Raw genomic sequence first — 135,530 nt, 5'->3', positions numbered from 1 at the left:
TCATCCCAGGCGGAAAACAGGGTAGAAGGCGAGGCTGCTTGGGGGAGGGGAGGAGGTGGGACCTCCAGATTCAGACTGGGAGCCAGCTGTCTCCCCCTCCAAGCCCCCGTCGTCTGCCCGCTCCCCCTCTGCAGCTGGCTCCCAATCCTGGCTGTTAGGGGTCTCCCTGCAGTGCCCAGCGCGTGCCTGGCCTCTCAGCCACAGTGGGCGAGTTCTCGGAGATCTCATTGACGTGGGATTCCCAGGCACACGGAGAGTCTCCTCTTGTCCTGTGGGCTTGCAGCTCCGCAGCGCAGCTGGTCTCCGCCTGGCATGCCAGGAACCAGGGCACAGCCCCAGCCATGCCTAGAGAGGCCCCGTGGGACGGTCCCTGCCATGTACCTGTTCTCACTTCCCTTCCAGACTACCAGCTGGCCTGCAGTGGCGGTAACAGCTCAGTGTCCCTGTCCCGCTGCCTGCTCTTCTCCGACGGCTTCCCCTCGGAGGCCTTGCACCTGGCTGACCCCAGCTGCACCGGCACCCTCGTCAGGGAGAGACTTGTCTTCTACTTCGACAGCACACAACAGAGCTGCGGGACCACAGTGACGGTGAGGAGGAGGCTGGCGACTGGTCACAGCGCGCGGCCACGGGCACGGCCGCCCACTCCTACCAGCCTACCCGTGCGCGGCCACGGGCCCGCCCGCCCCGCCCGCGGCCACGGGCCCGCCCGCCCCACCCCGCCCCGCGCGCGGCCACGGGCCCGCCCCGCCCCGTCCGCGGCCACGGGCCCGCCCGCCCTGCCCCGCCCCGTCCGCGGCCACATGTACCAACACATGGCCATGTGCACACCTGTGCACCCCGACCAGCACACAGCCATGTGCACGTGCACCAACATATGACCACGTAACACACCCACATGCGCCTACCAAAACATGGCCACATGAATATGCAGCAGCACACAGCCATGTGCACAAACACGTGGCCACATGTACACCCCCACACGTACCAACCCATGGCGCTGTGCACATCCCCTGCCAACACACTGCCCCCGGCACACATGCACAGTGCCACCGGTGCATAGACACAAACCCGAACACGCTTCCACATATCCAGACCGCCCCCTGCCCCCACAGACTAGCTCTCACACGCACAAACCCACACCCACTGGAACGAGTCATCCCTACACACCGTCCCACACCTGCAGCAGGGCACGCCGACATGGTGTCACACGAGTGCCTGCATGAGGATGCTCACCTCCATAGGGTCACACAGCCAAGCACATCTTCAAACATGAGTCAACACGCTGGCCCCCCCGCTCTGGCATGCACCCCCCTCCCCCAGTCCAGTGGGCACTCACCAGGCGGGTAGGAGAGAGAAGGGCGGTGACAAGTGATGTGCGTTCTGTGCAAAAGAGGAGTGTGCCAGGGCCACGGGTGCCCTGTCGTGGCGGGAAGAGTGACGTGGATCCTGGGCATGGAGGGATTCGACTCTCACCACTGCTGCTGCTTCTGTGCCCCCACAGGTCAATGCCACCCATGCCACTTACTCCAACGAGGTGCAGGGCCGGGTGGGCAACGCCTATGGAGGGGTGATCAGCCGGGACAGGCTCCTCTTCTTGCACTTCTCCTGCGCCCAGCCACTGAGCTTCAACCTGTCCGTCCCAATGGCCATCCAGCCCATACAGGAGTGAGTAGGGCCGCAGGAGCCAGCAGGAGACTGGGCGCCCCTCCTCAGTGCCACCTGTTGCTGCTGATTTCGAGAGCCCCCAGCAGCCTTCTCCTTTGGCCCTCAGTGCCCCACCTCACACCCCACAGCACTGCTTCCACCCTGCGGCTTCGCAGGATTCCTTGCACAGCACCACTTCCCACCACCCCTGGGTCCCGCCCCGCTTTGGCTGCCCCGGTTCCCACGACCCCTGGGTCCTGCCCCCTTGTGCCAGTTCCTGCAACCCCCTGGGTCCCGCCCCTCTAGCGCTGTGCTGGTTCCCATGACCCCTGAATCCACCTATCTTGCACCGCACCATTCCTGTGACCCCTGGGTGCACCTGCCTTGCACTGTGCCATTCCTATGACTCTTGGTCCCACATCCCCTTGAACCACTCTGGTTCACATGCCCCTTTGTTCCCACATCCCCTTGCTCACACTGGTCCTGTGACCTCTGGTTCCCACTTCCCCTAGCACCCTGCTGATTCCCATGTACCCTTGAACCGTGCTGGTTCCTGTGACCCCTTATTCTCCTGCCCCTTTGCACCATGCTGGTTCCTGCCCCCCGTTCCTTGCAGCTCCTGGCACTTCATCAGTTCCCACAACCTCTTAAAGCTGCATTTGCCCACTGGTGCCACTAATGCCCCACCCTGCCGCAGACACGTTACTTTTCTTCTCTAGCCTCCATCGAGTGTTGTCTCTCTCTTCTGTTCTCACCTTCTTCCATAGTGTCGTTAACACAACCCTCCCCTCCGGCCAAGGGAGCTACCTGACTACCATGGTCCTGTACCAAGACCCTCGATACAGCAAACCCTTCACCCAGAGCCCCATCCCACTCACTGTCAACCACAGGGTCTACGTGGATATCAGGGTTTCGGGGTTGGACCCCAGCCACTTTGTGCTGACCTTGTCATCGTGCTGGGCCACTCCGGACCGAGACCCCTCCTCCAGCATCCGATGGGATCTCATCACCAACCAGTGAGCAGCTGGCCCTTCTGCTTCACATCACCTAGCAGAGAGGGGATGTGGGGTACAGAACAGGGGGTCTGGGCGACAGGACCCCTGGCTTCTATCCCTGGCTCTGGGAGGGGCGTGAGACCTAGTGGGTTAGAAGGGGGAGCTGGGAGTCCGGACTCCTGGGTTCTATGCCCAGCTCTGGGAGGGGAATGGGGCATGGTGGGTTGGGGTGAGGAGGCTGAAAGTCCCGACTTCTGGGTTCTAACACTACGCTGGGCAGGGAGGAACCTGCAGTAGCCAAGTAGAGCTGGCTAACAGTGTCCAACCTGCTGCTTGCTGTTTAGTGCCATGTCTGGTTGACCCCTGTGCCCTGTCCCTCACCCAGGTGCCCCAGCCTGCGAGATGGCACAGTGACAATCGAGGAGGACGGCGTCTCCACCATCAGCCGCTTCTCCTTCAATGTCTTCGAGTTCATCCCAGACTTAGAGCTGGTGTATCTGCACTGCCGGGTCCGGCTCTGCAGCCCCCAGGCGGCCACATGCACCATGGTGAGTGAGCACGTGGGCAGACGAGCCAGGGGTAATGGGACCCTCCCCCTCCACACTAGGGAGGGGATCTGCTCTGAGACTCCTTGGGAAACCTCCCCAGTGGTGCTAAGTGGCTTGGTGCAGCACAGGGCAGCCCTGGGTGGGCAAGAGACCGTGCTCTCAGCCTGGTCCACATGCAGCACCAAGGGACAAACCCAGACCAGGGCCCTGTCCAGATGTGGGGCTGAGTGTGACTGTGGAAACCCCCTTGGTGTAGAGGGGAGCAGCTCCTGCCACCCTTGTGTGGTAGGATGGGGCCTGCAGTGCATCCCTGTGCCTTGTGAGCCGTCCCGTGCAGCACTCTCATGCTGCTGTGCCCCAGCTGTCCCACCCCAGAGGTGGCTGCATCCCAGTGCCAGGCAAGCTGTCCCCAGCAGCGTTGCCATGTGGCTGGGACCCAGCTGCCCCTCCCCAGAGGTGGCTGCATTCCCACATAAACAGGCTGCAAGGTCCTTTGCAGTGCTGTCTGAGCCTCTGTGCCAAGGAGCCTCTTGCTACCCCCGTGCTGGGTGACTCCAGAGTGCCCCCTAGTGCTCAGTGCGGTGACAAGGCTCTGTTCTCCTCCTGCAGCACTGCGCCAGGCCGGGCTCTGCTGTGCAGGGCAGGAAGCCTCCATCGGGGGTTGTGTCCGCTGGTCCTTTCCTGAAGTACGACGAAGCTGCCGACCAAGGTGATTTGCAGCTGGCGCAGGCTCTGGTGCTGCCAGATGCCATCTGGGTTTGACGCTCAGGGTCTCCCTGGGGCTGGGAGCACCCAGCTGAGTGTGCAAGGGACAGCTGCTCAGTGAGTTTACCTGCAGTCCCAGGACACGGCAGTAGAGGGCAGGGGACACGCAGCTTTTCAGCCCCGAGATCAGAGCAGGAGTCTGGGGCGTCTGCCCTGGGGCCAGGAGCCCCCATTTGGCCATGTGTCGGACCAGCCAATTGGCTGGTCTCTGGTGCAGAGAGACCCACAGAGCCGTGCTGAATGGCACCGGCCGAGCTGGGGGGAGCCCAGGGCTGGGATAGCAGGGGCTGCGGGTCGGGAGTGAGGGGCACCAGCCGCGCTGTTGTGGGGAACCCAGGGCTGGGATAGCAGGGGCTGCGGGTCAGGAGTGAGGGGCACCAGCCGTGCTGGGGGGAGCCCAGGGCTGGGATAGCAGGGGCTGTGTGTCGGGAGTGAGGGGCACCAGCCGTGCTGGGGGGAGCCCAGGGCTGGGATAGCAGGGGCTGTGTGTCGGGAGTGAGGGGCACCAGCCGTGCTGGGGGGAGCCCAGGGCTGGGATAGCAGGGGCTGCGGGTCAGGAGTGAGGGGCACCGGCCGTGCTGTGGGGAACCCAGGGCTGGGATAGCAGGGGCTGCGGGTCAGGAGTGAGGGGCACCGGCCGAGCTGGGGGGAGCCCAGGGCTGGGATAGCAGGGGCTGCGGGTCAGGAGTGAGGGGCACCAGCCGAGCTGGGGGGAGCCCAGGGCTGGGATAGCAGGGGCTGCGGGTCAGGAGTGAGGGGCACCGGCCGAGCTGGGGGGAGCCCAGGGCTGGGATAGCAGGGGCTGCGGGTCAGGAGTGAGGGGCACCGGCCGAGCTGGGGGGAGCCCAGGGCTGGGATAGCAGGGGCTGCGGGTCAGGAGTGAGGGGCACCGGCCGAGCTGGGGGGAGCCCAGGGCTGGGATAGCAGGGGCTGCGGGTCAGGAGTGAGGGGCACCGGCCGAGCTGGGGGGAGCCCAGGGCTGGGATAGCAGGGGCTGCGGGTCAGGAGTGAGGGGCACCAGCCATGCAGGGTCTCGTTATCGTGCCACCCTCAGGCCAAGCGCCTTATGGGCCTGGCTTTTTCCCCCTCTCTCTGATCCACTCCCCCATCCCTGGTGGCTCAGGCCCTTGCTGGGACCCCAGCCCAGGGGGGAATCTGCCCCTCACAGCGCCCCTCCCCCCCGGTGATGTGAAATGACATCTCTGCCTCTCTCTTTGCAGGTCTGCAGCTGGCCAGCGGGAGCCCTGACTCACCCACCTGCTCCCCACTCCTGCAGCTGCTGCTCAGCTCCTCCTGCCTGCTCCTTGCTGGAGCCCCCTGAGCCGGGGCCCAGGGCCAGGCCTGGGCAGGGGGTTCGAGGTGCAAGGCCTCAGGGAGCCCTGGGAGGGCAGGCAGGGGGTGGCCAGGCAGGCAGGCGGCCAGTCAGTGCTCTGGGAAGAGGGGCTGAGCTGGTCCCCTGCCCCCCAGCACCCTCACGGGGACCCAGTGAGGCCACAGCCCTAGCAGGTGAAGGAGGAGCCTGGGAGAACCAAGGGAATCCCAGTGCCCCGAGCCTGCCTGCCCCCCCCCCCCCCGCTACGGTACGGGGTGAATAAAGTGAGTGCGAGACTCTCTGGGCTGTGACTAGTAGCCTGGCTTCGCCACAACAGGGGAGGGGGCTGGGAGCCAGGACTCCTGGGTTCGCTCTCCAGCTCTGGGAGGGGAGGGGGTCTGATGGTCAGAGTGGGGGGTGGGGCTAGGACCCAGGATTCCTGGGTTCTGATCCAGCTCTGGCTGTGACCTTGGTCAGGTCCTTTCCCCTGGGTGCCTCTCTGCTCCTCTGTGACATGAGGATGATGAACGGACCCGTCTTTGGTGGGGGGTGGGGGAGGCTCCGCGGCTGCCTGTGACTGGCCCTGGGCCCCTCGCCCGCCCTGGGAGCGGGGCTCGGGCTGCCAGTCCCCTTGCGGCAGGGGTGGCCGGGGGCTCCACGACTGGGCGTCCCTGCACTGGGTGCCCCCGCGCCCGTAATTAGCTGCCAGGCGCTCCCCAACAAACCACCTGCCAGCAGCCCCACACGAACCAACCCCTCCCCCAGCAACACAACCCCCCCACCCCCCGCCAGCAGCCCCACACGAACCAACCCCTCCCCCAGCAACACAACCCCCCCCCGCCAGCAGCCCCACACGAACCAACCCCTCCCCCAGCAACACAACCCCCCCCCGCCAGCAGCCCCACACGAACCAACCCCTCCCCCAGCAACACAACCCCCCCCGCCAGCAGCCCCACACGAACCAACCCCTCCCCCAGCAACACAACCCCCCCCCGCCAGCAGCCCCACACGAACCAACCCCTCCCCCAGCAACACAACCCCCCCCGCCAGCAGCCCCACACGAACCAACCCCTCCCCCAGCAACACAACCCCCCCCGCCAGCAGCCCCACACGAACCAACCCCTCCCCCAGCAACACAACCCCCCCCCCGCCAGCAGCCCCACACGAACCAACCCCTCCCCCAGCAACACAACCCCCCCCCGCCAGCAGCCCCACACGAACAAACCCCTCCCCCAGCAACACAACCCCCCCCGCCAGCAGCCCCATACGAACCAACCCCTCCCCCAGCAACACAACCCCCCCCGCCAGCAGCCCCACACGAACCAACCCCTCCCCCAGCAACACAACCCCCCCCGCCAGCAGCCCCACACGAACCAACCCCTCCCCCAGCAACACAACCCCCCCCGCCAGCAGCCCCACACGAACAAACCCCTCCCCCAGCTACACAGACCCGCCCCCCAGCAGCCCCACACGAACCAACCCCTCCCCCAGCAACACAACCCCCCCCGCCAGCAGCCCCACACGAACCAACCCCTCCCCCAGCAACACAACCCCCCCCCCCGCCAGCAGCCCCACACGAACCAACCCCTCCCCCAGCAACACAACCCCCCCCCCGCCAGCAGCCCCACACGAACCAACCCCTCCCCCAGCAACACAACCCCCCCCGCCAGCAGCCCCACACGAACAAACCCCTCCCCCAGCTACACAGACCCGCCCCCCAGCAGCCCCACACGAACCAACCCCTCCCCCAGCAACACAACCCCCCCCGCCAGCAGCCCCACACGAACCAACCCCTCCCCCAGCAACACAACCCCCCCCCCCGCCAGCAGCCCCACACGAACCAACCCCTCCCCCAGCAACACAACCCCCCCCCCGCCAGCAGCCCCACACGAACCAACCCCTCCCCCAGCAACACAACCCCCCCCGCCAGCAGCCCCACACGAACCAACCCCTCCCCCAGCAACACAACCCCCCCCGCCAGCAGCCCCACACGAACCAACCCCTCCCCCAGCAACACAACCCCCCCCGCCAGCAGCCCCACACGAACAAACCCCTCCCCCAGCTACACAGACCCGCCCCCCAGCAGCCCCACACGAACCAACCCCTCCCCCAGCTACACAGACCCGCCCCCCAGCAGCTCTGCAATGAGAAGCTCTCCGCCTCAGGAACCCCTCGCTAACAAATCCACGGGCCTGGGCAGCCCTGGCCTAGCTTAGCACCTGCCAGCAACGCTGCAATAACAAGCCCCGGTGCAGAGCCCTCCAGCGACCAAGCGGTGCAGCCTCGCCATGTATCGCAGGCCCTACAATGACAAACAGGGCCCGTGTCCCCAGGCTCCCAAATGACCCACCTGTGCTAAGCCGCCTGCCGAACAACCGGGGTGTCCGGGAGCCCCAGCCCCGGGGACACAGCGGCAGGCCTGGCCCTGCTCGAGCTCCCTGCGGCCAGGGAAGGGGAAATAGGCCGGGGCCGGCGAGTCGTTCCGCCCAAGGCCTGGGTGAAGGAGCCGGGCCCGGAGCCCAGCCCAGAGTTCAGGCCGGGGACAGGCAGGGAGGGACACAGCCTGTGCTGGGGCGTTGAGCATGAGCTGGGAGGGACGGGGGCTGTGTCAGGACCAGCGGCCGCGGGAGCCGAGCAGGGGTGGGGGGTGGCCACGTTGTTTGTTCCCCGGGGTGGGGGGGAGACTTTCTGGTGCAGCCCCCGGGTCCAGGCTCCGGTGGCAACTGGGGCCTCTGCTGTCCCAGTGCCCTCCGGGACGGGCTTGATGCCCAGACCCCAAGGCAGCCCGTGGGCCCCGCTCGCCAGGGGGTTGAGGCCTTGCCTGCCCCAGCCTGAGCGAGCCCTGGCCAGGATCCCAGCCCCTCCCCACAGCTCCAGCACCACCTGCCCCCCTGCCCCCCCAGCAACCAGGCCGGCTGGGAACTAGGGGACAGTGCTGGGAAAGAACAGCTGCACTGGTGCCCCTCACTCCCGACCCGCAGCCCCCCCCCCAACCCACAGAGCCGTGCTGGTGCCCCTCACTCCCGACCCGCAGCCCCCCCACCAACCCACAGAGCCGCGCTGCTGCCCCTCACTCCCGACCCGCGGCCCCCCCACCAACCCACAGAGCCGTGCTGGTGCCCCTCACTCCCGACCCGCAGCCCCCCCACCAACCCACAGAGCCGCGCTGCTGCCCCTCACTCCCGACCCGCGGCCCCCCCACCAACCCACAGAGCCGTGCTGGTGCCCCTCACTCCCGACCCGCAGCCCCCCCACCAACCCACAGAGCCGCGCTGCTGCCCCTCACTCCCGACCCGCGGCCCCCCCACCAACCCACAGAGCCGTGCTGGTGCCCCTCACTCCCGACCCGCAGCCCCCCCACCAACCCACAGAGCCGCGCTGCTGCCCCTCACTCCCGACCCGCGGCCCCCCCACCAACCCACAGAGCTGCGCTGCTGCCCCTCACTCCCGACCCGCAGCCCCCCCCACCAACCCACAGAGCTGCGCTGCTGCCCCTCACTCCCGACCCGCAGCCCCCCACCCACAGAGCCGTGCTGATGCCCCTCACTCCCGACCCGCAGCCCCCCATGCACAGAGCTGCGCTGGTGCCCCTCACTCCCGACCCGCAGCCCCCACCAACCCACAGAGCCGTGCTGGTGCCCCTCACTCCCGACCTGCAGCCCCCCACGCACAGAGCTGTGCTCCTGACCTGCAGCGCCTCCCCCCGCCCCCAGCTCTGTCAGTGTCCCACAAACCCTGCTATCCCAGCCTTGGGCTTCCCCCATGCCCAGACACAGTGCCCTGCCCTGCCCATGCCCCAGTTCTGACCCTACCCCTCTGCATGGTGGGAGCTGAACACATTTTATAGATGTTAATTCAGGTCAGCTAGGAGGGGAATCATCGGCCCATAGAACAGAAAGGGAAACTGAGGCATGAAGGGGCTAAGATTTGCCCAATATGACATTGAGTCCCTGTCTGTGGTGGGAAGAGAACTCACCCCCCACCCCCTCTCTAAGCCACTGGACCCCCACTCTCCTCTCTGAGCTGGGGATAGAACCCAGGAATCCTGGCTCTCAACCCCCCTGCTTTGGATACCACCAGCTCCCCCGTTCCTGTGCAATACCCACAGCCAGGAATGCCACGAGCTGCCCCCAGAGCGGTCACAGGGGGGTAAAGGGCAGGGGGCAGCGCACTGCCCGGCCATTGAACTCCGGGTGCCCTGGCCTCCCAGCTGGGCCCACGGGTGGGCACTGGGCTCTGAATGGCGGCACTCCAGGCTCAGGGCTGGGCTGGGCACCTCCCCTCTGCCACGTCCTGTGCTCAGAGCTGCCTGCACAGCGTCCCCCCAGCGTGACCCGGAGACAGCGGGAGTCACGGGACCCCAAAGTACTGGGGAACTGAGGCATGAGACGGGAGGGTCTCACAGGTCACACAGAACTGAAAGGACAGAACCCAGGAGTCCGGACTCCCAGCCCCCCCCCCACTCGAACCACTAGACCCCACTCCCCTCCATGTGTCCGCCACCCTCTCGAGACCTAACTGGCTGCCACATCCTGTTGCCAGGGGGTGGCTGGGGCTCAGAGAGCAGAGCCGAAGGAGTGGGTGAGTTGCTCCCACACGATCTGCCCCAGCTCTGCCCTGGAGGGTCCCCTCGAGGGGGGGTGGGGTGAGGGAAGGGAGAGCCGCTCCCCATGAACCAGCCCCGTCACTGTTAACAGGGGACCCACTCCGCAGAGCTGGGCAGAGACTCACTGAGCTCAGAGCAAAATCATGGGCCCTGTCCCTGAGCCAGCGCCCCCTAGAGGGGAAAGGCCCCATGCCCCATTTCCCCCTCCTCCACCCCGAGCCAGCCAGTCCCCGCCCTGGGACTGGATCGGAGCCGGCGCCCCCTAGAGGGGAAAGGCCCCGTGCCCCATTTCCCCCTCCTCCACCCCGAGCCAGCCAGTCCCCGCCCTGGGACTGGATCGGAGCCGGCGCCCCCGAGAGGGGAAAGGCCCCGTGCCCCATTTCCCCCTCCTCCACCCCGAGCCAGCCAGTCCCCGCCCTGGGACTGGATCGGAGCCGGCGCCCCCGAGAGGGGAAAGGCCCCGTGCCCCATTTCCCCCTCCTCCACCCCGAGCCAGCCAGTCCCCGCCCTGGGACTGGATCGGAGCCGGCGCCCCCCAGAGGGGAAAGGCCCCGTGCCCCATTTCCCCCTCCTCCACCCCGAGCCAGCCAGTCCCCGCCCTGGGACTGGATCGGAGCCGGCGCCCCCCAGAGGGGAAAGGCCCCGTGCCCCATTTCCCCCTCCTCCACCCCGAGCCAGCCAGTCCCCGCCCTGGCCTGTTCTCCTTGGGGCTGCTGGCTCTGTGTGGGGCAGGCGGGTCCCGGGGCAGGGAGGGGCCCCACATTGTTGCCAGGTTTTATCATCGGCTCCCAGAATTTCCTGTGGAGGCAGAACAAAGCCTGGGCCGGACCCCCCCCCACCCCCCAGGCCTGGCTTTCAATGGAGCCTTGTGTGGCCGCCAGCGCTGGACAATGGGCCTCTGTGCGCGGCTGGGCCGGGGGAGCCCCATGGGGCCGGGGTCAGCGGAAACCAGCGTGTGCCCGGGATGGGGACAGGGCAGCAGCCATGGGAGCCAGGATTCCCCACTGCCCCCCTTCCCCCACAGCCCAGCCCCCCGCAGGGCCCCTGCCCCCCTTCCCCCACAGCCCAGCCCCCCGCAGGGCCCCTGCCCCCCTTCCCCCACAGCCCAGGCCCCTGCTAACCCTGCCCCCCCCAGCTCCGCCTGGTGCCCCCACTGCTGACCCGCAGCCCCCTGCTAGCCCAGCCCTGCCCTGCCCCCGCCCAGCTCCGCTTGGTGCCCCCACTGCTGACCCGCAGCCCCCTGCTAGCCCAGCCCTGCCCCCCCAGCTCCGCCTGGTGCCCCCACTGCTGACCCACAGCCCCCTGCTAGCCCAGCCCTGCCCCCCCCCAGCTCCGCTTGGTGCCCCCAGTGCTGACCCACAGCCCCCTGCTAGCCCAGCCCTGCCCTGCCCCGCCCAGCTCCGCCTGGTGCCCCCACTGCTGACCCGCAGCCCCCTGCTAGCCCAGCCCTGCCCCCCCAGCTCCGCTTGGTGCCCCCAGTGCTGACCCACAGCCCCCTGCTAGCCCAGCCCTGCCCTGCCCCGCCCAGCTCCGCCTGGTGCCCCCACTGCTGACCCGCAGCCCCCTGCTAGCCCAGCCCTGCCCCCCCCAGCTCCGCTTGGTGCCCCCACTGCTGACCCACAGCCCCCTGCTAGCCCAGCCCTGCCCTGCCCCCCCCAGCTCCGCCTGGTGCCCCCACTGCTGACCCGCAGCCCCCTGCTAGCTCAGCCCTGCCCCCCCCCAGCTCCGCTTGGTGCCCCCACTGCTGACCCGCAGCCCCCTGCTAGCCCAGCCCTGCCCCCCCCAGCTCCGCTTGGTGCCCCCACTGCTGACCCGCAGCCCCCTGCTAGCCCAGCCCTGCCCCCCCCCAGCTCCGACTGGTGCCCCCAGTGCTGACCCACAGCCCCCTGCTCGCTCAGCCCTGCCCCCCCCAGCTCCGCTTGGTGCCCCCACTGCTGACCCGCAGCCCCCTGCTAGCCCAGCCCTGCCCCCCCCCAGCTCCGACTGGTGCCCCCACTGCTGACCCACAGCCCCCTGCTAGCCCAGCCCTGCCCCCGCCCAGCTCCGCCTGGTGCCCCCAGTGCTGACCCGCAGCCCCCTACTAGCCCAGCCCTGCCCCCCCCAGCTCCACCTGGTGCCCCCAGTGCTGACCCACAGCCCCCTGCTAGCCCAGCCCTGCCCCCGCCAGCTCCGCTTGGTGCCCCCACTGCTGACCCACAGCCCCCTGCTAGCCCAGCCCTGGGCTTCCCCCTCCCCCCAGCTCTGCCTGGCACCTCAAGGGAGTGCAGACAGCCAGGCAGATGGCCAGAAGCGGGTCTGAGGGTCCGTGCTGCTCCTGGTTTTACAGTAAGTTGGGGAAAGGAAGCAACTGAGAGGTGAAAGTCAATCCTGGGGTATCCAGGCCCCAAGTGTGTGTGGGGGGGGCGAAGGCCCAGCACAGCTGCTGCCCCCCGCAGCGGGGGTGGTGGCGCCTGGGGCGGGTCTCCTCTGATCTCCCTCCAGGGGGCTGTGGGGAGCTGTCAGGGCAGGACCACCCACCCCAGGCCTCTGCCTTTCACTGTTGAGCGGTTCCCACAGTGCAGAGCCAGGCAGGACAGCCAGGGCTGGCAGTGTGCCCCAAATTCCTGCCCGGGCACCACGCAAGCCCCATTGTGCTTCCCCAAGGGACTGGCACCAGCCCCACTCCCCCCGCAGCAAAGGCGCCTTGAACAGGCAGCCAAGAGCCAGTGAGGAGGGGCAGAGACTGGCCAGCAGCATCCACTGAATGGCTGCACGGGCAGGGATGGCATGCCCGGTGCTGACATGCAGCCACCTCTGCGTGGAGCAGCTGGGGAACAGCTGCAAATAATGCCGCAAAAGTTCAGGGCAGGAAGTGAGGAATCCAGCTGCAGCTGATGGGGATTTGCACAAGCTGCAGTTTAGACGTGACACAAATACACTGCCTGGGACAATCCATCTTCAGTGTCCCCATAGCACAGTGTCCCTTACTGAGCCCCCAAAGCACAGCGCTCATGGCTGAGCCCCCCACCCCGCTCCCTGCAGCACAGCGCCCCTGTCACGGACTCCCAGGTCGTGCCCACTTTTGGCCCGTGCAGTCCCTGGGAAGAACCCCCTTCAGTGCGACAGCCCTTCTCGGGGGTCCACTCTCTCTTGGGGGTTAAGCTCCTCCGGCCCCTGGGACTGCACCTCTCTGAGCCTTAGCACGCCTGTCTCTCGCCGTGGGCCCCTCAGGGAGTCCACTCGCTCTGGACCCCTGGGACCACCCACTCCCAGAGGGAATAATGCCACCTGTTCTCCAGACCGGAGCGACTCTCAGCCAGCGTAACACAGGAGGGTTTATTGAGCATCTGAACCCAGCAGAGGAAACTCTCAGGGCCTCAGGCCTGGCCTCCCCCAGCAAAGCACATCTAGGGGTCTCCCCTGCATCCAGGGGGGCTCTGCCTGCTCCCTCTCTCCAGTCCCGAGCCCCCCTGCTTCCCCACTGGGCATCTGATATCACCTGCCCCAAGCCCCACCTCTGTCCATTGTCTTTTCTCCAGGTAAACAGGGTCACCTGGGCCTCCTTTCCTCTCATCCGTCCTTTGTTCCCCTCTGGCTGGAACCGGCTGGTCAGGTCACCGGGGTCCTCTCTCCGCAGCCCATTGTCCTCCCACCGGCCAGAACCGGAACTGGTGACTCCCGAGCTGGGCCTCCCGGTCACCAGTCGCTGGGGTGTCCATTCTCCAGGCTGCTTGCTGGCCCTCTGTAACAACAACCCCGCTCCCCCACCACCTCGTTAAACCAGTAACACCCAGGGAAACTGAGTCCCATCCCCTCTGCATGCATACCATTGAAAACAACAAGAAAAGCCCCTGCTTCATCACAGCCCCCTGCTGAGCCCCCTGCAGCCCAGCGCCCCCTACTGACCCCCTGCCCCGCTCCCTGCAGCCCAGCGCCCCCTACTGAGCCCCTGCCCCGCTCCCTGCAGCCCAGCGCCCCCTGCTGAGCCCCTGCCCCGCTCCCTGCAGCCCAGCGCCCCCTGCTGAGCCCCTGCCCCGCTCCCTGCAGCCCAGCGCCCCCTGCTGAGCCCCTGCCCCGCTCCCTGCAGCCCAGCGCCCCCTGCTGAGCCCGGGTTCTCCTGCCTGCTGTGGAAGGGGAGTTGGGCTCTCGTGTTTAGAGCCAGGACCTATGAGATCTAACTATGAGGTTCAAGGGTGCTGGAACAATTTTTATCATGGGGGTGCTGAGAGCCATTGAACCAAACTGTAAACCTGTATAATACGGAAACCACTTCAAGACAGGGTGCTGCAGCATCCCCCGCATCCCTAGTTCCAGCACCTATGACGAGACCCCAGCTCCCCGCCCTGAACTGGGGAGAGAACCCGGGAGCCTTGGCTCCCAGCTGATGATCCATCCTGCCCACACCAGGTCTCGCTGTTAAAGTGAATGGAGGTCCCCAGTCCTGCTGCTGGCACCCCCATGGCAGGGCTGGAGGTGCCCATCACCGGTTCTTTAACCTTTCCCAGCATCAGCTGCAGCACCGGTGTCACGGAGTGTGGGGGAGTCCAGGCCCTGCACCCCTCTTCCTGGGATTCACTGAGACTCTCAGCCAGCCAGTAAAACGGAAGGTTTATTGGACCACAGGAAAACAGTCTCAAACAGAGCTTGTGGGTACAACCAGGACCCCTCAGTCAAGTTCTTCTGGGGGAGCAGGGAGCTTAGACCCCAGCCCTGGGGTTCCCTGCGTTCCTCCACCCAGCCCCAAACTGAAACTAAACCCCCCCAGCAGGTTCCCCTCTGCAGCCTCTGTACAGTTTCCTGGGCAGAGGTGTCACCTCCCCCTCCCGGCTCAGGTGACAGGCTCTCAGTTCTCCCATCCCTAGGGCACATTCCCAGGTCAACGCTCCCCCCTCCCTGCTGCCTCACATCGTCACAACCCGCCCTCCCGCTTTATCTCCAGGGGCCAGGCTGTGCCAGGGCTCTCGCTGCTGGGCAACGTCTGCATCTGGGAACGGCAAATACAGAGCTGGGAGGGAATGTCCTGAACACACAGACAACTAGGACCTGCTCCCGGCCCTGGGCTCCCTGCCGGTGCCCCTCACTCCCGACCTGCAGCCCCTACTGGCCCAGTCCTGCCAGCTCCCTCACTTCTGCCCCAGAGCCCTGACAGCCCCCCTCACTCCGGCCCCATAGCCCCACCGACCCAGTCCTGCCTGCCCCTCTTACTCCCACCCCACAGCCCCACCGGCCCAGCCCTGCTGGTGCCCCTCACTCCCGCCCCACAGCCCCTGCAGGCCCAGCCTGTCCTGCCTGCACTCCTCACTCTCAACCTGCAGCCATTGCTAGCCCAGGAATCCCTCATTGAATGTTGACTTCTAGCATGCTGCATAATCCTGCAATTCTGTTACCCACAACCACCCAGGAACTCAGGGCCCCCCAACCCCACTCCCTTCACAGAGGCAGGGCAAGAACCCAGGAGTCCTGACTCCCAGCCTGCCTGCTCTAACCCACCAGACCCCGCTCCCCTCACAGAGCTGGGGAGAGAACCCAAGAGTCCTGGCTCCCACTCTGACACTTTGCACACTGACACACAAGAGGGGACCACGCAGAGACCTCCAAACTCGTCTCCATGGTGCCCGGCCCCCGAGGGGCTGCCCGATCCCTGCTGCGCTGCCTGGATCAGCTCCTGACTGGCTGAGGTGGAGGATCTAGGCTCAACCCTCCCCCCCTTGGAGCCCAGGCAGCCAGACCTGTCTCCACCTGCCTGGGTGTGGTCTGGACCCTGCCCTACTTAACCAGCTGAGCCAGGAGAGGGCTGAGCTGTACTGTCTGTGCCTAGCTGCTGTTGCTGCTCTGCCCTGGGTAAGTCACCTGGTACTGCCCTTACTGGGCTGGGGGATCCTGGCCCCAGTGTGGAGCTGCTGCCTGTTGCTGGGCTGCCGGGGGCAGATTGTCTGGTTGCCCTGGGAGTGGGTATTGGGGTGAATGTGCTGAGCGCCTGGCTTCTATTCCTGGCTTGGCTGCTGGCATCCCAGGCTGGCCTTGCTCTGTGCCTCAGTTTCCCCATCTGTAAAGTGGGGAGGATGAGGCCAATGGCATTTTGGGATGTATAAGTAGGGGCATTGCCAGCAGATCGAGGGACGTGATCGTTCTCCTCTATTCGACACTGGTGAGGCCTCATCTGGAGTACTGTGTCCAGTTTTGGGCCCCACACTACAAGAAGGATGTGGAAAAATTAGAAAGAGTCCAGCGGAGGGCAACAAAAATGATTAGGGGACTGGAACACATGAGTTTTGAGGAGAGGCTGAGGGAACTGGGATTGTTTAGTCTGCGGAAGAGAAGAATGAGGTGGGATTTGATAGCTGCTTTCAGCTACCTGAAAGGGGGTTCCAAAGAGGATGGATCTAGACTGTTCTCAGTGGGAGGAGATGACAGAACAAGGAGTAATGGTCTCAAGTTGCAGTGGGGGAGATCTAGGTTGATATTAGGAAAAACTTTTTCACTAGGAGGGTGGTGAAACACTGGAATGGGTTACCTAGGGAGGTGGTGGAATCTCCTTCCTTAGAAGTTTTTAAGGTCAGGCTTGACAAAGCCCTGGCTGGGATGCTTTAGTTGGGGATCGGTCTTGCTTTGAGCAGGGGGTTGGACTAGATGACCTCCTGAGGTCCCTTCCAACTCTGAGATTCTATGATCTGCCCTCTACAAGTTAAAATGCTACAGGAGGGATGCTGGGTTGTGGGGGGTCTGTGCAGTGCTGGGAGGGGAGGGGGGGGCCCTGATCTGTGGGGAGGGGAAGGGGTCTGTGCGGGGCCTGGAGAGGGTGCAGTATTTCCCATTACGTCCTCAAAGATCCTGGGGGCCAGGGCTGCCCCTGCCCCGTGTCAATGGCTGTTCTGGGTGGCCAGCTCAGCACTGAGGTTCTAGAGCTCTGAGGTCCCGGTGGCAGGTGCCTGGCACTGGGGTAGCGATGCCTGGTGCCAGCTGAGGGGGTTGCACTGCAATGTGAAAATGACCCGAGGCAGGCCTGGTTCACTGGGATTGTTACTGGAATTATTAATCCTGCCCCACCTGGGGACTAAGGGGTTACTGCTCTAGGGGGTTGCCTAGAAACACGATTAGCCTGAGCCGTGCTGCACCCTCAGCCTACCAGCTCCTGCCAGCAATGGGGAGAGAACCCAGGCGTCCTGGCTCCAAGCTCCTCTGGTCTAACCCCTAGACCCCACTCTCCTCCCCAAGCCAGGGAAAGAACCCAGGCATCCTGGTCTAATCCCTAGACCCCACTCTCCTCCCCAGGCCAGGGAAAGAACCCAGGACTCCCGGCACCCAGCCAGCTCCCTCCCCTCCCCTCCCCAGGGCAGAGCTGTGGTGGGCTGGACCCTTTGCTGCCCCAGGCGCCTCTGGGGCAGGGCAGAAAGAGGGGACCCTGGGAGGTGGGTTTCTATGGGCCACACCCTGGCCTGGCTCCCTGTGCAGCGGGATCAGCCAGCTCTGAGGCCTCAGGCTTGGGAGACGCCCTAACCCTGGAATCCGCCCGCCCCCCGGGAATCCTGGCAGCTCCCTGCTGCTCCCACAGCCCCAGCTGGCTCTAGGAGCGGGAGGTAGCTGAGCGCAGCGGCCCCCCTGCCCAGCAGACACAGGCTGAGCGGGAGCGGACAGCTGGTTGACGAAACCAGACAAATCCAGACTAGCCAGGGGATCCCTTTGCTCCTGGGAGAGGAATTCACCTTTGGCACAACGGCCTCAGGGTTGGGGTGGGGCTGGGCTGGGCGGGTTCTCCCTCGCTTGGAGACAGGGCGGCCTACTGGGTAGCTTGGATTGAGTCCTGGTCCTTCTCTGTGCCTCAGTTTCCTCAGTTGTACTGGGAGGCCGTGATATCGGCGTGCTCAGAGCCCTACTGATGAGAAGTGCTAGGTGGGGGCTGGGGGCCATCCTGACACCCAGACTGGGCATCTGGGGCTTGAGTCCCTGGGATGTCCTACTGGGGTGACTTGACCGGGGCAGTTCAATGGCTCCAGGTGTCCCAGCCCTGCCTTCGGGAGGCACTCTCCATCTGGGGGCAGAGCTGAACCCTGGCCATGTGATGCTGGTGGGGCAGGGCTCAATCCCAGCCTGGTTCAGGGGTGTCGGACTGTCTCCTGTGTTGGAGTGACCCCCCCCCCCGGCCCTCCCCTCTGCGCCTTACCCCAATGGTACAGACCTGACCCTGGCTGCAGCTCTGCCAGCAGATATAGCACCCCTAGGAGAGGGGGCAAGGTTAAGGATGACGGGGAGGAGTTAAGGACATTCCAGCTCTGCCAGCTGCTATGACCTCCTTGGGAGAAGGGGGTGGGCTAAGGCTTGGCTGAGGGATGTCATCTCTCTTGTCCTGGAGGGGGCTGGGTGGGTGGCCTAGTCTCTGGGGCAGCAGGGCTAAGGGGCCCTGGGTGCCTGGCTTGGGGGGAGGAGCCTGTTGAGCTGGCTGAGGCCCTCCCACCTTTCCAGAGCTGGGGGAGGAGCTCCCTGTCCCATTGCCAGTCCTAGCCTATCTTCTACCATGTGCCACCCTTTGGACCCCTGGGGGACTCCTAGGAGTCCTAGGGGACTCACTGGGGGTAGGGTGGCGGGGGCACTTCAGCCTGGGCTGTCACTCCTCTGATGGGGTGGGAAGGGTAGAGGCCTAAGGAAAATGGAGCAGCTGGGGGAAGGATACCAGCCTGGATTGGTCCAAGGAACCCAGGAGTCCTGACTCCCAGCCCCCACGCCTGCTCTAACCCAGTGGAGACCCCACGCCCCTGCCAGAGCTGGGGGTAGAACCCAGGAGTCCTGGCCTCATGACCCTAACTCTTTCTTTTCTGCCCCATGCCAGATCCAGCAAGCCCTGCTGTGATGGGGGCATGTGTGCCCTGGTGCTGCTCGGGCTTGGCGTTGCCCCCACTCCCCCATCTGAGCACTGGGGAATCGGCCCAAGGGCCACTCAGAGCAGAAGGGGAGGATGCTGACCCAGAGAGGTGCAGCAAGCCAGTGGCACAGCCAGGATGGAACCCAGGTGTCCTGGCTCCCCTCCCACCCTCAGCTCTAACCACTGGACCCCACTCCCCTCCCAGAGCCAGGGATAGAACCCAGGAGTCCTGATCCAGCCCTGGCTATGCTCCCCACCACCCCACACGCTTTGTGGACCGTTTCTGGCCAGTTGCATTGGCCCCTCAGGGAGTCCACTGGCTCTGGGCTCCCGGGGCCTCCACGCCCAGAGGGAGCAAAGCAGCCCCGGTCTCTAGCCTGCAGGGACTCCCAGCCAGCGTAACACAGGAGGGTTTATTGAGCATCTGAACCCAGCAGAGGAAACTCTCAGGGCCTCAGGCCTGGCCTCCCCCAGCAAAGCACATCTAGGTCTCTCCTGCATCCAGGGGGGCTCTGCCTGCTCCCTCGCCAGTCCAGCAGCCCCCTCCTTCCCGCCGAGCATCCTATATCCCCTTCCCCAACAGCTCCTCCCCTGTCCTTTGTCCTCCGTCCCAGGTAAACGGGGCGCTGGGCCCCTCTCTCTTCCGTCCTTTGTTCCCCTCTGGCTGCAACCGGCTGGTCAGGTCACTGGGGTCCTCTCTCCGGACCCCGCAGCCCTTTGTCCTCCCACTGGCCAGAGCCAGCTGCCAAGCTGGGCTGGGCCTCCTGGTTGCTAGGATACCGCATCTCCAGGCCATTCTCTGGGGGTCCCGGCTGCGAGGTGGGGTCCCAGGCAGGGCTCTGCGTGCTCGGCTGACTGACCTTGCCGGTTACGAACCCACGGCCCAAGCTGGGGAGAGAGCGAGCGCCCTCAACTGACAGAAGAAGCCTTCATGTCTAGGGGGCACCGCTCTGATCCAGCCCCAGGGTGGGGGCTAGCTGGCGGGGGGCAGGAGGCAATGGGGCCTTTTACCGCTAGGGGGCACCACTCTGATCCGGCCCCAGGGGTGGGGGCTGGCTGGCTGGGGAGAGCTGCAGGGGTACGGGGAAATGGGGCCTTTAACTTCTAGGGGGCACCAGCTCTGATCTGGCCCCAGGGCGGGGCTGGCTGGTGGTTTGGGGAGGGGGCGGGAAATGTGACACGGGGGCCCAGGCAGATGTTGGTTTAACGTTGGGGAGTGAGGTCTGGGGGGGACCCAGGAGTCCTGGTGCTGGCCCCTTCTCAGCTTTAACTGCCCTGCCCCTTTGTGTAGGGACCTGCCCCCCAGACGTGGTTCCAGGATGCAGCCAGTGACCACCGGCCTCCTGCTGCTCTTGGCAGGTGAGAAGCTCCCCACAGTGCCCCCTGCTGGAAGAGGCTGGGGCTGGAGTAGCCAGGAGCTCCCCCTCTGCCAGCTCTCCTGCCCTGCTCCCCACAGCGCCCCCTGCTGGGAGTCCAATGCTATTTTCTCTTTCAGCAGCGTTTCCTGCCCTGAAGGCTGAACACCCTATGGGTGAGTTCACCCTCTGCTCTCCTGCTGCCAGCATGGTCCTGAGCTGCCCTGGGAGGCGGGAGGGAGCAGAGGGGACTCACTGGGGGTAGGGTGGCGGGGGCACTTCAGCCTGGGCTGTCACTCCTCTGATGGGGTGGGAAGGGTAGAGGCCTAAGGAAAATGGAGCAGCTGGGGGAAGGATACCAGCCTGGATTGGTCCAAGGAACCCAGGAGTCCTGACTCCCAGCCCCCACGCCTGCTCTAACCCAGTGGAGACCCCACGCCCCTGCCAGAGCTGGGGGTAGAACCCAGGAGTCCTGGCCTCATGACCCTAACTCTTTCTTTTCTGCCCCATGCCAGATCCAGCAAGCCCCTTCTTTTATGGTAAGTGCTGCTCCTGCCATCTCCCTCCGCTGGCATCTCCCGGGGCAGGACCCCGCCAGCTGAGCCTGGCACAGGGAGGGGCTGGACTAGCCAGGCCAGTCTCCTGCCCTCTCATGGGGAGCTGGGAAGTAGCCTGGGATGGGCTGTGGAGAGCCTGCACTGGACCAAGGGGTGGGGGAGGAAGGGAGGATGGATTGGATGGGGGGAAGAGGGTGGGGGAGTGGAGGGATTTGGGGATCTAGTTGGGGGTTCTGGGTGTGGGAGGATAGGGGAGTCAGGGATGGGAGGGATTCAGGGGATGTGGTGTTGGGCGGGGAGGAATTGGGGGGCAGGGGGATGGAGGGATTTGGGGGATGTGGTGTCAAGTGGAAGGATTTGGGGGGGATTTGGTGGGGATTCAGGGGACATGATTGGGTGGGGGGATTTCATGGGGGGGTTGGGGGACATGGGGGGATGTGGTGTTGGGCGGGGGGATGGGGGGTTCAGGGAATGTGGTGTTGGGTGAGGGGTTCTGGGGGTGGATCTGGGAGCATGGGGGTGGGGGTATAGCTGAGCTGCCCCTCTGCAGCAGAGGGAGATGATTTAGGGGTCCCCTTAGGCCAGGTTCTTACGGCTCCTCTTCCCCCAGACTGGCACCGCCTGCGGGTCGGGGGGCTGATCGCCGCTGCCGTTCTCTGCACCCTGGGGATTGTCGTGCTGCTCAGTGAGTGGGGTGGGGGCAGGGACTGGGGAGGGGGTCTCAGCACCCAGCAGGTGAGGGTTGGCTGGGGGTGTCCCAGGGCCCTAGGAAGGTAGGTGGGGGGGCCTCAGAACTGGGACGGTGTCCCAGTGTCCATGGGGTGATGGGGAGGGGGGTGTCCCTGTGCCCTAGGGGTGTCTCGGCAGCAGGAGGGTGGAGGTGGGGTGGGGATATTCTGGCACCTGAGGAAATTGGGGGTTGTCTGCACTGAGCATCTGTCACTAGCGGTGGGGGGGCAGTGATAGGGGGGCAGCTGTTCCTGGGTGGAGGGGATCACTGCTTCTCCCCCACCAGGTTTGTGTCTAACCCTCCCCCCCCCTTTTTTTTCCCTAGGTGGAAAATGCAAATGCAAATTTAACCGCAAAGCCAGGTAGGGGGTGGGGTCTGGGGGGTTCAAGGGGGGGGGTCATGCTACACTTTGGAAGAGGTGGGGTCATGCTGTGGCTGGGGATGCAGGGGGTTCTGCTGGGGGTGTGTGGTGTGAATTGGGGGAACCAGTGGGGGTGGGGTAGTGAGGAGGGGGCATGGTGTGTGGGTGGAGGGGTCAGGCTGGGGCAGTGGGAGGTCGTGGTGTTGGGGGGGGGCGGGTAACGTTCCAAATGCCCATAACCCCCTCTCTTCCTCCTCAGCCGGCGACCAAATGAGCCCCTGCACCTCATCACTCCTGGTAAGTCCCCCAACCCCTCTCCCTTTCCTGGTTGGCCCAGGGGGGATGCATTGGATTCTGGGGGGTGGGAAGGGGATCTCTAAACTTGTCACCCTGACCCTTGTGGGCTGCCTCCTGCTTCCCTATGTCGCCCCCTACTGGCTGCTGGCGGGAGAGACCTCTCAGGCTGCAGAGGGGAGGGGGTCCTATGTGGGGCTAGTGGGTTGCATGTTTTTCCCCACCCCCAGCTCCACAGACTGCTCCCATGGCTCCTTTGTAAGCGGGTCTGTTCCTCTTTTTCCCCCACCCCCATCTCTCCGCAGGCAGCACCAGTAACTGCTGAACCAGGATGGTCCCGGTGCCAGGTCTCGCCCGGGGCGCTGGCTCCTTGCTGGGACATCCCGTCCCCCCACCCTCCCCATCTAGGGAAGTGGGAGGGGGAGAAGTTTTTTAACTGAACTTTCCACGCTGGGGAATAAAAGTCTCCTGAGCTTGAAACCCTGAGCAAGTCATGGGTGCCTTTCCCCGCCGTGGGGCACCAGCTTCCATCCGGCCCGGCGGGGGGACAGGACTGGCTGACTTGAGGGGGGGCAGGGAATGGGACAAGGGGCCTTTCCCCTCTAGAGGGCGCCAGCTCCCATCTGGCCCCAGGGCAGGGAGGTAGGACAAGTGGGCTCTCCCCCTCTAGGGGGCGCTGGCTCTGGTGTAGGGAAGGCCCCGGTGGCTATGGGGCAGAAAACCAGCAGGAGAACCCCAGGAAAGCTCCTAGTTCCAGCAGAGTGTAAGGAACCTGCAGCGTCCCGTGAAAATGCGTTGAATTGGCTGAACTCTTGATGAAACCCTGGCTGGGCTGGCCAGAAGCCTGGGGGCCAGGCCCTGCACTCAGTGCACACCTAACTACTGGCCAAGAAAGGCCCAAGTTGCCCCCAGTTTGCAGGCTGGGCATGGGATGAACCACAGGCATCCTGCCCCTACTCAGCTGCTCTGTGCCAACTCCCGCTTCTGGCTGGGCCCTTGCCAGCTGCTCACACAGGCAGTGCCAAGCAGCCAGCCCTTCTGCCCTCCATGTAACCCTGTGGGCGGGGCACACCGCTGGCCCTGGGGAGCCCTGGGTCCAATCCCACTGTGCCGCAGGGGAAGACAGGGTTGGGAGAGGGGTTTCCAGCTCTCAAAGGCTCTCCTCCCTGCCCCCTAGCGTCCTTTTCTTGCAGCCCTGGCTAGCTCGCCTGGGTCCCGCTAGACAGGGTGCCACGGCTGGCCACCAGCGCTCTTGGGAGCCTACCTCCCTAGCTCCCTATCCAGTGGCTACCCCATCTCTGGGGCTCCTAAACCCAGGCTGCCTGGGTTAAACTGCCCTTGCCCTGCCATTACAGCTTCCCTCTCAGTTGAGCCAGGCCTGCCCCAGGGGTAGTTGGGCAACACCTGTGCCCATCCTTTCTCCCTGGCCGCAGGGAACCTGCTCTCCCCTGGCCCAGCTGCCTGCTGTAGCCACAGGGCTGAAGGGGGAGGAGCCAGGCCGTGTCCTTAGCCATATTCCAGTGCAGCATTAGGCCGGCATGGCTGGGCTTCCAGCCCGAGTCCTGGCAGGGGGGACTGCCGCCAGAGCCACTGGGCCAAGGGGAATGTTCTGGAACTGTAGGGAGCCTGTGTGACTCAGTTTCTCTCTCTATTTTGCATTGTTACCTCAGGGGTGCGAAACAGTTAACGCTGTGCCAGGAGCCAGGAACCCGTGGTCTGTGCCCCAAAGCTGGGGGATGGGGACCTGAATGGGACTAGCTGAAACCTGCCCTCTCAAGGGTGGAGTCAGAAGGCCCGTGGGAGCCTGAGGGGGCCATCAAGCACCCTCCCCCCAACACACACACAGGGGAAGGTGATTTTGCCCCCCACCTCTCAGCAAGGGGAGCAGTGCCAGCGAACAAAGGGGGGAGGAGGATTAAGGGCTGCCCTAGGAAGGGGCGCAGGGTATGCAGCCAGATGGCCCTGGGTACCCAATGCCCTTCCAGCCACACCCCTCTCCTCAGCACTTCCTATTGGCTACTTTAGGCTCCTCCCCACTCAGCCTGCTGGCTCTGGTGGGGCTCAGCCAGTGCCTGATGTTCCCATGGTTGTGGGCACCAAACGTGCGGTGGGGGGCACTGGGGCGGGGGAGGGCCCTGGCAAGGTCGGTGCTGCCACACTCAGCATTGCAACAGCTAAATCCCCTAGGCCCAGGAGTCCTGGCTCCCCTCTGCCGCTCCCAGTGCCTGGGATAGATCCCAGGAGTCCTGGCTCCAAGTCCTGCCTTGCTCTACCCTCTAGACCCCACCCCTCCCAGAGCCGAGGTAGAACCCAGGAGGCCTGGCTGTCTCCCCCTTTCTCGTCTTTGCTCTGCCCCCCACCCCCCATCACAGCAGCACAGGGACAATATATAGTGTTATTTACAGAGCTCTGGCTGGCGTAATGGGGCAGGGGGCATTGGTCGTGTCTGGGGGAGGGGGACAGAGGAATGCTCCATGCTGTTTTTTCAGCAGCTACCTCCAACCTGTGTGCCCCCCGCCCATCCCAACATGGGCACTAGCTACACAGGCACCCCTGAAGTCCCTATTGCCCCCAGGGGCAGTGGAGGGTGGGGGGATGGGGCACCTGTAGCTGAAACTGCTGGTTAGTGACCAGCAGGGGTGGCAAGGGTTAAAATTCACCAGCTGGTTGAGGCCTATTGGACTGTCAAGTCCTGTGTTACTCCCCCAGCCCAGAGTGGGCCTAGCTAGCCCCATAGCCTCCCTTCCCCCTGGAGCTGGCCCATGAGCCATCTAGCCTGGCATCCTGTCCCCTCCCATCAGCCCCACGGGCCCATCTAGCCTGGCATCTTGTTGCACTGGTTCAGGCCCAGGGGGTGCCCAGCAGCTAAGAATCCAGCCTATGAGCCACCTGGATGGGGGGCCTTGATCACAATTTTATTTTAAAAGCAAAATTAAAAACCAAGGACAAATTAGTTGGAGAAAAGTAAATAAAATTCCAACTTAACGGGGAAAAAGGCAAACAAAACCTCCCTTTGAATGACGGGACAGGACGGCCCCCCCCCTTGGAACTGACCCCCTTAAACGGGAACTAAAACAAAGGGCAGTTGGGGTGGGGGTACCTGAATTTTCTATTTAATGTTTTTTAAAAAGGAAAGAAACAATGGAACGAAAACAAAGCAAAGTGTTTTCTCGGTACTGAGAAAAGTGACAGAATCAAAGCAACAGGGTATTATTGTGGGGGGAGGCTTAAAAGAGTAAATAAAATTAAACAATTAACGTGACTTTTAAAACTTTGAGACAAAATGACTCAGTAAATGAACCCGAACATTTAATGTAGGGGAGATGGAAAAAGATTTAAAGGCTAAAAAGGAAATGCCATCAAAGAAACATGAAATGAATGAAAAAGGTGGCAAATGGTTTTCTTTAATGACTCTGTGAAATGACTCAGCAGTTTAAAAGCAGGACCTGACTGAAAATTGAATTTTTTTAGTTAAGGAAAATTGTAAATGAATAAAAATTTGAAAAAGACACACCTGAAAGGGAAATGCTAACGATGAAAAAGCCACAGGACACTGGCTCTTAACCAGAAACCTTTGTAAAGAGGTGGGGAAAAAACAAGTCTCTGAAATCCATTTTTAAAAATGTAACGGGGAAACGGTTCTTAACCAACTCCAGAACCGATTTTAAAAGGCGGGCGGGCGGGCGGAGGGTTGGCATCGAAATAGGTTTGAAAAGTCGGTCCCTGCTGCTGTCCCCACCTAGTGGGCATCACTGGCACAGCCTCCTCCTGCTCCGTTCCCCCTTGTCTGGGGCCTGTTCTGCACCCCCAGTGGCCATGGCTGGTGCTGCACCCCCATTGTCTGTGTCTCTTTCTGAGCCCCAGTGGCCACGGCTGGTGCTGTACCCCCCCATTGTCTGCGTCCCCAGTGACCAAGGCTGGTGCTGCTCCCCCACATTGTCTGAAGCCTGTTCTGTGCCCTCGGTGGCCGTGGCCGGTGCTGCACCCCCATTGTCTGCATCCCATTCTGTGCCACCCGGTGACTAAGGCTGGTGCTGCTCCCCCACATTGTCTGAAGCCCGTTCTGCCCCCCTCTGCCCCGGCGCGGGGCTCAGGCACTCAGGTCGATGGTGATGTGCCGGTAGATCTGCGTGTCTCCCTTGAAGCTGGCGGCGAAGACGAAGTCCCGCTGGTGGACGGCCAGGTGGGCAAAAGAGCGGGGCGCCTGGGTGTTCAGCTCCTGGAAGCGGACAAAGAGGCCCGAGCGGGCATCGTAGCGGTAAACCTGGCTGAAGGAGTAGTCGTTGCCCAGCACGGCATAGCGGTGGTTCCCAATTCCCAGCGGCTGGAAGACCATGGAGCCGCGCGATGGCATGTGCTGGACGTCCCGGAACATGGAGCCCTCCCAGCGCATCACCTGAAGAGGCAGAGAGGACTGTGGGTTATGCCAGAAATGCCAGCAGGGCAGAGAGGCTGGAGATTACAGTGGATGAGAAGCTTGACTGGGATGATTTAGTTGGGGTTGGTCCTGCTTTGAGCAGGGGCTTGGACTAGATGACCTCCTGAGGTCCCTTCCAACCCTGATATTCTCTGATTCTATGGGTAATGCCAGACTGGAGGCAGAGGGCATCATGGGGGACAGAAAGCATGCTGAGAGAAGAGAATGATGGGAGTGGCTGAGTGGGAGCAAAGCAAGATGGGAGCATATTGGGGGCAGAGGCAAAGTCAAGAGTATGGTGGGAGAAGCTGAGCAGAGACAGAGAGCATTATGGGAGCAGAGCATGCTTGGCCCAGTCAGAGCATTCCGGGAGCAGAGCATTCTGGGAGCACTGTGAGCAGGGTACAGCGGGGGCACACTGCAGGGTTGCTGGATGCATGCAGGGCATGCTGGGAGCAGGGGGGTGCATGCCGGATGCAGGGCATGCTGGGAGCAGGGGGGTGCACACCAGGCACAGGGCACGCTGGGCACGCTGAGAACAGGAGGTGCACGCCAGGCACAGGGCACACCGGCACGGGGGGGCACGCTAAGCGCTGGGCAGGCGGGGAACAGGGCACATTGGGGGCACACTGGGAACGGGAGGTGCACGCTGGGCGCAGGGCACGCTGGGGACACGCCAGGCGCTGACCTTGGAGTCACCAATGAAGCGGGTCAGGCACACGTAGACGTCCCCGCGCAGGCGGAAGTGCTTAACGGCGTAGACGTCGTCCATGTCGGGGATATCCGTGTGGCGCAGGAAGGCACGGCCGGGCCGGCTCCACTGGTAGACCACGGGGCGCTGGGAGCTGCTGGCCAGGATGAGGCTGGGCCGGCCGGCGAGCTCCAGGAACTCCACGTGGGTGTCGCGGTGCCAGGCATGCAGGGCCTGGTGGGCGTAGAAGCCGCGCCCACCCCAGCGGAAGAGCGTGGTGGCCCCCGCCTTGGAGCTGTCGGCCACGGCCAGGAACCAGTCGCCGTCCACCCGGAAACTGGCCAGGGCGTTGGGCTTGCGGATGCGCTGCGGGCCCAGCTCCTGCAGCCGCACGAAGCGCCCCGAGGCCCCCTCCTGGCGCCACACATGGGAACCCCCGGCCAGCTGTGCCAGCACCACCAGCAGCCGCCCCTCCACCACCAGCGGCTTGCAGGCCACGGGCGACGAGCCTGTGGGGGCAGGGGTCAGGGGGCTGCCCAAGGGGACAGGGATCAGGGGGTTGCCCAAGGGGACAGGGATCGGGGGGTTGCCCAAGGGGTCAGGGGGGCTGCCCAAGGGGGCAGGGGGGCTGCCCAAGGGGACAGGGATCGGGGGGTTGCCCAAGGGGTCAGGGGGGCTGCCCAAGGGGGCAGGGATCGGGGGGCTGCCCAAGGGGTCAGGGGGGCTGCCCAAGGGGACAGGGATCGGGGGGTTGCCCAAGGGGGGCAGGGATCGGGGTGCTGCCCAAGGGGACAGGGATCGGGGAGTTGCCCAAGGGGGGCAGGGATCGGGGTGCTGCCCAAGGGGACAGGGATCGGGGAGTTGCCCAAGGGGGGCAGGGATCGGGGTGCTGCCCAAGGGGACAGGGATCGGGGGGTTGCCCAAGGGGTCAGGGGGGCTGCCCAAGGGGGCAGGGATCGGGGGGTTGCCCAAGGGGTCAGGGGGGCTGCCCAAGGGGGCAGGGATCGGGGGGTTGCCCAAGGGGGACAGGGATCGGGGGGCTGCCCAAGGGGGCAGGGATTGGGAGGCTACCCAAGGGGGGCAGGGATCGGGGGGTTGCCCAAGGGGGGCAGAGGTTAGAAAGAGGGAGGAAGGGAGAGGGGTTCAGGAAGGCTGCACAGGGGGAGGTTTTGGGGGGAAGGCTGTCCCTGGGGTGGGGAGATGGGTTAAGGGGGTCAGGGGATCTGCCTGGTGGGAAGAAAAGGGGCAGCTGAAGGTAGGGGTGCCGGGGGGGTGGGTGATCTCGTGGAGGGGAGGGGGCTGCTCCGGGGTACCCCTGGGGCAGGGCTCAGGGGGGCTGTGAGGGTATCCCTGCAGGTGGGGTGCAGGGGGCACTGGCAGACATGGTGGGGAGGCGGAGCACAAGGGGACTCGGGGGTAGCCGGGCGGGCTGGGGCCCTCGCTCACCGTTGATGGAGGCGTAGGCCCGGAAGGCCCCGTCCAGGTGGTCCCACTCAAGCAGGCTGCAGCGCCCTGCGAAGGGCTGGGTGATGGCCACGTGCTGCTCCCCCCGGTACCAGAACGGCTCCACCGCCAGCGCCTGGAAGGGCAGCGACTGGAACAGTACCAGCGCTGGTGGGGGTGGAGGTTAGACCAGGGCTGGGGAGCAGCTGGGCGCCTGGGTTCATCCCCAGCTCTGCGCTCTCTTCTGCTTCCTGTGCCAGCCTTGAGACAATAGAACCCAGGAGTCCTGGCTCCCAGCCCCCTGCATTGGACCTCCCTCCCCTCCTGGGTCTGGAGATAGAACCCAGGAGTCCTGGCTCCCAGCACCCTGCACTGGACCTCCCTCCCCTCCTGGGTCTGGAGATAGAACCCAGGAGTCCTGAGGCTTCTCACACAGCCAGCTCTGGAGCAGTTTGTGTCTCACCAGGAATTGGGTTGAGATGCAGCGAGGGCAATGAGCTAAGAATGGGTTCACCCGGGGCTGAGATGCAGCCACCTCTGGGGCGGGGCAGCTGGGGAACAGCCGCACATAACGCCGCATGGGGCCGGCTACCCGAGGCTGGGTGCAGCTGGCTCAGGGGTTCCGTACCGGTGGTAATGCAGTCAAAGTCCTGAAGGTGCAGCTGGCTCAGCCGGGTGCCGTTGAGCTCGGCCGGGCCCTGGCACTCGCCCAGCTCGGCGCTGGCATTGGTGCTGCTCAGCCACTCCACCAGCCACTTGATCCGGCAGTCGCAGTGGAAGGGGTTCCCCCGCAGGTCCCTGGTGGGAGAATCGCCCCGCGTGGGGCCGGGGGACATGGGGCAGGGGGGCCAGAGCCAGGCAGCAAGGCCCTCCTCTGCCCCTCCCCCCCACTGCTGCCCCGTCCTCACCCTTCATTTCTTCCTCCTCCTCTTTTCTGCCCATCTCTACCCCCCACCGCTCCTCCGCATCCCCTCCCCCACGCCTGCCCCCCAGTCCCGCCTCTGCCCCCCACTCACACGTGGGTGAGGGCATCCAGGCCCCGGAACAGGTGGCGTGGCAGCGTCTGCAGCTGGTTGTGTGCCAGGCTCCTGGACGGGGGGAGACGTCAGATGGGGAGGGCCCTTCGACACCGGCGCCCTTCCCCTCTGTGGGGTGTTTGCTCCCATCTGGCCACAGGGCGGGGGCAGGGTCCCGTGGGGACAGAGGGGTCCCAGTGTGTGTGTGGGGGGGTGGGGTGGGGGTTCCACTGGTACGGGCTGTCCGCGGGTCGGGGGGGAGTGTGGGGATAGGTTCCCTTGGGGGTTGCCCCATTGGGGGATTCATTTTAGGGGTGACAGGAGTGTCAGGGGGAGGGGTCCCCTTGGGGGGTGTCACATCAGGCTGATGTTGGGGTCCCTGGGAGGGTGTTAGTGCCAAGGAACCTCTGGTGTCAGGGATCGCAGGGGGATATCAGGGCTGGGTGTCAGGGGGTTCTTGGGGGGGTCTGTCAGTGTTGGGGTGGGGGGTGTTGGGGGGCCAAGGGGGTCAGTCACAGGGGTCCCTGGGGTCTGGTATTAGAGTGCTGGGGGGTCATCGTGGTCTGTCGATGCTGGGGAGCTGGTGAGGTCCCCAGAGTCCATCGGTTTTCGGGGGCCAGGGGGGTCACTGGGGTCTGTTGGTGCTGGGGGGCGAGAGGCCATGGGGGGGGGGGTGTCACTCACAGATGCACAAGCCCCTTGAGGCCCCGCAGTGCGTTCTTGGAAATGGAGCCGACTTTGTTGTTCTCGATGAACCTGCAAGGGGGGGGGCTCTGTCAGTGGGTCACGCCCTGTGTGCCCCCTGCTTCCCGCCCCCACAAAGTCCCCTGTGCAGACTCCCCCTTGCACCCCCACCCCCTCGCACACTCACAGATACTCCAGGTGCAGGAGTCCCACGAAGGCATCGTCCCTGATCAGCCCCAGGGTGCTGGATGTGAACAAGCTGGGGAGAGAGGGGGAGTCAGTGCCTGCCGGGACCCTGAACTCTTGACCTCCCTCAATCCCAGTCCACAGCCTCCGCTCCCCCCAGACAGCCTTGTCCTGGCTCCAGAAGGGGAGTGGGGCCTTATGGTTAGAGCGGGCGGGGACTGGGAGCCAGGACTCCTGGGTTCCCTTGCTTGCTCTGCTACAGACCTGCTGGGTAAATCTGGGCAAGTCATTTCCCTGCTCCGTGCCTTAGTTTCCCCTTGCCCCCTGTGTCTGTGTAGATGGTGAGCTCTGTGGGGCAGGGCCCATCCCTCACTGTGCCTGGGCGGCACCCGGCTCGGGGCTGTGAGCATTCCTGGGCTAACGGTGAGCACCTGCCCCCCACAAGACTGCCCCCTCAGCTGCTCCCTCTGAGCAGCACACATCCATTTGCACATGCACCTTCCCATATGCACTGGCTGACACACACCCATTTGCACACTCGCCTCCCCATACACACTGGCCAGCACACACCCATTTTCATGCTCTCCCTGCCCCCATGGGCTACCATGCACAGACATGGCTCCCCCTTGCACACTAGAGAGTTGGGGGCATTGGTCTCCTTACAGCAGCTGCAGGGATGGCGTCTGCAGGAAACTTCCCTCTTGGAGCTCAGTGAATCCGGATCGCACCAGGGACCTGGGGAGGGGAGACGGGGTGTGAGGGGGCTACGGGTCAGAACCGGCACCAGCACCGGTGCTGCACCCATCACCAGGACTCCCACAGAGAGGGCACAGCACCACGGGCAGCTCCAGAGCCAGGAGAGGAACCAAGTCCAGAACCAGCACCAACATCAGACCAGCACCAGCAGTCCAGAACCAGACCAGAACCAGCACCATCAGACCAACATCAGACCAGCGCCAGCAGTCCAGAACCAGACCAGAACCAGCACCATCAGACCAGCACCACCAATCCAGAACCAGCACCATCAGATCAACATCAGACCAGAACCAGCACCATCAGACCAGCACCAGACCAGAACCAGCACCATCAGACCAGAACCAGCACCATCAGATCAATATCAGACCAGCCCCAGCAGTCCAGAACCAGACCAGAACCAGCACCATCAGACCAGCACCACCAGTCCAGAACCGGCACCACCTTCTGATCACAACCAGCACCGCCATCAGGAACAGAACCAGCACTAATATGAGACCAGAACCGACTTCAAACCAGTCCCAATAGCAAACCCAAAGCTGAACCAGAGCCAACACAGAACCAGAACTGACCATAAACCAGAACCAGCACCAGCCTCCTGCCAAGACCCAGGTTCAACAGCACCATTGAGAGAGGCAGCCTGGAGGCCCAAGCTAAAACCAGCTGGGAGGACGATGTTAATCAGGAAAAGGAGGCTGATAATTGGACTCATTTCAGAGCCCCGGAGAGACCCCAAAGCGCTGGCAGTCACTGGGTGGAGGAAGGCCGTGCTGGTTCCAAAACCAACCCGCTTTAGAGGGGCCGTGAGGGCGGTTCTACAACCTATACAGCGCCTGGATGGGAGGAAGGGGAGTGGTGAGTATCAGTGGGGGTGGGTTTATGTTTCCCTCCACATTGTTGGTGGTAATGTTGAAGAGCATAATTTATCTTTCTCCGTGGCCCAAGGGGCTCCTGGGACACATAAACAGAGGAGTCTTGAGTAGGGGCAGAGAGGTTCCTCGGCCCTGGTGTGTATACAGCTGGACTCCTGTGTCCAGTTCAGGAAGGAGGCGGATAAATTGCAGAGGAGCCAGAGAAGAACCAGGAGGAGGATTATAAGACCAGAAAAGTCCAGGAGCTCCATCGCTGTAGCTGAGCACAGCGCAGGTCCAGGGGTGACGTGATCCTGGCTAGAACAGAGCGTTAGTCCAGCAGAGGAAAGTCTAACATGGTCCAAGGGCTGGGAGTCAAAATTAGACAATTTCAGACTAGAAACAAGATGTAAATTGTTACTGGCGAGAGCATTAACCATGGGAGCAATTAGCCAAGGGTCGGGGATGCTCCCTCACTGGCAATGTTTAAGCCATGGTTGGACATTGTCGAACAGCTCTGCTCTAGGGATGACTTGGGCCCTTCTCCGACCTGGGAGTCCCACGAGATGCGCACAATAGTCCCTCCTGCCTTGGAACCTGGGACTCAAGCCAGAACCAGGCGCCCCCTGGCACTGAGCCAGCACCTCTATCACAGCACGACTGGTACCACTGCCAGAACCAGCCCCAGAGCCTTCCCAAGGGGACACCGGGAGCAAGGCCGCCAGCACCATCCAACCCAAACCAGCCCCCGCGCAACGCCCACCCCGGGTGCAGAGCTGTAGTGGAGCTGGTGAATGGCCCAGCACCAGAACCAGCACCTTAACCAGAACAGCCAGCAACCTCCGACCAGCACCAGCATCAGAACCAGCCCCAGATCAGAGCTGCTCCCAGAACCAGAAGCAGAACCAGCCCCAAATCAGAGCTGCTCCCAGCACCAGAACCAGCCCCAAATCAGAGCTGCTCCCAGAACCAGAACCAGCCCCAAATCAGAGCTGCTCCCAGAACCAGAACCAGAACCAGCACCAAATCAGAGCTGCTCCCAGAACCAGAACCAGCCCCAAATCAGAGCTGCTCCCAGCACCAGAACCAGAACCAGCACCAATATCAAATGAGGACCAGAACCAATGCCAGAATCAGCATCAATGTCAAACCAGAACTAGCACAAAGATCCAAGTGGCACAAAGACCAGCGGTGACACTGAACCAGTACCAGAACCGGTGCCAGAATCGGGTTCTCAGCAGGCCCCCTACCAGGGCTGACACCAGTGTCCCACCAGACACAACGCAGTCACCCACCCCAGCCGGCAAATAGACCAGAACCAGCCACAGCAACAGAACTGGCACCAGTGACCGATAAACCCAGCACCATTGAATCAGAACCAGAATCAAATCACAGCTCCAGCTTCCAGTAACAAGGGATTGTGTGACAGGGCAGGGTCGTGAGGAGGGGGGTGCAGGGGTGGCAGAGGGCTGCTGGGGGATCTTACAGGGAGGTGATGTCGGGGGGCAGTCCTTGGGGGACCCCGTCTGTCCTGTCACACAGTGCGTTGTCCTGGGTGCAGCTGCAGCCGATGGGGCATTTCCGCCGGGGGGCCCGGCGCCGCTCACCCCCCCCAGCCGCCAGCAGCAGTAGCATGAGCAGGGGGGCACAGGCCCATGGTCCCCCCCAGCCCATTGTCTGGCCCAGGGGCCCTGGGCTGCTCCCCCCTATACAACCCTGGGACCCCCTCCACGCTGGGGTCCTTCTACCTATCCCTGAATTCCTGATTCTTGCTATGCAGCTCTCTGCCACCCCTGTATCTCTCCCCCTAGTCACCCCTGTATCTCTCCCCCTATCCACCCCTGTATCTCTCCCCCTAGTCACCCCTGTATCTACCCCTCTATCCACCCCTGTATCCACCCCTCTATCCACCCCTGTATCCACCCCTCTATCCACCCCTGTATCTCTCCGTCCACCCTGTATCTCTCCCCCTAGTCACCCCTGTATCCACCCCTCTATCCACCCCTGTATCTCTCCCCCTAGTCACCCCTGTATCTACCCCTCTATCCACCCCTGTATCCACCCCTCTATCCACCCCTGTATCCACCCCTCTATCCACCCCTGTATCTCTCCATCCACCCTGTATCTCTCCCTCTATCCACCCCTGTATCTCTCCCTCTATCCACCCCTGTATCTCTCCCCCTAGTCACCCCTGTATCTACCCTGTATCTGTCCCTTTATTTTTCTGTCTAACCCTGTGTCTCTCCATCCATCCCCGGTTCTGTCCCGCTGTCCCCCTGCGATCTCGGTCAGTCCGCTTGTCGGTGCTCCCCCGTCCCGCAGTTCTTGTGGCCGTCCCTTCCTCTGTGAGTGGCAGTGCTGCCAGCCAATCGCGAGCCGGAGATGGGGAACCTTGGGGAGGGGGGTGTTGACCAGGGGCGGAGCCATAAGTAAAGAAAAGGAGGGGGGCAGCTCAGCCCAGGGGCTGGGAGAAGGGGCCGGGCACCCGGACTCCTGGGTTCTACCTCAGCCCTGGGGGGCACTGGGGTCTGGTGGTTAGACTTGGGGAGCGCTGAGAGCCAGGACTCCTGGGTTCTGTCCTGGCCGTGGGAGGGCTCAGCAGCTGCCTGGGCCATTCCCTGTTTGTGCCAAAAAGTGAAGCTCTGTGTGTCATGGAAGCAAACCATGTGGCTGGAGTGAGGGGGTGGGGGTCACCCTGGGGTGACGGGAGGGCGGGGGCAGCAGGGTTATATAATTTTTGGTGGTGCCCAGAACGGGTCCAAGTCCTGCACCCCCACCTGCCTAAGGCTCTGGGAGGGAGTTTGGGTGTGGGGTGCAGGCCCTGGGCGGGGGCAGGGAGTTGGGGTGCAGGAGGGGGTGCGGGCTCTGGCAGGGAGTATGGGTGCTGGGTGTGGGCTCTGTGCTGGGGCAGGGGTTGGGGTGCAGGAGAGAATGCAGGGGGCGGGCTCTGGGAGAGAGTTGAGGTGCAAGAGGGGGATGGGCTCTGGGAGGGAGGGGAAGGAGTTGGGGTGCAGGAGGAAGTGCAGGGTGCAGGTTCTGGGAGGGAGTGTGGGTGCTGGGTGCGGGCTTTGGGCTGGGGCAGGGGGTTGGGGTACAGGAGGGGGTGAGGGGTGCAGCACATACCTCAGGCGGCTCCCAAAAGCAACCCGCACGCCCCTACGGCAGTGGCTCCTACCTGGGGGGCCGGGAGGTCTCTGCATGTCGCTGGCTGCAGGGATCACCTCCGCTTCTCCCAAAGGTCGCAGTTCCAATGGCGGACACGGCGCTCAGGGCAGGGGCATGCATGGAGACACAGGGGCCGCAGGGACGTGCCAACTGCTTCTGGGAGTGGCGTGCCGTGCGAAGCAAGGGCAGGCAGGAAGTTGCTTTAGGCCCGCTGCACGTCTGGTGATGGCGGCAGGGGCCCCCAGTCCCTTTAAAATCATCTGGGGCAGCAGGCAGGGCTGGGGAGATACCCGGCCCTGACCATTGGTGGAGCCAGGCTGCCGGGCCTTGAATATTCCTGGAGCCCGGGCACCACGGGCCCATATAACTCACCACCCCTGGTGGGGGGAGTTAGCTGGTGGGGCAACTTGGCTCCACCTCCCCCCACCAACTAACCATGTACCCCACCCAGCATCACCAAGCTCCACTTACAGAAGCAGGCCCCACCCACAACCCCAGGTCACCGCCATTACAAAGAGCTAACAGGTGGTGTCAGTAGGGTTCAGAGTGAACATCCATGTGCTCGATGACCAGTAAGGGCTGGGACTGCATGATCGCATCCTACACCTGCTGTTAACCCTCTGCTAGCCGCAGAGCAGGATAATGATCTGCCATTGCCGCCAGTTACCAGAGTTACCCTGTACTCCCGGGACCAGAGGACACCACCCCACTCCCAGAGCCTGGGAGAGAAACCAGGAATCCTGACTCCCAGCCTCCCCTGCTTTGATCCCTGGAGTTGCCCCAGACACAAAGAAAGCCTCATAGATGGCGGGAACTGGGGGGGGTGCAGGATCGTCGCAACTCCTACTGTAGACAGGGCCCGTGTCTGTCTGCCCAGAGAGGGCAGGGCTTATGGCTAGTTAACCTCCCCTGCCCACATCCCATCCCTCTGCTCCAGGCAGGAAATGGGACATGAGCCTTTCCCCTCTAGGGGGCACCAGCTTTAGGAGGGCAATTGGGGCTTGTTGTTAGAGCGGGGAGTGGTACTGGGAGCCAGGACTTCTGGGTTCTATCCCTGGCTCTGGGAAGAGAGTGGGGTCTAGTGTTTGGTGGGGGGCTGGGAGTCAGGACTCCTGGGTTCTTTCCCCGACTCTGCCTTCCCCCTCCCAGGCTGGTTCCTAATCTTCCTGCTATCCCAGCTGTGCCCCCTCACCCAGAAATGCCTGCTCAGATGCTCAGGACCAGGGGTGGATTGTGGGGGCTGGGGGACAATGGGCCCAGCTGTCTGGCTGCCCGCCAGTCCCTGGGAGTGGGATCCCAGCCCGGAGCTGGCATTTCCCCTCACACAGGGGCCTTTGTCCTGTGATGGGGGGTGGGAATCTGGGTGGTGGAAACACTCCCTGCAGGGAGATGCCGGGGGTACTGGGGGGTGAGGGGGAAGGAGGCTGCAGCTGGGCAGAGGGCTTGGAGGTGTGAGTGTGGCTGGGGGGGATGGGCCCTAACAATGGGATCCGCAGCTGGAGTAAGGCTAGAACAGAGAGAGAGAGAGAGAGTGTGTGTCCCTGCTGCCCCCTGCTGGAGGGGACAAGCCCTGCTGGAGGGAGGGCGGGGGAGGTGGCACCCTGTGCTTTCTTCCCGAGTGAGAATTGTGATCAGGAACCAAGAGTCCTGACTCCCAGCCCCCCTGCTGTAACCACTAGACCCCACTCCCCTCCCAGAGTCTGAGCTCACTTGTAACTTGGCTGTGCTACACTAGTCAGTGACTGTGTATGTGTGTGAAGGAATAGCAGAAATCTTGTTAGGTTTAATGACCACCTGACTCCTCTTCTTCCTGCTCAGGATCCCAAAGTGCCAGGACATTAACATTATAACATCATCCCCCTCCCTGCCCCGCCCCACCCCGCCCCAGAAACACGACCTCTCCCCTCTTTGGAATCTGCTGGATTCTGTGCTTTGCGTGGATTTATGATTCCACATACGCAGCCACCTCTGGAGCAGGGCAGCTGGGGAAAAGACGCACATCACACTGCATGGGGATGGCTTGTCCGCCCTGAGATGCAGCCACCTCTGAGTCGGGGCAGCTGGGGAACAGCCATTTAGGACAGGAAGTCCTAACCAACCTGTGTCAACCAGGAGCTAGAACAGAGGCAGTCTGAACTGGGCTCTGGCCCAGACACTGGGGTTCACACTCCAGCTTGGCCTATCAAACTGCCTTCAGGCCTTGGGATCTTTACTGGCCATGAAGCGTCTGTCCCAGCCCTGCAGGGGGGTGCGTGGAATAGGAGGGACGATCCTGGCCAGTGGCCACCCACAGTTCAATTCCACATGGGGGCAGCAGTGGGACCCAGAGAGAGGGAGCTGCCCTGCAGCAGCCGCTTCTTCCCCCAGGGCCCGCCCCAGCCCTCTGCCCCAGTTTAATGACCCCCAGCTCCCCCCTGGCCAACCTGCAACCAGGAAACAGAATCCACCCAGCCAGGCTATACACAGGGACACGTCACCCCGACACCCAGTCACACCCGGATACACTGTCACCCCAACAGCTACACCAATACCCCGACAATCAGACACACTATCACCCTGACAGCCACACTGACACCCTGACAGCCATAGCAATACCCTGACACACTGACATGCTGTCACCCTTACAGTCACACTGATACTCCAACCCACTAACATGCTGTCACCCTGAAAGCCACACCTATACCCTTACACACTGACACATTGTTGCCCCGACAGCCACACCAATAGCCTGACACTGCTGTCCCCCTGACAGCTACACCGTCAACCTGACAGCCACACCAATACCCTGACACACTAACACGCTGTCACCCTGACAGCCACATTGATACATTGACACACTGACACAGTCACCCGGACAGCCACACTGAGAGTCACCCCAACACACAGCCACACTGATACCCCGACACACTGACACAGTCACCCGGACAGCCACACTGACAGTCACCCCAAAACACAGCCACATTGATACCCTGACACACTGACACAGTCACCCCAACACACAGCGACACTGATACCCCGACACACTGACACAGTCACCTGGACAGCCACACTGACAGTCACCCCAACACACAGCCACACTGATACCCCGACACACTGACACAGTCACCTGGACAGCCACACTGACAGTCACCCCAACACACAGCCACATTGATACCCTGACACACTGACACAGTCACCCGGACAGCCACACTGACAGTCACCCCAACACACAGCCACACTGATACCCCGACACACTGACACAGTCACCCGGACAGCCACACTGACAGTCACCCCAACACACAGCCACACTGATACCCCGACATACTGACACAGTCACCCTGACAGCCACACTGACAGTCACCCCAACACACAGCCACACTGATACCCCGACACACTGACACAGTCACCCGGACAGCCACACTGACAGTCACCCCAACACACAGCCACACTGATACCCCGACACACTGACACAGTCACCCGGACAGCCACACTGACAGTCACCCCAACACACAGCCACACTGATACCCCGACACACTGACACAGTCACCCGGACAGCCACACTGACAGTCACCCCAACACACAGCCACACTGATACCCCGACACACTGACACAGTCACCCGGACAGCCACACTGACAGTCACCCCAACACACAGCCACACTGATACCCCGACACACTGACACAGTCACCCGGACAGCCACACTGACAGTCACCCCAACACACAGCCACATTGATACCCTGACACACTGACACAGTCACCCGGACAGCCACACGGATACTCCAACACACCAAGCCAAGTCCCTATAGCCAAGTCCCACACAGCCCCACCCACACACCATCACCCGCCACACAGCCACATGGACACACTGACACGGGGGCACCAACCCACGGACAGAACCACACCCGCCCTCCAGGGGGCTGCTTCGCCCCACCCCACCCAGATCCCGCCATGGGGGGGCAATTACGAAATTCTGCCTGAATTGACACCCCCCGCCCCCTTCCTCCAGACCCACCCCCACCCACTGCCGCGTCCCCTCCCCCATTCCCTCAGTCCCACCCCGCCCCCGCCCCTCTCCGGGCCGGGCGCTCCCCGCTGTCCGGTCCCGCACTCTGCGTTCGGCCGGGCTGACAGCTGCGAGGGGAGCGGGGTAAGGGGCGGCCGGGGGGCCCGGGGGAGACGCGGCAGGGGGAGGAGGGAAAGTCCTGTGGGGGGAAGGGGGCGGATCGGCTGAGATCTGGGCAACGGGAGAGGGGGTCTCTGCCCCCCAGGGAAGGGTCTAACCACGGGGGGGTCTAACCATGGGGGAAGGGTCTAACAGGGGTTCTGTGCCCCCCAGGGAGTGGGTTTTACCGGGAGGGGGGCGGGCTTAAAAAGTGGGCTCTGACCACAGGGGGTCTAACTAGGGGGTCTAACCCTGGGGAGGTCTAACAGGGGGGACACCGCCCTCCAGGAGGGGGGTTTAACCTGGGGGTTCTAACGGGGACGTGCACTGTCTGGGGGATCTGCCCCCAGGGAGGTGGGTCTAACCCCAAGGGGTCAAACAGGGGGGGTCTAACCCCGGGGAGGGGGATTTAACCGGGGGGGGTGTCTAACAGGGGGCTCTGCCCCCAGGGTGGAGGCTCTAACCACGGGGGGGGGGTCTAACCATGGGGAGGTCTAAAGGGGGCTTTAATGGGGGGTTGCCCCCCAAAGAGGAGGTCTAGCCATGGGGGGTTCTAACAGGGGGTCTCTGCCCCCCACGATGGGGTTTTAACCTGGGGGGGGCTTAAAAGGTGGGCTCTGCCCTCCAGGGAGGGGAGTCTAACTATGGAGGGGTCCAACTGGGGGGCTCTGACCCCAGGGAGAGGGGTCTAACCACAGGGGAGTCTAACAGGGGGGCTTTTCCCCCCAGGGAGGGGGGTCTAACCAAAGGGGGGGTCTAATGAGGGGGCTCTACCCCCCAGGAGGGGGCTTTAACCAGAGGGTTCTAACAGGGGGGCACTGCCTGGGGGATCTGCCCCCAGGGAAGTGGGTCTAATCCCAGGGATGTCTAACAGGGGGGCTCTGCCCCCCAGGAAGGGGGTCTAACCACAGGAGGTTCTAATAGGGGGATGTCTGACCCAGGGGAGGGTTGGGGTGATGACTGGGAAGGGAGGACGGGATATTTTGCAGGGGGAGAGGTTGGGGATGTACTAGCACCTTAGGGGAATGTTTGGGGTGCTCAGGTGGCCCCGACTCTGCCCCAGGGGCCCATCTGACAGGCCTGGTCCAGAGGCACTTGGGCCTGTAGGAGGGTCCATCCCCCACTGCAGTGGGAGGCAGCTCCCCCTCCTGGATCTCAGGGTCTCCCCGTAGCCAAGTCCATCCATGACACCAGCTCCCTCCCCACCAGGCCTGTGGTGCCTAGTGGCAGAGAGTTCCACAGGTCAATGGTGGGACAAATGGCCCCATGTCCTTGGGCCAAGAGACTGGTGCGGAGACCCTCATGGCCTGGCCTGTCCCACTGGCATGGCCCCCCAGCCCCTCCCCCAGTGCCTCCCTCGGGGCTTCTTGCCAGGTGGCAACCAACACCTGGTGACTTCTGTGTGGACAAGGGAGCAGTGGCGGGGGGGGGGAGGGAGGATTCAGGGAGAGGGATGGGGTGAAGGGGGTTGTGGGAGCAGTAATGGGGTAGGGATGAGGAGAAGGGGGAGGTATGTGGCACAAGGGTGAGGGGTCCCAATGCTGGGCCGGGGGACTGTCCTTCCCTCCCGAGCTGTGGGGGGACCCATGTCCCAGCTTGGCACAAAGCTGCCCATGCAGCTTGTGGGGGAGTTGGAGGTGGGATCTGGTCACCTTGGTGTCCCACTGGCCCCAGTACCCCTGCCCAGCTGAGATGTGAGCCGAGCTGTGGGTGCTGCATGCCAGGCCAGCTGAGTCAGGGGTATTTATACTCCAGTGCCGGGGCCCGGGTATATTTAGACACGCTGCCAGGGAGCGCGAAGACCCAACAATCCCAGCTGGGGCTAGAGGGGGTGTCTGGCAGCTCTCCTCAGAGAGGGGGCACAGACAGAGGGGCCCTACTTTAACCACTAGACCCCCTCCACTCCCAGAGCTGGGAGAGAACCCAGGAGTCCTGGATCCCAGCCCTCCCTTGCTAGTCACACCACACAGATCTGTTATCGAGAGCTCCCATCCTGTCCAGGGCTTGTCAGGCAGCCAACCCAGCCGAATTTAGCTGCCTTAATCTCTGCCCCTGAGCCAGTCCCCGCGGCCCACGATAACGCCCTGTCCTGCCCAGCCGCCAGCAAGAGGCCCAGGCCCGAACGCAGGGGTAGGTGCAGGGAGCTGTGGGTCAGGACGGAGGGGCACCGGCAGAGCTGTGGGAGGGGGCAGTCCAGGGCTGGGATACCAGGGACTGTGGGTCGGCACTGAGGGGCACTGGCAGAGCTGTGGGGGGGGGCAGTCCAGGGCTGGGATACCAGGGACTGTGGGTCGGGACGGAGGGGCACCGGCAGAGCTGTGGGGGGGGCAGTCCAGGGCTGGGATACCAGGGACTGTGGGGCGGGACGGAGGGGCACCGGCAGAGCTGTGGGGGGGCAGTCCAGGGCTGGGATACCAGGGACTGTGGGTCGGGACGGAGGGGCACCTGCAGAGCTGTGGGTGGGGATACCAGGGACTGTGGGTCGGGACGGAGGGGCACCGGCAGAGCTGTGGGAGGGGGCAGTCCAGGGCTGGGATACAGGAGGCTGTGGGTCGGGACGGAGGGGCACCGGCAGAGCTGTGGGAGGGGGCAGTCCAGGGCTGGGATACAGGAGGCTGTGGGTCGGGACGGAGGGGCACCGGCAGAGCTGTGGGTGGGGGGGGCAGTCCAGGGCTGGGATAGAAGATGTCTGGGTCAGGACTGAGGGGCACTGGTAGAGTTCTGTGGGAGCAGGACTGGGCTAGCAGGGGGCTGCGTGTTGGGAGTGAGGGGCACTCGGGGGGGTGGGGCAGGGCTAGGATAATAGGGGTGCAGGTCGGGAGTGAGGGGCCCTGGCAGAATGGGGGTGCTGCGGGGTCTGGGCAGAGGCAGGCCCCAGGGGTGCTGACGTGTAGTGGCTGTGGGGCATGCAGGCTGGAATGTTCTCTGCTCTGTGGGGAATGGCAGGAGGGGGGGCATCCAGCACTGGGGGGGGGGCAAGGCGTAACTCGGGGTTACGGGCGCCCAGGGTTACGGGCGCCCAGTGCCAGGGATTAGGCTGGCAAATGCAAATCCCCTGGGTTAACCCTTTATTGGCTGCAGACAAAGCAGGGACCGAGGGGGGTGGGTATTTACACACACCCCCGTATCTCAGAAGGGGGTCCTCTATCTGGGGGTTAGAGACTACAGAGATCCCCACTCCCCTTCCTACCATGTGTCACTGCTGGCAGGTTAGAGCAGGGGGCTGGGAGCCAGGACTCCTGGGTTCTCTCCTGGCTCTGGCAGGGGAGTGGGGTCTAATGGATGGAGCTGGGGGGGGCACTGATGCGAAGCTGCAGGCTGCACAGTGCTGGGCAGGGAGATGAGGAGGCGCCAGCTTCTCCCGCCCCCCAAGTGCAGAGGGAGCAGAACCCTGGGTGAGGCTGGTGGGACTCGGTGTCCAAAAGGCATGAGGCCAGCCCAGGGTCTTCTTGCCTGCCCCCTCCTCCCACCCTGGGGTCCCCTGGCTTGAGGGGGCGGGGCAGGGTTATCATCTGCAAACACTGCCCGGCAGGCTGGGGGGGGCGCAAGGTCACATCTCTATGGTAACAAACCTTTGGCCCCCAGCAGACCCACCAGGCAGGGGCCAGGTGTGAATGACCTGGCCCCACCCCCAACCCTGCCATGGACTGTACCCAGGCCATAGCCCCACCCCCCAGTACCTCCCATCCCACCCCAGCCCCCCAGACTCCCCCACCCCTGCCACAGCTCCACCCTGCCCCCAATATCTCCCATCCTGGCCCTGCCACGGCCCCACTCACCAGCCCTCTTTCTGCCCCCCTGTACCTCCCCCCCACTACCTTCTCACCCTGTCCCTGCCCCCACAACCCCCTACCTGTAACACAGCCCCATTCCTTCCCCCCAGTACCTCCCATCCTGCCCCCCAGTACACCCCCACCCCTGCCACAGCCCCACCCCCCCACTACCTTCCCACCCCATCCCTGACCCCCAGAACCCCCTACCAGTGCCACAGCCCCGTTCCTGCCCCCCACGACTTCTCACCCCATCCCTGCCCCCCAGAACCCCCTACCCGTGCCACAGCCCTGTTCCTGCCCCCCAGTACCTCCCATCCCAGCCCTGCCCCCCAGTAAATCCCCACCCGGGTCCCTCCCCACGCGCCATGACCTCACCGTACCCCCTCCGCCCCCATGGTCCACAGTCCCTCCCTTTGCTTCCCCCATCCCGTGCCCTGCCAGGGCCTCACCCTCCCATCTTGTCCCTCCCTGGCTTTTCCTGTTTCTGTGCTCCCCTCCCTTCTCCCCCATGGCGGGCGGCGCTGACCCTCTGTCCCTTGGTGTCTCAGCAGGACAGACATGGGGACGTGGATCCTGCTGCTGTTCTGCTGGGCCCTGCTGGGAGCAGCCAGTGCTGGTGAGTGCCGGGGGCAAGAGAACGCAGGGGAGCTCCCAGAACCCGGATCCCAGACCCAGGGCCTATGGTATGTCACCGGGAACAAGGGGCTGCCAAGCCTCCAGGATAGTCTGGGAGTCTCCAGGAATTAAAGACAATGTCATGTGATGAAACCTCCAGGAATTCATCCAACCAAAGTTGGCAACCCTAGGGGAGAGAACCCAGGAGTCCTGGCGCCTAGCCCCCTGCTCTAACCACTAGATCCCCCTCCCCTCGAGAAGAGCACCCAGGTTAGCTCCAGCCCCCCTCCAAGCGGTGCACCCGCACCCCTGGATCAGAGGTGCTGAACTAGGGTGCTGGGGTGTGGCCACACCCCAGCTTGCAGTGGTTTCCCAGGTTTGTAGTTTGGGTCGGGGTCCAGCCCCACCACTGTCCCTGCCCAATCTGTCACTGGGCAGGGCCAGGGCTTTTGTGCACCAACCAACTCGCAGCTTGGAGGGAGCCCAAACTGCAGAGATTCAAAAAGCTCCATCTACCCACTCAGCTGCGGGGGGACAGGGGAAACCGCCAGTGTGGGGAGCACAGCCTGGGGGAGCCAGCAGCGGCATGAGCGGGCGGGGGGTGGAGGAATCCCAGCAGCAGGGAAGGGGACAGCGGGGTGAGTGGGGAGGGGACGGGGAGGAGTCCCAGCAGCAGGGAAGGGGGCAGCGGGGCGAGTGGGGATGGGAGGAGCCAAAGCGGGGGACGGGGGGGACTCCCAGCAGCAGGAAAGGGGGCAGTGAGGTGAGCGAGGAGGAGGAATCCCAGCACAGGGGAGGGGACAGTGGGGGGCAGGTATCCCAGGAGCGGGGCAGGAGGCAGTGGGGTGGGAGGAGGGTGGAATCCCAGCAGCAGGAGGAGGGGGGGAACTAATCCCAGCAGTGGAGAGTGGCTTGGGGAGGTCTAATGGTTTCAGCAGTGAACTAGGACTCAGGACCTCTCGGTTCTAATCCCAGCTCTGCCCCAGACACCCTGTGGGACCCTGGCACCCATTCCCTGCCCTCTGGGCCAGCCAGTCCCCCACCCGGGGCTGGATGGGAGTCAGTGCCCCCTGAAGGGCCCCAGCCCCCCTTCACCAGCCAGGCAGGCCCCAGGAGGTGAGGCGACTAGGGCTCCAGTGGCTCAGCATGTCAGGGCAGATGCTCAGGGCGATGCCAAAGGGGCTCCCTGGTCAGCCGGGGGGCCCCCAGCAAGCAGTCGCTGGGCAAGTGAAGAGTTTGTCCATCTGCCTAGTGCTGGCCACAGCTTTTGGGGGCAGGGTGTCTTTTACACCCCTCAGAAATGTAGCTACTCTGAGGGAAGTTTTCAGTCTAGACCAGCCCTAGGGGCCAGGACTCCTGGGTTCTGTCCCCAGCTCTGGGAGGGGAGTGGGATCAGGACTCCTGGGTTCTTTCTTTGGCACTAGGAGGGTAGTGGTGCCTAAGGGTTAGAGCAGGGGGTGGGGGGGACAGACTGGAGGCCAGAGGGGTTAGAGTGCACTCCATGTCTCCGTAGCATCTCTGAATCCCAGGACAGAGATCCTTAACGCCTCTCTCTCTCTCTCTCTCTCTCAGAGTCTCCCAAGGAGCACGACCCCTTTAACTACGGTGAGCTGGGGGGTCTCAGGGCGGGTGGCTGCTGAGCGGGGCCTCTGACCAGGGGCTGGCAGCTGCTGGGAGGGGGGTGGAGGGTGTCTGTGGTGCACAGATTAGATTTCTCTTCGGTGCCAGCTGCAGCCACTAGGGGGCGGCAGCACTGCAGGGGTCAGTGCATGTCCGCACCAGCGCACACACCTGCAGACCAGGGCCCAGCCCCTCCAGCAGGGGGCGGCAGGGACACACAAACGCACGTGTACAATGGCTGTGTATCGGTGTCTCTCTCTGGGGGGGGCAGGTCCCCTCTCCCCCTGAGCCCGTCTCTCCCCCCAGACTATCAGTCCCTGAGAATTGGAGGCCTCATCTTCGCGGTCATCCTCTTTCTGCTGGGAATCCTCATCATCCTCAGTGAGTAACCAGCGCCCCCTAGAGGGGAAAGGCCCCATGTCCTGTTCCCTGCCCAGCCAGTCCCCTGCCCTGAGGCTGGATCAGGGCCAATGCTCCCTAGAGGGGAAGGCCCCATGTCCCATCCCCTTGAGCCAGTCAGTTGCTCAGCCAGAGAGGAGGGGGAGTTTTTGGGTGGCTGGTTCCTCTGGGTGCTGCTTCTGGGGCTGGTTGGACACCAGGTCCCTTCAGCCCCATAAATCTCACCCAGAGCTTTGGCTCCATCTGTATCTGCTGGGGGGGGGGAGGGGGTGTGATGGCTAACCCCCACAGTTCCCCCAGTCTGCTTTCATTAACCCCTCGCTGCTCAGCCTGCTGCTACTCAGCACCCCCCCAAGCCACCAAACCCCACTCCCCTCCTGGAGCCAGGATAGAACCCAGGAGTCCTGGCTCCCAGCCCCCCCGCAGCTCCCTGTCCTGCCCCGCCCTGTCCTGGCCTGCCCTGCCACGCCATCTCGCTGCCAGGGGGTATTTACTGTTTTATCTTTTCTAGGTCGACGCTGCCGTTGTAAATTTAACCAGCAACAAAGGTAAATACCCCACTGCCCACCGCTCACAACGCACCCTAGGGCTGGGACCGGAGGGGGCTGCAGGTCAGGAGTGAGGGGCTCCGGCAGAGCTGTGGGGGAGGGGAGCCCATTGCTGGGATAATGGGGGCTGCGGGTTGGGAGTGAAGGACATGGGTGGGTGGGGGCTGGGGGGCTGCTGAGAGTACAGGGACCCATGTAATGCTGCTGTCCCCCCAGGACTGGTGAACCAGACGAGGAGGAAGGGACTCTCCGAAGCTCCATTCGCCGTAAGTACCAGGCATCCTGCAGCCTCGGATTAACACATGGGCCTACAGAGGAGGGGCGTGCAGGGGTTGGGAGCGCAGGGGGCACAGGGCTGGGAGTTGGGAGTGTGGGGGGCACAGGGCCAGGGTGGGGGTTGGGAGCGTGGGGGGCACAGGGCAGAGGGTGGGAGTGCAGGAGGGGAGTGCAGGGGTTGGAAGCGCGGTGGGCACAGGGCTGGGAGTTGGGGGCGTGTGGGGCAGAGGGTGGGGGTGCAGGAGGGGAGTGCAGGGGTTGGAAGCGCGGTGGGCACAGGGCTGGGAGTTGGGGGCGTGTGGGGCACAGGGCAGAGGGTGGGGGTGCAGGAGGGGAGTGCAGGGGTTGGAAGCGCGGTGGGCATAGGGCTGGGAGTTGGGAGTGTGTGGGGCACAGGGCAGAGGGTGGGGGTGCAGGAGGGGAGTGCAGGGGTGGGGAGGCCGGGGGGCACAGGCCCGAGGTGAGGGGTGCGGGGGGATCAGGGCTTGGGTGGGGGTTGGGGGCACGGAGGGCACAGTGCAGCACAGAGTAAGGGGGGCAATACACCATATACACCATGCCTCTTACTTCTTCGCTGCTGGTGTTGTCTTTGGAGCCAGCAGCCGCTGCTCTCCGGCCACCTGGCCAGTGCTTAACTTTGTGCTGGGGCTGAGCCCGGCACCTCGTTCAATACAAATTAAGCGCTGGGAGGAGGCAGCAGGGCCCTGGGGAGTGGAGAGACCATGGGGGCCATGGGCAATGTGGGGGGCAACATGCTCACAGGGGACAGGGGCACCATTTTCCCTAAGGCCAGCCCTGCCTGGCTCCAGCTTCTGGCCTGGCCTGGCCTGGCCTGACCAGGGCGCGGGGCCTCGGGGGTGGGGGCCCATGGTGACAGGGAGGCAGTGTGGGGGGCCCAAAAGTTCTTTGTGCCAAGGGTCCTAATAAATCTTAATCCACTTCTGCCTCCCCTCCCGCCCTTGGTGACCCTGTGTGACACATGCTGGGGGAGGGCATGGCCAGGATGCTGGGGTCCTCTCCCCACCCCCGCAGGGCTGGTCTATCAAGGATCTGACCCCAGTTCCCGCAGGCAGAACCCCGCCCTGGGCACCTGACTCCTTGACTCTTTTCTACAGGTTTGTCCACCCGGATGAGATAGGCGGGCCCAGAGGCTGGTGAGTGGGGAGGCAGGGGGAAGGGATGGGACATGGGGCCCTTTCCCCCAGGGGAACATGAGCAGTGCTCAGTTTGTGCCAGGGCTGAGCCCTTGGCGTCTCCGGGCTGGGCCGTCAAGCCACCTCCGGGCTTGCTGCATTAGTTAGAAGTGCTAAAAAATTGCTGGGGCCCCGGGCACCTCTTTCACTACAAATGAAACACTGGGCGCTGGCTCTGGCCCCAGGGTGGGGGACTGGCTGGCTCAGGGAGGTGGGGAATGGGGCATGGGGGTTTCCCCTCCGGGGGCTGCCGGCTGCTATGAGTTCTGTGGATCTGCATTCCTACTGTGGCAGTCATCCACATTACATAGAGACCAAGACTCCTGGGTTCTAGCCCCAGCTCTGGGAGGAGAGTGGGGTCTGGAGGGTTAGAGCAGGGGGGACTGGGAGCCAGGACTCTGGGGTTCTATCCCTGGCTAGGGGAGTGGGGTCTAGGGGGCTGGAGCAGGGGGGCTGGGAGCCGGGACTCCTGGGTTCTCCCTTGGGTGGGGCAGTGTTGCTCATTGTCCATACATAATCCCTTCCCGTTTGCTCTTTGTGCAGGTCTCCCCAAGGCGCAGAACTCTCCCTGGATATGAAGAGTGACTCCCTCTTCCCCCGCCCCATGCTGAATAGTCGTAGCACTTAGCCTAGACCAGGCCCCCCAAGCTCTGATTGCAGCCCGCAGAATCTGAGCCAGCCAGCAGGGGGCAATAGGGACACACACACGCGGCAGGTCTCATTCCCTCCAACAGGGGGCGGCCGAGACACACACACAGCGCAGGTCTTGTCCCCTCCAGCAGGGGGCAGCAGGGACACACAGAGCAGGGCCTGTCCCCAGCAGCAGGGGAACACCCCCACATTCTAGGGGTGCTGCCCTCGTGGGCTCTGGGCAGTGGTGCCAAGAGCCCTGTGTGTGAGGGGTGCAGGGAGGGGTGACCGTGGGGGGCGGCAGTCGGGGTCCCTGTTGAAGCGTCCGTCATGGGACTGTGGTGGGAACAGGTGGCTCCAACCTCTGGGTCAGGGCTGATCCCCTCCAGCAGGGGGCAGCAGGAACCCCCCCAGCCTCTGCAAGTGTCCCTGTGTCCAGCCGGGGGCGCTGTCCGTAGTCGCTGGCCGGAGATGGCTTCCCAATAAACGCTACCTGCCCCCTCCATCTGCCTCCTGGCACTTACTGCCTGGGGCGGGAGCCACTGTGTGTCAGCACTGAACCCCCACCCCCGCTGCCAAGCTTGCCCCCCCAGCTCTGCCAGTTCCCCTCACTCGCAGCCTGCTGCCCTCTCAGCCCTGGGCTCCCCCCCCAGCTCTGCTGGTTCCCCTCACTCCTGACCCGACCCGCAGCCCCTCTCTCTCCTCCCTGGCTCCCGGTCGCCAGTGCATGGTCTGTGATCGCGGACAGGCCATTCCAAGGGCGCCGTGGGGCAGGGGCTGGGCCAGCTAGAGAAGCTGCCCCAAGAGTCGTGCGCTGGGAGCAGGTCCTGTCCCAATCACCGGCTCGGGTGTGGTGGGATCCCGGCCCGTGGCTGAGCGGGTGCTTTCTGCATGTGTGTGTAGGGGGCGGGCCTGATCCCTGGGAGGTGCATGAGCAGACAGAAAGCAGGTTTGATCCCCTCCAGCAGGGGGCAGCAGGACGCGCGCACGCATGTTTGTCAGGTCACAGCTCTCACGCTGCTAGTCCTTGACCCAGCAGAGGGGTCCGTGTGCCCCAGGCCCTGGCGCTGCCCTGTGACCCCCCCAGCCCGAACCCCCATCCCCCAATGCACGAGGACTGTCTCCCTCCTGCTGGCCAGTATCCCCTTGAGATTTTACCCTCAATCCCCCAGAGCTCTTGGCCCAGCCCTGCCCAGGCTGGACAGCCACAGGGCTCTCTGGATTAGGCTGAAATGAATGCAGATATACAAATGAGCCCAGGTAGTGATTTGCATAATTTTATATCTCCCTCCCCCCCACCCCCCCGTAGCCTTCACCTAGTTTGGCCCTTCAACTCCTGTGGCTGGTGGATCTGGAAACCGCCAAAGGCCCTTTCCCACTTGGTGCCTCAGTTTCCCCTCCCCCACTGTGGCGGTTTAAACTGGGTGCTGTGGGGCAGGGACTGTCTCAGGGCATGTCTCCACTAGCCAGGTTAAAGCGCGGTGTCGTTAACGTGGCTGTGTAGTCGTGGCACCAGCGCGGGGGAAAAAGCCCCCCCATGAGGGGAGCAGCTCCCCGCGCTGGGGCTCTTCCTATGCTGCTGCTTTCACACCCCTGAGTAAGGAAGTTGCAGCACTATTAAAATGGCAGCATAGACCAGGCCTCACTGTGGGTCTGTGCAGTGGGTCGGGGGGGGGGGTGGGTCTGCACACAAAAGAAGGCAACTTCTATGATGAACATGCTTTTCTGTGGGAGGGGGTGTCTGCATCTTTGACTGCTCCCAGCACTGTGAGAGGTGGGGCACCTAACCCAGGTTGGTGGGCACGTGGGGCGGCTCTGGGAGGGTGGGGCAGGGGAGTATGTGGGGTTGGTGGCTGCATCTCCACGCTGGACTAGCGATCTTGCTGTGGCATTATGTGTGGCTGTTCCCCAGCCACCCTGCCCCAGAGGTGGCTGCATCTCAGTGCCAGGTGAGCTGTCCCTCTATGATGTTATGTGCTGCTGTTCCCCGGCTGTCCTGCCCCAGAGGTGGCTGCATCTCAGTGCCGAGTGAGCTGTCCCTCTATGGTGTTATGTGTGGCTGTTCCCTGGCTGCCCTGCCCCAGAAGTGGCTGCATCTCAGTGCCAAGTGAGCTGTCCCTCTATGGTGTTATGTGTGGCTGTTCCCCAGCTGCCCTGCCCCAGAGGTGGCTGCATCTCAGTGCCAAGTGAGCTGTCCCTCTATGGTGTTATGTGTGGCTGTTCCCTGGCTGCCCTGCCCCAGAAGTGGCTGCATCTCAGTGCCAAGTGAGCTGTCCCTCTATGGTATTATGTGCGGCTGTTCCCTGGCTGCCTTGCCCCAGAAGTGGCTGCATCTCAGTGCCAAGTGAGCTGTCCCTCTATGGTGTTATGTGTGGCTGTTCCCTGGCTGCCCTGCCCCAGAAGTGGCTGCATCTCAGTGCCAAGTGAGCTGTCCCTCTATGGTATTATGTGCGGCTGTTCCCTGGCTGTCCTGCCCCAGAGGTGGCTGCATCTCAGTGCCAAGTGAGCTGTCCCTCTATGGTATTATGTGCGGCTGTTCCCTGGCTGTCCTGCCCCAGGGGTGGCTACATCTCAGTGCCAAGTGAGCTGTTCCTCTATGGTGTTATGTGTGGCTGTTCCCTGGTTGTCCTGCCCCAGAGATGGCTGCATCTCAGTGCCAAGTGAGCTGTCCCTCTATGGTGTTATGTGTGGCTGTTCCCCAGCTGCCCCACCCTAGAGGTGGCTGCATCTCAGGGCCTGGAGAGCCACCCTGTAGGTAACCCTGGGGAAGCCCTGTGGAGAGTCGAGGTAGCTGCAGGTGACAGGAGTGGGGGGAGCACGGCAGGGCCGGCTGGAGAGGTTGCCCCCTCCCCAGCCAGGCAGCTCCCCCCGCCCCCCACCCCGAGCCCAGCCGCGTCTGACTCCCATTGGCCGCCGCCCTCCTCCATGCGCAGCGGAAAAAAAAAAAAAAAACCGCTTCCCGCCCGCTCCCTCCCTCGGCCGCTGCCGCATTCGCTCCTGCGACGGGAGAGAGCCGCGGCTGCAGCATGGCCACCCCCACCGAGGCACCTAGGCACGGTGAGCCCCTCCCCGGCCACCCGCACCAGGGGGCCTGAATCCCACGGTGCCCAGATCCTCCCTCTGCCCGCGGTGCCCGACTCCCCTCTGCCCGCGGTGCCCGATTCCCCTGCGCCCGCGGTGCCCGACTCCCCTCTGCCCACGGTGCCCAACTCCCCTGCGCCCGCGGTGCCCGATTCCCCTCTGCCCACAGTGCCCAACTCCCCTCTGCCCACGGTGCCCGACTCCCCTGCGCCCACGGTGCCCGATTCCCCTCTGCCCACGGTGCCCAACTCCCCTCTGCCCGCAGTGCCTGATTCCCCTCTGCCCACGGTGCCCAACTCCCCTGCGTCCGCAGTGCCCGACTCCCCTCTGCCCGCAGTGCCTGATTCCCCTCTGCCCACGGTGCCCAACTCCCCTGCGTCCGCAGTGCCCGACTCCCCTCTGCCCACGGTGCCCGACTCCCCTCTGCCCACGGTGCCCGATTCCCCTGCGCTCGCAGTGCCCGACTCCCCTCTGCCCGCGGTGCCCAATTCCCCTGCGCCCGCGGTGCCCAACTCCCCCTGCTCCTATGGTACCTGATTCCCCTCTGCCCACAGTGCCTCATTCCCCTGTGCCCAGGGTGCCCTGTTCCCCTCTGCTCAAAGTGCCCAATTACCCCTGCACCCATGGTGCCCAACTCCTCCTGCTCCCATGGTGCCTGATTCCCCCTGCTCCCACAGTGCCCGAATCCGCTGCATCCACAAAGCCCGAATCCCCCCTTCATCCCTGAAGCCAGAACTGCAGGACCGCTACGCCCATGCAGCCCGAGTCCCTGGCATTGCAGCCCTCTGCCTGCCCCCTGCTCCCGCTGCACCACCCAACCCCTGGCATCCCACCCCCCTCTCCCTGAAGAGCCACCCCACTCCTCCACATCAGACTCACCCCCCAATGTCCAGAGTGCCGGGCTGCTGCCCAAGGTCCCCTCCCCCCCATCCTCACCATGCCAGCTCCCTGCCTGGGCACATGGCTCTGCCCCAAGGGGCTGATGGACAGAGGGAAGGTGTGTGCGGGGGGAGGAGGGATGGATTCAGGGCTGGATGTAGGGAAGGATAGAGGGATGGATTCAGGGCTGGTTGGAGGGATGGATTCAGGGCTGGATGGAGGGATGGATACAGGGCTGGTCGGAGGGAGGGATGGAGGGATGGATACAGGGTTGGATGGAGGGATAGATTCAGGGGTGGAGGGAGGAATGGATGGAGGGATGGATACAGGGCTGGATGGAGGGAGGGATAGAGGGGTGGATACGGGATTGGGTGGAGGGATGGATGGATACAGGGCTGGCTGGCTGGAGGCATGGATTCAGGGCTGGATGGAGAGAGGGATGGAGGGATGGATTCAGGGATGGAGGGAGGAATGGATGGAGGGATGATACAAGGCTGGCTGGCTGGAGGGATGGATTCAGGGCTGGATGGATGGAGGGATGGATTCAGGGCTGGATGTAGGGAAGGATAGAGGGATGGATTCAGGGCTGGTCGAAGAGAGGGATGGAGGGATGGATACAGGGCTGGATGGATGGAGGATAGAGGGATGGATACAGGGTTGGATGGAGGGATGGATTCAGGGGTGGTGGGAGGAATGGATGGAGGGATGGATACAGGGCTGGACAGAGGGAGGGATGGATACAGGGCTGGATGGAGGGAGGGATAGAGGGATAGATACAGGGCTGGATGGAGGGATTGATGGATACAAGGCTGGATGGATGGAGGCATGAATTCAGGGCTGGATGTAGGGAAGGATAGAGGGATGGATTCAGGGCTGGTCGAAGAGAGGGATGGAGGGATGGATACAGGGCTGGATGGATGGAGGATAGAGGGATGGATACAGGGTTGGATGGAGGGATGGATTCAGGGGTGGCGGGAGGAATGGATGGAGGGATGGATACAGGGCTGGACAGAGGGAGGGATGGATACAGGGCTGGATGGAGGGAGGGATAGAGGGATAGATACAGGGCTGGATGGAGGGATTGATGGATACAAGGCTGGATGGATGGAGGCATGAATTCAGGGCTGGATGGAGGGAGGGGTGGAGGGATGGATACAGGGCTGGACGGAGGGATGGATGGAGGGATGGATACAGGGCTGGATGGAGGGAAGGATAGAGGGATGGATACAGGGTTGGATGGAGGGATGGATGGATACAGGGCTGGATGGATGGAGGCATGGATTCAGGGCTGGATGGAGACAGGGATGGAGGGATGGATTCAGGGATGGAGGGAGGAATGGATGGAGGGATGGATACAAGGCTGGCTGGCTGGAGGGATGGATTCAGGGCTGGATGGATGGAGGGATGGATTCAGGGCTGGATGGATGGAGGGATGGATACAGGGCAGGACGGAGGGAGGGATGGAGGGATGGATTCAGGGCTGGCTGGCTCCGGGAGACTCACAGCTCCAGACATAGCTGGGAAGCAGCTGCCACACACAGGAAGTGAGAGGGGCTGCAGATCAGCTTCGGGGAGCGCGGCAGGGGGGTGGTGTCTGGGGGGAGCAGGGAGCTGTGGGGAGGGGGGAGTCAGGGGGGGCCTGGGGAGCAGGGAGCTCTGGGGCAGGGGGGGCCTGGGGGAGCAGGGAGCTGTGGGGAAGGGGGCAGTTGGGGGGGCCTGGGGGAGCAGGGAGCTGTGGGGTGGGGTGGGGGGGACCTGGGGGAGGAGGGAGCCGTGGGGCTACGACTCCCGGCTCCCCTTTACCAGAGGCTGCGGGAGTGACTGGGATGGGAACTGGGAGCCCTCGTGCAGTGTGTGTGTCTGGTACAGTATGTGTGTGGTGCGTGTGTGTCCCATGTGTACGCAGAGCAGTGTGTTTTGAGGCATAAGGGTGTGTTGTGTTAGTGTATGTGGTGCGAATGTGTGTGAGGTGAAGTGTGGGTGTGTTGTGTCAGTGTATACGGTGTAAGGTTGTGTGGGGAAGTGCCCTCTGTCTGTCCCTTTCCCCTGCAGGGCCCATGGAGTTGCTGCAGATAGGGTGGGCTGTGTGTGTGGGCGTGGGCGTGGGCACAGCGTGTTCAGGGTGTAACTGGGTGTGGGGTGGGTTCCCATCGTACAGCACAGAGCCTTCCTCAGGCTGCAATGGTGTGTGATTGTCGGGCTGTGGAAGAATCTCTCGCTACCCCATGTCCTTTGTGGGTGTGGGGCTGTGTGTGCATGCGTGTGTCGGCACACGCTGTGGGATGTTTGTGGGGCTCGGCGTCGGGTTGCGAGGGCCTGACAATTTGTACGTGTGTGTGAATTTTTGCAAGGGTATGGTAGTGTGTGTGCTGGGTCACAATGAGTGTGGCCAAGTGAAGCTGTGGTTGTGTGTATGTTTGGGGGTGTATCGGGTTGTGAGGGGGTGAGGGTGTAAGTGCTGTAGTCTGTGTGTGTGAGGCTGCCTAGGGGCAGCAGTGTGCCTGACTCCAAGGGACTGGCTTTTAGGTGTTGTCTGGCGGTGCAGTGTGCCTGTCCGCCCCCCGGCCCCTCGGCAGGTGTGCAGTGGGCTGTTGTGTTGGGGTTGTGTGCGCGTGGTGGGGTGTTGTGCAAGGGGGGGTACGCATGCTGAAGGGGTTTTGTGGGCTGTGTCGCACGGGGTGTTGTGTGGTGTGCGTGTGCACTGTGGTGTGTAGCCACTCTCCCCGGTGGGTGTGGGATCGAGCGAATGGGGGGGGGCAGTGGGGTGTGTACTGCGAGTGTGCGCTGGGTGTCTGGGGGGGGCAGCGGGTGCCTACGGGGTTTGTGTGTCTTGGGGCCGGGCTCTGGCATGGGGAGCTCGTGCTGGCTGGGCTGTGGCTCTGCGGCTGGCTGCGCTGCCAAGGATCCCCCCCCCCCCCCCCCGGTCAGCACAGGGATTCGGGAGCTGTCTGCGTCCGGCTCTGTACGTGTGTGCTCTATGCCGCGGGGGTGTTCCACTCTGTGCAGTGTGTGTGTCTTAGGGATGTAAATAGCGTTTAAAAAGTGAACCATTTCCATGAGTAAAATGATTGTTTAAACGGTTAACTGATTAAAAGGAGAGGGGCTGAGGTCAGGTTCAGCCGGCCGGTGTGGCAGGGGCTGGGGTCGGCTGGCTGGCTGGTGTGGAGCTGCTGGAGTCGGCGGGCCGGTTGTCTGGCATGGGGCTGCGGGGGTCCGTGGGCCAGTTGGTTGGCGTGGGGCTGCGGGGGTCGGCGGGCTGGTTGGTTGGCGTGGGGCTGCGGGGGTCGGCGGGCCGCTTGGTGGGTGTGGGGCTGCCGGGGTCGGTGGGCCGCTTGGTGGGTGTGGGGCTGCCGGGGTCGGCGGGCCGGTTGGTTGGCGTGGGGCTGCGGGGGTCGGTGGGCTGGTTGGTTGGCGTGGGGCTGCGGGGGTCGGCGGGCCGCTTGGTGGGTGTGGGGCTGCCGGGGTCGGTGGGCCGCTTGGTGGGTGTGGGGCTGTCGGGGTCGGCGGGCCGGTTGGTTGGCGTGGGGCTGCGGGGGTCGGTGGGCTGGTTGGTTGGCGTGGGGCTGTGGGGGTCGGCGGGCCGGTTGGTTGGCGTGGGGCTCCAGGGGTCGGTGGGCTGGTTGGTTGGCGTGGGGCTCCAGGGATCCGTGGGCCGGTTGGTTGGCGTGGGGCTGCGGGGGTCGGTGGGCCGGTTGGTTGGCGTGGGGCTGCGGGGGTCCGTGGGCCAGTTGGTTGGTGTGGGGCTGCCGGGGTCGGTGGGCTGGTTGGCCGGCATGGGGCTGCTGAGGTCGGCGGGCCGGTTGGTTGGCGTGGGGCTCCAGGGGTCGGTGGGCCAGTTGGTTGGCGTGGGGCTCCAGGGGTCGGTGGGCCGGTTGGTTGGCGTGGGGCTGCGGGGGTCGGTGGGCTGGTTGGTTGGCGTGGGGCTGCGGGGGTCCGTGGGCTGGTTGGTTGGCGTGGGGCTGCGGGGGTCGGTGGGCTGGTTGGTTGGCGTGGGGCTGCGGGGGTTGGCGGGCCGGTTGGTTGGTGTGGGGCTCCAGGGGTCGGTGGGCCAGTTGGTTGGCGTGGGGCTCCAGGGGTCGGTGGGCCGGTTGGTTGGCGTGGGGCTGCGGGGGTCGGTGGGCTGGTTGGTTGGCGTGGGGCTGCGGGGGTCCGTGGGCTGGTTGGTTGGCGTGGGGCTGCGGGGGTTGGCGGGCCGGTTGGTTGGCGTGGGGCTCCAGGGGTCGGTGGGCCGGTTGGTTGGCGTGGGGCTGCGGGGGTCGGTGGGCCGGTTGGTTGGCGTGGGGCTCCAGGGGTCGGTGGGCCGGTTGGTTGGCGTGGGGCTGCGGGGGTCGGTGGGCCGGTTGGTTGGCGTGGGGCTGCAGGGGTCGGTGGGCCGGTTGGTTGGCCAGCCCAGGGGTTAATGATGGTTAAGGCGGGTTAACCTGTTAACATTTTACACCCCTAGTGTGTGTGTCCATTCTGTGCAGTGTGTTGTCTGTGCAGGGGGTGTGTGTGTGTGCAGTGTGTTGTGTGCCGTGTGTGTTACTCCCAGCGTAGCCGTGCTCCTTGAGCTCTGTGTGCTTTGAATCTGGTGGGCAGTTCAAATAAACAGTGCAGCTCTAATGCAGCTATCGTGTTGATTACACACACACACACACACACACATTCAGACTGCCCCACAACAGCATCAACCCTGCACTCACACACGCTGCACACCCTCACCCTGACCCCACCAGCCTCTCCAGCCTCTCCAGCCTCTCCCACTCACCCCCTCCAGTTGGGCACTGAGAAGCCAGCGCAGCACTCTGAGTGTTGTGTGTGTGTCTGTGCAAGCTGTGTGTGTGTGTGTGTGTGTGTAGCAGCTGAGCAGCACAGGGCTCTGTGGGCATCTACACTGTTGTCACTAGGCTTCAGGATTAACACCCTCTTGAGATGAACAGAAGAGTCCATCCCTCTCCCAGCAATGGGTGTAGGCTCTCGGCAGACTCAGGCAGCATTGCTGGATCAGTTGTACTGGGGGGCAGCTCCCCACGTCTCCCAGCAACGGGCGAGAGCTCTGGCAGCATCTGGGCTGAGGGAGCTCGCCTGGCGGCTGACCTGCCCTGGGCGAGAGCATGGCTGGTTTGCTTGCAGAGCCCCCCAGCTGCTGAGTCTGCAGGGAGCAGGGCGGGGGCTCCGCGGGGGGCGCTGTGATGCAGAGGGCTCAGCGGGGGGCACTGTGCTGTGGGGGTAGGGAGTCAGCAGGGGGCGCTGTGATGCAGGGAGCAGGGTGGGGGCTCTGCGGGGGCGCTGTGATGCAGGGAGCAGGGGGCTCAGCGGGGGGCACTGTTCTGTGGGGGTAGGGAGTCAGCAGGGAGCAGGGCGGAGGCTCAGCGGGGGGCGCTGTGATGCAGGGAGCAGGGGGCTCAGCGGGGGGCACTGTTCTGTGGGGGTAGGGAGTCAGCAGGGGGCGCTGCGATGCAGGGAGCAGGGCGGGGGCTCAGCACGGGGCGCTGTGAGGCAGGGAGCAGGGCGGGGGCTCAGCGGGGGGCGCTGTGCTGTGGGGGTAGGGAGTCAGCAGGGGGCGCTGTGATGCAGGGAGCAGGGTGGGGGCTCTGCGGGGGTGCTGTGATGCAGGGAGCAGGGGGCTCAGCGGGGGGCACTGTTCTGTGGGGGTAGGGAGTCAGCAGGGAGCAGGGCGGAGGCTCAGCGGGGGGCGCTGTGATGCAGGGAGCAGGGGGCTCAGCGGGGGGCACTGTTCTGTGGGGGTAGGGAGTCAGCAGGGGGCGCTGCGATGCAGGGAGCAGGGCGGGGGCTCAGCACGGGGCGCTGTGAGGCAGGGAGCAGGGTGGGGGCTCAGCGGGGGGCGCTGTGCTGTGGGGGTAGGGAGTCAGCAGAGGGCGCTGTGATGCAGAGAGCAGGGCGGGGGCTCTATGGGGGGTGCTGTGATGCAGGGAGCAGGGTGGGGGCTCAGCGGGGGGAGCTGTGATGCAGGGAGCAGGGCGGGGGCTCAGTGGGGGGCGCTGTGATGCAGGGAGCAGGGGGCTCAGCGGGGGGCGCTGTGCTGTGGGGGTAGGGAGTCAGCAGGGAGCAGGGCGGGGGCTCACCGGGGGGGGGCTGTGATGCAGGGATGCTCCCCCCTCACAGTCAGTGCTGACCTCATGGATCTAGGGTTGAGGTGGACATGGGGAGAGTCAACCAATGGCCAGACGATGGGGGTAGGGAAAGAGACCCAGAGGTGGGGTGGGGAGTGGGGCTCAGTAGAGGCGGCCCAGAGTTGGGGGGCAGGGCTCAGAGCCTCCCAGGGGTGGGTAGAGTCATGGCCAGTCTTTGTCTTACACCCATCCTGAGGTTGAGCCCTAATATTGGGGGGGTGGACGTGCTCTCTGCCCCCCCCGGTTGCTAGGACACAGCCCATGCAGGGGTGGGGGGACCAGGAGGGCAGAGTGGGTGCATGTTGGGGGGCACTCCCTGCCGGTCTCCATCTGTCTGTCTATGCCCAGCCCTTGATTCCCTGGCCAGGTGCCAGAGCCGGGAACCTCCCCAGGTACCCCCAAGCGGATCCCTCTGCCGGGACCCAGGGCTAGGAGAGCAGGGGGCTGCCGGTCACTGGCAGGGCCGTGCCAGGGCTGGTTTCCGCAGGTGGTGGCTGGGTGCCAGGTCCCCGGTTCCCTCCCTGCTGCCCCCCCACCCCGCCCTGGCAGCCAGCTGAGGATGCAGACTCCTGATGTGCTTGTTTCCATGGCAACCCCCCATGGCCTGCATTGGGGTTTGCATTATTCATCCTGCAGGGCCACCCCAACAGACAGCGCTGCAGGGAATGGGGCGGGGAGGGGGCTCAGTGGGGGGCGCTGTGCTGTGGGGGGCAGGGCAGGGGGCTCGCTGGGGGCGCTGGGCTGCAGGGAGCAGGGCGGGGGCTCAGTAGGGGGTGCTGTGCTGTGGGGACCAGGGCAGGCGGCTCGCTGGGGGCGCTGTGCTGCAAGGAGTGGGGCGGAGACTCAGTGGGGGGCACTGTGCTGTGGGGAGCAGGACAGGGGGCTCGCTGGGGGCGCTGGGCTGCAGGGAGCGAGACGGGGGCTCAGTAGGGGGCGCTGTGCTGTGGGGAGCAGGGCAGGGGGCTCGCTGGGGGCGCTGGGCTGCAGGGAGTGGGACAGGGGCTCAGTGGGGGGTGCTGTGCTGTGGGGAGCAGGGCAGGGGGCTCGCTGGGGGTGCTGGGCTGCTGACCTGTCCTGGATTCTTGATGACTTCACTCAGTGCAAGACGTTTTCGCCAAGGCTGGGGGAGGCGGATGCGAACCAGGGTGGGAGCTCTGGCCCGGGTTAATGGCTTTGCCAGGGGTTTCCTCTGCCCTGCAGCAATGATCCTGCTGCTGCGAATGACATGGGAGTCTCTGTCCCTCCCTATCTCAAACTCCCGTGCGGTGTTATGTGTAGCTGTTCCCCAGCTGCCCCACCCCAGAGGTGGCTGCATCTCAGGGCTGGGTGAGCCCTCTCTGGGGCTGGGGTAGCTCAGGGGTTCGTCTCTCTCTCTCTTCTCTCTCCAGATGGCCACGGACACCGGGATCCCTTCTCCTACGGTGAGTGGGGCCACCCGTGTGGTTGCCCCGTGGGCTGATGTTTCTGTGCTGCTGGGAGGGGGCTGGAGTTGTCCCCGTTTGCAGCTCCACATGTCTGGCCCCCAGTTTGGGGGGCACTGCCTAGCAGGGATCCTCCGTGGCGTCCCCTGGCCCAGCTCACATCTGGGGTGTCTGCTGGAACATGGGGCCTCACTAGAGCTGGTGGGAGCTGGGGGGGCAGGGGGTAGTGGGCTGGGGCAGGGGGCTGTGGGGCTGGGGCGAGCGGCTGTGGGGTTGTCTGTCTCTGACCCCTCCTCTCCTCCCAGACTATGACACCCTGCGCGTGGTCGGCCTTGTCCTGGCCATTGTCATGTTCGTGGTGGGCATCCTGACAGCGCTGAGTGAGTGATCCTCCGTCTGGCCCCTCAGCCCCCCCAAACTCCCCTGGATGGCCCCGTAACACCCCATAACCCCTCAGCAGGTCCTAGAACCCTTCTGAACCCCTAGCTGGCCCCCCAACCCCCTCAGGAGGGCCCCCAACCCCCCAAACTTCCCCGAACACCCCATAACCCCCCAACCCCCACAGCAGGCTCCTAAAGCCCCCCAAACTCCCCTGGCCAGCCCCATAATGTCCCTAACCCGTCCCAGCTGGCCCCATAACCCCTCGAACCACCCAGCAGGCCCCCCAAACTCCCCCAGCTGGCCCCTGAACTCCCTGAACCCCCCAGAAGCCCCCTGAGCCCCCCAAACAATCCAGCAGGCCCCAGAACCCACCTGAACCCCCCAGCAGGTCCCTCAAACCCCAAACTCTCCCACCCGGCCCCATAACCCCCTGAAACTCCAACAGCTGGCCCCTGAAACCACCAGCAGGCCCCTGAAACCACCAGCAGGCCCCGAACTCCCCAAACTCCCCCGGCTGGCCCCCAACCCCTCCCAAACCCCACAGCAGGCCCCCCAACCCCAAAAACTCCCCCAGCCATCCCCATATCCCCCCAAACTCCCCTGGCTGGCTCCCAAACCGCCTCAAACCTCCCAGCAGACCCCCAACACCCAAGTCCCCTGTCTGGCCACTAAACTCCAGCCATCCGCCACCCCCGAATCCTGCCGGCCAGCCCTGCAAACCCCTGAACCCCAACCCCACAACTGGCCCCACAACCCCCCTGAATTCCCCCAGCTGACCCCCTTCCTCCTGGCCAGCCCTCAACCCCGAACCCCATCCCCCAGCTGGCCCCCCAAGCCCCTGAGCTCCCGGCTGGCTCCTATCCCCCGCAAGCCAACCCTCCACCCCCGAACTCCCCTGGCCAGGCCCCCAACCCTCCCAAGAGCCCTGGCTTGCCCCTAAAACCCTCAGCCAAACCCAAATCCCACACCCCGCCGGTCGGCCAGCCGGCCAGCCCCCAGCCCTCTGCCCCCAAACTCCCCCGGCTGGACCCTTAGCCCCTCTAACCTCTGGCCGCCCCCTCAAACCATCCCTGAACACCAACCCCCACCCCGGCCAGCCCCTCAAACTCCCCATAACACTGAAACCCCCCAGCTGGCCACTTGAACCCCCAAAATATGGAAACCCCACCCTGGCCTGCCTGCCAACCCTGCCCCTGAGCTTCCCGGCCAGCCTCTAAACCCCCCAGCCAGCCCTCCACTCTGAATCCCAGTGTCCGGCTCCACAGCCCCCGCGACTCTTGAACCCCCCAGCCAGCCCCCCATCCCCCTGGCCAGTTTCCCACCCCCAAACTCCCCTGGCTGGTCCCCCAACCCCCCAAACCCCTGGCCAGCCCCTAACCCCACCCCCAAACTTCACTGGCTGCCCCCTGAACCCCCTCGGCCAGCGCCCCAATCCCCCATGAACCCTGAACCCCCTCAGCTGGCCCTAAACCCCCTGGCCAGTTCCCTGCCCTCTGAACCCCTCTGATCGGCCTCCTAAACCTCCCAGAACCCCCGCCCCCGGCCGGGCCCTTGCACCCCAAACTCCCTGGCTGGCTCCCCAAACTCCCAAAGCTGGCCCCTCAGCCAGCCGCCTGTACCCCAAACCTCCCTGGTCAGGCCCCCTGTGCCCCAGAGCCACCCCCCAGCCAGCCCCTTACCTGCCCCCCTGAACTTCACCCTATCCCACACAACTACTCCCTCCACCCCTTCCCCTTTGGTCTCCTGCCCCATCATCTGCCCCCAAATCCCTCCTGCCCCCAGCTGCCCCCCCTCACTCTCTCTCTCTCTTCCCTGCAGGTAAGAAATTCAAATGTAAAAAGTCCGACTCCAGGTAGGTGCTGCACCCCCCCCCCCGCTATAACTGCTCCCCTTGCTCCCCGGCCCCCTTGGCAGCCCCCCACTGCCTCCTGCTCTAACTACTCCCAGGGGCAGCTCTCCACATTGTAACTGCCCCCCTTTGACCACGGGGCAGCTCCCCACATTGTAATTGCCCCCGGCCCCCTGGAGAAGACCCCCACTGCCCCCAGGGGCAGCTCCCCCACTCTAACTGCCTCCCAACCCCGTGGGGCAGACCCCCACTTCCCCCCACTCTAGCTGCCCCCCACAGTCCCACCAGCTCTCCTTGACCTCCCCCCCCAACAATTTACCTGTCTCCCCTTTTGTGTCCCCCCTCAGCCTGCCGGAGGCCAGGCAACCAGGAAAGACCCCAAGTAAGTGAAGGTCGGGGGTCTGTATGGGGGTGGGGGGTGTCCCTGCTGCCCCCCGCTGGCTGGCATCAGACTGTCCTGTAGAGGAAGGGGTTTTCCCTCTGTTGGGGGGGCCGGGGGGTCAGGTGAGGCTCCCCCTCCAGATGCTGCTTTGTCTCCATTGGAGAAGGATGTTGCCAGGGCTGTGGGGGCACCATGGTAACGCCATGGCAACGCCCTCCTGCGGCTGCTTCCCAGCTGGGGCTGGAGGTGAGGAGGAAGCTCCTGGACACTGGGGTCCCCTCAGGCCCTGATCTCCCCTGTCCCTCTCTCACTCCTCCCCCTCCCCCGTCTCTCACTCCTCCCCCTCCCCCGCCTCTCACTCCTCCCCCTCCCCCCGTCTCTCACTCCTCCCCCTCCCCCGTCTCTCACTCCTCCCCCTCCCCCCGCCTCTCACTCCTCCCCCTCCCCCGCCTCTCACTCCTCCCCCTCCCCCCGCCTCTCACTCCCCCCCCTCCCCCGTCTCTCACTCCCCCCCCTCCCCCGTCTCTCACTCCTCCCCCTCCCCCGCCTCTCACTCCTCCCCCTCCCCCCGTCTCTCACTCCTCCCCCTCCCCCCGCCTCTCACTCCTCCCCCTCCCCCCGTCTCTCACTCCTCCCCCTCCCCCGTCTCTCACTCCTCCCCCTCCCCCCGTCTCTCACTCCTCCCCCTCACCCCCGCCTCTCACTCCCCCCCCTCCCCCGTCTCTCACTCCTCCCCCTCCCCCGTCTCTCACTCCTCCCCCTCCCCCGTCTCTCACTCCTCCCCCTCCCCCGCCTCTCACTCCTCCCCCTCCCCCCGTCTCTCACTCCTCCCCCTCCCCCGTCTCTCACTCCTCCCCCTCCCCCGTCTCTCACTCCTCCCCCTCCCCCCGCCTCTCACTCCTCCCCCTCCCCCCGTCTCTCACTCCTCCCCCTCCCCCCGTCTCTCACTCCTCCCCCTCCCCCCGCCTCTCACTCCTCCCCCTCCCCCCGTCTCTCACTCCTCCCCCTCCCCCGCCTCTCACTCCTCCCCCTCCCCCCGCCTCTCACTCCTCCCCCTCCCCCCGTCTCTCACTCCTCCCCCTCCCCCCGCCTCTCACTCCTCCCCCTCCCCCCGTCTCTCACTCCTCCCCCTCCCCCGCCTCTCACTCCTCCCCCTCCCCCCGCCTCTCACTCCTCCCCCTCCCCCCGCCTCTCACTCCTCCCCTCCCCCCGTCTCTCACTCCTCCCCTCCCCCCGTTTCACTCCTCCCCCTCCCCCCGTCTCTCACTCCTCCCCCTCCCCCGTCTCTCACTCCTCCCCCTTCCCCCGTTTCTCACTCCTCCCCCTCCCCCGCCTCTCACTCCTCCCCCTCCCCCCGTCTCTCACTCCTCCCCCTCCCCCCGCCTCTCACTCCTCCCCCTCCCCCGTCTCTCTTGCAGCTCCAGCAGGCAGCGCGTAGGCCTGGTGACTGGAATGTAGCGCCCCCCTCTGGCTGGGGGGTGCAGCCCCTGCAGCCCCCCTCCTCGCCCAGGACAGCTCCAAGCCCTCGGCTCCAGCGCCCGGCGACATCCGTGGGGGCAGGGAAGGGGAACCCCGTTATCTGAGCCTCTGTCTTTTAGAACCTCTGCCTCCAATTGGTTGGCGAGCCCATTGCATGCTGGGAGCAGGCACCATATGCAGGGAGGGGGGGTCTCTTAGCCTCACTTGCCCCCCCCCCCATCTTGACCCATTGGGTCCCCTTCACTTCCTGTCCCCCCCAGCACATGTGACTCTCATGCCATTACTGCTTTGCTTACGGCACCCCCCTCCCTGCTGCATTGGGCGGGTGCTCCATGTGGGGGGACGGCCACACACCACCAAAACATCCCGCCAGGCCCAGACACAGGCCTCACCTGGGCCCTGGGCCCTGGGCCAGCAGCTGGATGCTGACAGGGTGCTGCTTTCATGATGTGTTTTCAGCTGCCCCCAGGGGGCGCCACCCTGTGGCTGCCCCCCACACCCCCAAGCACGGGGCAGAGCAGACCCAGCGCTCAATAAACATGGGGTTGTTTCTTACTTTGTTATTCCGACTTTGTTATTCACCTCCATCGCCAATGCCCCTCACTCCCAACTTGCAGCCCCCTGCTAGCCCAGCCCTGGGCTCCCCCCACCCCCAGGTCTGCTGGTGCCCCTCACTCATGACTCCCATCCAGTGTAGTACTACAAGGCCAGTGCCGAGGTGAGGGGGAATCCCCAGAAGCCATCCGCGGTACAGGGTTTATGACACACGCAGCAGGACTGATCCCTTCCAGCAGAGGGCAGCAGGAAAACACACACATATGAGACGGTGCAGTTCTCTTTCTCATCTTTTCCACTGTGTGGGGTACTCTTATCCTGGGGCAGCCTGTCTTCCACATGATGCCCACTCCCTGTGCTAGGTGCTGTATTTTCATCCTCCACATCTTGGTTCCATGTGTTCAGGACCATGCAAAGAAAGAATTGAGAAAGAACAGTGCAGCCACCTCTAGGGCGGGGCAGCCTGGGAACAGTCACACGTAACGTTGCACGGGGATGTCTTGCCTGGGGCTGAAGTGCAGTCACCCATGGGCGGCGGGTGAATCCTCCATTGGGGAGGCTAGCCCCCTGCCCCTTCCAGCCCCCCTCACCCACCAGAGCCAGAGGAATCCCAAGCCCCCCACCGCAGCACGAGGAGCCCCGTTCTGCCCCTGCCAGCTTCGGGGGAGAGGTGGAGTGAGGGCGGAAAGAGGAGCAGCATGGGCAGGGCTATGGGGGAAGAGCGGGATGTGGGAGTGGAGCTTCGGGCCGAGTGTGGGCTGGGCCGCGGCCTGGGTGCCCTTTCGCAGCAGCGCTCCAAATGTGGCAGGCCGGCGGCATGCCTCCAGAGGGAGGTGAGCCGCATCCTGTTGGGGGAAGCTTAGCCTCCCCTGGCCTATTATACCCACCACCCATGCAGCCACCTCTGGGGTGGGGCAGCGGAGGAACAGCCGCACATAACACCACATGGGGATGGCTTGCCCGGGCGCTGAGATGCAGCCACCTCTGGCTGGGGACCAGCTGCACATAACGCCGCATGTGGACGGCTCACCTGGAGCACACTGTGGAGAACAGTGGCATTGCTCTCCAAGGCCATTCTTCAGGAGTTGAGCCGTTAGGTCTCAAGAGGGATCCACGGCTAAACACAGGTTTCTGGGATGTGTGTGTGGGGAGGGGGCGGGGGGGCGGCAGCTGGAGTCCCCAGCACTGACCGGGACTGTGAGGGGCGAATCTTCAGGGGGACCAAGCTGAGGACCTGCCCAGCAATAATGGAGAGGAATCTGGGACACGGCCCTACACAGGGCGGGGCGAGGGGGAATGGGGTACAGGGCCTTTCCCCTCTAGCAGTGCCCGCTTCCCTCTGGCCCCATGTCTCTCGGCCATTTAGCACCCTGGGGACAGGGTGGGTTTGAGCCCCAGAGGCCACTCAACTGGCCCCTCTCGGCAGAGCTCTGAAAAAGGAAGACAGAGGCCCTATCCCAGCATGCCCCAGCCTTCCCAGCATGCACCACGATCAGAGCAGAGCTCCCAGCGTGCACCAGGCCTGGAGCGGGACTCCCAGCATGCACCACCATCAGAGCAGAGCTCCCAGCGTGCACCAGGCCTGGAGCGGGACTCCCAGCATGCACCACGATCAGAGCAGAGCTCCCAGCGTGCACCAGGCCTGGAGCGGGACTCCCAGCATGCACCACGATCAGAGCAGAGCTCCCAGCGTGCACCAGGCCTGGAGTGGGACTCCCAGCATGCACTGGGGCTCACCACCAGTCTTGCCCTACCTCCTGTCCTGCTCCCATTCCTGAATCTCCCCCATCTACCCAGGGCACATGCCAGTGGGTAGGCTCCTGCTGGGCAGCCCTCTGCTGTGTGGGGCTGGGTAGAGTCCGGATCCCCATCTGCCCAGCTCCCTGGGGATAAGGAAATGACAGGGGGGCAGGAGGGGGGAACTGAGCACACTGAGATGCAGCCATCTCTGGGGCGGGGCAGCTGGGGAACATCTGCACATAACGCTGTATGGGGAAGGGTCGCCTGGTGCTGAGCTGCAGCCATCTCTGGCGCAGGGCAGTTCTCTGCCTCTTCATTTCCACTTCTCGGGGTTCCCTTTCATTTTGCGGCCACACCACTGGCAGACAAACAGTCCTCTGAGTGCACGCACACACACGGTCTCTCTCACACACGCGCGCCTTGCAGGAAGTACTGGCGGGAGGAAATGACTTGTGAGGCCTCCTTGTTCTGCCGCCCGAGCGCTGCCCTCCCATTCCTGCTCACACACCGTCCCAGCACCTGCTGCCATGAGGGTGAGTCCCCACCCCCCATTCCGGACGCCTGGGTTCCCCGGCTCTTATCAGAGCCAGCTGTGCCCCCAATCCAGCATCACGGCCCCGACTTCCTGCCACGTGTAACCCTGGTGGGTCACGGCTGCAGGAGGGGGGGGCTTTGAGTGGGGAGGGGCATGGAGAGCCAGGCAGGCTGGTGATGGGAACCAGGTGTCCTGGCCGCATGGGGGTGGGGGGGAAGAGGGGCCGGCAAGGGGCGGGGGAGGGGGGGGGCCCTGGGATGGGAACCAGGCCACCAGGCTGATTGCATATGGGGCTGCAGCTAACGGTTGTAGACCTACATCCCCCGACATGGCATCCGGTCCCTATCTCTCTATCTGTCTCTGTACACGCTCCACCCCAGCTGAATCATCTGCCCTGTGAGCCAGCTATGTCCAGTCCCTGGGTGAGGCCCAGTCACCAGGCCGCTGGGAGCCAGTGTGAGTTCCAGGGCATTCACCTGCCCTGAGATCAGAGCAGCCCCCCGCAGCCTGGCCTGACCCGCCTCCCCACCCCCGGGCTGTTCACCATGCAGGGTGGAGGGTTCTCCTCTATACCCTGGGATTGCCTCAGAGTTCGATTTCTGTGTGTGGGGGGGGAGGGACGGCATTTTTAGCTCGCAGGTTTGGGGATCAAACATGAGTCTGCCCGAGTCAGCTGGGAGCCTGGGCCCATCGCTGGGAGAGGAGAGATCTGCCCAGGGCGTGGCGATGCTGCCTGAGTCAGCCGGGAGCCTGAGCCCATCGCTGGGAGAGGAGAGATCTGCCCCGGGTGTGGCCGGCGTGGCGATGCTGCCTGAGTCAGCCAGGAGCCTGGGCCCATCGCTGGGAGAGGAGAGATCTGCCCAGGGCGCGGCGATGCTGCCTGAGTCAGCTGGGAGCCTGAGCCCGTCGCTGGGAGAGGAGAGATCTGCCCCAGGTGTGGCCAGCGCAGCGATGCTGCCTGAGTCAGCCAGGAGCCTGAGCCCATCGCTGGGAGAGGAGAGATCTGCCCCAGGTGTGGCTGGCGCAGCGATGCTGCCTGAGTCAGCCAGGAGCCTGAGCCCATCGCTGGGAGAGGAGAGATCTGCCCCGGGTGTGGCCGGCGCGGCGATGCTGCCTGAGTCTGCTGGGAGCCTGAGCCCATCGCTGGGAGAGGAGAGATCTGCCCCGGGTGTGGCCGGCGCGGCGATGCTGCCTGAGTCAGCCAGGAGCCTGAGCCCATCGCTGGGAGAGGAGAGATCTGCCCCAGGTGTGGCCGGCATGGCGATGCTGCCTGAGTCTGCTGTGAGCCTGAGCCCATCGCTGGGAGAGGAGAGATCTGCCCCAGGTGTGGCCGGCGCGGCAATGCTGCCTGAGTCTGCTGGGAGCCTGAGCCCATCGCTGGGAGAGGAGAGATCTGCCCCGGGTGTGGCCGGCGCGGCGATGCTGCCTGAGTCTGCTGGGAGCCTGAGCCCGTCGCTGGGAGAGGAGAGATCTGCCCCGGGTGTGGCCGGCGCGGCGATGCTGCCTGAGTCTGCTGGGAGCCTGAGCCCATCGCTGGGAGAGGAGAGATCTGCCCCGGGTGTGGCCGGCGCGGCGATGCTGCCTGAGTCAGCCAGGAGCTTGAGCCCGTCGCTAGGGCCAGCGGCTCCCCCAGTAGCTCATAAATCAAGAAGGCAAATCCCCCCCATCCCCACCCCAGCCCGGCTGGGTCTCTCCTCCCAGGCCTGTCAGGCTCTGAAAATGTTTCACACACATTGGTCACCTTAGTAGCCCCTCGTGGGTAGTCTGAGTCAGTATATAGAAATATATACAGTGGCGCAGCTCAGCCCAGGGCAGGGCTAGCAGGTGCTGCAGGACAGGAGTGAGGGGCACTGGCAGAGCTGGAGGCGGGCTCCGGGGCTGGCAGGGGGCTGCGGGTGGGAGTGAGGGCTACCAGCAGAGCCCAGGACAATTGAATCGCTCTGGTTTTGCTGCAGGTCCAGATCTCCATATTGTTCTTGTTCCTGGGCCTGGTTCCGGGCCTGGTTCTGGCTCAGCAAGGTAAGTGTCACCTGCCTTTCCCTATGGCACCACACCCTGGGTAGCACCAGCACCCACAGCCCTGGGGCACCAGACCCCTTGACTGACCAGGAAATCCTGTCTTGGGAAACATCTGTAGGAGGGACCAGTGGGGCTGGGAACCAGGACTTCTGGGTTCTATCCCAGCTCTAGGAGGGGATGGGGTCTAGTGGTTAGATCAGGGGGGCTGGGCGTCAGGGCTCCTGGGGGTCTGCTTTGCCCCCTCTCTTTCTGTCCTTTTGCGTAACCTTGGACATGTCTTTTTGCTTCTTTGTGTCTCAGGTTCCTTCTCTTTAGGGGTAGAAAGGGGAATCCCCCTCAGTCAGGTGCTGTACAGGGAATATGATGTGTAGCAGAGTAGGTCTATTTCCGGGCGGCGTGCACTGCTCGCATGCGTGCATACACACACACGGAGCAGGGCTCGTCCCCTCCAGCAGGGGGCAGCAGGGACACACACCCTCTCACCCAATGGAAGCTGGGTGGCTGAGGACAAGCATGGGTGGGGCTCCCCCCACCCAGCCACCGAAATCTCCCACCCAGCCCTTTGCTCCCACAGATAACGCCACGAAGGATGTCGTAGCGATGACTTTGCTGGCTGAGACAACCCTTGCGGGTGAGCAGGGGGGTAAGTGCCCGCCCAGGGCCCACGGCATGGACAGGCGTGCGGTGGGGAACAGGGCAGGGAGTGAGTAGGGGGGCTGTGCTGCTGAGAGCGGAGTGGGGAGTCAGCAGGGCTGCGGGGAGCGGGCGGTCAGCAGAGGGCTCTGTGCAGCAGGGAGTGGGCTGGGACCCAGAAGGGGCGCTCTGTATGTGTGGGATCAGCCCGGTGCTGTGGGGTGTGCGTGTGTGTGATACACACTAGCTGCCACACACGCACACGGAGGCTTTTATCCTTCATCAGCAATCGTCACCCCGAGGCCCAAACTGGGGCAGGACTCTGGCGTCATGACCCCGTCCGACCCCAACTCGGATTTGAGAGGTGAATATCAGTGCCTAGCAGCCATCCCTGTGTGGCGTTATGTTCAGCTGTTCCCTGGCTGCTCCGCCCCAGAGGTGGCTGATCCGTTGTTTCTAATCTCGGTTCTTTCTTTGCATGACACGGCAGGGGGGTAAGTGCCCGCCCAGGGCCCACGGCATGGACAGGCGTGCGGTGGGGAACAGGGCAGGGAGTGAGTAGGGGGGCTGTGCTGCTGAGAGCGGAGTGGGGAGTCAGCAGGGCTGCGGGGAGCGGGCGGTCAGCAGAGGGCTCTGTGCAGCAGGGAGTGGGCTGGGACCCAGAAGGGGCGCTCTGTATGTGTGGGATCAGCCCGGTGCTGTGGGGTGTGCGTGTGTGTGATACACACTAGCTGCCACACACGCACACGGAGGCTTTTATCCTTCATCAGCAATCGTCACCCCGAGGCCCAAACTGGGGCAGGACTCTGGCGTCATGACCCCGTCCGACCCCAACTCGGATTTGAGAGGTGAATATCAGTGCCTAGCAGCCATCCCTGTGTGGCGTTATGTTCAGCTGTTCCCTGGCTGCTCCGCCCCAGAGGTGGCTGATCCGTTGTTTCTAATCTCGGTTCTTTCTTTGCATGACACGGCCAGATGGAGACCAAGATGCAGAGTGGGGGAAACACATCTAGCGCAGGGAGTGGGCATCACGTAGAAGACGGGTGACCAACTGTGGGAGCACCCCTCTCCAGGCCAAGCCAGATCCCCTCCACGTAGCCCCAGTCATAGGATCATAGAATGATAGAAGATTAGGGTTGGAAGAGACCTCAAGGTCATCTAGTCCAACCCCCTGCTCAAAGCAGGACCAACACCAACTAAATCATCCCAGCCAGGGCTTTGTCCATCCCCCCAATCATACCGCACATAACTGCTCTGCCCCAAAATGTGCCCCCCAGTTCCCCTAGCTGCAACACCCCAGTTAGGTGTGACTTGGCTGGGCAAAGCTCCCCACATAAGAGCTCAGCCTGAAAAGAGTGAGAGGGACGTTAAAAATGGAAGAAGGACCAGCTGGGAGAGCAGGGGGTTGTGGGTCAGGAACGAGGGGCAAGCTGTTGAGGGGAATCCCAGGGCTGGGATAGCCAGGACTGTGGGTTGGGAGTGAGGGGCACTGGCAGAGCTGGGGGTGGGGGTGGGGTGGGCAGAAGGGTCCAAGATCTGAGTCTCACCCTCCTTTCATCTCCCCGCAGTCACCACAGGATCTGGGGGCTCCAGTTCCAGCAGCATGAGCACAACCACTTCAGGTAGAAGAAATAACCAGCCCCCCCGCCCCACATCCCACCCCAGAGGTGGCTGCAACTCATGGCCAGGCAGGGGCTCCCTGGATGACCAGCCCCCCCCCACATCCCACCCCAGAGGTGGCTGCAACTCATGGCCAGGCAAGGGCTCCCTGGATGACCAGCCCCCCCCCCATCCCACCCCAGAGGTGGCTGCAACTCATGGCCAGGCAGGGGCTCCCTGGATGACCAGCCCCCCCCCCCATCCCACCCCAGAGGTGGCTGCAACTCATGGCCAGGCAAGGGCTCCCTGGATGACCAGCCCCCCCCCATCCCACCCCAGAGGTGGCTGCAACTCATGGCCAGGCAAGGGCTCCCTGGATGACCAGCCCCCCACGTCCCACCCCTGTTACCAGATTTGCCCGTTACTTTGGGGTACACTCATTTATTAGGGTTACGCTTCGGGGGGGGCGGGTCTGTAATTCTATCCACGTACGGCTTGTGTCACTTGTGTTCTTGCATGGAGCGCTACTTCTCCCTGCTGCAAGTCCCCTCCCAGTGGAGCTACCCTGCAGGTCCTCGGTTCCCCACAGCTCGGTTCCTCCAGCCCCAGAATCAGATGAACACGCGCACCCACACCCACACCCCCACCCACACCCACACACATTAGCAGAGCACGTCTGAGTGGACCGGGTCAATCAGGACTCCCAAACTGACCCCTTATTTGTCCCCGAGCAGCACCTCCAAGCTGTCACCCTCATATGCACCGCACCAGAACAGAGCACCCCTGAGCCGGCTGGGTCAAGCAGCACCTCCAAGCTGTTACTCACCTATGCCCCAGGTTCAGCACATCCCTATCCCCATTTCCACGTTACAGTGGTTCTGGTCGTAACCCACTTGATGAGCAAACCCCACAGGATTTTGGGGTGCTGCAGGGATCTTTAGCTTAGGTAAGAGGAGCGTTGCTGCAGAGCGGATGGGGAAGCCAAAAACAAGAGAGAGAGAGAGAGTGCGTGAAAGAGAGAGCGCTCGAGAGAGGGAAGCAACCAGCTTAACCTTAAAAGTTATTTATTGCCTGGTAATAACCATACAAGGGGAGCCAAACAAACAAACGAGTTACATTATTGCATCTAGCTTCAATCTGATCCCACAAGTCAGGTTTAGAAAACTCTAACTGATCACACAAGTCAGGGTCAGAAGGCTGTACCTAGAGAGAGTGAGAGCTGGGTTCTCGCCACTCCGGGACCCTTGAACTGGTCGGGGTTCCCAGGTGGTGGGGGTAGCTGGGGGTCCGGAGTGCTGGAGCCAGGCAGAGCCCCCAGCACGATCAGTCAGGAGACGATGAAATCCCAATGGAACTGATGCAGATGTTGGATCCAGGCATCAGAGCACTTCCTTGAGCATGCGTCGGGGTCTTTGTAGGGAAAGAACAATGGTTCAAGGGAGAACACTAGATTTGTTTATGGGTAAACTGGTGGCTCAAGGGAGGATACCAAAATTGTTTTGTTCAGGCTAGACAATAGGAACTGCTCATTCCTGGCTATGGGCAGTGTTCCTTCAAGGGAGCTCACAGTGCAATTAGGCAGGTTCAGTATTGCGGATCCCAATCAAGGATTTATTCCTCGAATTGGTCTGATAACCGCTGAGCTGGGTGTGTGCAGGTGTGAGTTCATTAACATCTGGAGCAGGGATTCCCCCATCATGCAGTTCATCCCTGCTTTTCTGGTTGCCTTGGAATCTCTGTTCTCCATTCTGTATGCTAAGGGCGATGCCTCCCTGTCCCATCTTCCATGCAAATGACGCTAGGGCAGTTTCCTTAATCCTGTCACCCTTGTCCGGAGGGCTGTAGGTGTGTTGCCCACGGCCTTTTCATTGCTTTTTGTAAGTTTTTCTTCAGTTCAAGTGGAGGCTGGGGGGTGGGGGGTCCTTTGTGAATCAGACAAGCTGGATACTGCACCCTGGTTCCCCAAGAACATAGAGCTGACAGGTAACACCCCAGAGGCGGCCGCAACTCAGGGCCGGGCGAGGGTTCCCTGGATAACCATGTCCCTCCCCAGAAGCAGCCACATCTTGGGGCTGGGCGAGGGGGTCTCTGGATAATCAGCTCCCTCACGTCACACCCTAGTGATGACCGCATCTCGGCACTGGGTGCGGGCTCCCTGGATGACCAGCCCCCCTGTGCCCCATCCCAAAGGTAGCTGGTGGGGAGGGCAGGTCTCAGCTGGGGTCTCTGAATCCTTTTCACTCCAGAACTTGTTCTTTTCAGGCCCCAAGAGGCCTGAGACCCAGGCGACGAGCCGCAGAGAACATGGGAGCTCGGCCAGATCAGGTGAGTGCCCTGGGGCTGGATCGGAGCCGGAGCCCTGCAGAGGGGAAAGGTCCCTGCCCCATTTTCCCCCCTCCCCCAAGCCAGGCATTTTGGGTAATTCTCTCTCTGCCCCCACAGGAGCCGGCCAAAGCCAAGAGGAAATCTTCTCTTACGGTGGGTAGCAGCTGTCCCTGCCCCGAGCAGCAGGGGGTGCTGCTCCTCACCTCACTCCCCTCACAGTCACCCTGTTCCCCCCTCCTTTCAGATTACCACTCCCTGCGCAAGTGGGGCCTGATTGCCGCCGCCATCCTCTTCGTCCTGGGCATCCTCATCCTCACCTGTGAGTGGGGGCTGGGAGCCAGGACGCCTGGGTTCTCTCTCCGGCTCTGGGAGGGGAGTGGGGTCTGATGGGTAGAGCAGTGTGGGGTGGGGTTGGAACCAGGATGCCTGGGTTCTCTCCCTGGCTCTGGGAGGGGAGTGGGGTCTGATGGGTAGAGCGGGGCTGGGGGCTGGGAGCCAGGTCGCCTGGGTTCACACTCTTACTCTCTCCATTCCCAGGTGGTAAATTCGGGAAGTTCCACGGATGTGGGGGCCGGAAGCGGAGGAGGTGAGAGCCGCCCCTGTCCTCTCTTGGGCCCCGCAGGGTCCCCCCAGCCCCCCTAAGCCCTTCTTCCTTTTCCTTACAGTGCCTACGATATCTCGCGGCTCTGAGGCACGCCCTGCTGGGGGATGCCTGGGGGCCAGACACTGCGTGGAGGGGCCGGCTCGGAGCCCCACAGCGATGCTGCATGCCTAATGGGGGCTGGGGCAGAACCAGCAGCACAGACCAGAGGGCTGCTGAGTGCCCCTGGTTCCCTCCTCTGTGATCTGCATATCAGACCCCTGGCTCAGATCACCCCCGCCAATCCCCTCTACCTCCAGCCGACTCCCCGGCCTGGATCCTGCATCCCTCTCTTTTCCCCCTCCCAGCCTTGTCCCCTGATCCCTGTCCCCTCCCTCTCCCAGCCTTGTTCCTCCATCTCTGTCCCCTCCCCCTTCCTGGCCTGGATTCCCATCCTTGTCCTCCCTTCAGGCCTTATCCCCCCCATCCGAGTCTCCAGCCTGTGCCTGGCCTGTCCCCCGCATCCCTGTCCCCCCAACCTGTCTCTGAGCGCCGGTCGCCCTGTGTTGTATTTTGATGACATTAAATGACTCCCTCTGGGGAAGCAAAGTGTCTGTGAGCCTCTCATGCAGCAGGGCGCGGGGGCAGGAGTCAGGACTCCTGGGTTCTATCCCCAGCTCCGGGAGGGGAGTGGGGTCTAGTGGGTGAGAGCAGGGGCTGGGAGCCAGGACTCCTGGGTTCCATCTGTGGCTGTTTTTGGAGGGGAGCATAGCTCAGTGGTTTGAGCATTGGCCTGCTAAACCCAGGGTTGTGAGTTCAATCCTTGAGGGGGCCATTTGGGATCTGGGGCAAAAATTGGGGATTGGTCCTGCTTTGAGCAGGGGGTTGGACTAGATGACCTCCTGAGGTCCCTTCCAACTCTGTGATTCTGTGGTAGCTCTTGCCCCTTCTGGTGGCAGCAGGGCTCCATTAGCACTTTGCTGAGCTCAGGCCAGTTCAAAGAGCTCAGAGAGTTGGCTGCCATGGGCTTTAGTGAATGAAAACAACCAAGGGCAGGAATTTCCCCCTGGGTGGAGCCAGCTCTGTGCTGGTTGCTCAAAGCCTGAACTGTGCTCAGATAATGAGCTACAGGTGGCTACATCTCAGCACTGGGTGAGCTGTCCCCATGGGGTGTTATGTGTGGCTGTTCCCCAGCTGCTCCACTCCAGAGGTAGGGCCTGTTGTTCAGGGTCAGAGACTGGAAAGTAGAGGGTTAATATCATGGGGCTTTCACTCACCACACCATCACTCCTGCAACAGAAATGGACTCCTCTGCACAAATCATCTGAGACCCATAACGCTGGGATTGGGTATGCAGAGCACTGAGATGCAGCCACATCTGGGGTGGGGCAGATGGGGAAAGCCGCATGAGGACAGCTTTCCCAGCGCTGGGATGCAGCCGCCTCAGGGGTGGGACAGCTGGGGAACAGCCACACATAACGGCACATGAGGACAGCTCACCTGGCACTGCGATGCAGCTCCCTCGGGTAGAGCAGGTAGGTCCCACAAATGCAACTGTTGTTTGTCAGCACCCGGAAGACACTTAGTGGCTGCCAAAAGAACAGCCGGGACACTCCGAACAGGTTACCCAAGGAACCGTGTCACTGGAAGGTTTTAAGACCGGGCTGGACACACCCTGTCAGGGCCGCTCGGGGGTCCCTCGGCTCTGACTTGGCCCCGGGGTGCTGGCCCTGAGGCCCTCTTGAGGTCCCCTCCAGCCCCGCATGTCTGGGAAACCTCCACACACGACATGGCCCAGAGGGCAGAGCCGCGCCGGGAGCTCGGTGGCCTGGCCCGCCAGGCCCGGCCCCTTTCGGCTGATCCCCGAGCCCTGACCTGCTGTCAAACCACCGGGCTGCAGGCTTGAGGCAGCGGCCGGACAGTTCCTCTCAGTCGCTCACCCATGGCACCAGCTTGTGCCCAGCCTGCTGCTGGGCTGGGTGTTTCTGCCAGCCTGGCCCGGAGGTACCAGGGCCAAATCCGCCCTTGCTCTATCCTCGTGCCAGAGGCCACTGGCTCCCCCCTCGCACGGGCCTCTCCCTCTTCCTCTCCCTCCCTGGCTGGGCACCAGGCCCAGCCACTTCCTGCCCAGGCAGACAGCCCGAGCTGCGGGGGCCTGCAGGAGCGGCCGGGGGTGCTAGGAGCCCAGGGCAAGTACAGCCGAGCATAGCAGGGGCACTGGGCAGCGGGGGACGCTCTCTGGGGTGCATCAGTCACAGAGCAGCTGGGGGGCTGCGAGCCTTGGGGCTCTGGGGCAGACGGAGGCTGGGAGGGTCACTATGTCTGATGCCCTCCCACCACAGGCCTGGGAGAGATCCGCTAGCAAGCGGACAGGCAGAGATGGGAGGGGAAAGGTTTCCTGTGAAAAACTGGCTCTGTGCACCCCCCCCCCCCAACCACTAGACCCTACTCCCCTCCCAGAGCCATAGAGAGAACCCAGGAGCCCTGGCTCCCAACCCTCCCTTCTCTAACCACTAGCCCCCACTTCCCTCCCAGAGCCATAGAGAGAACCCAGGAGTCCTGGCTCCCAACCCTCCCTTTTCTAACCACTAGACTCCCCCCCCCCCCCCCCGCTCCCAGAGCCAGGGAGAAAACCCAGGAGTTCTGAATCCCAATTGTTCTCATCCTAAATGTGAGACTCTTCATTCTTTCCCCGTCCTTCTCTCTCTTTTCCTCTCCCTCATTTAGTTGCTGTGACGGCTCCTGTCAGCACTGCACAGGCCGGGAATAGGCACCTGCTGCCCTCATGGAGGCGGGGCCCTCCGGAGTCGTCCTGCTGACGCAGATCATACCCCAGCCCCACTCGTCAGCCTCCTCTGCCCCACCACGGCCCCTGCGGAAGTTCTACCAGGGGGAGCCACTGGCTCTGGGCGTGAGTCCAGCATAGCCGGAGGCTGGCCTGCGAAGGGGACCCAGGGGGACACAATGAGCCTTTCTGACTCCTTCTGCTGGCTGGGCCATTAACAGGAGGCGGCTGCTGCCCTTGCTGGGTGTAGTTGCCTGATTAGCTTGGACGGAAGACACTCAGGCTTTTAGGTGCAGGGGGTCCTATCCTTGGCCACAGGCTGTCATGTGTGGCCTTGGTATAGTGCTGTGGCACTGAGGATCCCAAAGTGCCTTAGAAATGTGGTTGGGGATGATTATCTCTGTAATACAGAGGGGGAAACTGAGGCACAGAGCTAGGTGGGTGCCTGACTGGAGACTTGCAGCGAGTCAGGGTCAGGATGCACAAGACCTGACCCTCTGAGCACCCTCCTCCCCTACGAGAGCTAGAAATAGAAGCCAGGAGTCCTAGCTCCTCTGCTGTAACCCACTAGACGCCCCCTCCCCTCCCAGAGCTGGGGATAGAACCCAGGAGTCCTAATTCCCAGCTGTTTTCATTAGGAATGTTCCACTTGGGAGCATGATGCAATTCCATTATTTTAATCCATTACTTCCAAACTAAGGTGATGGGCCATATAGACGAAAACAAAAGTAGATACATATCTAAGTTGATTAGATAGGTAGAGAGGAGCAAGTGGGACTTGCCAAGACTTACCTAGGTGCCTGCAGCTCATGGAAAGTCAAAGGGAGTTAGGCACCTAGCTCTGGCACTTTTGGGTTTGGGATCAATGGGAGTTAGGCACCTAGCTCTGGCACTTTTGTCAAGCCCAAGAGACACCCACCTGCATTCAGGTGCATAATTCCTTTGGAAATCTTGGCCTAAGTAGATGTAAGGACTAAGTAGCCATATAATTATCATCCCTAGCTCTTGGTAGCCCTTGTCATCAGTTGATCTCAAAGTACTTTACAAATGAGGTATCGTGAGGAAACAGACACAGGGAGGATAAGGCCAGTGGCAGAGTTGGGAACAGAACACGTCTCCTGAGGATCCGTCTAGAGGCTTTATCCTCTCATGAATGACTAGCCAAAATACAGAGACCCTGTGTAGTAGAGACTGTGTCACCGTGTGGTAGGGATGGAGTAACCGTGTAGTAGGGACTGAGTAACCATGTAGTAAGTTCCCCAGAATGCAGCTCCTGGCCAGTAACATGCCTCATGGTGTCTCTGCAGATCACACAGATACTCACGGGCATTGTGCAGATAGCTTTTGGCATCATCCTGACCCTGACGAATGACCACCACCAAGTGGCGATAAAGGTGGGGACCCCCTTTTGGACTGGGATCCTGGTAAGTCCTAGTGGTGGGGGCTTCGGGGTGTGTGTGTGCAAACAAGGAGGACATTGTCTCGGAATCCTCTCCGTAGGGCGGTTTAGCCAGCCAGCGCCGTGCCCTGAACCCGGCTTCCCAATGATCTTTGGAAGCCCAGCTGGTACTGCCAGGGGTGGCGGAGTGGCGACTGGGGCACTGGCCATGGGGCTAGAAGAGTTGGGGGTTGCTCCCTGAGCTGCCGCTGGCCTGCTGGGCGGGTTCGCATGTCCCGTCTGTGAGTCCTTGGGGTGGCCACTGGCTGTGTGTCTGTGCAGAGCACCGACCTATCACAGGTGCTTCTTTGGCCCCGATCCCCGCAGCACCTGGACCCCTCCCCCATCTTCAGCTGAGTCTCTGTAGGGCATACAGAGCCTGTGGCATGGGGAGAAAGGGAAGAATGGGGGGATCCAGAACCCCCTGGCATGGAAGGGAGGGGAAGTGGGGGACACATAAGGCCCTTGGCATGGTGGGGAGGGAGCCTCTGAGATGTGTAATGGGCATGAGAAATGTGTGACTCCCCTCCACCCCCGGTGTATTGATCCTCACCCTGCCTGTGAGGGAGGGAATGCCAATATACCTAATGCATGGAGGGGAAACTGAGGCACCAAGCGAGTGGGATGATCTCACCTGTTGGGTGAAGAGTGGGAAGCAGCTTTCACCCATCTCTGCTTTTTCTCCAGTACATCCTTTCGGGGTTCATTTGTGTGGAGGCTGCCAAGAACCCCAAGATCTCACTGGTAAGGAATGAGGTTTCTGTCCCTTGTTTTTTGAGCCAGTTGGAATATATTGGGGTTTCCCCCCCCGGGAAAGTTAATTGAAACATGAAAAATTGGCGGGGGGGGGCGGGGGAAGAATTCACCAAAAATTCCAATGGAAACTTTTGACTTTTTTCTCAACACTGAAAATTCCCATCCCCAAACTGGCCAAACGGCTGAGAATTGAAACATTTTACCCCAAAACAGTCATGAAAGGAAGAATTTCCAGGGGGAAATTGCCCAAAATTGAAAAATTTCAGCCCAAAACAGCCACCAAACACCCCCCCCCCAGTTTTTTCAGACAAAAACAGCAGCCCACCCCACACAGCTGAAAATGGCCAATTGGCTGCCAAAAGTTGCCCCCAAAAGAGCAAATTTGTAGCTGGAAGCTGCTAAAAAGTGCAGGGAAAATGAAAAATGTCTACTCAAAATTGCCCCAAAGCCCAAAACGTTGCCACTGAAAACTGCCACGAATGGCTGAAAGCCGCCTGTTTCGGGCTGAAGATTGTAACAAGGATTAGAAGAAGAGCTCTGGAGAGCAGGCTAGCTTGCTTACGAGGAGAGGCTGAGGGAACTGGGATTGTTTAGTCTGCAGAAGAGAAGAGTGAGGGGGGATTTGAGAGCAGCCTTCAACTACCTGAAGGGGGGCTCCAAAGAGGATGGATCTAGACTGTTCTCAGTGGTAGCAGATGACAGAATGAGGAGTAATGGTCTCAAGTTGCAGTGAGGGAGGTTTAGGTTGCATATTAGGAAAAACTTTTTCACTAGGAGGGTGGTGAAGCACTGGAAGGGGTTCCCTAGGCAGGTGGTGGAATCTCCTTCCTTAGAGGTTTTTAAGGCCTGGCTTTGCAAAGCCCTGGCTGGGATGATTTAGTTGGGGTTGGTCCTGCTTTGAGCAGGGGGTGGGACTAGATGACTCCTGAGGTCCCTTCCAGCCCTGAGATTCTATGATTCTATGATTTCCCCAGCGGAAGCTGGGCCCCCACCAGCCTTGTCTCGCTAGACATTAAAATCTCCACCGACATGCTGTACCGTGGAAGCTGGACACAGGCTGAGGGTGTCTGGAGGGGTGCAGGAGGATTCAAGGGCAGGAGGGTGGCTGGGGAGATGCAGGGGTGGGAGGTGTGGGGTGTGTGGGCGACATAGCTGGGCGTCCTAGCCCCACATCTCTGATGCCTCCTCCCCAGGTGAAGGGCATGCTAGCTATGAATACCCTCAGCGCCATAGTGGCCGGAGTGGGAATCATCATCTGTTCGTTCTCGTTTGTCTTCTACTTCCCGGGAGTAACCTGCTACTGGATCGAGGAGTCCAAGTCCTGCGCGCCGACCTCCCGAGTGCCCACGGTGAGTCCGGCTGCCCCCTCGGCCTGCCCAGCTCTGCCCCATGAAGCTATCTGTGACCCGGGAGGCTCAGCAGGGGGCGCTGTGCTGCGGGGAGCGGGGGCTCAGCAGGGGGCGCTGTGCTGCGGGGAGCGGGGGCTCAGCAGGGGGCGCTGTGTGTATTCTCAGTCAGTCCCTCGTGGATCTTCCCTGGCCAGGATACCATGTTCGGGGTGGTCATGATTCTCCTGGTCTTCACCATCCTGGAGTTCTGTGTCTCCATCTCCAGTGCTGCCTTCGGGTGCAAAACACTCTGCCGGGACAGCTACAGCGACACGGTGACAGCCTTTGTGCGAGGGGATGGGGGTCTTGGGGTTGGGGGGGGAGGGCTGGGAGCCAGGACGCCTGGGTTCTATCCCAGGCTCAGAGAAGGGAGTGGAGTTTAGAGTTTAAAGCCATGGGTGAGGACTCCTGGGTTCTATCCCTGGGTGTGTGAAACATTTGTCCAGCCCATCTTCTTTTTAAGTCAGTTGACAGATGTAGGAACCTCTCCCCGCCCGGCCCCCGTACTTCCCTAGGGGAGTTATTCCATGAACAATTTGTGTCTGTGCACTGCCCAATAGGGCTGCATGAGAATGTGGGGGGCACGAAGGAGGAGTAGGGGGTATAGGGGAATGTGGGGGGCAGGGGAGTGGGTGGCCCTAGGGCTGCCCCTCATGCTCTCCTCCTGTCTCTCCCTCCAGTCTGTGGTGATTTATCAGAACATGGGGCCTCCAGCTGCCCTCGCCAATGACCCCCCCAAAGCCCCGCCCCCTTACCAGGACACCCAGACCCCTTGAGCCATGCCCCACTTCACCTGCTGACCGACCCCAACCACTCCGAGTTGCTGCCGGCTCTGCAATGGCCCCCAGGGGGCAGCGCAGTATCTGGGCCAGCATTGTGGATGGTGACGACTGGGACTCACTCCTGATGGTGCCATCTACACTAACAGTGTGACAGCTTCCTTCTGCGGGATTTAAAGGGACGGTGCGAGGCTACAGTGTGGCAAATTACAGTTTCTTTCTTTCTTTCTTTCTTTCTTCTCCCCTGCCGACAGGATCTGATTCCTCTCTACTGCGCATTCACCCCTGATCTCCCTACACCCAATAAACGTGTTTCATACGAACGACCAGCCCCAGTTTCTGCCTCTGTTATTCATCAGGATCCCCTGACTTGGCAAAGGAACAGGGGCAGCCCAGGAATGGTCCTGGTATTGTAGGGGCTGCCAAAATGCTGGACCCGAGAACAGGTGAACTCGCTGAGATAAAGGCAGTGAGCTGAGAACAGGTGAACTCAGTGCATGGCACAGACCTTCAGTGCTGAGATAAAGGCAGCGTGCAGTGTGCATGTGGCAACTTGGATTGCCTTGAGAGCTGGTGTTCCTCTTGGGGCTACAGGGTAGGTTTAGAGCTCTAAATCGGGGGCAATTTGAGCGAGGCGTTCCCACGAGGCACCCCTCCCCCAAGAAAACAGTTTCTCTTAAGGTTAACAGATTCTCCGCATTCTCTTTGCACACAGACAGGGATCAAGCCAGGGGTCGGCTCCTGCCCCGAGCAGGCTCAGTCGCTCGCCATTTACCCCGGCTAGCACATGGCACCAACTTGCCCCTCGAGGGAGTAACGCTGAGCATGGGGTTCAACTGAGAGCATGGCGCTGGGGACGGGGGCATGGCTACTGGGCACATGCCAAAGGAATGATGCGGAGCCAGCATGCCCAGGCAGCCAGCCAGCCAGGCCGAGCTCCCCAATCTGGTGGAGGTTAAAGGAGCACGTTATTGGCAAATTGGGAAGGGCTCAAAGTCCGGCAGAGAAGGGAGTGAACATTAGGGGGTGGAAGGGTGAGGGGGCAGTGGAGATTTGAGTGGAGGTGGTTATGGAGAGGGGCCTGGGTGGTAGGGGACAGGAGTTAGAGGGATCAGAGGATGGGGTGGGGATTATGGTGACACTCCTCTGCAAAGGGGGGCAGTTCTAGTGGTTAGAGCAAGGGAGCTAGGACTCTTGGGTTCTCCTCTAGCTCTAGGAGTGGAGTGGGGCGGAACGGTTAGAGCAGGAGGCAAGGAGATAGAAGTTAATTGCAGGGAAAATCTTCCCCTCCCCCCCAAATCCAGCTGCCCCTGGAGGGGACTGTTCAGAACAATCTGTTCTCTTCCTGGGGCGGGAAGTGTCTGGGCCTGGAGCCCAGCCTGGGGAGGAAGAGGAACTAACGGGAGTGGGGAATGGGGGGAGCCAAGGAACTAGCCCTGGGGTGGGGCAGGCCCTGAAGGGTTAATATTGAGCAATGGTTTAGCAGTGACTCCCTCTGCCAGTAACTGTGACCTTGGAGCCGTGCTGAGCCCCCTGCAGCACGGTGCCCCCCCGCCCCACAGCACAATACTCCCCCGCCCCACTCCCGGCACAGTGCCCCCTGCTGAGCCCTCCCCCACTCCCTGCAGCATGGTGCCCCTCCTCCATTGTCAGAGTTACTGGCAGAGGGAGTCATTGCTAAATCATTACTCAATATTAACCCTTCAGGGGCTAGATCCTGAGTCTCCACACCCTAGGGCCAGTTCCTTGGTTCCCCACATCCCCCACCCTTCTTAGTTCCTTTTCCTCCCCTGGCCAGGCTGCAGGCCCAGATGCTTCCTGCCGCAGGCTGAGAACAGCTTGTGCTGTGCAGGCCCCTCCAGAGCAGCGCGGGAGCCGGGCATCGGGCGACGCAGCCTCATTCACCTCTGAGGACAGGACGCAATGGGCTTAAATTGCAGCAAGGGCAGTTTAGGTTGGGCATCAGGAAAAACGTCCTAACTGTCTGGGTGGTTAAGCCCTGGAACAAATTGCCTAGGGAGGCTGTGGAATCATTGGGTTTTAAAGAGCAAATTAGACAAACACCCGTCAGGCCTGGTCTGGCTGTTACAGTCCTGCCTTGAGTGCAGGGGACTGGACCAAAGGGCGCATGGAGGTCCCCTCCAGTCCTACACTTTGATGGTCACTGAACAAACCAACAACCTTCAAGAGAGTCTAATCAGTTCCTCCCTCAACCACTGCAGAGAGAGAGGATCAGATAGTATCTGAGAGCTGGGCTACACGACAGTTAGGTCGATATATGGCAGCTTACGTCACTTTAACTCTGTTCATGTCTACACTGCAACAGGGCTTCCGCCGATGTGAGTTGCCCGCTACACCGACCCAATAACGCCACCTCTGCGAGAGGTGTAGCGCTTAGGTGGGTGTACTTAGGGTGACGCAGTGGCTATGTAGACACTGTTACTTACATCTCCTGTTGGCTGTCAGCCCTGCATGGGGCTCACAGCCGGAGCCCTGCCACCAGGACTGACAGCTGGAGCCTGGCCCCCATCCCCACAGCACCTGGGTCCCTTCCCATCGTCAGAAGACTGGTGAAGTGAGGCCCGACACGCCGCTCAGTAGTATGTCTTTGTCCGTCTGTGTGGATGTTACAGGATAGTGTTTGAACGCTGCATCTGATCAGTGCCGAACTGTCAGGGAAGGGACCAGGCACCGATGGACAGAACCCTGTTGATTTGCGGGGGGGCACTAGAAAAACAGAAGGGAAAAATGGTGAGGGACTGTCACGGAGTCCCTGGGCAATGCTCTGGAACTGCTCCCCGCGAAGCCAGTCAGGACTCTGGGGAAGTCTCCTTTCTGTGAGCAGACTGTCTGCAGGACACACAGCTCACACAGCTTCCACCTTCCTGGGTCTGACCTCGGAGCATTCAGCATCCTCTGCCCCTCCGTGTGCTTCCGACAGCGAGTCCGCCCAGGCAGGGTCCTGGGGAAGCCAGAGGGTCCTGCACCCCAACTTCGCAGTCAGACGTGACTCTCAACCAGCCAGTAAAACAGAAATTTACTAGACTACAGGAACATGGTCTAAAACAGAGCTTGTAGGTGCAGAGAACAGGACCCCTCAGCTGGGTCCATTGTGGGGGGAGGCAGGGTCCATTGGAGGGGGAGCAGTGAGCCAGACAACCACGTCTGCACTTCACTCCATGTCCCCAGCCAGCCCCAAACTGAAACTCTCTCCAGCCCTTAGCTCTCACCTTGCAGGGGGGAAGGCCCATGCCATCAGGTGCCAGGAAACAGGGTGTTGGCCATTCTCTGTGTCCAGAGCCCTGCACACACCCGCCCTCTAGGGCTCTGCAACGATCATACACCCTTATCCCACCCCCTAGATACTTAAGAACTGCATAGGGGAAACTGAGGCACCCCCACAATAGTCAGAGGAAACATTAAGAACAGTCCCGCTTCACCACAGGGACATATAGAGCCACTGGCATGGGGAAAGAATGGGGGGATCTGGTATATGGGGGAGGGGCACACAGAGGCCCTGCCATGGGGCAGATTCCCTTGCGAACCTGTTCCAGTACTCAGCTCCCCTTAGAGTTAGCAAATTGGTCCTAATATCCACCCTCAGGCTCACCTGCTGTGGATTAACCGCCGCTTCTCCTCCTACCTTCGCTGGGCAAGGAGAACAGCTGACCCCCAGCCTCGTTAGAACAGCCCTGGGCCTATTTAAGGACTGTCATCAGGGCCCTGCTTTGTCACCTTTTTGCTTTGCAGCCCGCGTGTCCCCACGGGAAGTTTGGGGGCTGAGAAATCTGCATTTTCCAACAGCAAAACATCCCTCTGGAAAACCTCCCGTCAGCTCTGCCTAGAAGCACAACCGCAGCTCGGTGTCTCCAGCCCTCCCCTGCTTACCCTTACTTTGGGCAGGGGGAGGAAATGGTTAGTCTCCAGAGGTCCTGCTGCTGAGCAGCGTATTGCCTGCAGCCTGCTGACAGGAGCCATTTGTGCACCAGGCAAAGGGGTGCAGGGGAACTGGGACACTGTCCAGCCCCTGGCCTGCCTTACGCGTACTTTGGCACCAATCAGGGTGGCGATCGGTTCTGGAGCTTCCCAAAAAGGGCCCCTTGTTTACGGCATGGGGTCTAAGCTCAGCTCTTTCCTGCCAGAGTGAGAGCCAGCTGCAGAGCCGGATGGAGGGTAAGCCGGAGGCAGGATAGGATTGGGGAAGGGGATTTGCCATGGCTGGGTCTCTCTGGGGAGCGTGGCGGGTTGCTGGGATGGGGGCTGTCAGTTAGTGGCAGGGTCAGATGGAGCTGGGAGTTCAGGGGCAGGAGGGACTTGCGTACAGCACACACTCTGATACACACACACACTCAAATACCCCATAAACAGACACACACGTGGCCCCTTCTGACCTCAGAAGCTAGTCAAAGTAGGGGGTTCGGGGGATGTCCCAGCTGGAGGCAGAAATCGAGGCTAGCCAGGGATCGGCTTTGACACAGTTTTGTTTATTAGCAAGCAGAGTACAAAGCCCCATGTCTCTGCACCCAAATCACCCTGGTGTGGACACGTTAGGATTCTCCTGTCGACCTAGCTACCACATCTCATAGGGATGGATTCAGTACAGCGCTGGAAACCCCACCACCGACAAGGGTCTGCACGAGAGAGCTGTAGCCATGCGGCTGTAGTGTAGACACACTGCTTGTGTATGAGCTCAGTGTCTGGGTGTTCTCACACACAGCCCTGCCCAAAACAATACCCAGCCCCAAAACTCTGTCTGTCTGCGTGTGTGTGTGTGTGTCACACGCACCTTTTGTCTTTACTGGGGATTATGTTTACAGCTATGATAATGGGAGGGTGAGTTCACACCTGTCAACCTGACTAGGGTTTTAACCCAAATTATAGAGAGGTTTCACCCAGCTCATAACACACACACACACACACACTCAAGAGACTCACAACAACAATGGACACAAACACACAGTCACACTCCTGCCACACTCACATATACACACATGTTCACACACACACTCAGAGACAGACACACACAAGAGAAACATTCACACACAATCTCTCTCACACCCACCCACTGAAGCACGCTTACAGACACATCAAGCTGGCAACCATAGAGATGCAACAGGGACACATGGACAGTCCCACACAGTAAGACACACAGAGGGTCACATGCACACACAGACAAACTGACAGTCCCATGCACAGACAATCAGACACACAGAGAGCACATGCACACACAGAAACACGGACAGTCCCCCCACCCACAGACAGTCAGACACACAGAGAGTCCCATGCACACACGGACAGTCCCCCCCACACAGACAGTCAGACACACAGAGTCCCATGCACACACGGACAGTCCCCTCCACACAGACAGTCAGACACACAGAGTCACATGCACACACAGACAGTCGTCCCCCTCACAGAGTCACATGCACACAAGTTTCAGAGTAGCAGCCGTGTTAGTCTGTATTCGGAAAAAGAAAAGGAGTACTTGTGGCATCTTAGAGACTAACCAATTTATTTGAGCATAAGCTTTCGTGAGCTACAGCTCACTTAATCGGATGCATAAAAGTGGAAAATGCAGTGAGGATGTTTTTATACACACAGATCATGAAAAAATGGGTGTTTATCACTTCAAAAGGTTCTCTCTCCCCCCACCCCACTCTCCTGCTGGTAATAGCTTATCTAAAGTGATCACTCTCCTTACAATGTAAGGATAAGCTATTACCAGCAGGAGAGTGGGGTGGGGGGAGAGAAAACCTGGATTTGTGCTGGAAATGGCCCACCTTGATTATCATACACATTGTAAGGAGAGTGCTCACTTTAGATAAGCTATTACCAGCAGGAGAGTGGGGTGGGGGGAGAGAAAACCTTTTGAAGTGATAAACACCCATTTTTTCATGATTTGTATAAAAACATCCTCACTGCATTTTCCACTTTTATGCATCCGATGAAGTGAGCTGTAGCTCATGAAAGCTTATGCTCAAATAAATTGATGCACACAAGGACAGTCCCACCAGACAGTCAGACACATAGAGAGTCACATGCACATACAAACAGTCACACACACACACACACACACACGCTCTTAGTCCATTGTGGAAACTCAGTGGCTCAGAATCTGGGCTCCTTACTGGGGCTGGGGCTCTGGATATAACCACAGTGTTTTGGGGGACACCCTCCCCCCCAACCTGTATCAGCCCTGGCCTGTGCATCTCTCCTGACTCCCAGGTCCTCTTCCCTTTCCAGACCACCTCCCCTTCCTGTCATAGCCATCTCTGCTGGGGCCCCCTACTGAGCCCCCTGCAGCATGGCCTACTGGGGGGGTCTACCTCCTGCCCACTCCAGCTCCAGGTGGGGCTGCTAGTCAGGTTGCTCTGTTTTAGCTCATTTCTGCTCAGTTCATGGGATCCCTCAGCCGGGGCTCTGCTCTTTACCAGGCAAGAAAAATGGCACAAAACTCCATGCTCAGCCAGAACCAACCTCAGCCCTGCCTCTCACACCCTCTCTGTACCCAAACCGGCGGGTTCTTCACTACCATGGAGGTTTCCAGTGGAACCCAACCTGGGCCATGGGGGAAGTTGGGAGACACACCGGAGTTCACAGCATCCCCTGCTGCTCACTGAAGCGATGCCGATGTGGAGGGCTAGAGCTAGGGTGATGATAACATGACCTGGGTGGAGGTGGAGTGTTATGAATGGATCATCACCCCATTCCCTCCTGGCAGAAAAAGAAGACCTTGAATTTTTCCCACACTTTGATTAGACTGAGACTCTTCCCAGACTGCGCCTCACTGAATTCTCGTTCACTGAGAAGCTGGTTTGTACAGCTCTGAAATTCTGCTGTGATGTTGGTGTGAGCGGTGGGAAACTGGTGTGAGTGGTGGGATACTGGTAATCAAGGTGAGATATTGGTGTGAGAGGTGGGAAAGTGGTGTGAGTGATGGGAAACTGGCATCAGGCATGGGATATTGGTGTTAGCTGTGGGATATTGGTATTCGATGTGAGATATTGCTGTGAGAGGTGGGATACTGGGGTTAGCTGTGGGATATTGGTGTCAGTCGTGGGATACTGGGGTTAGCTGTGGGATACTGGGGTGAGAGCTGTGAAACAGATCTGACATGTGGGACACTGGCGTCAGTTGTGTGAAAGGTGGGATACTGGTGTTAATACTGGTGTCAGTGGTGGGATACTGGTATGAATGGTGAGAAACTGGTGTTAGCAGTGGGATCTTGGTGTTAGTAGTGGGATACTGGGTGAGAGGTGGGAAATTGGTTTTAGAAATGGGATATCGGTGTCAGCCAAAGGAACAACTATCCCATTGCTCCACTGCCACATGGTGGGAAGGGCCACGTTCCATGGGGCACAGACTGTGGGAGCCACGTTTGGTTCAGTAGCGCCCCCTGCTGCGGGTGAAACTGATGGCAATATTAAAGGGGTGAATGAGGGTGATATTAACATGGGGGTGATTGGGCACCACAAGGAAAACCCTGATCTGTATCTCCCCCAGATAGGGCAAGGGGTGACCCAGATGAGCTGGGTGCGGGGGTTGTTTGTTATCCTGGGAGGGGGGTGTCTTTTACCTCCCCAATGTCCTGCCAGCACAAAGAAAGCCCAGCTCTTATCTCAGCAGGGTTCTGCTATGGCCACCACCATGACAGCCAGCTCAGCCAGCCCCATCACCATCATCAACAGCTTCATCACCCAACCCCACACGGCCAGTGCTGCCATCTCAGCCAAACTGCAGCCCCTGGAGAAGTTCTACAAGGGGGAGCCACTGGCCCTGGGGGTGAGTATCCTGTGCACTGGGGCGGCTTCCCCACCCACCTGGGACAATCAGCTAATGAGAGCTTGTTCTGATGATGTCGTGGTTTGAAGGTGGTGTCCCATTGGCCAAAGGATGCTAGGGGGTGGAATTCCAGAAGACGACTCCCTCCAGCTCTTAGGATAAACTGGGTAGGTGTTTACGTGACCCAGCCCCGTCCTCTTGCTGCCCCCATGTTTGCCTGAACGTGGGCCTCGTGCCAGGGAGGAGCCTGGCCTGGTTACCCCAGACACACCAGCATCGTTCTTGCAGAGAATGCAGCCGGCTGGGGCCAGCATAATCCCCTGACAGTGGGCACCTATTCCTCCTGTACCTGCCAGACCATGGGGCGCTGGTACGGCAGGCAGTGCTGGCGTGTCCCCCTGACCGTTGCTTTTCAAGCCCAGAACCCCCCAGGCCAACCTGCATCCAGCCTGTCTGTATTTCAGCATGGCTGACTTCCCTGGTGGGAGCCATGGGGTGGTTCACAGGGACTGTGGCTTCTGTTGGGATTATAATTACCAAATTTTTGTGGTGATAAACCATAGAAACATTAGATTTGTCTCCCTGATGGCCTGCATCAGACCCTTGGGACCATCTAGCCTGGAAACCTGTCCCCTCCCTGATGACCCAGATCAGACGCATGGGTCCTTAGGCCTGGTATCACATCCCCTCCCTGCCACCCTGGATCCGACCCACGAGCCCATCTAGCCTGGTATCACATCCCCTCCCTGCCACCCTGGATCAGACCCATGGCCCCAGTCAGCCCAGTACCCTTCCCAACTCTCCCTGCTATGTCAGATCTGATCAATGGGCCTACTTACTCCTTCCCTACCATAAACTCCTAGTGTGCCCCTTGGGCAACTCCCTTAATCTTCCTCTGTGCCTCAGTTTCTCTACCTCTACAATAGCGATAACACCACATTTGTGCCTCCCAGGGTGTGGGGGTGGGGAGGATCAGTGCATTAGACTAAGACTATCAGAGGCTATGGTGATGGCAGGGCCGTCCCTAGAGGGGTGCGGGCCCAGGATATACGTGCCAAGTTTCTTATCAGACCCCGCCCAGGCCCCACCCCCACTCCACCCCTTCCCCTAAGGCCCCACCCCGCCTCTGCTCCTACCCTGCCCAGTTCTTCCCCCTCCCACAAGCATGCTGTGCCCTTGCTCCTCTCCCCTCCCTCCCAGCGCCTCCTGATGCTGCAAAAAACTTCTGATCCATGGCAGGCAGTAGGTGCTGACTGGCAGGGCCCACTGGCGGGCAGGAGGTGGTAGGGGAAGGGAGAGGTTCTGGTGGTGGGGGTCCTCCTCACCCCCCCCGCCCACTTGCCGCTCACCTCCCTATTTGCCTCCTCACCCCACTCGCTCACCTGCCCACCCCCGCCTCACCTCTCCGCCCACGCGGGGGCCCCCAAAGTGTGGGGGCCGGAGCAGTGGCTCCGATTCGCCGTACCCAAGGGATGGCTCTGGATGATAGGCACCAGATCAATACCCAAGACAGAGGGACCTGTTAGGAGCACCAAGGGGAAAGCGACCCCCAGTGAGCTCGGAGTGCAGTGATGAAATTCTTGGCTTCACTTCCTGGTAGATCACCCAGATCCTAGTTGGAGCCGTGCAGGTTGCTGTCGGGATGGTGATGGCTATGGTCAACTCCTATTTGTGGATATTAGCATTGACTGTGCACGTCCCGCTATGGAGTGGGTTGCTGGTAAGTCTCCACCCCACCCCGCCTTCTGCCATCGGGTCACATGTAGGAGCAGGGAAGGATTGGAGCATACTCAGTGCAGACAGATCCTTTGGAGAATCTAGCTGCCAAATTCTAACACATCTCTATGGAGCATGTGCAAACAGAAATTTTTCAGATGCTTATAATTTGGCCAAATTTGAGTGGACTTTTTATGGAACAGCAAAAGGCACATCCCTGTCCCCAGGGTGACCTCCTCCCCCGCCACATTTCCAGGCCCTGCTCCAAAGCATGCAGGCCCTACAGCTTCTCAATGAAACAGTTGTAAGAATTATTCTTACCAGGGTCAAAACAACGTATTTTCCCCTAGCCTCATCCTCAGCAATGGCTGAATGATTTGGACTGAAATTTATCCCCAAAATCAAGCCTGCAGCAGACCGTGAATGGGAAATTTCAGCCCTAATAGTTAATGCTTGGCAAAGTTATCAGCACCTGAAAGTAGGATCTGATAAGGATGTGTCGGGCAACATTACCTCTAGGTGGCGCTAGCAGCAGACCCTACAATAGGATACGTGGGGCTCTAATCCCACCAGGCAGCTCGCCAGGGCTCAGGAGAGAAATATAGAGACGCTCAGGGTCAGGCTGTGGGTGGATCAGCACAGACGTTGGCTCCCATGTGACCACCAGTCTTCATCCTGTCTCCTGCTGGACTACCTCTCCCAAGCACACCCTAGTCTAGTATTTCCCAGCATCCACAGCACCTATCCACCCCTGCTGTGCTCCGCTAACCCTAGACACAGGCACAGCACTGCTTCTAACCCTTTCTCTCCCCCACACAGTACATCATCTCGGGGTCCATCTCAGTGGTGGCTGCAAAGAATCCCAAGATACCACTGGTACGAATTGATGCCTCAGTTTCCTATCTATCTATCTATCTATCTATCTATCTATCGTGAGAAAGTTCCTCCTTTGCGTTGGTGGGTTCTGCTCTTTCTGGCAGGTTTGCTCACCTCAGAGCTTCACAGCAGTCCGCACTTTGGCTCCTTTTGTTAGTGGCACAAACCTGTTGTTCGCTCAGCTAACCCCATCACTGGCCAGCATGGGGAAAAGGAGGAGAACAGTCCCCGCAGTCTCTGCTGGCCCATCTAATGGGTTGAGGGACAGGCCAGAGACCTTCCCCTCTGGTGGGACCCACAGTCCAGATCAACACCTCTTATATCAAACAGGGAGTTGGGGGGATAGGAGGAACCTGGGCCTGCCCTCTACTCCAGGTTCCAGCCCAGGGCCCTGTGGATTGCAGCATCTATAGTGTCTCCTGTAAGAGCTGCGTGACAGCTACAACTCCCTGGGCTACTTCCCCATGGCCTCCTCCCAACACCTTCTTTGTCCTCACCACAGGATCTTCCTCCTGATGTCTGATAACGCTTGTACTCCTCAGTCCTCCAGCAGTATGCCTTCTCACTCTCACCTTTTTGCACGCCTCTTGCTCCCAGCTCCTCGCACACACGCCACAAACTGAAGTGAGGTCCTTTTAAAAACCAGGTGTCCTGATTAGCCTGCCTATCCTAATTGATTCTGGTAGCTTCTTAATTGGCTGCCTTAATTGGTTCCAGCAACTTCCTGATTGTTCTGGAACAGCCCATTATCTTACTCAGGGAAAAAGGGATCTGCTTAATCCAGGGCTAATACATCTACCTTCTATCACTCTCCTGTAGCCATCTGGCTTGACCCTGTCACACTATCTATCTACAAGAGCAGAAGCTTGAAGGGACTAAATCAGACAGATTAAGGAACAAAATGAGTTACACCTGTCAAGGAACATAAAAAGCAACAAGAAGAGGTTCTATAAATACATTAAGAGCAAGAGAAAGATGGCAGCAAGTGTAGATCCACTACTTAGTGGGGAAGGAGAGCTAATAACTCATGACATCAAGAAGGCTGAGGTGTTTAATATAGGGCTGTCAACTGCAGTTAATGCATGCAATTAACGCAAAACAAACAAACATGATTAAAAAATAGTTGCAATTAATTACAGTTTCAATAGCACCGTTAAACAATAATAGAATATCAATTTAAATTTATTATAAATATTTTTGGATGTTTTTCTACATCTTCAAATATACTGATTTCAGTTACAACACAGAATACAAAGTGTGCAGTGCTCACCTTATATTCTTATTTTTGATTACAGATATTGCACTGTAAAAAAGATAAACAAAAGAAATAGTATTTTTCAGTTCACTTCCTACAAGTACTGTACTGCGATCTCTTTATCCTGAAAGTGCAACTTACAAGTGTTGAATTTTTTTTTTTACATAACTGCACTCCAGAACAAAACAGTGTAAAACTTTACAGCCTATAAATCCCCTCAGTCCTTCTTCTTGTCAGCCAATCGCTCAGACAAACAAGTTTGTTTACATTTACGGGAGATAATGCTGCCCGCTTCTTATTTACAATGTCACCTGAAAGTGAGAACAGGCATTCGCATGGCACTGTTGTAGGCAGTGTTGCAAGGTATTTATGTGCCAGATGGGCTAAACATTCGTATGCCCCTTCGTGGGTCGACTTTTAGGCTCTAAAGTTTTACATTGTTTTGGTTCTGAGTGCGGTTATGTAAAAGAAAAAAATAAATTCTACAATTATAAATTGCACTTTCCCGATAAAGGGAGTGCACTACAGTACTTGTAGGAGGTGAATTGAAAAATGCCATGTTTATTTTGTTTTACAGTGCGATATCTGTACTCAAAAATAAGAATATAAGGTGATCACGGTACACTTTGTGTTCTGTGTTGTAATTGAAATCAATATATTTGAAGATGTAGAAAAAAATCCCAAAATGTTTATCATAAATTTAAATCGGTATTCTGTTATTGTCTAACAGTGCAATTAAAACTGCGATTAATCACGACTATTATTTTAATCTCGCGATTATTTTTGTAAATCGATTGGCATTCCTAGTTTAATATCTACTTTTCTTCAATTTTCCCTAAAAAAGGTTAATGGTGACCAGATGCTCAACACAATTAATATTGACAACCAGGGAGAAGGAACACAAGCCAAAATAGGGAAAGAACAGGTTAAAAAAATATTCAGATAAGTTGGATGTATTCAAGTCATTAGAGCCTGATTAAATTCAACCCAGAGTACTTAAGGAACCAGCTGAATCTAAGGCTTTTGACACAGTCCCTCAAGACAAGCTCATGAGCAAATGAGGGAAATGAAGTCTTGATGAAATTCCTATAAGGTGGGTGCACAGCTGGTCAAAAGAGTAGTTACAAATGGTTTGCTGGGAAGCTGTGAGAGCTTATCAAGTGGGATCCCGCAGTAGTTCTTCCTGGGGCCAGTACTATTCAATATGTTCTTTAATGGCGTGGACGATGGAGTGGAAAGTACACTTATGAAATGTGCAGATGACACCAAGCTGGGAGGGGTTGCAAGCATTTGGGGTGACAGGATTAGAATTAAAAAAGGCCTTGACAAATTGGAGAATTGGTCTGAATTCAAAAAGTGAAAGGAAAAATCAAATGCACAGGTACAAAATGGGGAATAACTGGCTAGGGGGTTGCTGAAAAGAAGCTGTTATAGTGGATCACAAACTGAATATGCGTCAAGGCTGTGATGCAGCTGAGAAAAAGGCTAATATCATCCTGGGGTATTAACAGGACTGTTGTATGTAAGGGATGGGAGGTAACTGTCCAAGCTCCTTGGCACTGGGGAGGCTTCAGCTGGCATATTTTATCCAATTCTGGGCACCACACTTTAGGAAAGATGTGGACAAATTGGAGAGAGGCCTGAGGAAAGCAACAAAATGACAAAAGGTTTAGAAAAGCAGACGTCTGAGGAAAGGTGAAAAAAGCGGGCATGTATAGTGGTGAAAGGAAGTTGGAGGAGGGGCCTGATAACAGCCAAGGGGAGGTCAGGTCTGGAACAGGCTTCTCAGGGAGGTTGTGGAATCCCCGTCATTGGAGGTGTACAAGAACATGTTGGACAAGCATTTGTTGTCAGGGATGGTCTAGGGTTATTTGGTCCTGCCTGAGTGCAGAGAGCTGGACTCGATGACCTCTTGAGGTGCCTCCCACATCTTATCTATCTATCTATCTATCTATCTATCTATCTATCTATCTATCTATCTCTTATACCCACAATCACTCATTCTTTCCAAAGCGGTTGGAATGATTTGAACCGTACCTCAACCCAGCGTCGCAATTTAGCCCCTAAATGTTCCTGCTACAGCAATGGGAGTGAACATTATGATCACAAGAATGGGATGTCAAAGTGAGGGCTCTCCCCGCTGCTGTTGGGGGGGTCTTCCCCGAGAGGGGCTTGGCTTCATGCCATGTTGTCTGCGTGTGTCCAGCTGGGCTCTCAGCGCACTCCTCTCCCTACCCCCATCTCCTGGCCAGGTGAAAGGCAGCCTGGGAATGAACATCATCAGCTCGGTGCTGGCCGGATGTGCCATGATCCTGTACCTGATCAGTTTGATGGAATCCAGGTATCAGTCCAGGTGTGACTGGTACCCAGAGAATTGCTTCCCTTATGTGAGTACCTGGTATCACCGCACGAGGGCAGGGCTGTCAGTGCAACCATCCCCTTGCTCCCATGGGGACCAACCTGCCTCCCATGGCCACCCCTAGGGACTGCCTTAACCAGCTGGCAGGGAATGGGGCACGGGGTCTTTCCCCTCCAAGGGGCGCTGGCTCTGATCCAGCCCAGGGTGGGGACTGGCTGGCTTGCGGGGTAAGGTTGAGGGAATGGGACATGGGGCCTTTGTCCTGTAGGGAATTCAACAGTTTCCCGTTGGCAGAAGGTAACCATGGCCTGTATCATGGTTCTGTTCCTGTTCACCTTCCTGGAATTCTGCGTCTCCATCTCCACTGCGGCCTTTGGGTGCAAAACCGTCTGCCGGGACAGCTACAGCCAAGTGGTAATGATGCGTCACCATGGGGCCTGTATTAATGACAGGGACGGTGGAGGGGAGGGGGGTCTAGTGGGTTAAAGTGTGTGGGGGGGGCGGGGGAGCTGGGACTCCAGGGTTCTATACTGGGAGCACATCACTGGGGCGTTGCTGGGCTGAGAGGTGCGCTTGAGTCCTGTCCTGATAGGTTGTCCTTACCTTTTCCTCCAGTCTGTGGTCATTTACCAGAACATGGTGCCTCCAGGTGACCCAACTACTGCCACCAACACCCACACGGATGCTGTTGCCTGCACTCCTCCCCCTTACAAGGGCCTCGCCACCGCATGAGCTGTTAACTAGGGCAGCCACTGCCTGGGTCACCAGCTCCCTACATACCGTGCCCACCTGTGCCTTGCTGGAGACCAAAGCAGCAGAGTGGGAACCGGTCGTAGCATCTCGCTCCCGACACTGAGCCTGCTGACCCCCATGCACTGATCACACTGACCATGGAGAGAGACATGTCCCTACAGCATCACACAATCGATCTGCCGGTCTCAATGCCTTTTCCATCCTACCCCTGTGCATGGGATCTCAGCCCCAGGTCCCACCACTCTATAACATGTCCAGGCTGCCTGCAATAAAACCTTTGTCTCTAATCATCCAGCCCTCATTTCGCTCCTCTGTTCAGTGGGATCCCCTGATCCTAAGCCCCAGCCCCAGGTTGTTGGGGGGTTTATCTGGACTGTCCCTGCTACCCCCCACTAACAGGGCCAGTGTGTGCTGGGACCCAGGATGAGGTGCCTGGAGCCTGAGGAGGTGGGGACAGGGAGGACGGCAGGAGTGACTGTGAGAGCAGCTTTGTGGGGGTTGTTGGAGAGAGACAGGACATGCAACAGAAAGAGAGAGAAATTACCATAGCTGGGATAGAACTCTGGCTCCCAGCCCCTGCTGCTCTAACCTACCAGACACCCCTCCCCTCCCAGAGCTAGGATAGAACCCAGGAGTCCTGGCTCCTAGCTTCCCACACTGAGCACTAGACCCCACTCCCCTCCCAGAGCTTACGGTAGAATCAAGGAGTCCTGGCTCCCAGCCCCCCTGCTCTAATCTGCTGTGATTCTTCCCCACTCCCTTCCCAGATCCCCCCACCCTTCAGTGATCTGGGACCTCCCCCCAAGAGAACTCAGCAGGGTGATTCCCAGAGAACCCCAGTCCCCAAGCCCACCCTCCCTCCAGCTTGCTTGGTCTCCGTTGGGCTCTGGGGCTGGAGACATCTGAGCTGGTAGCCCAGCCAAGAGCCACGAGACCCATTCTCTGAAGCCTCAGAACTTTTCACCCCACTGTCCATCACTGATGTTTGACCATATCCCCAGGCCTGGCACCTCTGGGCCTGCATCTGTGCTCCAAAATTTGGGTGCCTGCCCTGCCTTCATTTAGCACTAAGCTTTTAGGTTTGGTCTCATTCTCCACAAGGGACTCAGTTCTTTGGAATGGGGCGGGGCCTCGCGTAGAGAGGGGCTGGAGTAACCCCAGGGAAAACTAAAAGTCACCTTCTATGGATCTGAGCTGAGGTGGATACACACCAGTACGTGATGGACTGAGCCAGTCCATGGAGGGACCTCATGCCCAGTGTCCCAAAGTTGTGTATAAAAAACCACAAGGCAGACTTACCCTGTCTTGAACAACCCTGTCCTGGGATGGAGAACGGGATGGGCGGGGGTGGGGTTACAATCGCTGGTACGGATATCAAGCCGTAGTTAATAGTAAGAGCTGTGAGGCGCTCATTCGTCACTGGAAATTCTCCTGGTTTCCAGCCTACTGCGTCTTCCCCAAAGCTAGAGAGGGTTTTCTGTGAGAGGGCCTAACTGTTTTGCACTCAGGGGTCTGGGATCTGTGCAGAAAAAACGTCAGAGAGCTGGTTAGGTATTGGGCGTGAGTGCTGGTTCTCTGCACTAAACCCACCTCCTGACAGGGGCTCTCCAGTGCAAAAAGGCTGAAGTGGACCATGCCTATGGATTTTTCTCTAGTTCTGTGCAAAGAAGTGTGACCAGAAAGCGGATTATTTTTAAAAAATTGTCATTTTGGGAGGGCTGTATATCAAAAAACAGGCTCCGAATTTGCATCACAAACCTTGCCATGGCCTTTGAACCAGCATGTCAAATTTCAAGATAATCTGACTGAGCATCTGGTCTTCAGAGAGGATTGAAAACCTCTCTCTGTGCAAAAAAGGTAGGATAAGCATGTTGAAATTTTAAAAATGGGACTTTGAGGGGAGGACTGTATCTCTGGAACCCTGTGGCCAAACGACTCTAATTTTGCACCATAAATTTTACCCTGGTCCCTTAACGGGTATAATGATTTTCAAACGAATCTGACTGCACATATGCTCTTTAGAGAGGTTTGAACTATCAAAAAAGCACAAGAAAGTTGACATTTTAAAAATGGGTCATTCGGGGGGGTTGTATCTCAGGAACCCCTTTATCAAATGACCCTAGATCTGTAACAAAAACTTCCCGCCAGTTTGGTGTGCCAATTTTCAAGAGGCTCAGACACTGCACATGGATTGTAGAACAGTTTGGTATCCCTGTCTCTACTAAAATGTGTCAAAGTTGAAATTTTAAAAATGGGCCATTTAGAGGGCCTGTATCTCAGGAACTCCTTCATCTAATGACTCCAAATTTGCATCACAAACCCTGCCATGGACCCTGAACCAGCATATCTAATTTCAAGATAATCTGACTGAGCATGCAGGTTTCAAGAAGGATTAAAAGTCTCTGTCTCAGTGCAAAAAAAGCATGATAAGCAAGTTGAAATTTTAAATGTGTTCTTTTGGAAGGGCTGTATCTCAGGAACCCCTCTATTAAATTGCCTCAAATTTGCACTGCAAAGTATATCCCAGGCGCTGAATTGGTGTGTCAATTTTCAAGCCAATCTGCAGCTGCATGTGGATTTTAGAACAGCTTGGAAATTCCTATCTGCAAAATAGCACGATCAGAAGAGAGCTGAAACTTTAAAAATGGTTCATTTTGGGGAGCCCTGTCTCAGGAACCCGTTTATCAAACAACACTGCTTTTGCACCACAAACTGCCTCCCCAGGCTCTGAATTGGTGTGCCAATTTTCTAGGTCCTTGGACCATGCATGTGGATTGTAGAACAGTTTGGATGTCCCCATTCCTGCTAAAATGCCTAAGAAAGTTGAAGTTAAAAAAGGGTCCTTTTGAGGGTGCTCCTGAGCACCCCTTTATCAGAGGACCCCCAATTTGCTCCACAGACTGTGCCCCAGGCCCTAGAGCATGGCCCCAGGCCCCTTCCTACCCCTGGCCCTTGAGCATGGCCCAGTCTGATTTCCCCGTGCAGCGCCGAAGGGCCGGGGCGGGCAGGAAATGCAAGGTCCCCTGTGAGTACTGGCTCCTGCTGGACAGGGCCCCCACTGACTCCAGCCCCCGAGCGCGGCCCTTCCGCTTTCCCCACGCAGGCGCTGACTGGCAGGGCCAGTGGACGGGGCCGTGTGCCCTGGGGCTACACTGAAGGGCCGGGGCAGGAGGGGAAGGAGAGATGCCCCCGTGAGTACTGGCCCCTGCTGTTGAAATATGGGCTAAAAGGCAATTTTCTAGTTAAATAAGGGATGTCCCTTGTAATACGGGACTGTTGGCAGCCCTAGTTTGTCTGAACTGTGCCTGTATTTATAGGAATTTTGGGTTTATACGAACTGTGTGTAAGTGTGACCTGTGTGTGTGTTTATATGAACTCTGTGTGTGGATTTTGTATATTTACGAGAACTCTGCGTGTCCCCCCATGCGTGTGTTTATAAGAACTGTGTGTGTGTGCTTATCTGGATTGTGTTTATATGAACTGTGTCTGTTTCTGTCTGTACTTGTGTGTTGGTGTAAACCGTGTGTTTGAGTATCAAGATCGGGGTGTCTCTCTGGACGGAAATTCACTTTCACTCTTTCCTTTTTTTTTAATTTTCTTCTTCTCTTCCTCGTTTTCCTGAAATTCTGACTTTCTTGCACAGACAGTGTTAGGAATCAGGGTGTGGGTCATGTGTTAGGGGGAGGAGATGGTGCGTCTTTCTTCCTCTTTCCCACAGACCCACTGTGGAGTGTGCTGACAAATCCCAGTGCAAAGTGTATGGGGGAGGGGGGGGAGAGGGTAGGGGCGGTGGCGGTGGATAGAATTCAGGAACCCCGGCACCCCTGTGCTAACCCACCAGACCCCACTCCACTCCCAGAGCAGGGGAGAGAACCCAAGAGTCCTGACTCCCAGCCCTCCCTGCTTTAACCACGACACCCCACTCCCCTTCCAGAGCAGGGGAGAGAACCCAGGCATCCTGGCTCCCAGCTCCCCTGGACTGCTCTCACATCTGAGCCAGAGCCAAGTGGCTGAGGGGCACCCTTTAAATGCTGCAGTCCTGAAGCAGCTCTGGATCAGGAGGTTCCCTGGGCCCAACCCTGGTGAATCAGTCCCTCCCCCCTTCCCCCCAGTACCGTGTGGAAGGGGACAGGCCCATTAGCTATCGGACCAGAGGAACAGTGAGTCCATGGGCTCCAGGAGCCGCCATTGCCCTGTAGGCTCCCACCCACCCCCATAACCTGCTCTCCCTCTCATTTTCTCTTCTTCCTCCTATCCTGCGGTTCAGGGCCATTCCCTGTCCCCATGGGCAGCCCCCTGCCACCATCCCTCTTCCCAGCCACCCTGCAGGAGTATTACAGATGGGAGCAACTGGCCTTCGGGGTGAATATCCTGTGACAGAGATAGGGATAGAACCCAGGAGTCCTGGCTCCCAGCCCCCTGACCTAAGCACTAGACCCCCCTCTCCCCGAGTCAGGGACAGAACCCAGAAGTCCTAGCTTCCAGTGCCCCCTGCTCTGACCCACTAGACCCCACTCCCCTCTTAGAGCCAGGGATAGAACCCAGGAGTCCTGGCTCTGTTTCGGAGCCCAGATATGTTTAACAGCTGATCATCTCTAAGGAAGGCATCTCAGCGCCCCATTGTGCCATGGCAGGTCGCCCAGATTGTGATGGGGATGGTGCAGACAGGTCTCTGAGAAGTGCTGATGCCTTTCCTGACCTACTGGAGTCTGAATGTGGAGATTTCTCTGCAGTGGATCGGTACGCAGGTATGTGCCATGGGCAACCTCTGAGGTCTCTGGCACCCCTAGAAGGGAAAAGGTCCCATGCCCCATTCCCCACCCCTCTGAGCCAGTGAGTCCTGGACCTGGGGCTGGATCAGAGCTGGCACCCCCTAGTGGTGTAATCTGTCTCTTGTACCCTACAGTACATTGCTTCTGGATCCCTCAGCATGGTGACTGTCAGGACCCCCATCTCTCACTGGTGAGGCAGGCTGGAGTTTGTGGGGGCTGGTGTGGGGCGGCTGGCCAGCCAGAGAGGGAGCTGGGCAGTGTACAAGAGGAGCTGTTGCTGAGTTTTGCACAGCTGCCTGGTGGTGTTTTTCTGCAAATTGATTTATGGCTGTTTGCACTTAACCATAAACTTTTATCTTAAACAAATAGTTGTCTGGCTTCCATGCTGATGAAAGTCCTGGCAGGTGTGAAGGGCCTCCGGGGTGGCTAGAAGTGCTCCAGGTGTAGATGCCACAAGTCCTCTTTTTCTTTTTGCGGATACAGACTAACACGGCTGCTACTCTGAAACCTTTATTTCTTATATAGGTACCTGGCTCCAACTACCAGCCCCCACTTCCTTCCCAGATCTGGGGCTAGAACCAGGTGTTCTGACTCCCAGCCGAAGTGGGCATCTGATGGAGGTCTATACACTCATGTGTGGTGTGGAGAGGGAAGTGTTATTTATCCATTAATGTAAAACAAGAACTAGGGGTCACCCGATGACATTAATAGGCAGCAGCTTTAAAGCGAACAAAAGGAAGTATTTCTTCACACAATGAGCATGTAACAGTGCAGGACTCACCCCTGCAGCGCCTCCTGCTGGTCTCTCAGGGAATTAGCTCTTCCAGCCTCCAGAGCGCCCTCTGCAGGCCAGTGTCCAGCTTGCCACTGGCCCCCATGTCCCTCCCAGACCTCAGGGCCCCTTTTACCCAGGGTGCTGCCCCCTGGCAGTACCCCCACAGTCTCTGGGTCTCCCCTCCCCAGGGAACCCCCACCCACTATCCCCACCTTGCCTGAGTCTTTGGCTACTGCCTGTCACCATTGAGCCCCCGCACACTGGGGCAGACTGCAGTGTATAAGCCAATCATCACAGGCAAGGGGGGTTTGGACCTGCTGCCTCTGGCTGCCCCCTGCAACCCCAGTACCTATCTTAGGCCTCCCAGCTCCTCTGGCCTTCCCCAGCCCTGCTTCACCTCAGATACCCAGATACATTCCCCAGCAGCCAAGCCCTTCTCCCTCTAAAGGCAAAGAGAGACTCTCTCTGCTCCTGGCCCATTGCCCTCTTATAAGGGCCAGCTGAGCCCTGATTGGGGCACGGCCACAGCTGAGCCTGCTTCCCCCAGCCAGCCCGGGAACTGCTTGCTCCCAGCGCAGCAAGTCCGAGTGCTTTAGAGCGCTAGTGTAGACAGGCTCCGAGCACTGGGCCCCTCGTGGAGGCGGATTACCAGGAGCGCTGGGAGAGCTCCCGCCCGGCGCTCGCGCGCGACTACTTCAAAGCATTGCCTCGGGAGCGTTCCCATGACAGCACTTTGAAGTTTCCAGTGTAGCCAGGCCCTTTGCAATTTTCAGCTTTTAGCAAGCTGGGCAAAAATGCTGTCCCACCACACGTGATTTCAGCTCTAATTTAACCAGAAGTACTTGTGGCACCTTAGAGACAAACAAATTTGACTAATAAATGCCATAAGTACGTCTCATTCTTTTTTCTGATACGGACTAACATGACTACCACTCTGAAACAGCTCTCATTTAAGCACTTAAAATAAGAAAAAGCTTCTAATAGAGCCGACTTAGCTTTATTTTTTAACAGCTGGGAGTAAGAAGCTAAACCAGACTGGGGACCCTCAGGCAGAGTCTACACCTCCTGGCGGGACCAGGACCCTGTCCCAACTACAACTTTCACAGGGCTCTGGCATTCGAGCGCCTAGCTTAGGGAGTTCCTTTCTGCTGAGGGTGACCCCCTCATTTGGGACAATTCTGCTCTCCTTTATTCATACAATAAAGACAACAACATTGATAACAGCATTTCACTCCCCCTGCATTCAGTACTAAAGTGATTTGTAACCAACACCAGCCAAAGTCGATCACTTTGAGCAACGCCGCTCTGTCTGCTGGATACCTACGCAGAGTAGGTGTGTTCATGTAGATACAGTTTGCTCCTGAAGTCTTTCCCCCTCCCAGCTAGCTGTCAGGGGAGAGCTCATTCAGACCCTGCTTACATAACTCTATGGACTCTGGCTGCTAGGCCATACAGCCCCGCCCCGCAGGGCAACTCTACTGACTCTGGCGACTTGACTTCACTGCTCTGTGAAGTCAGGATAACTCTATGGACTCTGGCCACTAGGCCTCACTGCCCTGAGAGCCTGGAGTATTTCTATTGACTGTGGCTGCTAGGCCACATTGCCCTGCGAACTAGGGTAACTCTATGGACTCTGGCCGCTAGGTCTCACTGCCTAGCGAGCCCGGAGTAGCTCCATTGACATTGGCCACTAGGCCTCGCTGCCCTAGGGTAATTCTATGGATTCTGGATGTTAGGTCTTGCTGCCCTGTGGAGAAGGGCTACTCCACTGACTTGGGCCATGAGGCCCTACGGACAGGGTTGCCAGGTGTCCAGTTTTTGACCGGAATGCCCAGTGGAAAAGGATCCTGATGGCTCCAGACAGCACCACTGACCGGGCCGTTAAAAGTCTGGTTGGCAGGCAGGAAACCTGCCTTAGCCCTGCTGCGCCACCAACGGGGAGTCGCCTGAGGTAAGCACCACCCGGCTGGAGCCTGCACCCTGAGCCCCCTCCTGTACCCCAACCCTCTGCCCCCGGTCTGCACCCCCTCCTGGACCCCAACTCCTTCCCAGACACTGCTCCCCCACCTGCACCCCTACCCCAGCCCTGAGCCCCCTTCTGTACCCAAACTCCCTCTTGGAGCCTGCACCCCAACCCCTGAGCCCTCTCCCGCACTCCACATGCCATGGCCTCAGCCCAGAGCATCCTCCTGCGTCCCAAACCCCTCATTCCCGGCCCCACCCTAGAGCCCACACCCCCAGCTGGAACCCTCACCCCCTCCTGCCCCCAACCCCCTGCCCCAGCCCAGAGCCCTCTCCTTGCACCCTGAAACCCTCATTTCTGGCCCAACCCTGCAGCCCGCAACCCTATCCAGAGCCCTCACCCCCTCCCACACACCAACCCCCTGCCCCAGCCCAGTGAAAGTGAGTGAGGTTGGGGGAGAGCAAGCAACTGAGGGAGTGGGACTGGAGTGAGTCAGGGTGGGGCCTAGAGAAGGGGCAGGGCAGGGACCGGACCTCAGGGAAGGGGCAGGGCAGGGGGCAGGGCAAGGGTGTTCAGTTTTGTGCAATTAGAAAGTTGGCAACCCTACATTGATTTAGTCCTTAGGTCTCACTGCCTAGAGACAGAGGGCAGCTCGAAGGACAAGGTGAACTCACCCCGCAGTGGACAGGGTCCCCCCACCCTGTCACGGTCGGCAATAAACCTGACCAAGTACCTTTGCTACTAAATGGTTCAAGAATGTTAACATGGTCAAAATCAGAAAGGTTCATTTTGACTTTTTCAGAATGAAATGTTTGGATTTTTTGGTTGGAACCAACTTTCCATTTCAGACTTTCTTTAATTTTATTTAAAAAAGAACAATTCCAAAGCATTAAGAAATGATCAAACTAAGGACTTTTAATTTGGATTTCATCAAAACGAAATGTTTCATTTGACCCAAACCAAAACTTTTTCTTGCTTTTTGTTTCACCCAAAATGTTCGTTTTTGAGCCGACCTGAAATGAATATTATTGTCGTCTTTTGGAAATTGCCAGTGAACCAGAAAAATCCAATATTTGCCCAGCTCTAGTTTTGAACTGCACGGAAATGTTTTCCACAATAGTAGATCTCCTGGTTCCCACCCTAGTGCATCTTCCCCTAGGTCAGGGAAGGGAAAGAGGTAGACGGGGTTGATGGTCCCTTCCACATGCTTTCCTGTCTCTGCTCCTGTCCTTTTCCCATACAAAGCATGTTGCAATGGCTTCCTAACTGCCCATACCCCCACTACCCTCTCCATGCCCTTCCAGGGTGGCATGAGGGGTGAAGCCCAAACCCTCTGACTGCCCCCATGCGGAGGAGGGCAGTGCTCATTGGGAGTGCCCTGAGCATGCTAGCAGCTGGAGCGAGCATTTTCCTCTACATCATGTTGCTGAGCGAGGTGAGTATTGGATATTGTGGGGTCTTGGTGGGCAGACATTCATCTGCTGCATCCTCCATGGAGAACACTCTACCCCAAGCAATGCAGCACCCCTTACCAAGGCCCCCCCACACTTCCTGCAGCACGGCGCCCCCGACCCAGCCTCCATCCTGCTCCCTGCGGCCCAGCTGCCACTAGCCCCATGCTGGGTTTTTGGGGGACAGTATTAAATGTGAGAGAAGAGCACCCCCTACTGAGTCCCACCCTGGTCCCTGCAGCAGGGCCCCCCTAGCACAACACAGGTGGAAGCACTTAGACCAGGGGGCGAGTGCCCCCTCCTGGGCCCCCCACATTGCTCCATGGGTGTACAGGGTTATATATTCCTCAGCTTCAAGAGAGTCTTTTTTAAACAGACTCTTCGCTTTCTGGTCCCCTGTGGTCAGAAAATCACAGGCCTTTACGTCAGTTAAAACAGGTTGCAGCTTCCACCTCCCCCAGTACAGGAATCCCCCCCCCCGTGATAAACATCTGGCCAGAGTTTCCCCTTTCACTTGCCACTGAAAGCTGGTGGGTGCTTTGAAGAGTTTGAGCAAGCGCTGAGCAGGTGTTGCTGACAGCAGTAAGGGCGTGAGAATGCGCAGCCCTGCAGCCCCCTGCCACGCACAGGGGTGGGGGCAGCCCCCAGGGATCAGAAGATCTCAGGAGATCCAGCCCCAGCAGTGTTGTAACCTCCCTCTAGGAGCTGAACCAAGCTGCGCTACAGGCTGTTATAGCCAGAGGGGAAATGATTTAGTGGTTAGAGTGGGGAGGGAGCTGGGAGTCAGGACTCCTGGGCTCTCTACCCAGCTCTGGGAGGGGAGTGTGGTTTATAGGGGGTTAGAGTGGGGGCAGGGGGGGGTTTGGAGCCAGGGCTCCTGGGTTCTGTCCCCGGCTCCGGAAGGGGAGTAGGGTCTAACAGTCAGAGCATGAGGAGGGTAGGACTGGGCGTCAGAACTGCTGGGTACCATGACCGTTCAGGGCAGAGACTGAATAGGGGCCCTGGGACTCACGAGTTCTGGGTTCTGTTCCTTGCTGTGTCACTAACTGGGTGTATGACTGAGCACCTGCAGAACAGCGCCCCCTAGCGCCGCACTGGGGCCAGATCTGACTTCGAGGGGAGAGCTCCCCCTCCTGACCCCCCTGGCTCCCTCTCAGTTGTCTTTCAGTGCAGTACACTCTCCCCGCACAGTGTGACCAGATACATGGAAGCTCAGGGGTTATAGCGTGACTCAGCGATTGGTTAGCCAGCTGTCCACCGAGTGTGCCTCTGCCCCCCACATCTGATCCCCTTGCAAATGCCTCTGGCCTCACGACGCCCCCTGTGAGTCCACGGTACGGAAGGGAAACTGAGGCACAGAGGGACTAAGTGGCCCGGCTAAGGGGAGTCTGGAGCAGAGCAGGGGCTGGAATGCCGCTCTCCCAAGAGTGAGCCTAGTGCTCTAACTACTGAGCCTGCCTGCCTCTCTGCCGCCCCTGGCTGAGCTGTGCTCTTGCCAGCATAGCCATCAACTTTCCTTTCTCAGAAGTATGGCTCCTGGGCTGGCACCAGGGCGTTTGCTGGGTTACCGAGGGGGGATGGGTGGGCCCCTGTTCACCTCATCATGGCGTCTGTTTGCTACATGCCGGCAATGATGCAGCATCGCTGCGTAGCCAGCCTGCCAGTGAAATCAAACAGTGGCCAGGAACAGGCCGGCTCCGGGTTCGCTTAGTGCCACGCAGCCTCAGTGAGTGAGTCAGAGGTGTCAAGGTGACACTTAGGCATGAAAAGCCACTGTCAGTGCTCAAAGACACTCGTCTGTCTGTCCCCACAGACACCCCTCTGTCCATCTGTCCCCCCCACCCCCCTGTCCCCATACACACCTCTCTATGTATCTATCTGCCCCTGTAGACACCCCTCTGTCTGTCTATCCTCATACACCCCATCTATCTATCTATCTATCTATCTATCTATCTATCTATCTATCTATCTATCTATCTATCTCCATAAACCTCCATTATCATCTAATCTATCTATCTATCCCCATACACCCCCATCTATCTATCTATCTATCTATCTATCTATCTATCTATCTATCTATCTATCTATCTATCTATCTATCTATCTATCTATCTCCATAAACCTCCACTATCATCTAATCTATCTATCTCCATACACCCCCATCTATCTATCTATCTATCTATCTATCCCCATACACACCTCTCTATGTATCTATCTGCCCCTGTAGACACCCCTCTGTCTGTCTATCCTCATACACCCCATCTATCTATCTATCTATCTATCTATCTATCTCCATAAACCTCCACTATCATCTAATCTATTTATCTATCTATCTATCTATCCCCATACACCCCCATCTATCTATCTATCTATCTATCTATCTATCTATCTATCTATCTATCTATCTATCTATCTATCTATCTATCTATCTATCTATCTATCCCCATACACACCTCTCTATGTATCTATCTGCCCCTGTAGACACCCCTCTGTCTGTCTATCCTCATACACCCCCATCTATCTATCTATCTATCTATCTATCTATCTATCTATCTATCTATCTATCTATCTATCTATCTATCTATCTCCATAAACCTCCACAATCATCTAATCTATCTCCATACAGCCCCATCTATCTATCTATCTATCTATCTATCTATCTATCTATCTATCTATCTATCTATCTATCTATCTATCTATCTATCTATCTAATATCTTGCTTTCAGATTTAGACATCTGGACACTGAGCAGGTTTAATTCTTTCCACTAGGAGGCAGTGCACACACACACACTCTCTCTCTCTCCTGTCCCCAGGCGTGCCCCATCCCGCAGGTGACAGACATCCCAAGCCACAGTTCACAGATGATGCTTTATTGCTACACTACACCCAGGGCTGGCTGCAGGGGGCGCCCTGCCAGTCGGGGCAGCATCCTGGATCCTTCCAGCAGCTGGGACAGGTCGGCCGGCGTCCAGCAGGGCCCCTCTGAGCCAGGCCTGGATTCATCTGGAGAAAGGACACAGGGTTGGCGTGAGCAGGGAGACTGGCTGCAGTGCCCCAGCGGGGATGTGCCTGGAAAGGGGGCTCAGGCAGGGCTGGGGGGCAGAGATCTGAGATTTGCAAACTGGGCGTGTGACTCTAGAGCTGGTGCCACTTACAGCGAACAGTCGCTGCTCTCGGTGGGGACCCCCGTCACCTTGAAATCATCCACCTGGAAGACCCAGCGGCCCTGAACCCCGACGTTGCTCGTCTGCCCAATGTGGAGGATGGCGGCGGTGCGGGAGCCTGGGATGTTGTAGAAGTTTTTGTCATCGCCGCTGTTGAAGCCAGCCTGACACATGGGGAGCAAATGTTAATGCAATAGCCCATCGCAGCACCCCCGACTGCCATGCTGGGGTATTGGGACAGCACTGACAATGAGGGGAGTGAGCCCCCTGCTGAGCCCCCGCCCCGCTCCCTGCAGCACAGCGCCCCCTACTGAGCCCCCGCCCCGCTCCCTGCAGCACAGCGCCCCCTACTGAGTCCGTACCCCTCTCCCTGCAGCACAGCACCCCCTGCTGAGCCCCGGCCCCATTGCCTGCCACACAGCGCCCCCTATTGAGCCTGCACCCCTCTCCCTGCCCACAGCGCCCCCTACTGAGCCCCCGCCCTGCTCCCTGCAGCACAGCGCCCCCTACTAAGCCCCCGTCCCATTCCCTGCAGCACAGCGCCCCCTACTGAGCCCCCGCCCCGCTCCCTGCAGCACAGCGCCCCCTGCTGAGCCCCGGCCCCGTTCCCTGCACCACGGCGCCCCCTACTGAGCCTGCACCCCTCTCCCTGCACCACAGCGCCCCCTACTGAGCTACGGCCCCGCTCTCTGCAGCACAGCACCTCTACTGAGCCCCCGCCCCGCTCCCTGCAGCACAGAGCCCCCTACTGAGCCCCTGCCCCACTCCCTGCAGCACAGAGCCCCCTACTGAGCCCCCACCCCGTTCCCTGCACCACAGCGCTTCCTACTGAGCCCCCATCCCATTCCCTGCAGCACAGCGCCTCCTACTGAGCCCCTGCCCCGTTCCCTGCACCACAGCGCCTCCTACTGAGCCCCGGCCCCGTTCCCTGCAGCACAGTGCCCCCTACTGAGCCCATACCCCTCTCCCTGCAGCACAGAGCCCCCTACTGAGCCCCCACCCCGCTCCCTGCAGCACAGCACCCCCTACTGAGCCCCTGTCCTGGCTCATGCTGCCACCTTGTGCCGTATTTCTGTATGTGCTGTATAAGGGGACTTACCTGGGCAGGAGTGCCCCCTAGCCCGGTGTTGGCGTCTCCGCCACTCGCTGTGCCCGTGGTCCACTGGATTGTGCCATAGTTCAGCATGATGAAGGTGACTTTGCCGTTGTTTGCCAGCAGGGCCTGGAATGTGTTCACCTGCAGCAGAGCGGGAAGGGACCTGGGTGAATCAGTCTGGGAGGTGGGAGGGGAATCCTGCACGGGGACTGTGGGAGGAGAAGGCCAGGTGCCTGGGGGAGGCTGGCCTTGGCCTCCCCATGGGGTACTCCACCCTTGCTGTGCTACGTATAGGCGCCAATGAAACCAATTGGTCGGTAGGTGGAGGATTCGCTGCTCCTTGAAGTCTTGAAACCAGGATTTGAGGACTTCAGTAGCTCAGACACAGGTGAGAGGTTTTTTGCAGGAGTGGGTGGGTGAGATTCTGTGGCCTGCATTGTGCAGGAGGTCGGACTAGAGGATCATAATGGTCCCTTAGTATCTATGAATCTATGGGGAGACCCCTAGTGGTGACCATAGAGTTAAATAGCTGCAGGACCCACAGGTCCCGCAACCCTGCTAGCCAGTCCCCCCGGAGAGCCCCCTAGTGGCGAACATGCGCCGTGCAGCATGGGAGCTTCACAGCAGCAGGAAGCACAGGGTCCTGTCTGGATCCGGCAGCCCAGCTAGCCAGTCTCCCTCCCTGTCTCTCTCCCCTGCCCCTAGGGGCTTGGCGGGGGCCTTGGGGAGTGAGGTGCCACCTACCTTCTGGGAGGTGGAGCCGTAGTAGGCCACACGGTCCCAGGTGGCCACGAAGGCCCACGTGGCAGTGAAGGGGATCGCCGGGAAGTACTGGTTGATGTCTCCGGTGAGGCGGTGCAGCAGCTCGGGGTCCTGGGTCTCCCGGTAATAGACGTCCCCACGCAGGTTGTTGTTCACATCACCCCAGTAGGGGGCCACAAAGGGGCGGCCATCAGCCAAGGGGAAGGGGTCGGGGGTGTACTGGGTGACGGACACGCCGAAGGACACCACACCATTGTTGTTCACCTGTGGGGGTGGGGAGCAGAGTGGGGGATGTAGGAACACAGCAGAGCATGGCTAACACCCTCCTTGCAGCACAGCACCCCCCACTGAGCCCCCACCCCTATCCGTGCAGCACAGCACCCCCTACCGAGTCCCCTGTCCTGCTCCCCGCAGCACAGCGCCCCCTACCGAGTCCCCTGTCCTGCTCACCATAGCACAGCGCCCCCTACTGAGTCCCCTGTCCTGCTTCCTGCAGCACAGCACCCCCTACTGAGTCCCCTGTCCTGCTCCCCGCAGCACAGCGCCCCCTACTGAGTCCCCTGTCCTGCTCACCATAGCACAGCACCCCCTACTGAGTCCCCTGTCCTGCTCACCATAGCACAGCGCCCCCTACTGAGTCCCCTGTCCTGCTCCCTGCAGCACAGCACCCCCTACCGAGTCCCCTGTCCTGCTCACCATAGCACAGCGCCCCCTACTGAGTCCCCTGTCCTGCTCCCTGCAGCACAGCACCCCCTACTGAGTCCCCTGTCCTGCTCACCATAGCACAGCGCCCCCTACTGAGTCCCCTGTCCTGCTCCCTGCAGCACAGCACCCCCTACTGAGTCCCCTGTCCTGCTCACCATAGCACAGCGCCCCCTACCGAGTCCCCTGTCCTGCTCCCTGCAGCACAGCACCCCCTACCGAGTCCCCTGTCCTGCTCACCATAGCACAGCGCCCCCTACTGAGTCCCCTGTTCTGCTCCCTGCAGCACAGCGTCCCCTACTGAGTCCTCTGTCCTGCTCACCATAGCACAGCGCCCCCTACTGAGTCCCCTGTCCTGCTCCCTGCAGCACAGCACCCCCTACTGAGTCCCCTGTCCTGCTCACCATAGCACAGCGCCCCCTACCGAGTCCCCTGTCCTGCTCACCATAGCACAGCGCCCCCTACTGAGTCCCCTGTTCTGCTCCCTGCAGCACAGCGTCCCCTACTGAGTCCCCTGTTCCATTCCTCACAACATGGTGTCCCCTGCTGAGGCTCGCCCACACCCACAATGCCCAGTGGGATGCGAGGCACCTCAGCTGGTGATGGGGACACAGACACAGACATCCACTGAGTCTAAGGTCCATCCTGCCCACCTGCTCTGCCGTCCTGCCTAACCTCGGTCTCAGAACCTCCCCTGGGGATCCCAGCCTCCAGCCCAGCCCTGTGGTTGAGCTAGAGCACAGCTTTCAGATGCCCCATCTCCATGGAAAGACTCTGAAAGATGGAGACCCCACCCTGCCACTGGGGCAGTCATGCCAAGGGTTGGCTGCCCTCCCTCCCGAGGGCAAAGTCACCCCTCGTTTCCAGCCTGGATTTGTCCAGCTTCATCTCCCAGCCATCAGCTCTCACTATGCCTGGGTCTGCTGGGTTCAGGAGCTCTCTGCACTGAGCAATCTCCTCCCCAGGGAGGCGCTGATAGACCAGGATCAAATCCCCTCTTGGGCTTCTCTGGAGAAATTGAGCAGAGCGAGGTACTTATGGCTGTCTGTCTAAATACTGTTGGTACAATAGATAAATAGACAGGCCGTGTCTATGGGGATAGATAGATAGATAGATAGATAGATAGATAGATAGATAGATAAGCAGAAAATTACGCCCTGAGCCCTAGGAATTGGTTACTGGTGGGTACTTACATTGACAGGGTTACAGCTGAGCCCTAGGAACAGGGTAAGAGTGGGTGCCCTAGAGTGTGCATGTGACAGAGAATTTTGTGTGGGAAACAGCATGGATAGATAGATAGCTCTCTGTGGCACCCTACTGCTGGCTGCCTGTGAGCCGTGTGCCTTGGGGTTGGCAGTGGGATCGGCCCTGCTGTACATACATAGAGGGAACGGTGCTCCTTGCCATAGAAGGTGAAGGTCATGGAGATGGGGATCTCCGGTGATGACCCATCATCAGCTTTGGGGTTCTGCCGGTCGCCCTGGGCAGGTCCATAGGGATACAGCAGGGAGTCTGGGGCGGGGAGAACATGCCTTGTGAGAGCCTGGAGCACCTCCTCCCCGTCGGGTCCCATTGGCCCCCGGAGAGCCACCTCCCCCCTCATCCCCAGCCTGATGCCCTTTGGGATCAGCAGTGCCCCCGCATGGTGTCAGGAGCTACTATGGGAGGGCTCCCCGTTGGCCTTTGTATTCAGAGCCATGCTGAAACAAACCAAATCCCTCCAATCTTCACCCTGATCCTCCCCATCCATAACATAGCCCTCCACCCCGATTCTCCAACAACCTCTAATACAGGCCCCTACCCTGATCTTCCCCCCTCACCCCATCCCTAACATAGACCTTGACCCGATCCTCCATCCACCACTAATACGGGCCCCTACCCTGATCCTCCCACCTCCCCTCACCCCTAACATAGCACCACCCCAATTCTCCACCCATCCCTAATACAGGACCCTACCCAAATCCCTGCTCCTAACACAGCCCTCCATCCCGATTCTCCACCCCAACCCTAATACAGGCCTCTGTTGGACCATATTAAAGAAGTTCTGTATTAAAATCACAAATGAGTTTGATTCCCCATAGTTTAAATTCCAGGGTATTACTAATTAAGAGGTCTCTTGGTTTTTGGTACTGTTTCTCTCCCTCTATGTGTGAAACTTGCAAGCTGCTAATTATGTTAGTACATTCTAAGACAGAGTCTGTTCTCAAAGCAATTCTTTGTAACAACAACTACTCACACAGAGAGAGAGACTCAAAGCAATACTTTGTAACAATAGAAACAGCACCCAGAGACTCCCCACCCTTTTGTTGTATTAACAATTGTGATTAAAATAGAGATAGAGGATGTATGTGGATGGATGCTTGGTGTGGATAATAACTGAATGATCAGGGAGGTGCCAGCCTAAGAATCCAGTGTCCATCGGCTGAAGAAGGCGTCAAGTGGAAATAACAAGAGGACCCCCGGAGGGTAGACTGCAACCCACCCAACAGCCTCAAGAATGGGAGAACCAAAGAAGAAGATAACATCTGGCAGCATGGAGCCGTCAGGAATGTGCCATCTGCTGATTGATTCAGCAACAGCATGATGAAGCAATTCCCATAGACTGGCCTAGGAATAAATTCCTATAAAAGTAGACTCTAGAAAGTGAGAACTTTGGGGGTCTGATTCTGCAAACCAACTTCCAGGAGCATCAGACGAGCATCTGACAAGGCCCTGCTCCCTCCTCATGTCCAGGCCACCTGGCCAGTGGCTTGGCATGAGCAACTCTAAGGCTGGTAACTATGATAACAACCTTGCAGAACCTGTGTGTGTGTGTATGAATGAATGTGTGAATAAATATGAGATTGAATGGAATGTTATAACTAACTGCTTACTATGATTCTTTCTGTATTCACAATAAATGTGGTATTTTGCCTTTTCCTCTTTAATAAGATCCTGCTGGTTTTTATTTTATTGGTATAACACCTCTACCCCAATCCCCACACCAACACAACCCCCACTCTGATTTTCCACCCCCACCTCTAATACAGGTCCCTACCCTGATCCCCACCCCACCGTGATTTCCCACCCCTAACACATTCCCCTATCCCAATTCTCCACCCCACCCCAATACAGCCCCCTACCTTGATTCTCACCTAGGGTTGCCAACTTTCTAATTGCCCAAAATCCAACACCCTTGCCCCACCCTGCCCCTTCTCTGAGGCCCCACCCCCACTCATTCTGTCCCCCCTCCCTCCGTCACTTGCTCTCCCCCATCCTCATTCATTTTCACCGGGCTGGGGCAGGGGGTTGGGGTGCAGGATCCAACCAGGTAGTGCTTACCTCAGGTGGCTCCTGGTTGGTAGCACAGTGGGGTGAGAGGGGTGAGGGCTCCAGCTGGGGATGGAGGCTCCAGGCTGGGGCCAGAAATGAGGGGTTCAGGGTGGGGCTCTGGGCTGGGGCAGAGGGTTGGGGTGTGGGAGGAGGTGAGGACTCTGGGGTCAGGATGAGTATGAGGGGTTTGGGGTGCAGGAAGGGGCTCTGGGCTTGGGTAGGAGGCTCAGGGTGTGGATGGGGGTGTAGGTGCAGCTCTGGAAGGGCGTTTGGGTGTGGGAGGGGGCTCTGACCTGGGGCAGGGGGTTGGGATGCAAGAGCTGGTTTGGGGTGTGGGCTCCGGCCAGGCGGCTCCTGGTCAGTGATGCAGCAGGGCTAAGACAGGCTCCCTACCTGCCATGTCTCCGAGCTGCTCCCAGAAGCAGCCTGCATGCCCAGCTCCTAGGCGTAGGCGTGGCCAGGCGGCTCTGTGCGGTGTGCACTGCCTGTGCCCGCAGACACCGCCCCCACAGCTCCCATTGGCCACAGTTCACAGCCAACGGGAGCTGCGGAGCCAGAGCTGGGGGCACCATGTGGAACTTTCCTGATCTCTGCACCTAGGGGCCGGACATGCCGGCTGCTTCCGGGGAGCTGCGAAGAGCCAGAGCAGGCAGGGAGCCTGCCTTAGCCCCACTGCGCTGCCGACTGGACTTTTAAAGGCCTGGTTAGTGGTGCTGACTGGAGCCGCCAGGGTCCCTTTTTGACTGGGTGTTCTGGTCAAAAACCGGACAACTGGCAGCCCTCCCCCCCTCCCCAACCCTCACATGACTCCCAACTTGAACCCTACCCCGCTTCTCCACCCTTTCCTCATACAGGCCCCTCCCCAATCCTCACCCTGAACCTTCTCATCCCTAACGTAGCCCTCCACCCGATTCCCACCCCAATTCTCCACCCACCGCTAATACAGGCCCCTACCCCTATCCTCACCCTGATCCTCCCCATCCTTAACATAGCCCCCCACCTGATTCTCCCCCCAATTCTCCCCTCATCTCTAATACAGGCCCCTACCCTAATCCCTACCCCTAACACAGACCCCCACCCTGATTCTACCCCCCCCATACCAGCCCCTACCCCAATCCCCCCACCCTGATTCTCCACCCCCACCCCTCATACAGGTCCCTACCCTGATCCACACCCCTCCCTCCCCATCCCTAACATAGCCCTACCCCGATTCTCCACCCCACCCTAATATAGGCCCATACCCCAATTCCCACCCCTAACAAAGCCCCCCACTCTGATGCTCCACCCCAATCCTAATACAGGCCCCTACCCCTATCCTCACCTTCACTCCCCATCCCTAACATAGCCCCCATCCAATCCCCACCCTGATTCTCCACCCCACCCCTAATACAGCCCCCCCCGATTCTCCACCCCCACCCCTAATACAGGCCCTCCACTCTGATTCTCCACCCCCACCCCAATACAGGCCGCTATCCTGATCCTCACCCCTCTCTCCCCATCCCTAACATAGTCCCCGACTCGATTCCTACCCTGATTCTCCACCCACACCTTTAATACAGGCCCCTACCTCGATCCCCACATCATCCGTAATACAGCCCCCCACCCTGAATTCCCACCACTAACACACCCCCTACCCCGATTCTCCACCCCCATTCCTAATACAGGCTCCATCTCCCACCCTGGTCCCAACCTCACCCCTAATATGGGTCCCCCCCATTCCGAGGCATTCTTACCTTCTGCCATCACCACAGGGGCAGGCTGCACCAACCCTAGAGAGGGGAGGGAACAGACTGTCAGCCCCGGAGCAGGACACACTGACACCAGCCCCCCCCGCCTGATGGGCTCCAGACCCAGCGGTGGGCCTGGGCTCCACTCACCCAGCAGCAGCAGCAGGAAAGTGAGGGGGGTTTTCATCTCGGCCAGTCCCTTCGACGGGCAGCCGCTGGGTCGGGATGGGCAAGTGTAACAGCAGCCGGACTGCGGGGCCAGGAGAGGGAGTTAGGGTTAGGGAAGTTAGGGTAGTTAGCCAGTGAATCAACAGGATCTAGTGACATCTCCCCCCCCCCCGCCCCCATACGCACCCCACTGTCTATGTCTGTACAACGTCTATCTAATCTGCCTATCCCTATACACTGCCATCTAATATATAATCTGCCTATATACACAGCCATCTCTCTCTCTCTCCCACCGCACGAGTGTTGTCACCTGTCCAGGATTTCCCAGGATCGTCCCTTTTTTGCTGTGGCTGTCCCGGGAAGTTTATAAGGATGATCAGCAGACACTGCCAGATGGCCAGCTTTCCGGGCTCAGGACTGTCCTGGATTTTGTCCCATTTTTCCCTACCTACACGATGGTAACCTTATCCCCTGCCACACCCATCCATCTGTCAATCACCCCACCCCATCCATATGGCATATAAGCCACCTTCTGCAAATATTAGTCACTTCATTTCTCACCACTGCTGGTTAGCAGTGTCCACAGCACAGCACAAAGACGAGCATAAGGAAATAACACCTCTGAATCCCAACCCCCCTGCTCCAGTCCACTAGGCCCCATTCCTGTCCAAGACCTAGGGAGAGAATCCAGGAGTCCTGACCCCAGCCCCTCTTGCTCTAAATCACTAGACCTCACTCCTCTCCCAGAGTTGGGGATTGAACCCAGGAATCCTGGCTCCCAGCCCACTTTGCTGTAATCATTGCAAGCCTCTTTCTATGGAAATGCTCATAAATAATATCATTTATGAAGTGGGTGCACAGAAACCCAGGTGGGCGAGTGTTTGTGGGTGAGTGCACACGTGGCTGTTCCTCGTTTCTGTCTCTCAGACCTCGCCGAGCCTCACGGTCAAGGCGCTTAATTTGAACTCTGAGAGCTGTGTTCTAATCCCAGTGGTCCCACCAACTCCCTGTGTGACCGTGCCCATGTCACTTAGCCTCTTGTGCCTCAGTTTCCCCGTATGAGAAGTAATAATCTTCCCTGTGTAGATTAGGAGCTTTTCAGGGTGTTGACTGTCTCTTACTTCATGTCTGCGCAGCGCCTGGCACAACAGGGGCCTTGATTATGGTCGGGTCTGTGCAGCGCCTGGCACAAGGGGGGCCCTGATCTCAGCCAGGGTCTGTGCACGCCTGGCACAAGGGGGGCCCTGATCTCGGTCGGGGTCTGTGCACGCCTGGCACAAGGGGGGCCCTGATCTCGGTCGGGGTCTGTGCACGCCTGGCACAAGGGGGGCCCTGATCTCAGCCAGGGTCTGTGCACGCCTGGCACAAGGGGGGACCTGATCTCAGTCGGGTCTGGGTAGCAGAGGGCACAATGGGGGCCCTGATCTTGGTTGGGGTCTGGGCAATGGCTGGTACAATTTTGCCCTGATCTCTCACAGATGCTACTGAAATACAAAGCACTCACCAGCTGGGTCCGATCCGTTCAGCGTCTCTGACTTGCCCTGAATGAAACTCTCCAAGCCAGCTGTGTCTCTTTATTTCACCTGGGACAGGGCTGGGAGACAGGAGTGCCCTCCTCCTCCCATGTGTCCCTCCCACCCCATGTGATCCTGGCCAGCGGCACAACTGTTGCTGCTGTGTTTGTATGTGTGTGTTTGGCCTAATGAGAGATTCCAGGGGAGGAGCCCGGAAGCCCAGTGATACTGTGAGGGTGCAACTGAATCAGAGCTAAGGATAAACCTGCAGCCATAAGGCCAGGGAGATGGACACCTGGGAAGACTCCCCTGCCACCCGCCTCTTCTGGCCGAGGCCCTGCCCCTGCTCACTGCTCTCAGGCTCCCTGAGATCCCAGCCAGAGTGGGGAGGCAGGGCCAGATTTCCCTTTAAGTCCTGGGTGTGACGTTGCATTCTGAGCAGCAGTTCTGCAGAAAAGGACCTGGGGATTACAGTGGAAGAGAAGCTGGATATGAGTCATCAGGGTGCCCTTGTTGCCAAGAAGGCTAATGGCATATTGGGCTGTATTAGTAGGAGCATTGCCAGCAGATCGAGGGAAGTGATTATTCCCCTCTATTTGGCCCCGGTGAGGCCACACCTGGAGTATTGCGTCCAGTTTTGGTCCCCCCACTACAGAAGGGATGTGGACAAACTGAAGAGTGTCTAGCAGAGGACAACGAAAATGATTAGGGGGCTGGGGTACATGACTTACGAGGAGAGGGTGAGGGAACTGGGGTTATTTAGTTTGCAGAAGAGAAGAGTTGGGGGGATTTGATAGCAGCCTTCAACTACCTGAAGGGGGGTTTCAAAGAGGATGGAGCTCGGCTGTTTTCAGTGGTGGCAGATGACACAACAAGGAGTAATGGTCTCAAGTTGCAGTGGGGGAGGTCTAGGTTGGATATTAGGAAACACTATTTCACTAGGAGGGTGGTGAAGCACTGGAATGGGTTACCTAGGGAGGGGGTGGAATCTCCATCCTTAGAGGTTTTTAAGGCCCAGCTTGACAAAGCCCTGGCTGGGATGATTTAGTTGGTGTTGGTCCTGCTTTGAGCAGGGGGTTGGACTAGATGACCTCCTGAGGTCTCTTCCAACCCTAATATTCTATGATATGTTTATGGAAATATGCTTATGAGTGTAAATATGACATAACTGAAATATGCTTTGTGCTAGATATGCCATGTAACATATGTTTGCAAAGGTTATGATCTACTAAATATATTCATCCTATTTGTATGCATGTATGATTTTTATATCTAAAGTTATGAGCATTAGCTCTGTGTTTGTATTCGAAGTGTTTACTGTAGGAAACACATAAGGGAGCTTTGGCCAACATATTGTGAAGGGATGATTCAAGTATTGGGAGTACTTAACTAACAGTAGACTTTGGGAGACACCAAGCCACATCTGAACTTTCCTGGGAACCTTCAAACTAACATGTAAACAATGGCATCAGCCTGCAAAAAGCTGAATCATTCATGGACATGTGACTTGCCCAGGTGGCTACAAACTCCATCTTGTTGCTGTGATTTTGCACAGAAGAACAAAGGGGTTTCCGCCCACAAGAGAGAGAGAGAATATAAAAGGCCCTGGAAGCCTCTCCGTTTTGTCTTCAGCTGGCTAAAAAGATAGCCTCTCTACCCCAAAGAGATGCCTGAAAGAAACTGGAACAAAGGACTATAACTACGGGGTGTGAGTGATTGCGGAGGCCATAAACTACCATGTGCCAGGCCATAAACTACAATGTTGGTCTGAAAAGGATTGTTCCTGAGATAACATCTAGTGTGAGAAGTTAGTATTTGTAACTCGATCCTTAGTGTATTAAGTTAGCCTTGTGTGTTTTATTTTATTTTGCTTGGGAACTTACTTTGTTCTGACTGTTATTACTTGAAACCACTTAAATCCTACTTTTTATACTTAATAAAATCACTTTTGCTTATTAATTAATCCAGAGTAAGTAATTAATACCTGAGGGAGCAAACAGCTGTGCATCTCTCTCTATTGGTATTATAGAGGGCGGACAATTTATGAGTTTACCCTGTATAAACCTTATACAGAGTAAAATGGATTTATTCGGGGTTTAGGATCCTAGAAAGACAGAATACTGGGTGCTGGGAAAGTCCCTGTTAACTGAGAAGGCCCTGTTCTAAATGAATCTTAGTTTTTGTGAACTGCAGGGCGGCATGGCCCAACCTCTTGGAAAATATTTACCAATTTTTGACCATCTTCACCTCATTAATCTCTAATCTCTCTGCCCATCTGTCTTCCACAGAGGCACCAATCCGTGGGTGCTCTGGGGCTGGAGAACCCATGGGGAAAAAATTTTGGGTGCTGAGCACCCACCTGCAGCCCCCCTGAATCATCACCTCCTCTTCCCCACAGTGTCTCCTGCCAGTCGGCAGCCCTGCTGCTAACACGGATCAGCTGTTCCACCGTGAGCAGGAGGCGCTGGGGGGAGAGGAGCGAGGGTGGGTCGTGCTCAGGGGAGGGGGCAGAATGGGAGGGGAAGAGGTGGGGTGAGGGCAGAGTCGGGGCAGGAAGGGGCTGGGTGGGGCCTGGGGAAAGGACAAATTGGGATGTGAGCAAATTGGAGAGTCCAGCGGCGGGCAACGGAAATGATTAGGGGGCTGGAGCACATGATTTATGAGGAGAGGGTGAGGGAACTGGGATTATTTAGTTTTCAGAAGAGAAGAGTGAGGGGGGATTTGATAGCAGCCTTTAACTACCTGAAGGGGAGTTCCAAAGAGGATGGAGCTCGGCTGTTCTCAGTGGTGGCAGATGACAGAATGAGGAGCAATGGTCTCAAGTTGCAGTGTGGAGGGGTCTAGATTGGATATTGGGAAAAACTATTTCACTAGGAGGGTGGTGAAGCACTGGAATGGGTTACCTAGGGAGGTGGTGGAATCTCCATCCTTAGAGGTTTTTAAGGCCCGGCTTGACTAAGCCCTGGCTGGGATGATTTAGTTGGGGTTGGTCCTGCTTTGAGCAGAGGATTGGACTAGATGACTCCTGAGGTCCCTTCCAACCCTGATCTTCTATGATTCTATGATTCTATAAGGGGTGGAGTGGGGGCAGGGTCTGGGGCAGAGCAGGGGGTTGAGCACCCCAGCACAGTCGGACCCTACCATCTTCAGCTATTCTATTGCACACATCCCTTTTGTCTGAGCTAATAACTCAAGATTGTCAAAATAACAGGCTCAATTGGAATGATTTAATCTAAGATTATCAATCAGAGATTAGTACAGCACTACACAGAATAAAGAGAGAAATAAGATACATTACAACCCTTTGTTGTCAGACTAAGAACTGGATATGTCTAACATAGTGAATGCCCGTGAAAATGAGGTAGGATCAGAAGAAGCTAACATCGGGAAAGAACAAGTTAAAAATTACTTAGACAAATTAGATGTCTTCAAGTTACCAGGGCCTGATGAAATGCATCCTAGAATACTCAAGGAGTTGACTGTGGAGATATCTGAACCATTAGTGATTCTCTTTGAAAAGTCACGGAAGACGGGAGAGATTCGAGAAGACAGGAAAAGGGCAAATATAGTGCCAATCTATAAAAAGGGAAATAAGGACAACCCAGGGAATTACAGACCAGTCATCTTAACTTCTGTACCCGGAAAGATAATGGAGCAAATAATTAAGCAAATAATTTGCAAACATCTAGAAGATAATAAGGTGATAAATTCTTGGTACGGTTCTGTTCAATATCTTCATCAAGGATTTAGATAATGGCATACAGAGTACACTTATAAAGTTTGTGGACAATATCAAGCTGGGAGGGGTTGCAAGTGCTTTGGAGGATAGGATTAAAATTCAAAATGATCTGGACAAACTGGAGAAATGGTCTGAAGTAAATAGGATGAAATTCAATAGGGACAAGTGCAAAGTACTCCACTTAGGAAGGAACAATCAGTTGCACACATACAAAATGGGAAATGATTACCTTGTACTGTGGAAAGGGATCTGGGGGTCATAGTGGACCACAAGCTAAATATGAGTCAACAGTGTAACGCTGATGCAAAAAAAGCGAACATCGTTCTGGGATGTATTAACAGGAATGTTGTAAGCAAGACACAAGAAGTAATTCTTCTGCTCTACTCTGCGCTGATTAGACCTTAACTGGAGTATTGTGTCCAGGTCTGGGCGCCACATTTCAGGAAGAATGTGGACAAATTGGAAAGAGCCCAGAGAAGAGCCACAAAAATGATTAAACGCTTAGAAAACATGACCTATGCGGGAAGATTGAAAAAATTGGGTTTGTTTAGTCTGGAAAAGAGAAGAGAGAGGGGACATGATGACAGTTTTCAAGTATGTAAAAGGTTGTTACAAGAAGGAGGAAGAAAAATTGTTTTTCTTAACCGCTGAGGAGGGGACAAGAAGCAATGGGCTTAAATTGCAGCCAGGGCGGTTTAGTTTAGACATTAGGAAAAACTTCCTAACTGTCAGGGTGGTTAAGCACTGGAATAAATTGCCTAGGGAGATTGTGGAATCTCCATCCTTGGAGATTTTTAAGAGCAGGTTAGACAAACACCTGTCAGGGATGATCTAGGTAATACTTAGTCCTGCCACGAGTGCAGGGGCCTGGACTAGATGACCTCTTGAGGTCCTTCCAGTCCTATTATTCTATGTGTGTCTCCTGCACCTGGAAGGGACATGCAGTTTTCATTCCCCCAACTAAATTTCCATAGCAGCAGAGGTGCTAATTTTCTGATTTCCTGGGAGGGTGCTTACCCCCGCTCCACCCCTTCCCCCACCCCCACTCCACCCCTTCCCCCAAGACTCCACCCCCTGCATCACCTCTTCCTGCTCCCTCTCTGCCCCCACCCAACCTCTTCCTGGTCCATTTCACCCCTCCTCTTCCTGCCCCATTCTGCCCCCTCCCCAAAGCATGCCCTGCCCTCGCTCCCCCCTCCCCCCAAGCACCTCCTGTCTGCTGCTGAACAGCTGATCCTCAGTGGGTGGGAGGCGCCGTGGGGGGAGGGAGGAGCTGATCAGTGGGGCCCATCAGCAGGCAGGAGGCGCTGTGGGGGGAGGGAAGAGCTAATCGGCAGGGCCTGCCGGTGGGTGCTGAGCATTCACTGTTTTTCCCATGGGTGTTCCAGCCCGAGAGCACCCACGGAGTCGGCACCATCCCTTTCACAAAGGGACCCTTATTGCCCAGAATATTTTCCCAGAGACATATTAGTCGTGACGTCATTTCCATACATTCTCAGTTTACCCGATTTGTGTGTGAAGGCGTGATTACTTACAGCTGAGAGGACTAACAGGTCTTCAGGATAATCTCTCTCAGTGCGTCCTTCTTACCGCACAGTCATTCTTCCTTGCTGATTCCTCAACAGAAAACATCGGCTGTATCATCCCTTTAGTTTCCCAAATCCATATATGCTGATGTCCTGTGATACAGGAGGGCCAGGGAGCCGTAGTTGAGTGGTCCTTTTGAGTGTGGGGACTGCTAAAAGCCCGTCCCCCAGCCTAGGGAGTGGCTACTAAACCCAGAACCCAACTGAGTTGGGAACTCTGCCCGGATACGTGAACAGATAAGGGAACGAAAAACAGCCCCACAAGTCGCAGGCCCCCCGTCTGCCAACGTCCTCTCCCTGGTGTTACGAATGGCCACCTTGGCCATGGCCAGGAGGAGGTTGACGAGGTGGTCCCGCGACTTTGTGGGGCCTCGAATCGGGTGTGTGTAAACAAACAAGTGTGGGGAAAAGTGCAGCCAGAACCTCAATAAGAGGTTCTGGAGGAGCCAGAAGAGGGGCTGCAGCCTGGTGCACTGAAGATACGTGTGCACCAGGGTGTCCCTCATGCCACAAAAGGGACAGGCCTCAGGGACAGAGGCGAACCGCGCCAAGTACATGCCTGTGCTCACGGCTCCATGGAAGAGCCGCCAGCTGATATCCCCAGCAGGCCGTGGGACTAAGATGGAATAGAAACTGGCCCACCGGGGTTCGCCAACCTCCACGGCTGGTAAAAGGTCCCGCCACTTAGTGTCAGGGTGGTACACGAGGGTGGGGTAATGGAGCGTGTGCAGCACGAGCGTGTATAGATGGTCCCTTGGCGCGGTGTGGAAATGAACCGGCTGCATAGCACGCAGCCAGCTCGAGGTACGAGGAAGAGGGGGCAAGGAAGGCTTACAGGGCAGGGGGCCAATGGAAAGATCCGGAGGGCCTGGAGTGAGGGGCAGGTGGGGCGCACTCTCTCGCAGGACCTGCTGGAGGAAAAACCGAGCAGTGGGAGGCTGGGCTGCCTCCACCTCCTGGAGTACACGCCGGGGGTCGTAAGGGTGGAGAGCCCCATATGGCGACCGAGCGCCTAGGGATCCACCAAACCCCCCAGGTCGTAGTCCAGGAGGTCTCCGATCTTGGTGACTCCCGCCAGGACCAACCTCTGGCGCACCAAGGAGGACTCCACCACCTGCACACGAAGATGGGGATTGTGTAGCAGGGGCTCCGCGAGGAGATCTACCCCCTCGGTGGCCACAAAGGACCTGGTTGCTGAAACCAGCCTCCAGGCCCGGAGGAGGTCCTGGTAGAAGACTGGCAGCTCAGAGAGGTCTTGCGGAAGACCTCGCAGATGGAGAAAAAAGAGCTGCCGGTCATATCGGAGTCCGCGCAGGTGGCAGAGGAAGGCATGCGCCAATATGCTCCATGCCGAGCCACCTGCACCATAAAGGAGTCTCTGCAGGGCCTGGAGGAGGAAGACATGGACCTGCATGCCCATACACATCAGGCCCTGTCCTTCCTCCTCCAGCGGGAGGTGAAGAACCCCTGTAGAGACTCAGTGCAGTCCCAGGCAAAAAAACTCCAGAACCAGCCTCTGGAGATTGGCCAGGAACACCGGAGGCGGGCACAGGGTGTTGAGTCGGTGCCAGAGCATGGACAGGACAAGTTGGTTAAGCACCAGCGCTCTCCCTCAGAGGGAGAGGTACCAGAGCAGTCCTGTCCAGCCCCGCAACCGCCCAGTCACCCTGTCCTCTAAACCATGCCAGTTCTCCTGTGGAGACGGATGCGTGGCAGAAAGGTAAACGCCGAGATAGAGCAGTGGACACGCGCTCCACCGGATGGCCTGAAGCGCGGATGGGAGGGAGCTCGCCGGCCACCCGGCCCCAACCTGCAGGCCAGAGCTCTTGACCCAGTTGACCCAGGTGGAAGAGGCTGCTGAGTAAACAGCTTGACAAGCCTCCACCTGCACCAGGTTGTCCGGGTCCTGGACCACAAGGAGCACGTCGTCGGTGTATGCTGCCAGGATCAGCCGCACCTCCGGCTCACACAGCACCAACCGCGTCAACCTCTTGAGAAGGAGACGAAGGAAGGGCTCAATGGCCAGAATGTAACAAGGCCTCCTCCACTCCCTTATTCCCTTACACAAATAGGTATCACAAATAACAGAGATTTGTTATTATAGGGTTTCTCCCTCTCTCTTTCTGGTTGGCTAGTGTGAATTTATTCCCTCACACAGTGCTTTGTTATTGTCGGGTTGCTGACACGTGTGTTATTGTAACATTGCTGGCAGACACAGATTTGTTAGTATAGGTTTGCTAACAGCACCGGCACCCACAAAAGTTGGTGCCCGTGGTTAACAGATAGATTTGTTATTACAGTGGTGCTGGGACACACACACATGTTATTGTAGGGTTGCTTGCCTGGACACTCACGGATACCTTATTCAGGAAAGCTGGCCTACCAGTATAAGTCTGGCCAAACTGGGTGAAATTTTTGGACAAAACTCTTTTTCAGTGAAAAATTCAGATTTGAGACGACCAAAACATTTCACAGATTAGTACTGATTTCCACAAAGTGTTTTGGTTAAAAAAAAATCAGAAAAAATTCCAAACATTTCAACTTTTTGAGTTGATATGACATTTTGTTATGAAATTTCCTTTCCTTTTGTGTTTTTAAACATATTTAAAAATGCCTGAAATCAAAATGAAACATTTTGCTTGACACAAAAGAAGTTTTTTAGCAACTTTTCAATGCACCAAAAAACCTAAAAACTTTGTTTACAAGTCATCTGAAATAAATTTGTTTTTCAATCTTTCAGACCGACCAGCAAACTGAAGAATCCATTATTGACACACCTTTTTCCTGATCCCTCTGGGACAAAGTCAGAATTTTCTGAAATGCTTTTATGATGCCTGTGTGTGCCTCAGTTTCCCTTTGTACTTTGCACTTTGCATTGCTGCTCAGTGGGTGCAACAGGGTTAAAAAGCAGCTTAAAAACCTGCTGGAGTGGAATGAATGGGTTGTTTAAGGACCAGCGGAAACCAATGGCAGGCAGAGGATGTGAACTCAGCATAGATCAACAGGGAAGGATAAGGGTTGGGTGTTGGATGAGATGCAGCAGCTCTCAGCTGGGAATAAGGACAAAGAGACAGAAACAGAGAGAGAGACGTGATTTCTATGACCGCAGGGCGTTGGCCATGCCTCTGTTGTAACTTTGCCTCTCTGTGCTAACCCCAGGACTTTCAGATCTGGGAGGGCAGGTGACTAATAAATTGTTCCCTCGTTTTGCAAAGATTACCTGGTGTCACTGCATGTGCTCCCTGAGAACATGGCATCCTGAAGGGACTCAGTATAAGCCCCTTGCAGAAGTCTGGTGCGGCTGCAGGGAGCCACAGAGAGAGACAGGGTTAGCTGGTGCTGAAGGCCCAATTTCGGAGTTGTGGAGGCCATGCTCCCAAGGGTTTGATTCCTGGCTGGGGCACAGACCATCCCCTGTGGATCCGAGAGAGAAGATACCTACAAGAATGAGACCAGCAGCTGCCGACAACCCCCAGCCCCTTGCCCAGAGAACGGAGGTGAGGAATGTAGTCGTGTTTTGATGATCCCTAGGTGCGTCTCCGTTTCTCTGTGTGCTTTGTGCTGCTAGACACTGAGGACATGGCTACACTGTAAGCAAAGGTGTGGCTATCGCACAGGCGGGCACCCCAGCAGCTAGCTTCTGTCTAGCTAGCCTGGGTAACAATAGCAGGGCAGACATGGCGGCATGCACCAAGAGATGAAACTGAAACCCATGCTGCTACGTCTACACTGCTCTTGTGACTGAGTGAGTGGCTGCGTGAGACAGCAATGACCTCAGCTGCCTTGGCTCGCTCATATCCTGGGACCAACTGGGCTAGAACATCACAGCAAACAATTGTCCCTGGACAACCGGGACAGTAGGCGATTTCCTCCAGGGAAGGAAAGGCCAGAGCTGGAAACAAAAGAAGGACAGGTGTGAACTAACAGCTCTTCAGAGGACACCCAGAGACGGAGAGAGGTTTGGGTTCAGCAGAGCCTGGATCTTGAGCTATGACTCCCACCAACCTTAAGTATCCTTTTCCCAGGCTGACCTCAGGGTTCTCCGACACTGGATTCCAAGTGACTGAGTGTTGCTCCCTTGTTTTGCCAAGGCTGCGCTGGATCACAGCCCATCCTTACCGTCTGCATTGCTCTCTAAGACAGAAAAGCCTCTCTCAGGCATCTGACCTCGGTTGGACTCTGTAACATTATATGATTTTAAATATGACCATGTAGATCATTGTTGCTACCACTGTTATATAATTGAAACAAATCTTGTACAAAGAGTATCATATGAGGGGTCAATGGGAAAGTTATGGTTTGCTGAATATGATTATCCTTTGTATGCATGTGTGATTTTTGTATCTGACGTTATGAATATTGATTACGTACCTGTATTTCAAATGTGTTTGCTTCTGTGGTAACATCCACAAGGTACTTACACGTAACAAGCCAGCATATTGTGAATGGAGTGTTCAAGTTGATGGCTCATCAGCGAACACAATGGACCATGGAAGAAGCCTATCCACACCTGATGGACTTTCATGTGAACGTTCGAACTAGAGTATGGGTAATGGCCTCTGCTATGACTTATCAAAACATGGAAAGGCATGTGACTTGCTCATGTGACTCCAAATGCCATCTTGTGCCTGTAATTTTCCACAAACTGACTACAGAAGGCCCTGGAAACATCTCCATTTTGCCTCTTATATTAATGGGAGCATTCATTCTAACCAAGGGACTGAGGACATTCCAATTATTTGGGAGCAACCAGAAACTTAACCAGTCAGCAGTTTATGCCATCACTGCTTCAAGCCTGATCCAAGAACTTTGCAATTATTGTATGTATTTGATTCTTTTAACCAATTTTAACTCTCACCTATTTCTTTCTTTCATTTTATAAATAAACCTTTAGATGTTAGATACTGAAGGAATGGCAACAGCGTGATTACTGGGTAAGATCTGAGTTATATATTGACCTGGGTATGTGGCTGATCCTTTGGAATCAGAAGAACCCTTTGTTTGATGATATTGGTTTTATATAACCACTCATCTTTAAGTCTAGTGTCTGGGATCCAGGACTGGAATACCTAAGGAGGCTGCATTTCTGACTTCTTGTTAGCCAGTGTGGTGAGACAGAAGTTTACTTTTGTTGCTGGTTTGGTATATCTTATGGAAGAATAACCACCAGTTTTGGGGTGTGTCTTCCCTATTTCTCAGCAGCTTGTCCTGAATGTTGTATTTTCAGTTGTGACGCACTGAGGCACGGTGACAGACTCACCGCAGAGAGCCACGGTGAGACACGGGTGCTTGAGCCCAAAGTCCTGGAAGCAGTGAGGCCCAGCCTGGATGGATAACATGGGCCACTAGGGGTCTGGTGCAATACAGGGGTACTGTTTAAAGATCAGGGTGTAGCACAGTCCCTGTGAATCTGTGATGGGGCAAGGGGAATGATTCTACAATTCTTCCTATGGAGTCACCCACATGACTCCTGGAGCACAGGTTGCTGCCGCACAGCTAGGAAACATGCCAGGAAACATGAGAATGACTAAGGGACTGGAAAACATGCTTTATAGTGATAGACTCAAAGAGTTCCCTCTAGTTAGCTTAACAAAGAGGCAGCTCAGGGGTGACTTGATCACAGCCTAAAAGCATCTACATGGGGAACAAATATCCAGACATGGGCTCTTCAATCTAGCAGACAAAGGTTGGAGGTGGAAGTTGGAGCTAGACAAATTCAGACTGGAAATAAGGTGTACATTTTTAATGGTGAGAATAATTAGCCATTGGAACAATTTACTGAGGGTCTTGGTGGATTCTCCATCACTGACAATTTTAAAATCAAAATGGGAAGTTTTGATAAAAGATCTGCTCTAGGAAATATTTTGAGGGCAGGTCTCTGGCCTGTGCTATGCAGGAGGTCAGACTAGATGATCACAATGGTCCCTTCTGGCCTTGGAATCAATGAATCCATGAAAATCTGGGCCTGGAGCAATAACTCTGCTATCTGCACCCTACTCCTACGTTTGCCCAAGTAGAGCAAAACAGCTCCCACAACGGGGAGGAGATGCTAGTCACACAGGAGGGCAATAATTAGTGTAATATGCCTCAGTTCATCGGCGATCCAAGCCACACCAGATAGGCAGGCAACTGGCAACTATCAGGGTGGGGGAGTGACTCAATGAGCCATGGATACATGGAGCCTGACTCAATAGAGGCAGACTGGGCTCGACTCTTGAGTATCAAATGTCACCCCCTACCCTTGAGCTACGGGAGCACTCCTCTAGTCAGAACTCGTTTGTTGGCAGTTACGCACACTGGCGTTGGCGGCTAGCGTGAAACACAACTGTACGTGCCTAAAAGGGCCCCTGTTTCCTGATTTGGAAGGAGATAAACATCTCTGTTTCAGGGCACAGACCCATCTCTAATTGCCTGGGGTCATGAAGAAACTATTCCTTCCTTGTCCACTAGGGGAATTACTTACACTTTCCTCTGAAGCTGCAGGTACAGGCCACGGTCAGAGATGGGATACTGGGGAAGAGGGACCAATGGATCTGATCCACTCCAGCAGCTGCTTGGCACTGTTATGCAAATGCAACATGCTCCATGCATGTGGATTAGGTAGGTTTGTCTGGTTGCTTTCTAAGTAACTTGATGGGAAATCTGCAAGATGTGGTGGGGAAAGCTGGTTGAAAACCAGAAATTCAGTCCCACAGGAAATTTGGATTCTCACAGTTCTGGGGTGAGCTCTACTCTGGACCCCTCCCTAACTCTCTCAGATAAAACTGGGTGAATAATAAGTTTTTGGGTTTTTTTGCTTCACCGGCAGTTCTGAAAAATTAGGGGGAAAAATCTCAGTTCAGGTTGAACTGAACCCTTTTTTCAATTTTTTTGTCGAATCGAAAAATAAATAATTTCAGGGCAAACGAATGGTTTTGTTTTGATAAAATTGAAATGTTTCATTTTGATTTTGACCATTTGTAACTATTTTAAATGTAATTACGGTTTTTAAAAAGGGACATTTTGTTTCAAATTGAAAAAATCAAAATAATGCATTTGAAAATGTAAAAACAAAATGTTTAGATTTTTTCAGAATTCACTTTATTCCCAGCCAAAACAATTCAGCGAAACCAACGTGAATTCGACATCAGTTTCCATGTCACTGAAACTGCACTTTTCACCAAAAAAACAATTTCAGTCAAAAAATGTCACCCAACTCTACTTTCAAGTGACAGGCCCACCACCTGCACTTTTTTCAGAGTGGGGTCCTGCAATTCAGCCCACTTTTAGATCACCATAGAATATTAGGGTTGGAAGGGAACTCAGGAGGTCATCTAGTCCAATCCCCTGCTCAAAGCAGGACCAGCACCCACTAAATCATCCCAGCCAGGCCTTGTCAAGCCGGGCCTTAAAAACCTCTAAGGATGGAGATTCCACCACCTCCCTAGGTAACGCATTCCAGTGCTTCACCAGCCTCCTGTTGAAATAGTGTTTCCTGATATCCAACCTAGACCTCCCCCACTGCAACTTGAGACCATTACTCCTTGTTCTGTCATCTGCTGCCACTGAGAACAGCCGAGTTCCATCCTCTTTGGAGCCCCCCTTCAGGTAGTTGAAGGCTGCTATCAAATCCCCCCTCACTCTTCTCTTCTGTAGACTAAATAACCCCAGTTCCCTCAGCCTCTCCTCATAAGTCATGTGCCCCAGCCCCCTAATAATTTTCGTTGCCCTCTGCTGGACTCTTTCTAATTTTTCCACATCCTTCTTGTAGTGTGGGGCCCAAAACTGGTCACAGTACTCCAGATGAGGCCTTACCAGTGCCGAATAGAGGGGAATAATCACTTCCCTTGATCTGCTGGCAATGCTCCTACTAATGCAGCTTAATATGCCGTTGGCCTTCTTGGCAGCAAGGGCACACTGCTGACTCATATCCAGATTCTCTTCCACTGCAATCCCCAGGTCCTTTTCTGCAGAACTGCTGCTTAGCCAGTCGGTCTCCAGCCTGTAGCAGTGCATGGGATTCTTCCGTCCTAAGTGCAGGACTCTGCACTTGTCCTTGTTGAACCTCATCAGATTTCTTTTGGCCCAATCCTCCAATTTGTCTAGGGCCCTCTGGACCCTATCACTACCTTCCAGCATATCTACCTCTCCCCCCAGCTTAGTGTCATTCACAAACTTGCTGAGGATGCAATCTATCCATATCATTAATAAAGATGTTGAACAAAACCGGCCCCAGGACCGACCCCTGAGGCACTCCGCTTGATACTTTCTTCCAACTAGACATGGAGCCATTGATCATGACCCGTTGAGCCTGACAATCTAGCCAACTTTCTATCCACCTTATAGTCCATTCATCCAATCCATACTTTTTTAACTTGCTGGCAAGAACACTGTGGGATACCGTATCAAAAACTTTGTTAAAGTCAAGATATATCACATCCACCGCTTTGCCCATATCCACAGTGCCAGTTATCTCATCATAGAAGGCAATCAGGTTGGTCAGGCATGACTTCCCCTTGGTGAATCCATGTTGACTGTTCCTGATCACCTTCCTTTCCTCCAAGTGCTTCAAAATGGATTCCTTGAGTACCTGCTCCATGATTTTGCTGGGGACTGAAGTGAAGCTGACCGATCTACAGTTCCCTGGGTTCTCTTTCTTCCCTTTTTAAAATATGGGCACTATATTTGCCTTTTTCCAGTCATCTGGGACCTTCCACAATCACCACAAATTTTCAAAGATAATGGCCAATGGCTCTGCAGTCACATCAGCCAACTCCCTCAGCATCCTTGGCTGCATTAGATCTGGACCCATGGACTTGTGCACGTCCAGCTTTTCTAAATAGTCCTTAACCTCTTCTTCCACCACTGAGGGCTGCTCATCTTCTCCCCATACTGTGTTGCCCAGTGCAACAGTCTGGGAGCTGACCTTGTCTGTGAAGACCAAGGCAAAAAAGCATTGAGTACTTCAGCTTTTTCCATATCATCTGTCACTAGGTTGTCTCCCCCATTCAGTAAGGGTCCCACACTTTCCGTGACCTTCTTCTTGTTGCTAGCATATGTGTAGAAACCCTTCTTGTTACCCTTCACATCCCTTGCTAGCTGCAACTCCAATTGTGCCTTGGCCTTCCTGATTACACCCCTGCATGCTTGAGCAATATTTTTATACTCCTCCCTAGTCATCTATCCAAATTTCCACTTCTTGTAAGCTTCCTTTTTGAGTTTAAGCTTACTGAAGATTTCACTGTTAAAATGGTTGCCTGCCATATTTGCTATTCTTTCTGCACATCAGGATGGTTTGTTCTTGCGCCCTCAATAAGGCTTCTTTAAAATACAGTCAGCTCTCATGGACTCCTTTCATAGAATCATAGAATCATAGAATATCAGGGTTGGAAGGGACCCCAGAAGGTCATCTAGTCCAACCCCCTCCTCGAAGCAGGACCAATTCCCAGTTAAATCATCCCAGCCAGGGCTTTGTCAAGCCTGACCTTAAAAAACTCTAAGGAAGGAGATTCTACCACCTCCCTAGGTAACGCATTCCAGTGTTTCACCACCCTCTTAGTGAAAAAGTTTTTCCTAATATCCAATCTAAACCTCCCCCACTGCAACTTGAGACCATTACTCCTCGTTCTGTCATCTGCTACCATTGAGCCATCCTCTTTGGGAGCCCCCTTTCAGGTAGTTGAAAGCAGCTATCAAATCCCCCCTCATTCTTCTCTTCTGCAGGCTAAACAATCCCAGCTCCCTCAGCCTCTCCTCATAACTCATGTGTTCCAGTCCCCTAATCATTTTTGTTGCCCTTCGCTGGACTCTCTCCAATTTATCCACATCCTTCTTGAAGTGTGGGGCCCAAAACTGGACACAGTACTCCAGATGAGGCCTCACCAATGTCGAATAGAGGGGAACGATCACGTCCCTCGATCTGCTCGCTATGCCCCTACTTATACATCCCAAAATGCCATTGGCCTTCTTGGCAACAAGGACACACTGCTGACTCATATCCAGCTTCTCGTCCACTGTCACCCCTAGGTCCTTTTCCGCAGAACTGCTGCCTAGCCATTCGTTCCCTAGTCTGCAGCTGTGCATTGGGTTCTTCCGTCCTAAGTGCAGGACCCTGCACTTATCCTTATTGAACCTCATCAGATTTCTTTTGGCCCAATCCTCCAATTTGTCTAGGTCCTTCTGTATCCTATCCCTCCCCTCCAGCGTATCTACCACTCCTCCCAGTTTAGTATCATCCGCAAATTTGCTGAGAGTGCAATCCACACCATCCTCCAGATCATTTATGAAGATATTGAACAAAACCGGCCCCAGGACCGACCCTTGGGGCACTCCACTTGATACCGGCTGCCAACTAGACATGGAGCCATTGATCACTACCTGTTGAGACCGACAATCTAGCCAGCTTTCTACCCACCTTATAGTGCATTCATCCAGCCCATACTTCCTTAACTTGCTGACAAGAATACTGTGGGAGACCGTGTCAAAAGGTTTGCTAAAGTCAAGAAACAGAGGCAAAAAAAGCATTGAGTACATTAGCTTTTTCCACATCCTCTGTCACTAGGTTGCCTCCCTCATTCAGTAAGGGCCCCACACATTCCTTGGCTTTCTTCTTGTTGCCAACATACCTGAAGAAACCCTTCTTGTTACTCTTGACATCTCTGGCTAGCTGCAGCTCCAGGTGCGATTTGGCCCTCCTGATATCATTCCTACATGCCCGAGCAATATTTTTATACTCTTCCCTGGTCATATGTCCAACCTTCCACTTCTTGTAAGCTTCTTTTTTATGTTTAAGATCCGCTAGGATTTCACCGTTAAGCCAAGCTGGTCGCCTGCCATATTTACTATTTTTTCGACTCATTGGGATGGTTTGTCCCTGTAACCTCAACAGGGATTCCTTGAAATACAGCTCTCCTGGACTCCTTTCCCCTTCAAGTTAGTCCCTCAGGGGATCCTGGCCATCCGTTCCCTGAGGGAGTCGAAGTCTGCTTTCCTGAAGTCCAGGGTCCGTATCCTGCTGCTTACCTTTCTTCCCTGTGTCAGGATCCTGAACTCAACCAACTCATGGTCACTGCCTCCCAGATTCCCATCCACTTTTGCTTCCCCCACTAATTCTACCCGGTTTGTGAGCAGCAGGTCAAGAAAAGCGCCCCCCCTAGTTGGCTCCTCTAGCACTTGCGCCAGGAAATTGTCCCCTACGCTTTCCAAAAACTTCCTGGATTGTCTATGCACCGCTGTATTGCTCTCCCAGCAGATATCAGGAAAATTAAAGTCACCCATGAGAATCAGGGCATGCGATCTAGTAGCTTCCGTGAGCTGCCAGAAGGAAGCCTCATCTACCTCATCCCCCTGGTCCGGTGGTCTATAGCAGACTCCCACCACTACATCACTCTTGTTGCACACACTTCTAAACTTAATCCAGAGACACTCAGGTTTTTCTGCAGTTTCGTACCGGAGCTCTGAGCAGTCATACTGCTCCCTTACATACAGTGCTACTCCCCCACCTTTTCTGCCCTGCCTGTCCTTCCTGAACAGTTTATAACCATCCATGACAGTACTCCAGTCATGTGAGTTATCCCACCAAGTCTCTGTTATTCCGATCACGTCATAGTTCCTTGACATCACCAGGACCTCCAGTTCTCCAGTTCTTTCCCCTTCATGTTAGCCTCCCAAGGGATCCTGCCCATCAGTTCCCTCAGGGAGTCTAAGTCTGCTTTTCTGAAGTCCAGGGTCTGACTTTTGCTACTCTCCTTTCTTCCTTTTGTTTAGATCCTGAACTCAACCATCTCATGTCACTGCTGCCTAGGTTGCAACCACTTCTACTTCCCCTACCAATTATTCCCTGTTTGTGAGCAGCAGGTCAAGAGGAGCATGGCCCCCAGTCGGTTCCTCCAGCACTTGTACCAGGAAGTTGTCCCCAACCCTCTCCAAAAGTTTTCTGGATTGTCTATGCACTGCTGTATTGCTCTCCTAGCAGATGTCAGGGTGATTGAAGTGCCTCATTAGAACCAGGGCCTGTGATCTGGAAACTTCAGTTAGTTGTCCAAAGAAAGCCTCATCTACCTCATCCTCCTGGTCTGGTGGTCTATAGCACATGCCCACCACAACATCGCCCTTGTTGCTCTCGTCTCTAAACTTAACCCAAAGACTCTCAACAGGCTTTTCTCCAGTTTCAAACGGGGAGCTCTGTGTAAACATACCTTGATCTTCAGGTCCAACTAGGTTTGCCCCTGCTGTAATCTTCCTTTTAGGAATCATGATCAGTATGAAAATGTAGTGAGAGTGGACAGTTTTAAAAACAACAACAACAAAGCATTATTTATTTATTCATAGGGATATCCGAGTTGGAGAGGAAAGGGTTAAAACAACCAGTGTCAGATTTCAGAAGGTATTTAGGCATCTAACTGAGTTATTCCTGATACACGCCCCGCCCGCCGGCTAGTAATAGCTCACCTTTCCTGATCATTCTTGTTACAGTCTGTATGGTAACACCCATCGTTTCATGTTCTCTGTGTATATAATATCTCCCCACTGTATTTTCCACTGAATGCGTCCGATGAAGTGAGCTGTAGCTCACAAAAGCTTATGCTCAAATAACTTTGTTAGTCTCTAAGGTGCCACAAGTACTCCTTTTCTTTTTACTTGCACAGATATTTGCATCTGATTGAGCTGGACTCAGAGTTCTTGGTCCTCCAGATACCAGATAGGACCAAGATGCTACTTAATAAATGAGGGATTTCTTGATAGGAGGGCATGCTCTAGTTCTCTGCAAAGGCCCACAGAGTCCATAGCCTCTCTGCTCACACAATGGTGGTGTTAGTTGCAGGGCTGAGTTTAGCTGAAATGCGGCAGGCTGGACCAAGAGGTTTGACTCAAAAGTGAGAATTTTCCCTGAAAACAAAGCTACTGCTATCAGACAGTTCATCCTACCCTGAACATGTCAGGAAAATGAAACCTGGGT

The 135,530-nt window shown here is 58.6% G+C and overlaps 9 protein-coding genes across 24 annotated transcripts in view; 7 read left to right on the top strand and 2 right to left on the bottom strand.

Moving 5' to 3' along the window:
• Positions 1-5,532, top strand: part of LOC311512421 (alpha-tectorin-like) — a gene marked incomplete at its 5' end in the record, with an annotated part of 11,165 nt that extends 5,633 nt beyond the window's left edge. Inside the window, 6 exons of the mRNA XM_084613634.1 lie at positions 403-587; positions 1,502-1,665; positions 2,412-2,660; positions 3,025-3,187; positions 3,797-3,896; positions 5,173-5,532. Of these exons, the coding sequence (XP_084469760.1) occupies positions 403-587; positions 1,502-1,665; positions 2,412-2,660; positions 3,025-3,187; positions 3,797-3,896; positions 5,173-5,273 (962 nt within the window). The 3' untranslated portion in view covers positions 5,274-5,532. The remainder of the gene's footprint in view (positions 1-402; positions 588-1,501; positions 1,666-2,411; positions 2,661-3,024; positions 3,188-3,796; positions 3,897-5,172) is intronic.
• Positions 5,533-14,843: 9,311 nt separating this feature from the next.
• On the top strand, positions 14,844-22,483 carry LOC311512254 (FXYD domain-containing ion transport regulator 3-like). Of its 2 annotated transcripts, none has more exons than XM_084613386.1 (8): positions 14,844-15,690; positions 19,998-20,065; positions 20,205-20,237; positions 20,577-20,600; positions 21,229-21,303; positions 21,673-21,709; positions 21,969-22,006; positions 22,309-22,483. In XM_084613386.1, exons 2-8 carry the CDS (start codon positions 20,026-20,028, stop codon positions 22,326-22,328), a joined length of 267 nt encoding a protein of 88 aa, XP_084469512.1. In that variant the 5' UTR covers positions 14,844-15,690; positions 19,998-20,025; the 3' UTR covers positions 22,329-22,483. The 2 variants fall into 2 exon arrangements, with proteins under 2 accessions (XP_084469512.1, XP_084469511.1); XM_084613385.1 differs by having other exon boundaries at positions 14,851-15,690; positions 20,202-20,237.
• An 81-nt stretch (positions 22,484-22,564) lies between these two features.
• LOC311512238 (leucine-rich glioma-inactivated protein 1-like) lies at positions 22,565-33,841 on the bottom strand. Of its 2 annotated transcripts, XM_084613353.1 has the most exons (9): positions 33,531-33,841; positions 31,104-31,175; positions 30,442-30,513; positions 30,255-30,326; positions 29,571-29,642; positions 29,183-29,352; positions 28,558-28,722; positions 27,109-27,620; positions 22,565-26,399 (listed from the first exon to the last, which is right to left on the bottom strand). In XM_084613353.1, the coding sequence occupies exons 1-9, from the start codon at positions 33,716-33,718 to the stop codon at positions 26,094-26,096; spliced, it is 1,629 nt and encodes a 542-aa protein (XP_084469479.1). In that variant the 5' UTR covers positions 33,719-33,841; the 3' UTR covers positions 22,565-26,093. The 2 variants fall into 2 exon arrangements, with proteins under 2 accessions (XP_084469479.1, XP_084469480.1); XM_084613354.1 differs by lacking the exon at positions 29,571-29,642.
• A 5,397-nt stretch (positions 33,842-39,238) lies between these two features.
• Positions 39,239-48,906, top strand: FXYD1 (FXYD domain containing ion transport regulator 1). Of its 4 annotated transcripts, none has more exons than XM_084613380.1 (8): positions 39,239-39,334; positions 43,674-43,738; positions 45,310-45,342; positions 45,664-45,738; positions 46,268-46,304; positions 46,521-46,570; positions 47,696-47,734; positions 48,317-48,906. In XM_084613380.1, exons 2-7 carry the CDS (start codon positions 43,681-43,683, stop codon positions 47,716-47,718), a joined length of 276 nt encoding a protein of 91 aa, XP_084469506.1. In that variant the 5' UTR covers positions 39,239-39,334; positions 43,674-43,680; the 3' UTR covers positions 47,719-47,734; positions 48,317-48,906. The 4 variants fall into 4 exon arrangements, with proteins under 4 accessions (XP_084469506.1, XP_084469508.1, XP_084469509.1 ...); XM_084613382.1 differs by having other exon boundaries at positions 39,247-39,334; positions 43,671-43,738; XM_084613383.1 differs by lacking the exon at positions 39,239-39,334 and adding an exon at positions 41,353-41,479 and having other exon boundaries at positions 43,671-43,738.
• Positions 48,907-51,368: 2,462 nt separating this feature from the next.
• Positions 51,369-64,543, top strand: LOC311512256 (sodium/potassium-transporting ATPase subunit gamma-like). The gene is made up of 6 exons (XM_084613388.1): positions 51,369-51,460; positions 59,865-59,897; positions 60,203-60,277; positions 62,097-62,130; positions 62,475-62,509; positions 63,928-64,543. The coding sequence occupies exons 1-6, from the start codon at positions 51,430-51,432 to the stop codon at positions 63,945-63,947; spliced, it is 228 nt and encodes a 75-aa protein (XP_084469514.1). The 5' UTR covers positions 51,369-51,429; the 3' UTR covers positions 63,948-64,543.
• Positions 64,544-66,707: 2,164 nt separating this feature from the next.
• On the top strand, positions 66,708-74,586 carry LOC311512126 (uncharacterized protein). Of its 4 annotated transcripts, none has more exons than XM_084613194.1 (11): positions 66,708-66,816; positions 68,774-68,837; positions 69,412-69,468; positions 69,757-69,834; positions 70,241-70,318; positions 71,039-71,092; positions 73,332-73,394; positions 73,512-73,547; positions 73,639-73,713; positions 73,932-73,980; positions 74,060-74,586. In XM_084613194.1, exons 1-11 carry the CDS (start codon positions 66,811-66,813, stop codon positions 74,082-74,084), a joined length of 585 nt encoding a protein of 194 aa, XP_084469320.1. In that variant the 5' UTR covers positions 66,708-66,810; the 3' UTR covers positions 74,085-74,586. The 4 variants fall into 4 exon arrangements, with proteins under 4 accessions (XP_084469320.1, XP_084469319.1, XP_084469322.1 ...); XM_084613193.1 differs by having other exon boundaries at positions 69,412-69,480; XM_084613196.1 differs by lacking the exon at positions 70,241-70,318.
• Positions 74,587-76,066: 1,480 nt separating this feature from the next.
• Positions 76,067-81,449, top strand: LOC311512772 (membrane-spanning 4-domains subfamily A member 4A-like). Its single transcript, XM_084614131.1, has 7 exons — positions 76,067-76,163; positions 76,702-76,885; positions 78,067-78,183; positions 78,885-78,941; positions 80,147-80,302; positions 80,497-80,616; positions 81,022-81,449. The coding sequence occupies exons 2-7, from the start codon at positions 76,760-76,762 to the stop codon at positions 81,115-81,117; spliced, it is 672 nt and encodes a 223-aa protein (XP_084470257.1). The 5' UTR covers positions 76,067-76,163; positions 76,702-76,759; the 3' UTR covers positions 81,118-81,449.
• Positions 81,450-85,138: 3,689 nt separating this feature from the next.
• On the top strand, positions 85,139-96,151 carry LOC311512645 (membrane-spanning 4-domains subfamily A member 4D-like). Of its 8 annotated transcripts, none has more exons than XM_084613994.1 (9): positions 85,165-85,293; positions 87,842-87,933; positions 88,747-88,902; positions 88,992-89,069; positions 90,503-90,622; positions 91,438-91,494; positions 95,002-95,136; positions 95,403-95,522; positions 95,724-96,151. In XM_084613994.1, exons 3-9 carry the CDS (start codon positions 88,756-88,758, stop codon positions 95,838-95,840), a joined length of 774 nt encoding a protein of 257 aa, XP_084470120.1. In that variant the 5' UTR covers positions 85,165-85,293; positions 87,842-87,933; positions 88,747-88,755; the 3' UTR covers positions 95,841-96,151. The 8 variants fall into 8 exon arrangements, with proteins under 8 accessions (XP_084470121.1, XP_084470122.1, XP_084470115.1 ...); XM_084613990.1 differs by having other exon boundaries at positions 88,744-88,902; XM_084613991.1 differs by having other exon boundaries at positions 87,842-88,016.
• Positions 96,152-107,703: 11,552 nt separating this feature from the next.
• On the bottom strand, positions 107,704-117,323 carry LOC311512807 (sushi, nidogen and EGF-like domain-containing protein 1). Its single transcript, XM_084614168.1, has 8 exons — positions 117,259-117,323; positions 115,737-115,836; positions 115,593-115,628; positions 111,929-112,059; positions 109,828-110,109; positions 109,087-109,224; positions 107,979-108,151; positions 107,704-107,826 (listed from the first exon to the last, which is right to left on the bottom strand). The coding sequence occupies exons 2-8, from the start codon at positions 115,771-115,773 to the stop codon at positions 107,823-107,825; spliced, it is 801 nt and encodes a 266-aa protein (XP_084470294.1). The 5' UTR covers positions 115,774-115,836; positions 117,259-117,323; the 3' UTR covers positions 107,704-107,822.
• Between the last annotated feature and the right edge of the window lie 18,207 nt (positions 117,324-135,530).

This window comes from Lepidochelys olivacea, assembly GCF_965140295.1.
Source record: "Lepidochelys olivacea isolate rLepOli2 genome assembly, chromosome: 24".
NCBI lineage: Eukaryota > Metazoa > Chordata > Testudines > Cheloniidae > Lepidochelys > Lepidochelys olivacea.
Note: the sequence above shows the minus strand (reverse complement) of the source record. Positions and strands in the feature narration are given on the sequence as shown.

Bases quoted from the DNA above. Each gene is read 5' to 3' on its own strand.
- LOC311512254 (XM_084613385.1), top strand. From the start codon at position 20,026: ATGCAGCCAGTGACCACCGGCCTCCTGCTGCTCTTGGCAG. The intron at 20,601-21,228 runs GTAAGTGCTGCT...CTCTTCCCCCAG, and splicing joins AGCAAGCCCCTTCTTTTATG to ACTGGCACCGCCTGCGGGTC. The intron at 21,304-21,672 runs GTGAGTGGGGTG...TTTTTTCCCTAG, and splicing joins GGGGATTGTCGTGCTGCTCA to GTGGAAAATGCAAATGCAAA.
- LOC311512238 (XM_084613353.1), bottom strand. From the start codon at position 33,718: ATGGGCTGGGGGGGACCATGGGCCTGTGCCCCCCTGCTCATGCTACTG. The intron at 27,621-28,557 runs GTGAGCGAGGGC...CTGCCCCCACAG, and splicing joins GGCCTACGCCTCCATCAACG to GCTCGTCGCCCGTGGCCTGC. The intron at 26,400-27,108 runs GTCAGCGCCTGG...CTGCCTCTTCAG, and splicing joins GCTTCATTGGTGACTCCAAG to GTGATGCGCTGGGAGGGCTC.
- FXYD1 (XM_084613380.1), top strand. From the start codon at position 43,681: ATGGGGACGTGGATCCTGCTGCTGTTCTGCTGGGCCCTGCTGGGAGCA. The intron at 45,343-45,663 runs GTGAGCTGGGGG...CTCTCCCCCCAG, and splicing joins GCACGACCCCTTTAACTACG to ACTATCAGTCCCTGAGAATT. The intron at 45,739-46,267 runs GTGAGTAACCAG...TATCTTTTCTAG, and splicing joins GGGAATCCTCATCATCCTCA to GTCGACGCTGCCGTTGTAAA.
- LOC311512256 (XM_084613388.1), top strand. From the start codon at position 51,430: ATGGCCACCCCCACCGAGGCACCTAGGCACG. The intron at 59,898-60,202 runs GTGAGTGGGGCC...CTCTCCTCCCAG, and splicing joins CCGGGATCCCTTCTCCTACG to ACTATGACACCCTGCGCGTG. The intron at 62,131-62,474 runs GTAGGTGCTGCA...GTCCCCCCTCAG, and splicing joins TGTAAAAAGTCCGACTCCAG to CCTGCCGGAGGCCAGGCAAC.
- LOC311512126 (XM_084613193.1), top strand. The intron at 71,093-73,331 runs GTAGAAGAAATA...TGTTCTTTTCAG, and splicing joins CATGAGCACAACCACTTCAG to GCCCCAAGAGGCCTGAGACC. The intron at 73,981-74,059 runs GTGAGAGCCGCC...TTTTCCTTACAG, and splicing joins GGGGGCCGGAAGCGGAGGAG to TGCCTACGATATCTCGCGGC.
- LOC311512772 (XM_084614131.1), top strand. From the start codon at position 76,760: ATGGAGGCGGGGCCCTCCGGAGTCGTCCTGCTGACGCAGATCATACCC. The intron at 78,942-80,146 runs GTAAGGAATGAG...CCTCCTCCCCAG, and splicing joins AGAACCCCAAGATCTCACTG to GTGAAGGGCATGCTAGCTAT. The intron at 80,617-81,021 runs GTGACAGCCTTT...CTCTCCCTCCAG, and splicing joins GGGACAGCTACAGCGACACG to TCTGTGGTGATTTATCAGAA.
- LOC311512645 (XM_084613989.1), top strand. From the start codon at position 88,756: ATGGCCACCACCATGACAGCCAGCTCAGCCAGCCCCATCACCATCATC. The intron at 88,903-88,991 runs GTGAGTATCCTG...CGTGGTTTGAAG, and splicing joins GGGAGCCACTGGCCCTGGGG to GTGGTGTCCCATTGGCCAAA. The intron at 95,523-95,723 runs GTAATGATGCGT...CTTTTCCTCCAG, and splicing joins GGGACAGCTACAGCCAAGTG to TCTGTGGTCATTTACCAGAA.
- LOC311512807 (XM_084614168.1), bottom strand. From the start codon at position 115,773: ATGAAAACCCCCCTCACTTTCCTGCTGCTGCTGCTGG. The intron at 110,110-111,928 runs GTATGTACAGCA...CCACCCCCACAG, and splicing joins AGGAGCACCGTTCCCTCTAT to GTGAACAACAATGGTGTGGT. The intron at 109,225-109,827 runs GTAGGTGGCACC...GCTCTGCTGCAG, and splicing joins ACGGCTCCACCTCCCAGAAG to GTGAACACATTCCAGGCCCT.